The 122,365-nt window shown below is 43.8% G+C and overlaps 6 protein-coding genes across 17 annotated transcripts in view; 1 reads left to right on the plus strand and 5 right to left on the minus strand.

Moving 5' to 3' along the window:
- The window catches only part of mapk6 (mitogen-activated protein kinase 6), a 13,374-nt gene extending 3,229 nt beyond the window's left edge, over nucleotides 1-10,145 (plus strand). For all 3 annotated transcript variants that reach the window (XM_042061478.1, XM_042061479.1, XM_042061477.1), the window contains exons 2-6: nucleotides 1,754-2,947; nucleotides 6,360-6,504; nucleotides 6,959-7,123; nucleotides 7,236-7,437; nucleotides 7,547-10,145. In XM_042061478.1, coding sequence (XP_041917412.1) covers nucleotides 2,393-2,947; nucleotides 6,360-6,504; nucleotides 6,959-7,123; nucleotides 7,236-7,437; nucleotides 7,547-8,645 — 2,166 coding nt within the window. In that variant the 5' untranslated portion in view covers nucleotides 1,754-2,392 and the 3' untranslated portion in view covers nucleotides 8,646-10,145. The remainder of the gene's footprint in view (nucleotides 1-1,753; nucleotides 2,948-6,359; nucleotides 6,505-6,958; nucleotides 7,124-7,235; nucleotides 7,438-7,546) is intronic.
- A 12,782-nt stretch (nucleotides 10,146-22,927) lies between these two features.
- Nucleotides 22,928-26,771, minus strand: bcl2l10 (BCL2 like 10). The gene is made up of 3 exons (XM_042062365.1): nucleotides 26,685-26,771; nucleotides 25,361-25,771; nucleotides 22,928-23,839 (listed from the first exon to the last, which is right to left on the minus strand). The coding sequence occupies exons 2-3, from the start codon at nucleotides 25,766-25,768 to the stop codon at nucleotides 23,717-23,719; spliced, it is 531 nt and encodes a 176-aa protein (XP_041918299.1). The 5' UTR covers nucleotides 25,769-25,771; nucleotides 26,685-26,771; the 3' UTR covers nucleotides 22,928-23,716.
- Nucleotides 26,772-27,004: 233 nt separating this feature from the next.
- Nucleotides 27,005-38,129, minus strand: gnb5b (guanine nucleotide binding protein (G protein), beta 5b). Its single transcript, XM_042062364.1, has 13 exons — nucleotides 38,053-38,129; nucleotides 36,726-36,876; nucleotides 36,089-36,200; nucleotides 35,375-35,511; nucleotides 34,941-34,982; nucleotides 34,574-34,650; nucleotides 34,163-34,295; nucleotides 30,178-30,321; nucleotides 29,861-29,952; nucleotides 29,528-29,576; nucleotides 29,153-29,249; nucleotides 27,983-28,149; nucleotides 27,005-27,774 (listed from the first exon to the last, which is right to left on the minus strand). Exons 2-13 carry the CDS (start codon nucleotides 36,849-36,851, stop codon nucleotides 27,763-27,765), a joined length of 1,188 nt encoding a protein of 395 aa, XP_041918298.1. The 5' UTR covers nucleotides 36,852-36,876; nucleotides 38,053-38,129; the 3' UTR covers nucleotides 27,005-27,762.
- Nucleotides 38,130-41,981: 3,852 nt separating this feature from the next.
- myo5aa (myosin VAa) lies at nucleotides 41,982-83,678 on the minus strand. 9 transcript variants are annotated; one of them, XM_042062353.1, is made up of 44 exons: nucleotides 83,456-83,678; nucleotides 73,447-73,557; nucleotides 72,261-72,432; nucleotides 71,925-72,069; nucleotides 71,168-71,324; nucleotides 67,852-67,995; nucleotides 65,408-65,489; nucleotides 64,532-64,639; nucleotides 64,293-64,399; nucleotides 63,476-63,741; nucleotides 63,226-63,307; nucleotides 62,806-62,946; nucleotides 62,464-62,589; nucleotides 61,765-61,848; nucleotides 59,891-59,893; nucleotides 58,955-59,101; nucleotides 58,704-58,801; nucleotides 58,502-58,588; nucleotides 58,198-58,306; nucleotides 57,407-57,618; nucleotides 56,414-56,570; nucleotides 55,188-55,427; nucleotides 54,323-54,571; nucleotides 52,982-53,075; nucleotides 52,540-52,682; nucleotides 52,128-52,241; nucleotides 51,742-51,876; nucleotides 51,486-51,542; nucleotides 50,658-50,885; nucleotides 50,433-50,441; nucleotides 49,579-49,679; nucleotides 49,047-49,103; nucleotides 48,113-48,193; nucleotides 47,108-47,306; nucleotides 46,616-46,684; nucleotides 45,657-45,750; nucleotides 45,241-45,387; nucleotides 44,738-44,892; nucleotides 44,493-44,582; nucleotides 44,036-44,186; nucleotides 43,463-43,745; nucleotides 42,499-42,673; nucleotides 42,248-42,328; nucleotides 41,982-42,161 (listed from the first exon to the last, which is right to left on the minus strand). In XM_042062353.1, the coding sequence occupies exons 1-44, from the start codon at nucleotides 83,480-83,482 to the stop codon at nucleotides 42,009-42,011; spliced, it is 5,670 nt and encodes a 1,889-aa protein (XP_041918287.1). In that variant the 5' UTR covers nucleotides 83,483-83,678; the 3' UTR covers nucleotides 41,982-42,008. The 9 variants fall into 9 exon arrangements, with proteins under 9 accessions (XP_041918287.1, XP_041918288.1, XP_041918289.1 ...); XM_042062354.1 differs by lacking the exon at nucleotides 59,891-59,893; XM_042062355.1 differs by lacking the exon at nucleotides 50,433-50,441.
- Nucleotides 66,231-116,034, minus strand: fam214a (family with sequence similarity 214 member A). 2 transcript variants are annotated; one of them, XM_042062363.1, is made up of 13 exons: nucleotides 114,952-116,034; nucleotides 96,209-96,393; nucleotides 95,693-95,895; nucleotides 95,166-95,291; nucleotides 93,296-95,057; nucleotides 92,983-93,111; nucleotides 91,416-91,504; nucleotides 90,893-90,992; nucleotides 90,536-90,694; nucleotides 90,230-90,298; nucleotides 89,657-89,883; nucleotides 74,289-74,295; nucleotides 66,231-66,242 (listed from the first exon to the last, which is right to left on the minus strand). In XM_042062363.1, the coding sequence occupies exons 1-11, from the start codon at nucleotides 114,965-114,967 to the stop codon at nucleotides 89,680-89,682; spliced, it is 3,042 nt and encodes a 1,013-aa protein (XP_041918297.1). In that variant the 5' UTR covers nucleotides 114,968-116,034; the 3' UTR covers nucleotides 66,231-66,242; nucleotides 74,289-74,295; nucleotides 89,657-89,679. The 2 variants fall into 2 exon arrangements, with proteins under 2 accessions (XP_041918297.1, XP_041918296.1); XM_042062362.1 differs by lacking the exons at nucleotides 66,231-66,242; nucleotides 74,289-74,295 and adding an exon at nucleotides 88,573-89,595 and having other exon boundaries at nucleotides 89,684-89,883.
- On the minus strand, nucleotides 84,606-88,058 carry arpp19a (cAMP-regulated phosphoprotein 19a). Its single transcript, XM_042062366.1, has 3 exons — nucleotides 87,844-88,058; nucleotides 85,932-86,039; nucleotides 84,606-85,673 (listed from the first exon to the last, which is right to left on the minus strand). The coding sequence occupies exons 1-3, from the start codon at nucleotides 87,898-87,900 to the stop codon at nucleotides 85,503-85,505; spliced, it is 336 nt and encodes a 111-aa protein (XP_041918300.1). The 5' UTR covers nucleotides 87,901-88,058; the 3' UTR covers nucleotides 84,606-85,502.
- Nucleotides 116,035-122,365: the final 6,331 nt, after the last annotated feature.

Genomic DNA, 122,365 nt, shown 5'->3' on the forward strand with positions numbered 1-122,365 from the left:
CGTCTGGTATCAGCCGTTCAAAATACGCAATGTAACGTTAACTACCAATTTTATAACGTTATGTCTACGCTGAAATCTAACGTTAGTGAAAGAAACCTGGACCCTGCCAGAGTTGTATCCTAGCAAGCTAGCTAGTTGGCTAATGTTTAGGCTTGGTTAATATGAATAATCGATTGATACGTCTCTGACCACTACGAAAATGTGATGCTTACTGCCGATCAAAGTACGCAGACAGTCACTAAACGACCACTAATATTAACTAATGCTAACTCTTAAGGTTAGTGCTATCCAACGCAACGTTACATGTTAACGCTACTGTTAACCTTCGACGGTGGTTCGTCTTTACAGTAACGTTATCATTGTCGTGTTGTCGACTGAAACCTTAGTATTCTGAAAGGTTATCTACGTTTAACGTTACGTTAAAACTAATTAACGTTAATGTGACAACCGGTTAGGAAAGAAATGGTTATGGACATGTTTACATTGCTTACGAATAGGAAAAACGTTAGACTAGTGTAGTCTTTGTTAGCAATAGCTTCTAGATAGGATAACATTAGCATGCTACGTAACATTAGCTTAGCTACACCTCAGCTGATTGGAAATGTCATGTCTCTTGCATTTGGTAGAGTAATATTGCTAACGTTACATTTGATATCGAGATCAAAGTAAAGTTATGATATTTCACTTGTTTTGTTAGGAGGAGGTGTAACGTTAACAGTAAAATGTCAGATTACGTTAAATAAAACAGTAACGTTAACTTAAAGGTTACCATCACTTGCTGACTAACCTGGTCATTTTTCGGTCCGAAGGCTATTAATGCAACGTTTGGAAGAGCTGACCGGGCTTACCGGTAAATTCACCCAACGTCAAAAACAATAAGCTGTCAAATAATAGTTTAACCTATCGTCTTTACGTCCGAATCCTTGCCGTAACCTAAACGTACCCCTATATTGGAAATGGCTGACACCACATGTTAACGTTACTATGTAACGTTATAGCATAGGACAAACGGGTTTCAGTAACGTTAAACGTTATTTGGCATACTTAGGAGTCATATTAACATTACTCTATCTTACAGACGTTAACGTTACTAACATGTTACTGATACTAACTAAGTAAATTATCTTTTTGTCTACGTTTACTACGACGGTTTTTGTCTTCAATACTTCTAACATTACATGATTGCGTGAATGATTTGCGGTGTAAATGTTACCGTAGACTGAACTGTGATTAACTGCTTAAGTTAACGTTGTGTATGGCTACAAGTCTGTAAAGTGATTCGACGTTACAGTGTACCTAATGTGTCAATCCTAATGTCTGAGAGAGGAAAGAAAAGTTCCCTCCCGGCATACTGCAACGTGGCCGGAACGCAGCTTTGTGTGTGTTCTGGTCTAGTGTGCCAGTCTTCCTGTTGTGACGGTTGTGTGTGTGAAGCAAACTCTGCACTAAGGGAATTGCAATGTGGGAGGACTTGCCATAAATGATTGTACAACCTCCAGTACTATTGTGTAGCCTATATTTAGAGGCACATTTATTTACTTCATGCGTTCTAGGGTTCAGTTCCATGGCATCAGTATTCACCTCAGCACATCAAAAACACAGTATGAACACTGTTTGCATGAGAGATGGAGTACACACGCTACATTTACAGTGTGCCAGTGATCTTTTTTTGTGTGACACATTCAACTATTTTCATTTGTTTTAACTTTGAACTAATCTATAGCTTTTTTGTTTGTGTGCTTGTTTGTTTCAGGTTACCCCAATGTAAGATGGAGGATAGCTTTGATTGCGACTGTGGTGAGCTTGAGCCACCTGATCACTGAGGGAAAGAGAATTTTGTAAATCAGCTGCCAGTTTTGTTTTCAGTCAGGTGGTTAATTTGAATTTATTGTAAAGGAAGAAGAAATTATTGATTTAATATTAGTGCTACTAAAATTAAACAATGCTGCTCAGGACCAGTCGTACACTGAATGTATCTGCACTGTGAGGATGGTATTAGATACTTAAGTAATTTAGCCTTTGTTTAATGCCTTTTGACTGGCCTCAAAAATCCATTCCATTAGTGTAGTCAAGTTTGTAAAGGAATTCCCCTTAGAGGCAAAGGTTTTCAAAACACGTTGCAAAATGATTTCACAGTATGATTACATATCAAAGAGCTCACTTTACCATACACTGAGAAGACACTGAGGGCTAGAAAGGAGGGGGAACAGAGAGGTCCACTGTGGCATGTTGGTCTAGGAAAATAATACAGACTTAGGTATTTTAACATTGCTGAGGGAAGGATAGACAAGCCAAGTCTGTTCATTTCACATTTGGCTACATACAAGTTTAACACCTCCCCACCCTAAGAAGCTAAGAAGTTGAGTGCTCTGCCTGAAGAAAAGTACCAAACATGGCCGAGAAGTTTGAGAGCCTGATGAACATTCATGGCTTTGATTTGGGTCCACGCTACATGGACCTAAAGCCACTGGGCTATGGTGGCAACGGTCTGGTGTTCTCTGCCGTGGACACAGATTGTGACAAGAGGGTGGCCGTAAAGAAGATTGTGCTGACTGACCCACAGAGTGTCAAACATGCTCTGCGCGAGATCAAGATCATCCGCAGGCTGGACCATGACAATATTGTGAAGGTGTTTGAAACACTGGGGCCCAGCGGGCGGCAGCTGACTGAGGATGTGAGCTCCCTGACCGAGGTCAACTCTGTCTACATTGTGCAGGAGTACATGGAGACAGACCTGTGCAAGCTGCTAGAGCAGGGTCTTCTCTCCGAGGGGCACGCCCGGCTCTTCATGTACCAGCTCCTACGTGGCCTCAAGTACATCCACTCGGCCAACGTTCTGCACCGCGACCTCAAGCCTGCCAACCTATTTGTCAATACGGAGGATTTGGTGCTCAAGGTTGGAGATTTCGGGCTGGCTCGCATCATGGATCCACACTACTCCCACAAGGTAATGTGTTCATTCATTCCCACAAGGTAATGCATTTCTTAAATGTGTTCATTCCAAATCTTTATTGGTTGCTACTGTTGTGCAATGTGCATTGACACCTAAATTGTGGGACAAAGGGTAGGCTTCCAGTGGCTGTATTAACCTAACACTAACTTGCTTTTAAATGGGTCACCATCTGGCTCTTGTTAGTCATCTTAAAAATGATGTCTTTGGACTTAAGACGATATAAGCATGCAGCAAAACACGCTTTAAATCTGTTACGGATGCGTTGCCTTCATGGCATAGTTCAGGCCTTTGCAGACCTTTGGATATGGAGACATCCCATTTCTCAGAATTGACTTCCTGCTACCTTGACATGATTTACAAAGTATCAAGGCCAGGTGTGGAGGAAATTCCTATAACTCTTTATTTTCTCTGAATGGTTACAGTGCCTGGCAGGACGCTTTGGTTACTTGTGTGTTTTCCTCGTTGCTTTTGTGTGTTTGCATTTCTTTGAAATTTGCATTTGTGTTTAGATGGATATTTTAAATGAGGCGTTGGCTGTGGAAAGTAGGTTACTAAAAAGTCATGTCATAGCCTTGTGGGCTTAGGTAGATCAGCAGTTAGATGCGTGCACATGTTTTAGATTAGTCACCAATCCAGTTTCACCATGCAGCTGGCAGCAGAAAATTAGCCTCTGCCTTTCAGGAGGGCCTCACTCTATATTTGGCTAATCTATCAGTTACCCAGCAACTTGAGAATGAACTTTTGAGTTCATACATTTACCCACCAGTGGATTCTTCAGAAGCCTGGCTGAAAGCCTACTAGATGTGGACGTGGAGAACAGCTGAGAGTGTGTTGGGCCTTCTCTTGGACTTGTGCTCTGTCCCCCACATTTAGGCTAGGTTGCCTTAGTCTCTGCAGGGTTCTCTGCCCCTATATAAAGTCTGTTTGGCATTCGTGTTGATGAAGAGATAAGTGAGGCCTTGGTGGAAAGAATACTCCTCTTCCTCAGCTGTCAGCGTTTCCATGGTGGGCTAAGACAGCAGACGGCTGTGAGAACCACACATGTGGGCGGACTCTGGGCTTTTGTCTGTCTCTGTTGTGAAAACTAACGTGACTTCGAGTGACCACCCCTGGCCCACCAGGCACCACTGCTGATTAGTTGGGCTTTTTGGCTTCCCTCAGGCTGGCTGGTTTATAAGAAGTGTCTTGCCTGGTGCTGCCCATTTCTCAGTTAAGTACAGCCTATAATTGAAGATGCAGCCATGTCTGTGTCTGTGAAAGTCTCAGTGAACAATCTTATGACCTGCTGAATATGATGCTATTTGAATCTCTGGAGTTTCTAAATAAAGATGACTGTTTGCCTTAGTGTTAACCATTGATGTTGGCTTCAAGGATCCACGTGTTGTGCTTGGATTGTGGTTGTAAACGTTCAATAGCATTGGGGTTTTGGAGCATGAATTTATGGACATGATGAGTGAAGGGTATTCTAAGAAAGGCGTAGGTCTGATTTAGTTGACAAGAATTTTCCACTACCTGAGAAGGGAAAATGAAGTCTGCTTATTTGACACGGAGCTCAATATGCAGTGAGCTAAATAGTTTCTTATACCGAAATACATAGCACTATTTTTGGTTTAACTGCTGCATGCTTTGCTTTCTTTCCCTGAATGAGTCATTCTCTTTCAGGCCACAAAGTGCATGCACAGGCTGTGTGAGATGCTTAAGTTTTTGTCGGCGGTGGAAATCTGCTCAGCCTCTAGAATCCCAGGAATTCACGTGCAGCCCTGATCAAATGGCTTGCCCCCTCCCCCCTTCCTGTGCTCCTCTTTCCCAGGCGGCCTTTGTCTGTGCCGTTTTTTAGATGGGGGGTTGGGGAGAGTGTCTGCTGCTTCTTTTGCATTGGCTCTTGATGCTTTTAAGTTTGTGTGGGCGTATGTGAGGGTTTCCCTGCAGCTGTGTGACTTACTGCGGTTGGATCTGGCACTCGGAATAAAGTCAGTCTTGGTGCAACTTGGGGAGAAAGTTTGGAAAGAAGATTCATCAGCAGAGCGAAAGAAAGTTTGCTAACATGTCAGATGTGTGTGTGAGCTTCTCATTTCCCCTGACTTAGACCTTCTCTTTTTGGTAAAGGCGGCCTTGCATCCATATGAACTTGTCAATAAACTCTTGCATCAGAACACGTAGGCACCATAAGAGCTGGAATAATCAGTAGGCTCTGGTGTGGTAGTGATTCTGAAAGAGGCCTTTTGTTCACCCAACGGTGCCTAAAGTCTTGCCCTTGTGTTTGTGAGTCGCACATGATTTGGCATTTTCTCATGTTTTACAGATGGTTGACCACTAGTTCATGCTAAGAACCAGCAATGTTTGTCTCACAGTTGTGGAGTTTGTTTGTAAATACATTTAGCACCACAGCCAGCTTATGCATAACCTCTGAATGTATTAGCAATAGCATGTTTTATTTTTTTTCCTTTGGCATCTTTGCTCTGGTTGCATCACCACCCTCAATCTTGCTCCAACAGATTAAGTTGCCAACCTCGTGCTTAAGCAGTCTGAAAATAGTTTTTCCCCCCTTGTCCCTTTCTCCTGGTCCCTTCACTGGTTTAGAAAATGTGATTCATATGGCATTGCAAATTCTGTTTCCTTTTGTACTTGTGAAATTCGAAGGGGAGAGGCAGTGACTCACTCCTTATTGTTGCCCATTTACAGAAACTAGGCGGAGATGACTGTCTCAGTTCAGGCAGATAAAACCTTTTACATGGGTTAAACTCCCATGAGTCGCTTACCACTCACCCAGAGCTACCGCGTCAACATGTTGTCTGCTGTTACACTCCTCCATCCACATGACCTCAGATTACTTTTTGTATATATTTATTTAGGATTAATAATTTAAGTCGTCAAATGTAAAACCCAGGGAGACAATTGTGTACAAGGAACCATTACTAAGGTTATGCTGGTTTGACACCATTAACCATATAAAGCCTGAAACTGAGACATGAATCATGGCAGCCAAGCCCAATGCCATTCCACCTATGCATTCTTATCATTGAGGTTCTAGAGGGCAAACTCTGAAACCTGTGCTGTGGTGTTGCTGATAGTGGCCTAGAAGTGCAGACTGGTGTCACCGATCTGTCTGTCGGGCATTCAGGGACGGGCACGAGACGGATTACCCCGCTCTATGAAGCAGAGCTGCTGACAGAGGCTTCACGTGGCCCATCTGGTTTGAGCGCCTGAGTTTTCAGGCCATACTTGTACCAGCGGGTTACTCTTGTAGCACTGGCAGGACTTTTGTATAGTGTTTGCAGATGTCGCACACATATGAATGAGGGCAGACTGGTTGCCTGCGTAGTTGACCTCACACTTTCTCATGCCTTCATGTAAACACAGATTCAGGATATCGTGTTTGACCTCCTTTCTTAACTCTTGTCTGCAGGGCCACCTCTCAGAGGGACTGGTGACGAAATGGTACAGATCTCCTCGCCTGCTGCTCTCCCCAAACAACTACACCAAAGCAATTGATATGTGGGCAGCTGGCTGCATCTTTGCCGAGATGCTGACTGGGAAGACCCTTTTTGCAGGTCAGTGTTAAAGCATTGAACTCAGCACAATAATGTTGGCGCACAGCTCGTCTTTGGTCTCATATTTGAAAGAGGAAAGCTCCGTGTTCAACAAAGTGAAAAGTAGGTCAGGGTTTCTGGAAGTGCAGCTGCTGAGGAAAAACAAGTACAGGATTTCTGCTTTCTATATAGCATCAGTAGTAGTGACTACTTATGATGACTACTACTACTACTACGAATAGCAAACTTATTTTGCTATTCCAAAAAAGGGGAGCACTCACACACACGCACACACACACACACACACACACACACAGTCCCTTGCTTCCCAACACACAAGCTGGTTGAACTCAGAATAACACATTAGCTGCATTACCAAGTGTCTGGCTCACAAATTTCTGTGTGACGTTGGAGTTCTTCCAGTGGTGATCCATTACCGGTCATTAAATCCAGTGATGTGGCTGTTCCTATGTAGGTGCCCATGAACTGGAGCAAATGCAGCTGATTCTGGAGTCCATTCCTGTGATCCATGAGGAGGATCGGCAAGAGTTGCAGAGCGTGATCCCGGTTTTCATCAAGAACGACATGTCCGTGCCTCAGACCCCACTGGCTAAGCTGCTGCCCGGCGTCAGTGCTGAAGGTCAGACAACTGCCTTTGAAATTCTGCACAGGCCATAGTCTGCTAATCAGATGCCAATTACTCAAGTTTCTAAAAATGCCTACTGATTTAATTTGACAATTAATTTCAACAGCCCTAGATTTCTTGGAGAAGATCTTGACTTTCAATCCCATGGATCGGTTGACCGCAGAGGAGGCCCTGGCACACCCCTACATGAGTGATTACTCCTTTCCCCTGGATGAACCCATTTCCAGCCACCCCTTCCACATCGAGGATGAGGTGGATGACATCCTACTGATGGACCAGAGCCACAGCCACGTCTACAATTGGGACAGGTGAGCTGTACAGCACTATTCCATTTCTATTTCCAAGCCAAGGCATGCAACCTTTTTAATCCATGTAAATTCAGCACTAACTGGGTATTTATCTGGGTTTACATTTTAGGTATCATGATAGTCAATTCTCGGACCAAGATTGGCACCTCCACAGTACCCATGAGGCCGAGGAAGTTCAGCGGGATCCCCGTGCCATGTCTGATGTTACTGATGAAGAGGAGGTCCAGGTTGACCCCCGCAAGTATATGGATGGTGAGCGGGAGAAGTTCCTGGATGACCCCTCTGTTTCCTGGCAACATGAAGACCATCATGAGAACAAATACTGTGACTTAGAGTGTGGCCATACTTGCAACTACAAAGCTGTGTCCCCATCATATCTGGACAACCTCATCTGGCGCGAGAGTGAAGTCAACCACTACTATGAGCCCAAGCTTATCATTGACCTGTCAAACTGGAAGGAGCAACAGAGCAAAGAGCGGATTGATAAGAAAGGCAAGATCAAGTGTGAGAAGAATGGCCTGGTCAAGGCACAGATCGCCCTTCGTGAGGCCACCCAGAACCAGACCCCAGAGAAAGACCGTGAGCAGGAGAAGGACTTGAGCCAAGGCCAGGGCTTTGATTTTGACTCCTTCATCGCAGGCACCATCAAGCTGAGCCTTCAGCCCGAGCCCAGTGAGGTCGGCCTCCTCAATGAACTCAACAGTTCTGTGTCCCAGTTAGAGATGCGCAGCTCCATGTCGAAGTCCATCAGCCAGGAGAAGGAGGAGAAGTGCCTGGTGAACCTGGCCCAACTCGGAGGTCGGGCACCCAATCCATGGGAGAGCTTTGGGAACTGCGTTGATGCAGCAGGCGACGACAGCTGCCTGATAGACGAGGCCTGCTGGGATGTGCGCAAGGATGAACAGCTGCAGAAGGAGACGGCCTACACCAGCTACCTGGACCGACTGTTCAGCAAGCGCGAGGAGGCGGTCGAAGTGCTCGATCCAGAACCGGAGGTGGTGAGCGCGGTGATGGACGACAGCTTCCTGGCCAGGAATGGAGAGCTGGTCTTCAACATGCAGCTGGAATCCCTGACCCTGCCTGGTTTTGATGGCGCCACCGATTTGCCTCTCAAGTCCATCCAGGCCACATTAACCCCCTCCACTGTTAAATGTTCCCCTCAAATTGCCCACAAAACCTACAGCAGCATTTTTAAACATTTGAATTAAATGTCCCAGTGCAGCATTTAGACTACTTCTTGGTTTTATTTTCTTTGTTTATATGGTAGTCATTATTTTTACTTGAATCATTTCATACCATTTTATGTATGGTTTCTTGTCTTTATTTTATTTTTTTAAGATAACAGTTTTCTTGAATGAGGCAACCTCAAACATGAGCAAAAAAGGTTTCGTAGCAGCCTGAAACATCTTGTTAGGCCCACACAAGTGTATGATCATGCATTTATTTTCCTTTTAATTATTTTTTCTGTTTTAACCGGCATGTCATTTGCACACAGTGTACTGTAGATGCATGTGGAAGAGTGCATTGGTGAGGGGCAGTGGGGACAGAGTAGAGGAAGTTAAGAGTGAGAAGGAGCACAGAAAGTAATCAGTTGCGAGCAGGATGAGGAAAATGCACTAAAAGAACATGGGAGACGTCGAGACTGACAATTTGCTACCCTTGAGTAAGTCAGCCCATTGGAGAGACACACAATGGTTGTGGGTCATTTTTCCAGCTTGTATCTATTTCCATTTTTTTAACTAAGTCTAAATTATTTATGTATTTTCCCAGAATCTTCAAAATTCTTTCATATTACCATTTATTTGACATATGATGCCAGCAGCAACCATTAAATGTAGAACTTTGTAAATGTGTTATCTACCTCAAGGTAACAGCAGAGAGTAGACACTCGGAGCCACACTAGTGCTTTACTCGTGTTCATCCTGATAACCATTCAGTGAGCAGTGACTTTCTTTTGTTTAATTTGCATTTGCCATAGTGAAGTGTTAAGATCATTATTTATTTTTAGCAGATGTGATATTTATTTTGAAAGGAAAACAACAACAACCTGTAAATTCAATGTGACTGTTGGAAACTGAGACATTGGACTTCCATTTTCCTTTTGGCACGTTGGTAAGTGTTTTTTTTTTTTTTTTTTTTTTTTTTTTTTTTAACTGTAGGATGCAGATTCATCCGACTCTTGTTATGTGGAGCTTTCCATTTTCCATCTTCTCTCCTTAAGGAAATTCTTCCTTTTTTTAATTTATAGGTGCTGTCTGTGTTTGAGAGGAATACATGAGATGTTTGTTTTTGTTTGTTTTTTTAATTGCGCCTAAAAGTCTTAATTTTTTTTTCTAAATGTGTGTGTGTGTGTTTAGATGTGTGTGTAAGTATATATCTGTAATTTGTATATAAACAACACACACATTGCACACATGCATACACACAATGCTATATATAAATGTATTGTTTAAATCATGTGCATGGAAGAAACCAACAGAAGGTACATTAAAACGAAGTTAACGGTGAAGTATATTGTACATCCTTAATTTGATTTTAATTGTATGTTTTTATGAAAAAAAGTTTATATATTTTTTTCCAAGCAAGCATGAGTAAATTAGGTTAAGGAGTAGCATGTAGAACATTTTTGCCTTTAAAACTGGTACACAGATTTTATCATTGGTTCCCCTGTTATAAGAAAAAAGTTATGAATAAAAATTGCCAGCAAATACCAGTTTGCATTGTCATTTAGTTGGCATATATTGGAATTTGTAACGGCTGTAGTCCATTTTAAGGTCCATCATAAAGATGTTGAATATGTAGACCGTGTAAACATTCAGCTTGATCACACTGCTATGACACAATTCATAGCTTTTATTCAGAAGTGTCAGGAAAGCACAATTAATGTTTAAATGACATAGGACCTCCTTCCATTTACCTCTAAGCCTACATAAGTACTTGTATGAAGGAAGACCTTTAATGTTGGTGGTAGTTTCAGAAGCACACCCTATATTCCCTCTTCCCAGACTGTCCAAACCTGTGTCTCTCTCGGCCCAAAAAGGCTGACTCGGATTTTGTGTTGGTACTTAAGTTTTCAAGCTGCCTCCCTCTTGCTGTTGCTGAGACTTTGTAGCTTAGTCATGTTGAGCTAATGATTACACAAGTCAAGGTTTAAAAGATTGCAAATTACTACTAGGTATTTACCAGGTGCTGTGACCATATATTCAGTTTATTTCTTTCTGTCTGGATCCTGAAATACATTCTGGCTGAGGGCGTCATGTTGGAAGCAGTTAGTTGGTTGTGTTGACCTTCGGTAGCCTGGAAGAGCTGAATACCTGAACCTGAGCCAATGAACGACCCTAAGCCAGAAACAAAGCAATTCTGCCTGGATGGCAGAGCAGGCGTGGGCATGAAAGCAGATAGCCCTGGGATATGCTCATCCCAGCACGTTAGCCACACCACAGGCTCCTGGGTGCCAGGCACATAGGCCAGGCCACTATGAAACCTTTTGAGTTTAGAAAGTTATTGACTTTAGATTGTCATTCAGTATGGGTTTGAATATTGGACATTTTTGAAAGATTGCATCGTCCCTAGTCAAACAGTGATGTGATCATTCCTCTACCAGTTGAACTATGGAATCACCTGTGCATTTCAACATCTTTATGAAGTCACAGTTCAGTTTCAAATACTATTATACTATGCATGCAAATGGAGAAGCTTATGGATGTTGACTAGCTAGTGAAATAGTATAACTTTGTATGAACCCCACTTTGCTGTACCTCAACTTATTAACTCAAACTCAATTACGGTAGATATTTAATATATTCTTGAAACATTACAGCGAAGGTAACAGGATTGGCTCATGGCATGGTTCCCTCAGGCTCTCTGTCTTATAACTTGGTAGCAGCTTTGCCAACCTTGTCATTCTACTCTAGAACTGAAAAACCTTCACCTATGTGCAGTTAGTAGGTGTTGATACAACGAATAAACTCTTAATTTTGAGTATTGTACCACTATTTAAAATAAACATGGTAATGACCACAATAGAAGATCATTTGGATAAAATATCAGTGGGTTTCAAAATAAATATATGTTTGACATGTAAGAGAAGTGAATTAGTTAATGTCGGACTAGCAGTAATAGCAATAGTATTATCTGTAAATGTGGTCACAGGATTTAATGCCACTTATGGTTTGCATATGGCTTGTATGTATGAAGAAGTAATCAAAACGGCAATGATAATTGTCAAATATGCATGTTGATCCACTGGTTTCCATCCTGTCAGGTGTTATTAAAAGAGCCCTCTTTCACCATCACCACACTGTGTGTAAAGAGATCTCGGGATGTCTCTGGCTGGAATCTGTCGGCAGGATAGCTTGTATCTCAAAGGGCTAGGTTGGCATTAATCAGGTCTTGATGAGAACCTATCAATGACACCATCCTAACTTCCAACCATGGACAAACGTCAGAATGCAATTCCTGTCCTGTTTTCAAAATGTGTAACCCAAACCTTCTCATTCAACTCGGTGGTGGTCGCTGACCATACACTACTTAGGGCCACACTGTCAGGTGCCATCAAGTTAAAAATAAAACACCAACACCAGGGAACAAAGGATAAGCTGCTTCTAAAGCAAGTCAGCTGATAGCAGCTTAACAGGGCATTTGTTAATTCAAGGTCATAAACGTCCTAACTGGAATGCCAATTAAAACAACATGAGAAACTTCGCCAGCACATGAAAATAACTTTTTTTTCACCTCATGGCTATAATAACAGTATATTAAAATAACAACAGACTCAATGACTGGGTGGAAAGGGGGAAGCTGTCTAAAGAGAAGCAGATCATCCATTTCTAGAAGCATATTATTAGTAAGGCAGTGTGTAGACAGTGAGTATGACTCTACCATTACAATTCCATGCTATTTTAAAACAGCGTTTTAAAGTGTCATTCTCTGTTCACACAGCTGAAAGGTGTTGATAAAGAGCAGAAAGCTCTGACATTAGAAGCAATGTCCCAGAGAGTGTGGGACATGGGGTCTGGACTTTATTGAATTATTGTGTTAGGTAGAAACACAATGCACCACCATCACGGCACTGCAACCAGCACACCTGGTTAATATATCATCAGAGTGCTCCTAATCAACTTACTATAACATAAATCAAACCTGCTGGAGCAGAACAGAGGCCTGCTCTTCCTCTGTAGACTGACAAAGCATATCACAGACTTCATCTGTATTATGGTCATACTCATCACTAAGCAGCTGGCATCAACAGTCACTCTCCAAAATAAATAAATTGCCAGATGAGTGCCACAAATTACATTCTTTGTTATTACACCCTGGGCTGGTTCATTTTGTCCTGTTAAACAGGTGGCCATTGTGACAGCGGGTGACATCCATACAATTAGTGAAAGAATATGAGACTGATGGTGTGGTGCTGAGACAGCAACTGATGTCTCATGTGGGGCCCTGTGAGGATGAATTTCCACCGTCTCAGCAATACTGTTCACAGAGTTATAATTCACAGAGGCAGTGAAATACTAACTCCGACATATTCAGAATGGGTTTTGTTTTTAGTCCCATGTTACACCTCCAGATACACTGACTGGCATTCACCAGTGGTTCATGTTCAGGACTTACTGACATATTTATACAAAAATATGGTATACAAATTCTATACACATAAAACAAACAAGTCTTGAGGTCATACTTCTAAGATATTATAGAAAGTACCATTGCATGTAGGCCTTCATTTTACTCATGGTAACCATAACCAGTAATACAACTTTCTCCAAAGCAACCACACATTGCCCTCTGTATTTAGTGACGTCCACTGGTGGCTCAATGTCTTTTTCTTATATAAGGTTACTCTGCTGCTGGCTTTGTCTCACTGAAGGCTGTAGACGAGTTCTTCTCTATTGTTCATGAGATTTCCGTGCTGACATTGACACCACTGAGACTGCTGATGCTGATATATCAGCAAATACCTTTTTTCCATTACAGATTGGTCACAGGAGATCTCATTTTAAAGAAAGTATTTCCATAGAGCATAATGCCAAAGCCAGAGCTCATTTAGTATCTTAGAACCTTCACAAATCTATAGAGGTGGATATAAAGAGACTGGATGTGTTGAAAGACAGAACACAGCAGTTTGGGGGAATTGTGGTACCATATGCTTGACCTAGAATTCACATAATAAATTTGAGTGTGTGTGTGTGTGTGTGTGTGTGCGTGCGTGTGTGTGAGTGCGCGTGGGGGGGGGGGGGGGGGGGGGGGTAAAGACTGGCCTATCAGGTAACCATTCACTCATGTTGTAATGTTGTAGATTGGCTGCCTCTGAAGGGCAACTGCTTGCGTAAATAACACAGTTACACTTTTGTAGAAAACCATTTCACTGTTTTTTGATTTTAATATCAAGTGTGAGAAGATGGCTACATACCACAATGAAATCTTAAACTGGGACCAATACACTGAAATCTACCTCACATTTGAAACAATTTTCTATTTATTTGTGTAGAACGTCTTGTATTGAACAGTGACTAACTGGACACAGGTGGTTATGGTCAAAAGGTCTGTTCTTTTGCAAGCTTTCCAGGGTCAGCAGGAGGCTGGTGAAATGGCTCAGACCCTCCACTGCAGCAGGTGGAGGAAACATGTGCCTGTGTCATGGCTGCCTCATGACTGGGCTGTGCTGCCGTGGCATGTGACAGAGCCTGAGATTACAGCCCGCTGGAGAGGCCAGTGTGCTCCTTTGAGAATTTTCAATATCCATTTAAAAAAAAAAACGGATTATGGGAGATTTACTTCTTGATCTATTCACATAAATGTATCTCTCTCACGTTTGAACCAAATAGGGTGAGGAGGCAGACTTTTTCTCACACTTCTCATCGCTTTCTTTTTTCCTTTTTTCCTTTACATTTTTCACTACCTTTTCTATTTCTCTGTCCCTCTCTCACTCAGTTTGAGCTCAGTCTGGGCCCAACCTTCAGAAAGGGTCCTCATACACCAGCTCCTTTGAGGCCTGACTCACTTGCCTTCATTCTATGGTGGCTCATTCCACCTCAAGTTGCTCAGAGGATCAACCCGTGACGGGATTTCTGCAGTGAGGCGGCCAGCATGAATGGCCGAAAAAACAACATCTTGAACATTAAACATACCCTCGCCCTGCTTAGCATCCGCATGCCCATCCTATGAAGCACTCAGTGGATTTAATCCGTGCGAGAATTTATATTCACGGTGGAAAAAAACTCACATGTCACACATCCCATCCTGTCACCCACTCTCCATTACCAAGCATGAGTAAATCATCTAGCATCATGCCAGAGAGGAAGGCCAAGCTGTATTTTTAGCCAATCAGCTCGCTGTGGCATGTCATTAAAAGGGAAATGCCAACTCCATGGTAGCTGAGCAAATGCACACAGCATCACTTCTCTTCATGGGACGGCAACACCACTGGCCCTTGAAGAACAGAGGCGACAGTGTTACTTGTGTTTGTGTATGTGTGTGTGTGTATGTGTGTGTGTGTGTGTGTGTGTGTGTGTGTGTGTGTGTGTATGTGTGTGTGTGTGTGTGTGTGTGTGTGTGTGTATGTGTGTGTGTGTGTGTGTGTGTGTGTGTGTGTGTGTGTGTATATGTGTGTGTGTGTGTGTGTGTGTGTGTGTGTGTGTGTGTGTGTGTGTGTATGTGTGTGTGTGTGTGTGTGTGTGTGTGTGTGTGTGTGTGTGTGTGTGTGTGTGTGTGTGTGTGTGTCCATACGGTTAGGAGTGGGGGATGGGGAAGGCGAGTGAGCACATGACCCCTCCCCTCTCTTCTCTGCACGCCTTCAGTTTCTAGTCAAGTGAGCTGCAACCAAGTATAGCCACGGGCCTGTGCACATAGCGCAGGGCACGCAGGAGCAGGGGGCCTGGACACGTGTCAGTGTGCAGCTTCTGGCCAACAGCACGCTCACCCAGATTGTCCATCCAGGTTGACAGAGAACAAATAGGTCATTACCAGAATGAGTCGAGGTAGGACGATGAAACCTAAAGGAGGGTTTTCGCTCTAGTCATGTTCCTGTCTAGGCAAGAGGCTATGCCTTGGGTTGAATATTCTATGTGAGATGTCATGGAAGAGGAGATCTGGAAGTGGAGGCCTACACATACCTTCCCTTCTGTGGCCAAGCAAAACTAAACCACAGATAGCGTCCTGGGAGCTTTTATTAGCACACTCCCTGACAATCCTTTATCAGGACGCTTTAATGGGCCTGTGGCTGCTGGCTAAATCAACCCAGTGAGTTGCGTCCGAGTCAGCACATAGTATCAGACAATGAGAAGTCAGGGTATCTGTGATCCACTCACATTCATGTCTCCTGCTATATAAAACGGCCCTCTACCTTCACTTTTCACAAAATAATAAGTGATGGACTAACAAGAAAAAGAAATTGGCAAACAGTGATAACATAAGGCATGAGAATAATCATTACATATAGTTGATTGGCATTCATTCGAAGAGTGCCAAGTCACAAGGAATGCATCAATAGTAGTCAAAGGTCATCATTCGAGGAGTAATCATGTTTTGGACTGTAAAACAACATTCATTCAAGGTCATTAGACACAAATATATTGGATTTCTATCACCAAGGTGGTTTAGATGTGGTCTGACTCATCTTCTGGTAATTAGATTGTAGTGCACACAGAAAATGCATCATTATGAGACATATTGTTTTATGACACATGAAGACCTCCCTTCCACACACATCAACCCAAAAATACAAATATACAAAGAACAAGAGTAAAAGACACAATGCAAACATACATACATTGAAGTTATACATACAATGTATTATACAGCTCTGGAAAAAATTAAGATACCACTGCGCCATTATCTGATGTCATCCTACGGTTGCTGAGTGACATTCGTATGAGTTGACGGTCATATTCAAAATTAAGAGACCAATCCAAATTTGAAAAAATTTTTTTTTATCACTTTCACACACATCAGTAGAACCACAATGACCTTAGCTTATGTGTGTCTCTTACATGAAGGCAGCGTGAGACTAGTCCCATTTGTGACTATGGCACCCCCTTGTGCCATAAAACAAAAGTACATGGTTTTTAAAAAATCATGATTGTAGGCCTTGGCCTGCTTAATAACAAACAGAAATGCATCACATTTGTTTTCTCTCCTGACCTACTGAGGTTTTGTAAAAAAATATATATTTTGATAAAAGATTTAAAACTTCTGTGCACACAAAATGTTTCACAGAAACATTTGGTGGAATCTGTGTGACTGAGCACCTACCTTTACATTCAGTTCACATGCCAGTTGCACGTTCCTCCAAAGCTGTGACATCAGTGGCATTCTCTGATAAAACTGCACAGTCAAGGACACTATCAAGGACACGCTGAAATACGTCAATGTTCATGGAGTCAGGCTGTACATGATCGATCAGGGTGGCAAACCGCAACAGTAGAAATATACAAAAGAATTGTCCATAAAAGAAAACAACAAGAGTAGGGGAAACGCCATTATAACAGAACTACCCACGAGTCCACATGGATTATATGCAACAATCTTGCTTTTCATCAGCATCTTTTCATATGCCACACCAGTCAGCTGGGTGGATTATTTTGACTGAGGGTAGATGATGAGCTCACTAGAATGGATTAACAAATTTGATAGAAATTTGAGGGAAATAAGCCTTAAGAATTATTAGGTCTACATCTTTTACATATTGAATATAAATGTTGTGTTGAGTATAATTATGAAGATGTTAAGAAATTGGCAAAAGTAAATAGTAAGTTGGTAAGGAAACGAGGCTACAGAAAAAGACAAGGTCCTATACAGGTAAAAGAGATAGAGATTAGAGAGAGAGAGAGAGAGAGAGAGAGAGAGAGAGAGAGAGAGATTTTTTAAGAGATTGTTAGCGGTTTCCAGGTGACACCTTCTGCATTAATGTAATGAACATCTGGTGAGTGTTGCTGGGAACAAGCCGAGTCTGTGCACATCAAACAGATAGCATCACACAGAGCTCGCCATCTGAGCAGCCAATCATTAAGAAAATTTCCTGTCCAGATTTCAATCTAGTCATATCCTGACTGAAGATAAAACACTGTTGGATCAGAGGATGAAAATGTAAATAGCACTTAGATATGTAAATCCTTAGGCAGCTGAGACACTTCAGGCTACTTCATGTTCCATTCATAAACACGTTGTGTCTTTTTTAGCCTAACAATAACTCAAAAACACACCAATACAGAACTTTCAATATAGTACATCAGTTCTCTTGAATAAACTTTGACAGTGACTGATACCTGCCAGAACAGATCAAATAGATATGAACATAACTATGTAGAGTGGACCTATGTGTTAATATATTTTTATTTTATTGTAAAAGTAGACAAGCTGGAGTCAGTTTTAGACTGCTAACTGTGTCAAACACAACAGCAGTCACTGTGAAAAAGGCGAACCAAAGTGTAGTCCGATAAGGCGATCTCATGACTGGCTAAGCAGTCAAAAGTGTTTTCACATGCTTTTGCATTTGCAGTATTTGAACCAAACAGCAGGGCCTAAACCACAGGGCTGGCGGGGATGTTGTTGGGCAGCTTTCAGCTGATGTCTGGAAAACAAGATGAGTTGAAGGAATGACCTCACAAGCACGGTGGGATGAGTGATGTCACTGGACCCAGACTGGTCCTGCACAGGCTTGTTTTTTTTTTATGAACGTCAGCCTCTGCTTTTTCTATCTTGAGTACTCCACCCCCACCCCAAATCTTACCTTTTCACGTCAAATCTAACCCTATTTGCCATTAACCACCAGTTTCAACAGCTATTAGAAATCAATGTTTCAGGCATGTAAATCAGCTTAAAACATTAAGGCAGCTGTTGAGTTCTCATGTCCAGCATGGCCATGACACTGAATGGGACAGGCTTTTGGAGTCTGTGAATTCCCCTATTTTAGTAATCTCCATAATCCATGAGAAAAACAGGACCACAATCCAAGCACAATTAGAAGCATGCCTGATGTTTTGATGTTATTCTTAAGGGAGTAAACACGTAAACAGGAAATGGCGCAAAAATGTAAGGCTGCAATATCAGACCATATGTTCTCACGCTTAAATCGGACACAAAGGAAGTGAGGTCAGTCTTACTCAGTGACGGCCTTTGTGAATGTCTAACATGGGCTCTTTTGTTTGCAAGCTATTGTGTACTGACAAACAATAGTATAACACTGGTTGATTCACTAATGCACTGTTCCTCCAGCTGAGGAAAGTGGTGTCTTGGTACAAATAAGAGTCTCAATTTTCCCCAATTGTCCTTGGACTCAGTCAGTGTGAACAGTCTCCCATAGAAGAAGCAGAGTCAGAAATATAATTGATGTGGATACAGTATGTCATGAAGACTTTCCTGTACTACATGACTGGTACAGCTCCCTGCTGTAGTATAGTTATCTTCAGCAATATTCATTTTCGTTTTCAGAAAAACATGCCCATTCTTGGCTTAGATTTCATCATTAGTGGTGATTGATCCCATAGCCCAAGATATATAAATTGCCTTTTGTGGACACATTAGTCATCTGGATCCAAACATGGAGGTTGACTTCATTCAAATACTCCTTTAAGTTCATCTCATCTCTGCCAATTGTTTTAGTCTCATCTCATTGGAACTTGGTCTTACTGACAGTTCCAGTAGTAAGTGAGAAGCAAAGAGACCTGACATTGCTGACTGAATAATGTCCCAGACGGCCCCTCATACTTTCGTGCTACCAATCATCCCAAACACCATGTGATGTCGAAATATGATTTGGGATATTTTCTAACATTGAGCATAAATAGAATTAATATTGTTTCTGTTGTATAATATGAGACTTAGAATTCATTGTACAAGTTCTTAAAAATACCCATGCTCTTAATGACATTAGCACTAGGCTATATACAAATAAATTGTCATATTACTTAATCTCTGGAATTGATTTTGAACTGATATTAACTGTTAAACAAGTAAATATTTTGAATGAGTGGATCTGGCTACTGGATACTGGCTGAAATAACAAGTCAGCACATACCTGTAAAAGATATGATGAAACCTTTATTTGTGCATAAATCAAAGGGTGACGGTGGTGCGGCAGAACATATGTTCTGCTTACACTCATAAAAGATGGGAATAGGCTCTGAGAGCTGACAAAACCGACAGGTGATATTTCATCCTCCTCTGCACAGGCCAGCATTTCCCCACTCTGAAGTCAGCTACCCTCAGCATTGATTCAGCACATCCCTTGGCCTTATCACTCCAGTGCTACATGAGAAAAAAAAAACACTTGCTTTGCAACACTGCTCAGGTCAATAGTCTTCTCTTCAACTCATGTCCCAAACTTGCTATCTGAAAACACAGGGTACACGGGATCCCTTTCTGTTTTTACACCCCTCCACTCTTCTCTCTCATACACACACACACACTCTTATAAATAGATATAAAATAAACAACAAGAGGAGAGGATAAATTAGAGCAATAGCATCTCCTGAAACATGGCATCTGCTGCTTCTGATAATGGGATTGAGGTCAAAGACATAATCTCCAGAGGCTATGTGTATGCCGATTTTTAATCTGGTGTGTCTGCTGTAGAATCCTTTCAGAGAAGGACCATTCCTTTTGCAAAACTGGCATTACCATTCTGGTTTTATGTTGTGTCCATCCTCTCTCATACAAGACCCAAATCTATAGTGTGTGTGTGTGTGTGTGTTTCTGTCTGTGGGGGGTGGTCAGGTGCAAGGTGACATCATGCCTCAGGGGCCAAGGCCTCCACCACCAGAGAGAGCAGCCTGCCAGGATCAAGGTGGCATCAGTCTGACATTAGGATTCAAATGTCTGCAGAGAGGAGAGCTGCTAATCAGGCCCGCAGCTTGAAGAGTGGCAAAGATGGCAATCTCCCCTGTGGAGCATTCATGACTGCAGCGCTAGATCACTCTCATGGCACAGGCAAGGACAGAGCTTGCGACTGACATAGAGGTCAAGCCAGGATCTAAGAGAGGCACAGGGAAGTGACGGTGCTTTCCTTTTGAGAATAAGCATCATATAGGGCATGGTTTACCAGCGCAGGTTGGGAAAGCCTGTGGGCGCAACACTACCCAGACCCATTTGCCAACCTCACCTCCGCCTAGACTGTTCCTACTTTCCCATTCAGCAGTTGATCACCACCCAATGGGAAATCTCTGACGGTTCAATATGTATCAGTAATACAATACAGAACAAAGACTTTGTGCCTTTGTGCCCTTACATAAGAGCCATTCACTCAGCCACGTGTTTCCTCTTTTCCCAGAACCGGCTGAACTGAAGCCCATGAACAAGATAACAGCCATTAGTGGGCGTTTGAATGGCATGGGAACGGAGGCTTTTTCAGAAATAAAACAGGAATATCAGGGAGGAGTCCCCTCCCTACTTCCAGACACTGGTGGGTGAACGCTGCTGTAAGCTTGGATTCTGAGCTAAGATGTAGATGCTGGTGGTCTGTGCTCCATTGTGTTACTGGGTACTTTACCTCCCCCTTTGGGAGCTAACCGCTGAATCTTTCTACTGGTGTTCTATTATTAAGCCTTGAGCATTAGAGGGACAATCATATCAGCCATGTTTGTTTTCAGGACTTCCTGCTGCATGTTGTTTGAGCCTCACTTCACATGGTTTATTTACAGACTGGCTCCATTGCTGAATAGAAGGCCTATGTATAGTCCGAGTTCTCAGTTGGTTACCATGCCAGTATTCTCAGTTGGTTACCATGCAAATTCCAAAACACATAAACAAGACTGTACAAGATAACATAGATGGAGCAGAAGTTACAATTTTACATTAAGAGATAACAATTTTGGTAGTTACAGAATACAAACCTGCCATGAGCTGCCAGTGTAAAACAAACAGCTCTCATGGCACATTCGGGCCCTGAAATATTTATAGGCGTTTTGTCAGGTGTTTTTTTTCTGTGTGTGCTTGTAAGCCTATTCTATTGAAGCCACAGAAAGCCACTCAAACTTCTCCTTTGGTCAGAGCAGTGAAGACTTTTGTCTACACGGCGAAAGGAAGCTGTTGCTGTAGGAGCGTGGCAGGATATAACTCAGCGTTTTTATTGATATTCTCAATTCTCAGACCTGTAGAAAGAAAGAGCACATGAGCGAGCGGGCGGGCTTGCCTCAACAGGACTGTCTCCATACCAGCGCTCTAGGCCACTGCTCTGCACTCAGAACAAAAGTAGCTGACAGACAAAAAAAAAACTACAGAAAGCACCAGGGGTTATTATGGGCCATCATTTGCCACAAGCAGATGACCTAACAGCTCTGACCACACGCTGCTCTTCTGGTGAATTTGTGCTACCATGTCATGTTACAGTCCTCAATAACAAGATGGCTGTAAAATGTTGCCACAGTATATCTGTGCTTTGACGAAGGAGCTTTTGGAGTTGGATCAGACCCTAACGTCTGATTCTAGTGGGATTTTACAACCCGACATGTAAAATGGATTCTGCCATGAGAGGAGTAGGAAGAAGGACATTGGATCATCCTGGAGGTTGGGCAGATCCAAGGTGAACAAAACATTTTATAGAATTAATGTCAAACATTAATTGTTGATAAAAACATTTGAAAAAATACTTCAAGGGTTGTCAATATTCTGTAGAAGTGTGTGTGTGTGATTATATATATATATAGAGGCAATCATATTATCTATGTACAAAATGGCATGGTTATGTTCTTGAGTTACCTGATGTGACACCTGTTCTGACCCTGCTGACCAGGCTCTCTCATGACAGACATATCAGCCACAGACAAGCATTTTCCTCCACAAAGCTGGTCACAAGACACCTTCCTCAAAGACTCCATTACCTCACACGTGCTGCCATTGACATAGCCTCTTACCACATCCATAAGGGGCTCAATGGTTAAAGGCTGACTAAGTGCAAGCAAGGCAGAGACTGGGGCAACAACAACACAACATAAAGTGAAGTGGCTTGTGCTGTTGGCCATTTCTAAGCAAAACTCTTGGCACTTGCAGGTCAGTGGGTTTTCTCAGGTCACACTTCCATGGCTCATATACGGTCATCACACAAAGCAAAAGGGTCACAAACAGGATGACAGACATACGTACAGAGAACTGCGGTGAGACTCATGTATGCCTGGAATTTCTGAAAACAGAAATACAGGTGAAAGCTTGATGCCTCAGCAACAACTCATCCTCTCAAAGGTCAGGTGTCATTTTAGGTAATTTTCCCACTTCATTGAAAGTGCAAAAACAGAAGTGGAACTAAAACAGCACTAACGTTTTCAAGGTTCACTTGAAATGGAAACTGACAAAGGGAAAGACACATAGCCCCTCAAAAAACGATGGTGTGGAATCCCCAATTCACACAGGATGAGATTTAATCCCTTAATTATTATTACATTATTTAAGTGTCTATAGAGTAAAATATATTCACCTTGTCAAATATGTTTGAAAATGATCATAATACTCAATACTGTTGGTGACATATAGACATACAGACATACCACATTGATCCATTTTTATGGTACCATTTTTTTTTATTAAGAAAGTGTTAAATAAATAAAATGATGTAAAAATATAATGACTTTTTCCAAATGTAGGGACATTGACATGTTTTGTTCTTAAATGCTAAATAAATACATTTGACATTTTGGTCACTTGAGAGTTTGTGGAATAGAGCGTGAATGCTTGCCTTCAAACAAGCTAGCACCTTACAAAGTTTCTTGCATTCTTCAAAAGGGATGAGAACTTGAAATTATTTATAAACAAACATTTCAATTAAAATGGGCAAACAAAACAAAAGGTGATGAAGTCTGCTAATTGGCTACAGTTTACACTTCATATAAATATATTACTTTTCAATTCTCTATGGTTCCATTCCCAAAACAAAGATAGTGATAGGAAATAGGAAAACAGAACTGAGGATTTTTCTTTCTGATGAGTTCACATAATCCAAAGAAAAACCCACCCCCAAAACAAGACCGTTAAGATGGTACACAACACAGAGGTGAATGGGTGACAACTGAAACCTGTGCTACATCAAGTGTATGTCAATTACAAAATATACTTTGACAGTAGAAAAAGGATATGTAAAATTTCCAATATTTCAGAAGGCCATGTGTCAATTTTACAATCACCATCTAGTGAAATTAATTTTCTGTCATAATTTAAGTAAGGGTAAAATAGTCATGTGGAACATTCACCTTACTGTATGTGTGATCAGGTCCTCTTCAAGATGTGACACTGACCCTAGTGGGCAGGATGAAATTTTAATGGCAGATGAGAAATGCTATCTGGAACTAGTTCAGCGCACCAGCAGAAAAGTTAGCCCGGCGATGCCCACACCAGCTGCGGCAAACAATGCGGTCTTCATGGACGACTCTTGGTTGACCTCCCTGGCAGTACGTGAGAACTTGCAGAAACCTTCCTGCAAGGGATAGAACAGCATCACGTCAGCTTTACCGGCCAAATGAACATTTCAAAACTTCTTAGTGGTTCAAGAAAAAAAAAAAAAAACACAAGTGTAAGCATCTGGCCTTACATGAGTCTTTTGGTGCCATTGACACTTAAGAACCTGATCTATGACCCGACACATCTACGGTGCTCAGAGTACTAGTAAAACGTCAAAAAAAATTTGCTTCCTCTCCAAAATACGCTGATTCAATTGTAGAGCATAACCTTCACATTTCATGTTACACAACAGCTCCGCCCAAGCCTGGAGACCAGACGAAGCCAGGCTAGCACTGCCCCTAAAGGGAAATTAATATCATTGATGCAGAGAAATAGTCAAATGTTATTAACCAACGAGATCTCTACATAGGGTGTGCCATGCTCGCCTCCCAACATTCAGCAGTTTTAGTTCATGACTTAACTAATCTTTCAAGAGATTAGAGCAGTTTACCTCAAAAGTCAAAACAAGCAAAGCAAACTGGGGGCTGTGGTCCATTCTGTCTCAGCACTGATGCAGCTGCCTCTGGAAGGCCACCTGCTGCACTGGTCTGAAAGGACCAGGTGCTGCACTATTATTTGTAACTGCTTTAAGACAAAGCTCTTGGGCTAGTATTTACGGAAGCTTCATGCATGAACCATGAAAATCAACAGACTTAACAAAAAAGGCCATTTGTGCCCTTGAACAGCTGTTAAGTGGGCATGAGCTGTGTGGTCGCTAGCACAGAAAAACAAATCCATCATCTATAGCTATAGCAACTATAAAAAAGATCCAGGTTTACTAATGCTGGTGATCAACTGTAGCCAAATTTCTCTTGAATCCAATGATACAAAAAAGCAGCTATGGATGTTGGGGAGCTAGCTAAACTCCTGTCCCCCATTAGTGCTCACTGGCTTTGTTGGTGTCAACTGGCCTTTATGTTGTACACATAATGCTTCATATGGTAGCAAAGCTGTTTCTTCACTTGGTACAGCCCTATTCTGTCAGAATTCAACTTCTCAAGGTAGTCATTCACATTCACTGTTCAAGGCCTCTTTGAACCACAGACATTCCTCAGATTCTTTGGTATCCCTCTCGCTCTAATTGACTCAAACATAGAAGCCACAAGAAGGTATCTGCAAAGCGCCTCTCTGCTCTCTGGCAGGGATATCATTTCAGTGGAGCTGCAAGCAAGTATTAAGAATGAGAGACAAACTTTAAAGCTGCTCAGAAGTCTAAAAAAGAATCAACACCTTAGGTTCAACGTTATTTTTCACTACATAACAAGCGATAAAAACATGACAGCCTACTCAATCCTTGAAGAACTTCAAGTTTCACACTGTCTAATTGGCTGTTAATTGTTTATATGCATTTCATCTGTGCTGGTCATTTGAGAAGGAAATACATTGAAGAGGGTCAGAAGTCATTGAAATAATGATCAACAACTTATTTCTCCTCACTTTCCTGACCAGTATGATGTTTACTTCTCATGTCAGTGACTGCCATGCATGTGGTCCTTACCCAGCCTTCATTCTCCATCAGCCAATCGCGCTTCTCCACTCCCAGGTAGTCAGCTATAGTGTGTGCTAATCTCTTACAACAGTCTCTGCCCTCTTCCCTGGTGTACAAGTCAGTGACCAGCACTCCCGTGAAAGTGAATAAGGAAACTACCCTTCCCCAGTTCAAATTTCCATCCCCAACAAGCTCTTCCATCACACTCCTCAGACTGTTGCTTGGGTCGGATCCACAGGAACCCAGGAATGTTTGGGATAGAGACAGGAATTTTGAGCGGTGCTGCTGCTCAAGCTCTTTGGCTAGATGTCTCATCGCTAGAGCTGACTCGCTGGGAGGTGTCCGTTGGATCCCGTTGCAGAAATCGATGTAATCTCTTGCCAGCTCCAGAGTCTGATTCCGCAACCAACAGGACATTTTCTGTAAAAACAAAACCCTTTACTGTGTTGTACGATTTCCAAAAAAATGTTCTGCCCAAATGCATTGCATTTCTAAATGACGTTAAAGGTTGGGTTATTATGCTATGGATAGGATGAAGATTGGAGTGTTTGATATGCAAGTTTTACTAGTCTCTAGGCTACCAATTCACAGATAATCTTGGAAGACACAGCGTTGCTGCAGACAACGTTACGTTACTGCAACGTAGCCTAACGTTAAAAGCCTACTTAATAATTATCATAACTGACTATGCATTTTAAAATGAGAATAGATGGGTGCATATATAAAATTGTGTAACCGCAAGGTTACTAAAGGCCATCCTCCCGTCTCTGTCTACGTTATAATAATCTCAAATGGTGCTCGCTATTTGTCAGTTCAGACACTGTAACCAGGATTCTCAGAGTAAGCATCCAAAGCAAGTAGAATCTAGTACTTGGTTAACGCCAGCTAACTACCGACTGTTAGCTTTCCTAGCAAACGTTTGGTCTCATTCACCAACCTGTCAAAACGTTTAGCTTTCTCAGTGTTCACAGTGACGTGTTGGCATATAAGAAAATTCCTGGTCGCATACAACATGGATTTACTATTTCTGAAAAGATAGAACGTTATTTTAAAAAATCGTGCGCTGCTGCAATCTAACTAACCATTAGAAAAAGAATGCTAACTCGCTAACAAGGTAACGTTACATTGAATTTGTCAATGAATTCTTGCTACAGGCCTCTGCCAAGCCAGACACAAAGGAAGGATACCTACAAAGAAAGGTTATAAGACGAGGGCTTTAGTCGTTTTGCATTTTAAATGTCCCTTAGACTCCTTAACGTTCTTATGGTACCTCAAATAATCAATAACGATAAAAACAACATGTTATTTTCATTATAACGATTTAAAATCTCACCCTCCCAGCGACGTCAGACTTCTCTCCACGTACGGATGAGCGAAGGACAGCCTCTTCACAAAGCACTTCCCGTTCTTACCATTTTTGTCCCTTTATTCATATTCGACTCCTCCCAAACCTGCGTCACAAAACATTAGCCTATGTAGGCCTTGGTCTCCTCGCTGTTGTGAATTACAAAATAGCCAAGTGCGAAATAGACTTCTACGTTTGATTAAACATGCCAAGTTTCATATTATTTTCACACTAATGAGACAACTAGGATAAGAAAGACAGGGAATTAGCAGACCAGAGGGGAAAAAATATTTGAGTGAAACCAGTCATTAGTTAAATATATACTTTATTTCAATTAGATTGTCTGTGTACAGAAATTACAGTAGGTAAGAGAAGTTACTTGAAATACTGACCGTTGAAATGTAACCTTTACCTAAACCCAACACTGCAAGTGCTTTAACTTGCCCTTACACACCTTGTTATTAAACAGTTGTGCTTTTAATTTGAGAGCATCCTGAGAAGTAGGCCTACTGTATTGCAAAGTAGGCATAGCTTTACTAGGCCTACCTTGTTTTTACAATTGGCAAATGTATGACAACATAGGCTATTGTAGTCTACATTTTAGCAAAGGATAATAGGTGGTGTGTTCAAATCTAATGCATGAAATAAAAACCAGTTTGTTTACGGCCTCTCCATATGGGAAATGTAATAGCCTAGGTTACCTTATCGTGTTGTTGACAAGGAGAAAAAAAATACACCATATAATATGAAACTTATTAGTATTAACCACTGACAGTATCAACACTACCTTCAGCGTAGGATACTTATTTCATTTATAATGATGTAATGATATCCTGACAGTTGAGGTAGGGAGAAAAGCTGAAACAGATGCTTCTGTGTAACAGTAACAGTGCTGCATGTAACAGCTGAAAGCCAGTGCTCTAAAAAGCCCCCCCATCTCAGACCCATTCACTAAACATGTCACAAGGTCAAAAGATCATTCAACACGTGCACTGTGATAGCCATGGAGGTGGCCCCACTTTCGTCCATTAAATGCATCTTGTGTAACTTCAGCTTGAATGAGACTTTAGGCCCACACCTGAAAAGGAAAGGAATAATTTTCATTGTATTAAGAGGAACATGAGGGGAAAAGAAAAGAGGGAAAATGTATTTCTGTATGTCAGTGACAAAAGGACAAGCTGGTTTCTTAAAGTAGAAGTGTTGGGCTTTAGATGAAATCCTGGTGCTTTCCAGGGATGTGGCCCAGTGAGACAGTGACTGGTTTGGGCACACCGCAGAGGCCTCACCCTCAGTGTGTTGTCCCATGACGCTGAGCAGAAGGATGTGCCATCAGGAGAGACACGCACTTTACTGATGCGATTATCATGTCCGAAGAGGATAGATACTCTGTCTCCTTTCAACACGTCCCAGATGTTGATGGTGTAGTCATTATAGCCAGCAAACAGCAAGCGGCCTGCAAAGAAGAAAAGATTGGGACCTATTACAGCATCAAACACCCCATGGCTCAGAGTCAGACATACATTCTGTATGGGAATCACCTTTTCTTCCAAACACTTTATTGGTGTCTCCCCTATCCTACAATGACAATTAATTTAAAAGTTAAAGGAACTACCTGACCTTCAAAGGGGCAGTCAGCGATTGTTCATAACATTTTTCGTTCAGCAATCATCTCCTCATGACAACTAGCTGCCCATTCTATGAATACTCTGTAGGCAGCCCAGGCTCTGAAAACTGGAAACAAACAAAGTGGGAGCAGACTGACCTCCACACAAAAACGAAACCCTGCGCAGAGTTTCTCTGGGAATACTGAAGGGAGGGGTGAGCGACCTCTCTGGTGTGCTTCAATTGATTTGGTCCTACGTTGTGTTGATTGGTCCTACTTTGTACGTTATTTTGGACAAAAGCGTCTGCTGATATTTTTTTAAAAACATAAACATAAACAAATGCCGCTTCATGCGCAATCGCTGACTGCACTTTTAATCATGGAAGGTTAACTTAACAACTTACCTCCCCTAAAGACATCCAACCACTTAATCTATTTTACAGACTGATATAAATGTGTTTCAACCACAACCACTTATCATGCTTGTGAAATTACCCCCCTACAAAAACAAGTGAATTTATGACTAAGAAAAAGGAAGTAAAACATAACGTCATCGTGTCCTCATCAAAAGTCATGTGCATTCAGTGTGGCTCTCCCTCCGTTCCCACTACCTCTCATCCTCACCGTGTGTGTTGATGTGTTGATGCTGTCTAACTTAGAAACAATAGCTGCTTCTGACACATGACACATGGGTGATGTGACAGCTCATCTACCACAACATGACCATTGAAATGTGTCTACTACAGCTGTGTTGAAGGCTTTGGGTTCAGTTTAGTTCCTCAATTAAATTAAGACTTGTGGAGAGGCTATATTGTAGAAAAATAATAATGATACCTCAGGTCACAGCTCTTACCACTCAAAGAGAAGTCCACACTAGCTGCGCCAAATATGACACTATCTTTGGAAAAGACAGCCACCTCACGATCAGCTCGCAAATCAAAGAAGCGGCACTTTAAAAGAAACACACACACACACACACACACACACACACACACACACACACACACACAGAAAACACTTAAATGTTTTCAAATATATGTTTGCCTCATAATGATTGTGATTGACCATGCAGAGATACTAGCATGATCTTTGCTCTGTGATATCAGGTTTGATGAGTCACTGACCGAATCAATTGCATCCATAGTTTCTAAAAACAGGTAATGATTGCCTTAACTAAACAGTGCCAACACTGCGGATATTTCCAATGTGTTCTGAACATTGTACTTACTGTAGCATCATCGGACCCCGTGGCAAAAGCGTCTCCACTAGGATAGAACCTGAGAACAAGAGATGAATATTAATGTAGCAGAACTCAGCCCAGCAGCACTCTGTAGAATGTTTGACTGATGACCAAATTTGGTGTGTGAGGAAAGTAATGGTGAAAAAGAAGTGGTATAGTGGTACTACATGAATGTGGTTATGGCACATCTAAATTTGAAAGAGAAAGTGTCTTGCCACATCCTATTAAATGTGTGTGTGTGTGTGTGTGTGTGTGTGTGTGTGTGTGTGTGTTGGGGGGGTGGTGGTGGGGGGGGGGGGGGGGTGTTATACACTGACTCACTTAACACAATTGACATCTGAATCATGAGTCTCAAAGGACTGGACGTTCTGTCCTGAGCGCATGTCCCACAGCTTGGCCGTCTTGTCACAACCCTGGATAACACCAATAAAATGGATTGTAGAACAAGCAGGACCACTGAGCATAATTCATTATGTGTATACAATTTACCATTTAAACCATTTAAACTTATTTCCTGAATTAAACTTTTTAGATTATTTATTTTCTGACTTAATGTATAGTCCATTTAATGTACTTTAATTGAGCTGTTGAGCTGCACTATCTCCATGCTAAATGAAAGCATTTGAGAGGGCCTTTACCCCTGACACAAAAGTGTTGCTTGTCTCAGAGGGGCCCATGTCCAAGCTGAGCACGTCTGCTGTGTGGCTGTGGAAACTCTGCAGCAGCTGGGCACTCTCCACATCCCACAGGGCACAGGTACCATCACCACTGGAGGTCAAGACCTGACACACACACACACACACACACACACACACACACACACACACACACATTTTAATGCTTTTATTTGGACCTTAACACAGGGGAAGATTCAGATCCAAACATTGAAGGAAGTATGTTACACACTTAGGCAGGTTTGATCAAACACAGAATGCATTGTGCTATATTCATTCACACACACACACACACACACACACACACACACACACACACACACACACACACACACACACACACACAGTGGTGTATCAAGAGTGAATGTGATACCATTACTGCACCCTAGTGGTAAGCCCTGATACTACAAGAGCATTAAAGGAATGATCGAACATTGCATTTAGAGTTCTCACCAGAGTTACATCCTGGTTAACGCAAACATCCAAACATCCACCACTTGGCTGTCACTTACGCAACATATTACACACACACACACACGCACACACACACACACACACACACACGCACACACACACACACGTGGCAACTTCCAATAATGGATGAAACTGAACAGAATTTAGTTGTTTTGCTTTCACTTTTGTAAATCCAACTATCCTGAGACCCCTAGTGACCAGCCTATGTACGTGGCACAAACTGCCAAATAAGAGCCCATATTGGCATTTGTAGCCAAGACCACAAATCTGCTGTACAAGAGGCTGATACTTCTCCAGCTTTGTTGGATCAAAACAACAGCCTACTTCAAGGATGAATACCTTCTTATTGCTCTCATCAATGATAATAATATCAGGTCTGATGGCATTTGTGTCATAGGCCTAGAACACAGACATCTCTACATGGCACAGAGAGAACATTTGGGGCTTAAAGGAATTATCCGGAGTAAAATGCACTTTAGATTAATTTACGGATGATTGGGAGTACATACGTTGAGTTGACATCAAAATCATGTCATTCGGATGTGTTTTGAGAAAGTTCGATTTTACCGTTTTTAGTCAAAACTCGTTAGCCTGGAAGTGACCAGGCCAAGTCATTTCGCCGCTACAAAACGCTATTTTTATACTTCTTCTACAGTTCCAAACAACATTACAAATACAAAAATACAAAAATCAAAAATCTCAAAACACATCCGAATTAGTGTTAATTTCGTCAGACAAGACGAGAGGAAATATGTTCGTCAACGACCTTTTTTTTCATGACTAAGACGAGACGATGATGAGACGGCAGTAATGTCCTGAAACACTGACTAAGACTATCTTAAGATGAATTATTGTTGACGAAAAAAGACGAGACTAAAATGTTTTGCATGAAATAAGAACTAAGATAAAATCTCTCTTCATTTTCGTCTACAAAATGAGAAGACAGAATATCTAGCCGTTACGTTTTCAAAATATTCCGAATGAGTTCATACGCAACAGCTTTCCTGTAGGCTAGTCTACGTGCTGTTGCTGCAACCCTGTGGCTGCAACACGAAACTACATGGAACAAGAACACTGGAGATTTCTGCCAGAGTTACCAACTAACTACCTAAGCTTTATGCCACAATGCTACATACCCAGAAGTTGAAGCTTCGCTCATACAAATTAACATCCACCAGAATGTCCATACGAAAATGTTCATCATGTAATGTCAACTATTTAACTAGTTAGACTGATGATGCAAAGTTTGCTAGCAAGTAAGCTAATATGGAAAGTTCGCTAGCAAGTTAGCTATGGCTAAGATGGAGAGTCTGTTTGGGGAATGTGTTGTGTTTGGGCGCATATCGCCATCTAGCGAGGCGGAGTAAAACATTAATACTTTGGTCTACGACAGTGTTTCTCAAACTTTTTCAGTTTCAGGACCACTTAACTAACCCTAGCTAAAAAAAAAAAAAAGATTAGACCTACTTCAACAGTAGCCTATAATTAGTCTACACTATAGGCCTACTCACTGAACCACCTTGCTTATTGTCTTTGCACTTTGCTTATTGTGTGGATTCATACTGTATGATTTAAACTGGCATATCTTACATAGACAGTGTTGCAGAACTGTTTTTACATACAAGTTGGTTCAATATTGCAAACAACTCATCTATATTATATTTTACCACGTCTGCTCACGGACCACTTGAGATAGCTTGCGGACCACCAGTGATTCCCGGACCACACTTTGAGAAACACTGGTCTACGAATATGACAGTGGTCCAGTCAAATCTTTTACTGTCTATGGTCAAATCCCAGCCGAGCTATAACTGTAGCTCGACTTACCTGTGCATGTAAACATACTGACTGACAAAAAATCAGAATGAGTATTTATAACAGACGAGTAGCCCTGTGGACACACAATATTGTTGGAAAATTGAGATGTGTGAAACACTATTTGACTCAAATGGTAATCAGAAATAATTTGTTATAAAAAAAGACTAAAATGTGTTGACTAAAACTGACTAAGACTAAGATAGTTTTCTTATGACTAAAACTAGACTAAAATGACGAGACTTTTAGTCGACTAAAACTTGACTAACAAAAATGATATTTGAATGACTAAATATGACAAAGACTAAAAAGGACATTTCGTCACAAGACTAAGACTAAGACTAAATTAAAAATAGGTGACAAAATTAACACTAATCCGAATGACATGATTTTGATGTCAACTCAACGTATGTACTCCCAATCATCCGTAAATTGATCTAAAGTGCATTTTACTCCGGATAATTCCTGAGTAAACATGATATACACTACCAGTCAAAAGTTTGGGGGGTCACTTAGAAATTTCCATTACACTCCATTATAGACAGAATGCCAGCTGATTAGTTGCATTGTTTTTCTTTTTTTTAGTCAGGGCAGCAGTTTTCCGATTACAATATGTGCTTACATAATTGCAAAAGGGTTCTCCAATGTTTTCTCAGTCAGCCTTTTAAAATGATATCAGATTAGTAAACAGTATGTGCTTTTGGAACATTGATTGAATGGTTGCTGATAATGGGACATTTCTTTCTACAACAGTCAATAACCCTTTTGCAATTATGTAAGCACATAATGTAATCGGAAAACAATGTAACTGATCTCAGCTGGTATTCTGGAAATTTCTAAGTGACCCCAAACTTTGACCGGTAGTATATATTGACACTGCAGGAGAGATGGACGGTAAACATTTTTATAAAATGTTGACAATCCTGTCATGTCTAGATATATATAATTCTTTATAAAAATTGCAGCCATTCAGTATGTGACATGGATTCTATTACCAGATCTTGCCCATGGTGAATACATAATGATGAGAATGGAGTAATATGCAGTAATCTATACTGTAAAATACTCAAATGCAGGCTCATGAGTATGACAGAGATAAGGTTCATTGGAAGAGGTTGAGAAAAAAGAGAAAGAACAGACTAAGGGAGGTGTGAGAAGAGAAGAGATATCAGTGCTTATGTTGGAGGTCTGCACTTTCAGCTATATCCATGTATCCAGCCCCTTCAGCTGATAAAGGCTGCTCCAGCTATAAATAGATGCATAATAGTAGTCCATTACATTCCCCCTACTGCTGTCTGCCTAAGAGGAGAGGTGTGTGTGTGTGTGTGTGTGTGTGTGTGTGTATGTGTGGGGGGTGATGCATGTGAATTATTAAAGCGTCACTATCTCCTCCTTGGCTCCAGTACACATCAGTATGGTCTTGCAGACACTGTGTAAGCTTGTGTGTAAAATAGTATTACAATGGACTTTCTCTGTCATGGCCATTAAAAAAAGAATGACAATAACAACTTTTATGATAGAGCAAAAACAAATTCAGACCGATTTCAGGTGCGAGGCACAGATATATTAGGTGCAAAGACAGATGGTACATTTTTGCTGACATGAACAAGATGACAATATAATATTCAACATAGCCCAGTTAGACAAACCAGGCCCTTACCTGCATGTCAGAGTTGGTGAAGGTGCAGTGAGAAACATAGTTGGTGTGCATCGCTACTTGCTTCCTCTTCGCTGCAAGGTTTTCATTCTTGTCCAGAGATAGCGGGTATACAGAGCATTTGTTGTCCAAGCCACTGTCAGGAGTGAAAACACATGCCATATTCAGTACACATTTTTAAAAACATTATATTGAAAGTTGCAGATTAATTATGGTAAACTCAACATGGTCTGTTGGGAGACCCACTGTTGTTAATTAAAGACTGTCCTTTAAGTCAGAGCAATCTGGGGAAGTGACTTTAAGCTTCAGTCATTAGAGAAAGTTCTTTATCTGCAGCTTTCTGTAATCTCTAGAGAGTTGGCTGACTGATTCTGCGCTGAACTGGACTGTGAGAGTTTATAAAAAAGAACTTACCCAGCAGCCACTGCACAACCTGAGGGGGCGTAGGCACAAGCCATCACCCAGGTGCAAGGCATAGTCACTGCATGCTCCTGTGAAATATGCAGACAGAGAAAGAGATGAAGAAAGGGATAAAGAGACAAAAAGAGAGAGAGAGACAGACAGAGAGAGAGAATGCCTTTAAACAAGCTGAGACACCAAATGGACACTGCCATTACAATGTGGTTGAGTTTGACTCAAAAAGAGAATTAGCACATTAGTCAGTCCAGCTTCCATTAAGCTTTTGCAACAACTATCCACTTAGGGAATAGGGCAGTATGAGTATAGGTATGGAGTTGCTGCTTATTGGAGTGTTAATGTTCAATAAAGCCATTTAACTTACCTTATTGGTTGTGTATGCATCCCAAACAATAAGCCTCCCATCCTAGAAAGGACAGTTTCCCATTAGGGAGTGGAAACAGTATTGAACAGTGACTGATGGATAGGCCTACTGAGCAACTTTTGTAAATAATTGATATTTCCAAAGTCATTTATAACGGGTGTTTTTCTAACTTGAGAAGTTACATCAGCTATTTTAAATAAGCTTAAATGGATAGTCTTTGGTTAGCCTAGATATTTTATTTAAGCCTAAACGACACTATATTTATTTATATTGTAGCCTACTAAATCAAAAACACAACTATTAGGCCGACAGCATTGACAAGCAATTGAATTCCACATCAATCAGAACCATGGACAGTGGCGGCAAAACATCTATCCAAGCTCATGGTTGCTTAAAGTTAATTTCCTAGGATACCTAAGCCTACAGCCTCATACCTGCGAAGAGCTAACCATCCTACGCTTGTCTGAGCACCAATCCATGCACAACACTTTGTTTGCATGTCCCTTCAGGACTCTTCTTGCTTTTATGTTGAGTTGTCCAACAGCTTCGACCTTCTCTGCAAGCTTCTGCACTGTTGAGATAGCATAAAGTGGAAATGAATCTCAACCACTGTCGTGCCAAGAAGAGTAGGCTAGACAATAACATGATTCTGTTGGAGAATATGCATGTAGTTCGTTACGACGGAATAACAGCGCTGAAGGAAACACACAGTCCGAAGCGCACATTACCCCGCCCGAACAAATGCAACAGTGTGCATAACATTTGCCACAAATAGGCTAGAATAGAAACGGACAATAGAAAACATATGAAGAATGTCAACCATAGGCCTATTACATTTTTAAACATCCAAACCCTATTAAATAAAAACTACCCTGTTTTTAATTGGCTATCAAGAAAACAGTACCTTAAACTACCTCCTGAATGTATCAATATGCAAGACCGTTTAGGCTAGCAAGGCTTATTAGAAAATGGACAAAATAAATGTATCTCTGTTTTACGTTCTGAACACCACTTGATTTGACAGTTTTAGCATAGGGATAGTCAGCTAAGATGGACAATAAGCCTCACTCTGCAAAGCATCGATAGCACGTTCTGAGCGATTTACGAGGACCCTCTTTCATCCAGTGTAGGCTATAGCCTATACTCACATTCAACGTCGTGGAGTTTGGCTCTCTCCACCTCGAGCTTTGCCTTCAGAGTCTCCGTTTCTTTTTTGAGCGTTGCCACGGTTTCTCCCTTCTCCAGTCCCTGACAGGCCATCTTTCGAAAAATGTAAGCAACAAAACAAATGAGATGGTGGTCTTACCCTATCCTTGAAGAGAAACTACCCAGCACAGCTGATGCAGCTTCCATGACGTCATACCTATAGCCCTTATTAGGTCTACTGCCTGGTCTGTCTCCGTGGTTCATGATGAATTGTGTCATTTTTAACCACATAGGCCTATAGATTATGTTCATCTGCCGAGATGTTGTATACATTATGGACTTTTGGTTTTTCTTACAGCAGTGACTCCCAAAATAGGCTAAACAACTTCTAACCGACTTGTTTTGCTGAAGGGGGCTCTAAAGACAACCTTTCAAACATCAAGGCCACCTCGAAAGCAAAGCACTCCACTTGTGCTGCAACCACTATCACTGCTTGTTGTTGGTGTGACTTCATCTACAGATCTATGAACAGTTCTCAACAGTTCACTTGTTAACACCAATTATAACTGGTGTCATGGTGGAGATTGGTATTGTAACTGAATAGTGTGGTAGAATGTTGTGATGGCCAATGTCTCCTACCAGCTCCACACAAAGTGAGCAGTAGTTGATGGCCTCATTTTTCAGGTAGATGTTCATCAGAGGCTTTGTCTTGCTGCAGTTATCGCAAGGGCCAAAAGTGATGGCCACAAAAGTTTGGTCACACATCTTGGCGAGTGATTGAAAGTCAAGCCTAAAAATGAGAGTGAAACAGATAAACCACAAAAGTCACAAAATTAGTTCACTATTTTGATATAAATATGTAATATCCACAATAAAAGCATTTCAAACAAAAACATAGCAAATAAGTAGTAAAACGATAGATTTGGAAATGTTATTCATTGTCATATAACCATACAGTGGTTCCAGCTTGAGGTAGCATTATGAGTGGACACCTCCTCTCTTGCATTTCATTGTACTACATAGAATTATGTATTTTGTCAACATAGTTTAAATGCTGTCTTACCATGACTCATTTCAAGTTTTTGACAATGGTTTTTGCATTGGTTTTGCCACACTTGACAGGACTAGGTATGTCATGCCTAAACCTTCTACCTGCCTCTGGTATTTTGGTCTGTCAAATATCAAATGAAACACATTCTATATACACAGAAGCCCTTCTGTGCTGCTCTGGCCTGCATTGGCACTTGTGGTCCTGAGGGTGTACTACCAGCTGTATGAAGGATAAGCGGTCAGTAATCTTCCTCACACTGATCCAGATCAGACACACCCAGACCCACAGTCTGTCCTATTTGTGTATTTGTGGGGAATGTGTATTAACAGGACTACTTCATGTACCCTGACAACTGCAGTTCTGCAAACACACCATGTAACACACAGCCACTAAACATATTTAATTTGAGCAACTATGGGCTATGGTGTCAAATGTAAGTTAAACCGCCTCAGTAATTCCTCATTGGTCACTCTTAACAAAGGAATGCGTGTGCTGCTATTAATACAGCATGTTCTCCATTCTACACTGATTGGCTTGGAATAAATAAAACATTGCACTTTGTTCACAAACAAAATGTAATTATAGTATATGAGACAGTTCTCACTGAATGTATGATATAGGCCTACTTAAGAAATAACAAAGTGCTCAACAGTGGAAGGAGAAATTCTTATTTTGGATAAATATAAAGGTTACATTACATAAGATACACCACACATATTCATGATGCCTACTGATGATAATGTATTAAGGCACTGTATTTAAAATGGTCCACTGCATGTTCTTATCCTGTATAGGCAAGGTTATCCAGCCATCCTCCGTGTGATTTTTCCATGGCAAAGTACCATCAAATACAACACAAAAACAACATCCAACTCAACACATAACCGACCAATATACAATAAAATCAGCACTTACCTATGGCAGAAGTTTTCACTAGCTGTTCAGCCACGGAAGTACCGTGTTGTATCTCAACAGGCACAAGAGGATTGAACCTGAAGGGCTGAAGTAAGCTCCTTAACAGCATTAACGTTTTTACACCACCCTACAGGTATTGCTTTTAAGGTGGACGGCCCACTTACAAGAAAGCTGCTGATGATATCAGAAATAGCCAGGTCGAGTCTTTCCTTAGTTCAAGCATTGGTCCAAAATATAATGTGCCTTTTTTCAAAAGCCTTCAGAATGTTTAAGTTGGCTAGCAGGATATGTAATGGCTCATTTATATGGATATAAAATTGTATAGCATTATACAAAATACTGCCACCACCAGTTAAGTTGTTGACTTATTTAAGGGTTTACCTCCTAAAATCTCATTTCCTAGTAGTATATATTCCTGTCTGTGAACTACATTCAAGAGTCAAATAAGCTTATGGTCCACAAGAGGGAGCTCTCTGAAGCCTGAATTAGAAGACAAAATCCTTCAGAAAACTTACCAATGGGGATGTACATGGGTTGCACACAAATATATACTTGAGAATCTTGTGTTTTCAATATCTAAAATTATTCTCTATGGATACAAGAAGGGACTCTGTATTTTAGGCTGTATAATTACTGGTACAAAATAAAATAATGTTATTGCTCCAGTATTGGGTTACAATGATACAACAGCAATGTGAGATTTTAAATGCCATTCATTATTTATACAACTTAAATGCTGCCAAAATGTGGCAATGTATACCTAAGTTCTGAAATTAGACTAAATAAGAAACTGGCCTAAAGAGTGTAACCTACATCAGTTCACCCACAAACACTTAAACCACAGGAGTCTGACAGACAGTGCTGAATTCATTTATTCATCATGTTTTACAAGTATGACATTTGAACCTTACTCCATGTTATTTTTCCAATGGTAAGGACATTTAATAGTTATAGCTAACAGGGACTACAAACATTTGAGATCTTTTCAAATTTACATACTGGACCTTTGGATGATTCCGTTTCATACATGAACAGCATTTACATTTGAAAGATGTGAGGGGAAAGTATTCAAACAAAGTTACTTTCCAGTATTTCTGCAGTGTTACAAAAACAGATGAGGCAACGGCATCATCAGACAGTGACAAGCATAAATGGAGAGCGTACAGCACTATGGCATGGAGCCTCTGTCCACAGAGTGTGTGTATGAGATGAAATGGCTTTATGCTAATCCTTCAAGTAAAATGATACAACCAATATGCTTAACACCACAGAGAGCCTCCTGACTAACACACCCTAAACATGATTATTTCATCTCATGGTAAGTTCAAGAACAACAAGTTCTTAATAGTGCAACACATTTGTGATGTTGAATGAGATGTGTAGGATATACCAGCTGATATAGGATCAAAACTAAAACAAGGAAAACAGCGATATGGTTCAACATGACCGGTATGTGAAGTCCTCATATCTACTGCTATACACACTGTATTCAGTGTCACTATTTTGCTGACTGTATCCATAATGAATAACAGCTGCCAGACAGCTGAGCTCCTGTAATGTGCCATTAGATGGCCAGAGCACAGCACACTTCCCAGCATCATCACAATGGTACTGTACATGCGGTGATATCTAGGACCTGTACCAAGATGTAGGACATGAATGTCTTCCTTTTACATGTATGGCAAAAACACAAGGGTGCCATACAACTAGTTCCACAAATAAAGTTCAGAATAGGGGAAACAAAACAAAAATGTACTGGATGAAAAAAAAAGCAAATGATGCTGATGTTGGGCATAACATATTTATTTTTCAAGTAAGGCTTTGTCCAATTCTGTGGCATATCAACATAATAAAACAAATGATATGGATTTCAAATGTAGTTTTCCAGTTATGCATCATCTAATTCATTTCAATTCATATATTATATTATACATTTTTAAATGTAACATTAGTTTTCAACACAACACAAATGTTGATCATGACAATTGAAGGCAAACATACATAAAACATAAAAGTCATGGTCCCAATAAATGGAAATGAATTTGGAATCACCCTGGATTCAGAACACAAAACAGTTCCAAGAGACAACCTGAGACATGGCAACTTCACTAACTGTAGTGTATCTGTTCTCAACTGCGCATTCGAATTGGAGAAGTCTACATGACGCTACATGGGCTTATTTAACTGTGCGCTGACGTTTGAAATCGATATCGTGTGGGGCATCGGGAGGAGCGAAGTTCTATAGCTGAGATACATGTTGGAGTCTAGCCTGCTAAAAGTACAATTAGGAGTAAGGCATGTGGACATGTGTTGGGTTCCATGGAACAGCTAGCACGCTTGCTTGTGTCCAGGTCGCAGGAGCTGGTGTCTCACTACCCACAGACACCTGGAGCTCAGCTGTGACTGATATGGCCAGGCCCATGCAGGTCAACTTGAGAAGGGACAGCACTATGCATGCAGATGACCACTACCCCACGGATAGCCAAATGTTTTTGGTAAGTAAAAGAAAAAGCACAAGCAATCACAGACATTTTTATGAAGATGTCTTTTTACATGTGTACTGTAGTGATGCGACCTTTAGAGCTTTGTCTGGGGGTGAGTAGGTGAGGCTGGGGGCGCTTATTGGCTGATGAGATTTGTAGTCATGGGGGTAAAGCTGACAGCACTCGGATACAAACTGCATGGCATACCTGGCAAAATAAGCCAAAACAAAAAGGCAAAGAAAAAAAAAAAAAACTGCTAACGGAACAACCACTTAACCAACGTCAGTTTCCGGGTTGGAAAGCTTTAATACTGAAATACATAAAGCCACCTGCTGCTTACAAACTTAACCTATGCTATCTTCAGAGAGCCTGTAATCAGTAGAATACATGGAATATCCAGTGTGCTTTTGTAAATACACAATAGTTCAGTGGAGGCCCACAGCCAACCCTAAAGTCATATGGCAACCAGATGATCAATCCCATACCCAGTCTAGTACGCCCTTCTTTTAGAAGACATGAACTTGGCAAGAGGGTTTATGCCATAGAACCACAAGAACTCTAAAATGTGACCTCAGTGTCACCTGTGACAACTGAGCTCAGTCTGGAGCTGTAAACAATATTGATATTGAGGAGAGGAGGAAGCATTAACTCTCGACAGCAGCCTTTGAACGCAGGACCTCCTTCAGTATAACTGTTACACATGACACAGTAAGCTAAATATGCTAATTTCAAATCACAACACACATACTAACAAAACAAAAGACTACAGTAAATTACCAACTGAAAGGACAGCATTTCATAGCATATCCTTTGTTTGAGATAAACATATGCCTAATTCAGTCCTCCAAATGACATGGCTTCTTTCCAGTCATTGAAAAGTGACATTGTGGTACTGGATATTTCTATTTATCAGTGTCTAAGCTCTGAGAATAATATCTAGAGGGAAAGATTAGAAGCAATAAATAAAATAATAAAAGCATGATATATATTTATTTCTATGCATGTAATTATGATACAGACCATGGGCACTACAGCATGATGCTAACAGAGAGAGAGAGAGAGAGAGAGAGAGAGAGAGAGAGAGAGAGAGAGAGAGAGAGAGAGAGAGAGAGAGGAGAGAGAGAGAGAGAGAGAGAGAGAGAGAGAGAGAGAGAGAGAGAGAGAGAGAGAGAGAGCGCGAGAGAGAGAGAGGGGATGGAAAACCTGCACTGCTGGATTAATACATTCCAGAAATGAGCACAGAATCCAGAGTGCTACAACCACACCTCCACTGAAGACGCACACGCACACACGCACACACACACACTTGAAAACAAATGTGATCTTATTTGGCTGGATGAAGAAGACAGTAGCAGTGCTGAGGTGTGTGTGCGTGTCTGCGTGTATGTGTGCGTGTCTGCGCGCCGCGCGCGTGTGTGTGTGTGTGTGTGTGTGTGTGTGTGTGTGAGGTGTGGCTGGGGTGCGAGGGAGCTTCTACACACGGGTCAGGAAGTTCAGGTTTAGGCTGGTGGGGATCTGGATGGTCTCCAGGGCCAGAGAGGACGGGTTGAAGGGGAACGTGACCGGGTAGATCATTTTGGTGTCCATGAGGAGCTGTGGCGACTCCATGCGGTCTCGTAAACGCGTCTGTGGACAAGCAGAATGGAAAATGAGGGAATTGGTGCAAAGAATCCATTAGCATACAGTGTCAAGAGTCTTTGGCAAGAGCTTACCTGTATGGTTCGTATGAAGGTTACAGACACTCTCTCTTCAAACTCATTCAGAGGAGTGTACAGGTTCAGCACCTTCACAATCTGTGAACGTGAAGGGAAAGGTTACTCATCATAACTTCCTTAAGCATGTCTGGCTACCCATCCATGTAAAGCAAACCTGTTAGCTAATGCCATGTGTGTGTGTGTGTGTGTGTGTGTGTGTGTGTGTGTGTGTGTGTGTGTGTGTGAATGTGTGTAAGATCTGAGTGAACCTGTGCAGTGGTGAGAGCGTTGCACATGGAGCAGATGGCCTCGGCGTCCTCGTCCGTCTTCTTCTTGACCTGCAGGAGCTGCGCTGCCTGGATCAGGGGCTCCAGTGTCTCTTTGGCGCCGCAGTTCATCAGGTTCTTCTCCCGGAGCCACTCCTCCAGCTGGCTCACGTTGTACCTGCAGCACAGCACAGCACAACACAAACCAACTCCTCAATCAGGCAGCCATACTGCACCACAGCACAACACAAACCAACTCCTCAATCAGGCAGCCATACTGCACCACAGCACAACAACACAAACCAAATCCTCAATTAGGCAGCCATACTGCATCTGTCTAGGTCAGTAAGTTACACCACCCACAGAGGCACACAAAACTGAAAGTCCACGGCTGTAAAAAGGCTTCCAGAGGATTAGAAATCTCTTAACAGTCTGTTGTCTGTTGCAGTGATATAAACCCATCTTTACGCTTCATTTCAAGCTTTAAGAAATATTGGAGTGTTTACAGCCAAATTAATGTTGATGTAGTATACTACCATAAAACACTACAAAAAAGACATGCAGCAAATCTAGCGAATCTATTGAATCATTTACATTACATTACATCACATTTAGCAGACACTTCTTGACCAAAGTGACTTACATATGTCAGCTATATTACAAGGGATCACATTGTCCCCGGAGCAACTTGGGGTTAAGTGCCTTGCTCAAGGGCACAACGGTGGAAGCCGGGAATTGAACCGTCAACTTTCATGCTACTGCACGCTAGCCCAGCTCCTTAACCACTACACTACCACCGCCCAATCTAGTAGATATAACACACAAGCATTGGTGTAGGATCACTCTATGTGTCTAAATTCATAATAAATGAAAACGATTTTTAATCTGTGGTTTTGGGTCATTGTCACAGCCTGGCCACTAGTGTCCAGCCTGGGCAGTAACAGCAGGTGGTGTTGGTGTTACGCACCTGATCTGCATGCCCTTGCTCCAGGAGCACATGTCCTTGCGCAGCAGCAGGTTGTTGAGGGTAACAGCGCCGATGATGTAGAACTGCTGCTTGACCACCTGCTTGATGAGCTCGGGGTCAGTGCCATGCTGACACATGATGGAGTGGAAGGAGTTGAGCTGACGCAGGATGGATTCCAGCGTGTAGGTGCCCTCGTCTGCGATGCTGGAGGTACGCTTGCGCAAACCCGTGGGCTTTATGCCCGACACACCCTGGATGGTCTCGTGCTCCAGCATGCCGGACACTGATGTGGACACACACACACACACACACACACACACACACACACACACACACACTATGAGAGGCCAGTGTACATACCTACTTAATATACTTAATATATACTTAATATAATATAATATCTCCAATAAGATATGGCACAGCCATGAATCACAAACAGACTTTAAGGCTCCTGCTTTCTTCTCCATATGGCTTCTGTCACTGACAGTAAAGCGATCAAAGTCACTGCATTTCAGTTCAGTAATGGGGATGCAGAGGGGAAACAGAGGGGGTTGGCAGAGGAGACACACTGACCGATCATGGGCTGCAGGATATTCTCCATGCACTTGATGAGCTGCTGGTAGATCTGGATGGCCAAGTCACTCAGCACCTGCCGGTACTCCGCCAGGTCAAAGTTGGACAGGCAGTGATCATTCTGCTTGTTCGAGTTGTGCTTCATGAATTGCTGATGTGACAGACATCCCAAGAAAGGAGAGGGTTTAGTGGTCTGGAGGTGAGAAGTCATATCTGTGTGTGTGTGTGTGTGTGTGTGTGTGTGTGTGTGTGTGTGTGTGTGTGTGTGTGGGTTGTGCAAAATTCCAGAATTTAATTGAAACCGGCTCTTAAATTCCATTTAAATTCTTGAATTTCCCTTGCATTTCAATTGAGGTAGCAAACAGGAAGCAGAATTGCAATTCAAATTTTGCACAACCCTGGTGTGTGTATGTGTGTGTGTGTGTGTGTATACACAAGTGTGTGACTTCAGACTTACCTCATCACCACTGTACTGTTTCAAGCAGTGTAGGAAGCGGCATGTGTTGGAGAGCCAGAATGAAACTGTCTCAAAGTCATCTCCTCGTTTCTGTAACAGAAGGTGAAAAGCATTGGCACATTCACTTGCACAAAAACAGAGCCAAAATCTTCTGACACATTTATTAGAACTAAAAAAGTGGCCATTTTATTATGTTAGTAATGTGGATCTGTAACCCTCTTGCCATTGGCCTAGTAATTCAGTACCTTCAGGATCTTCTTGATGCTGTTGATAGTGCAGGTGAGCAGGGAGCGGACCTTCTGGTCATCGTTGACATAGTCGGCGTGTCGCAGACACATGAAGAGAATGTAGGCCGGCAGGCCTGGGATCAGGTTTACAGCTACACCTCGTGGCTTCAACTCTGTGAGAGCACGCATGTATACACAGACACAGAGACACACAAGATGCTCTTGAACACTTGAGAGATAAAAAAAAATCATGCCCCCTGCAGAAATGTGTGCTTATGCATGGTAAAGTGTTTCAATGCATGTTTAGTATGCTTTGATGCTTTATATATTACAACTTAGAGGTTGATTAACATTTTCAGCAACTATGAAACTGTGTAACTATGTAAAAATGTAAACATTATACATTTGCTATATGACTATAAGACGAATCTGGCTGAATTGTCGGTGAGAATGTACTGCTCCTATTATCAGGTTCTGGTTGGTTTTAAAAGGGCACACCCTTGACAAACAGCAAGACACACCCAGGATGAGGTTCTTGACCAGCTTCAGTTCATCCTCCTTCTTGTACTCCAGCATGCCTTGGAAGTCCTTCTCTCTGCGGGGGATGTTGACCGGCCGGATGGGCTCATCGACCGTCTGCCCAGGTGACACACTCTCCACCTGGCCTCCTGAGGAGTACAAACATCCACAGAGATTCAGATGCTCTTCTTATTCAGGAAAAAGCCACCACGATCTACCATGATTCATAGACTTGTACTGTATACTGACGAGCCACAATTACTGCTTTACAACTGGCTAAGTATCACATATACCATTTTGATTCAGCCTATGGGCCAACTGAAAATAATTCTTCATTTAACATAATCACATTGTGAGGAGCTGGGCTGAGGCGTTTGTATACCACACAACTAGCCCTGCTAAAACATTCCTGCGTTACCTTCCAGTTCACCGATCTTCTTGGCAAAGACCTTGAGCTGCTTCTTCAGCTTGCGGACAGTCTTGTCCTGCTTCTCCAGCTGCTCCATCAGGTCCTGCAGGGAGAAGGGGGGTGAGGAGAGGCAAAGAGAGAGAGGACCAAAAAGAGAATAACCCATGAGCCAAGGCAACTGTAGAGGAAGTGGATTTACTGTTGGGGGATTGCATTGGGAATTGGGACAAACTAGTTTTTAGTTGAACACATCAGCCTTCCGGACAAAGACACATGTTAGCATAGCTCCTCTCTAGGAGGAATGAGGTACTGAATAATTTGGATGTTGATGGAAACAAAGTCTACAAGACCTAATGTAGGATGATGAAAATCCCTGTGCAGTAGATTCGATTTCTCTAACTGTAAAAAATCTGATCATAGGTGCATTAACAAGAACTGCACAGGGATTAGAGTTGATGGTTTTGGAATTCATAAAGGATCAAATCTGCTTATTTTCACTGAGTCTGATGGATCCATGTAAGCCCTTTTCCTGGATGTTGATGGAACAAGGTTCACTTAAAGCCTCTAGTGTTTTGCTTTCACACAGTGCAGTTGAGTAGTAATGTGGAATACTGTATATCCAACTGTGCTTCCATCACCCAGTGCTGAGGTATTAGAGAAAGAGTGCACTCAATTTGACCATTGGTGGGTTAGGACACACTGCTGTCATGAGTTAGAGCTGAGCTCAGATTCAGGATCACTCTGTGCAACACACGATCTCAAGTGTATTAGTATTCACATGCGTGCAGGGAAACTCACACTCACACACGCCTGTACAGGCATACACACACACACACACACACACACACACACACACACACACGCACACGCACGCACAAACACACACACACACACACACACACGCGCGCGCACACGCACGCACAAACACACAAACACACAGAGGACAGTTCTTCGTCCTCCCTACATACAATCATCCGCTTTAAAACGTTGATTCGATACTGCCGATATTTGTCTGGGTCGTCTGTATTTTGCATTTCCTGTGAGGAAAGAGCCACAGTTTTGAGGAACTCACACAGAAGCCTCAGTGCCTGCACTAAATGAAGCATCACAGGATAATTCTACAAGGTTACTTCAATGATTCAATCTCATAAACACAAATAGAAAAACAAAAACTCCATCACACTATGGCTTCTTAACACAAAAAAAATGAATGCATGGGTACTGTTAGAATTAATTAAGTCATACATTTTGAATACTCTCATGTTACACACCTTTGATAATAGATAACTGCTACCTAACAGACACCTTTAATAATAGATGACAGTTTAACAGGACAGCTTTAAGATGTGTAACTAAAGAGTGCTGGTGAATTCCATAATGCTGCAGCAGTATGACACATGGTTGGTCAGTGGGACACACAGAGGGCGGGTCCACGGCGGGTGGCCTGTGGCGGTACACACCAGGTTCTCGTTGGTGAGGCGGGTGATCTCGTGCTGCAGGCTGGCCTCGATGCGGGCCTCCGGGGGCAGCTGCAGGTTCTGGGCCAGCAGTTGCTGCTGCCGGTTGTTCTCCTCCTTCATGCTCTGCAGCTCGCCACGCAGAACCTCCACCTCGTTGTCGTGGCTACGCCGCTGCGTCTGCAGCTGGGACTCCAGCAGCCTGAGAGAGAGAGAGAGAGAGAGAGAGAGAGAGAGAAAGGGAACGGTAGAGACAGAGGTGGAAAAGAGGGAGAACGTCCATATGGTCAGTGATGAAGGCAGGGGAGGAGGAGCGTCGGAGGGGCCGGCGGCGGTCACCAGTGAGTTTCTAGGTGAGTCAAAGCCACAGCGCGAGGGGGCGGCCCCTCAGCATGCCCTCCACCCCAAGCCGCGCTGCCCTCGCTAGCTGCTAATATACCCCTCACACAGGCAGGCCACGCACGGCAGGAGGTTGACCACCACTAGCCAACACTCCACTGGACTAATAAGAGGACAGACTGGGGTTGTTGGAACCATGACTACAGCAGGTTACAGATCGAGTTGTGTCAAACAAGCCAACTTACACATGCAACATTACTGTATGCAAGATTCTTGAATTGGACTATCTATTGATAGGAGAAATAAATCCACACTTTCTTAAACTGCAATAACATGCACTGGAAATGCAGTATTAGTCGGTGAACCTTTATCTTCAATGGCTTAAAGAGCAATGAGAGAAAGACAGAGCAGGTTACAGTATGAGCTCATGGGTTCAGTTCATGACACTACAGCAGGAGTAATGCAGAAGCAGCATCACAAAGGTGTGGAGAGGCCAAGCTGCGCCAGGATGAATGGTTAGTGGAACACATGTGGAAACATGCTGGGGTTTCAGGGAATGGAACACATTTGTCTCTCTGCTCCTACCAATCCTCAACCCTCCCTCAATTCTCTTCCCCTCTCTTGCTCGCTCACACACACACACACACACACGCCACAGGTGCGCTTAACCTGTTGGTTTCCTTTAACCCCTCATAAACCAGCCAGAGCTCGCCATCCTCATTCAGCTTATGGTAGTCTGGTGCAGGGGATCTGATGGGAGGGACAGACAGAGCAGGACAACACAGCAAAATGATCATGACCACTGATGAGGGAGGAGCAGAGGTGTCGCTTGGGGATTAACAAACACTGCAGGAATATAATGACAAACAAGAAATAATATTTTGCTTAAGGGAAGAGAAAAGATAGCAGACAGCTATACAAAAATGAAAAAGGTAGGAAACAATGATTTCATTTTATAGGGGAAAGTGCTTTAAATCTAATGATATGAATGGAATGATTTTCAATGCAGTGAAGAAAAGATAGAAAACCATACAGAAAACACGTTTATCTGTTTAGTTCTCAGCAGGCCAACAACTCCATTACTGTTAATGAAGTTTTCATTCGGTAAACCTTCGCACACCTAAAAGCTTCTGTTTGCTGCCCAAAAGTCCAAAACCTCACTGATGTCCACACGCCATCGCACACAGCACACTTACAGCAAAACTAATCACACGACAGCTTTTCCAGTGCGTTCGCCCATACCTGCACTTTTAATCCTGATGTGTTAAGAGCCTTCTACACTAACCTACTCAACAAGAACAAAGCATGCATTAGATTACTATCCACAATAAACCTTTTCAAAATAATGAGAATCTTACCTGTTTTTTAAACCTGAGTTAATGATACTTAATGTTAAGTATCTTAAAATGCTTTTTTAAAGTACAGAAGTAGCAGTGCAGCTGCATGCAATGCATGTTAGTGGATCCTAAGCTGCTGGCAGCTAACCCTGACATTCTGATTGGCTGTGCTGAGGAAGGCGTGTGAGTACACAGTGTTGTTCACGCACGCTGGAACATTCTGGCAGGGGCAGCATGGCCATGCATGATGCCCAGAGTTCAGTTACCTCAGCCTATTGACCAGCTCATTCACTTCGAGCGGTTTGCGCACAAACCTGGGCGATCTGGACAGACAGAGAGAGGCATATGTAATGTTGAATTGAAGATTGACCACAGAACCAGGCCTGGCTCATGCTAATGCGGTGTTGGAGTACATGTGTCACTGTGTCTGCGTATGTGTGTCTGTGTGTGTGTGTGTGTGTGTGTGTGTGTGTGTGTGTGTGTGTGTGTGTGTGTGTGTGTGTAGTGCACACGTTCTGTTGTGGAGATGAAGGACGTTTCGTCACCTGGACAGACAATGGGCTCTATGTGCTCTACCCTATCACACAACTGAAGACACCTCAGAGTAAAATATGTCCATCTCAAAGATAGTAAGTGACCATCAGAGAAGCAGACCACACACACCACTTCTGCTGTCTGTGTTGGATTCTCATGTTGTATCCAGCATAAAAGCCTTAGCGACAGGTCTGACTCTGAAACAAAAAAATGTTGGTATATTCAGAGAACTGGAGAGAGAGAGAGGAAAAATAAAGTTGATACCTGTTGGTGTCTTTGAGGCCAATGTAAGCCTGAGTAATTTCTCCGGCATCCTTCATCTTCCTGATGTCCTCCGTGTGGGCCATGGGCTCGGTCATTGTCTCCTGTGGCGACAGAGCCAATCAGAGCACTCAGGGAGCCATTCCAAAAGTAAAGTAGCCATGGCAACAGCACATACACACAAATGCACACACACAGTTCTACTAAGGTGGATTCAATTCTATTTGCTTGATGACACCTAGAGAGATCATAAAGGCCACATCTCAAATTGTGTGTGAAAACACTATTTTGGCTGAGTACACTCATCCACACGAGCAGCATGCTGATGGTGCCAGAGGTGTGAGGTGGTGCCTGAGTGAGGCCACGCCCACAGTGATGCCATCTGACGGGCCGTGACTCAGAAGGTGACACGTTGCCATTCCAAAACCATTCCAGACCCTGTGAGATACTTTTCAAATGGCACCTCTAGTCTAGTCACACATGCACCCAGACAGCAGCTGAACTGGGAACAGATACGGCCATGAGCACCAGCTCAAGGCCATAAGCTCTCCGCAGTGAGCGGCTGTCTCTCAGTCAGCCTGAGGCTAGTCACACCAAAGACATGTCAAGAGGAGTGTAGGGGGGGGGGGGGGGGACAGAATATAGACCGACAGAGGCACAAAACAAAGGAGACAGTCAGAGACAGAAAGACAGACATTGATAGGTTGATACTGACAGATTGATTGATCAGTTTGATCACAGAGATTGATCAAAGTAGGAAGAGAAAGAGAAACGCGGGGCAGGAGAGGCAGAAAGACAGAGAGGAGGGAGTAGGTGAACATGTGCTGCAAACAGTGCTGTGAGAGAAGAACTAGTACCTTCTCATCCTGGCATCACAGGCATAGCGTGAGAGGGGAGTGGAAACACAGATGCCACACAAATGATGTCATTAGAATGAGAACAAACTCGCCAACATTCAAAACATTCATTATTCATCCTGGCAAACTTCCCAGGCGTCCACCTAGGCCTAATCTAATCTTTTTTGTGTAGTGCCTATTGCCTGTTGCCTTTTCTTTGTTCAGTGATGTGATTGGTCCACCTACCTTGTGCTGCATGGCCTCTTTCTGGCTGACCAGCTGTGAGCGCAGGATCAGCACCTCTTCCTTGCGCACCTCCAGCTCCTCGTTGGAGGAGTTGAGCTGGTCCAGCAGCACCTTGTAGGCCGGCGAGCCCGGCACTGACGTGTTGGCCCCGGCGTTGCCGCCCAGCAGCTGACGCATCTCGTTCAGGTCGTGCTTCAGCTTCTTGTTCTCCGAATCCAGCTCCTGCCGCTAAAGGAGGGGAAGCGCACACACAACACAATGTTACTCCTAATTTCACATTCTACTGTGATCAAAACACACTCTAAGCTGTGCCACTATGGTCATGTGCTTGAGAGAACAACCCCTTCTGCTGAGGCCAACAATCACCGAAACCAAGGAACTGGCCATTTGAGATAGGATGGGCAGTGGCTAGTGACTATAACAATAACATTTGTTAAAATAAAAATAAAACTAAATCAGTTTTGTCCCCTAGATTTGCACAGTAACCGTATACCACTTTATGCCATTCTGATTAACTTGAGAGACACTTGCCTAATAATTAATGAAATAAATCATATTTGATGTAATGAAATAAATAATATTTGATGTAATGAAATAAATCATATTTGATGTCACCATGCCAGCTTCAACAAAACCAAATCTTTGCTCATAACAAAAGAAGAACTTAAAGGAACTAACACTAACACTACATAAAAACTAACCCAAAATATGAAAGACTAAATACAAATAAAAACTGAAATAGTTGATAATATTATAATAACTGGTCCAGACGAGGACTGGTTGCAGTCAATAATAGAGGAGGTGTTTGGATGGAGTAATGGGCTCTACCTTAAGAGACTCATATTCCAACTCTGCACCGCGAGCCTTCTTGTGTTCCTCATCATCCTAAAGGCAAGGAGAAGAGACGAGAGAAACTGACCCTAATGCATGTCAACAAGATTGTTCCATTTCCTCTACCAATTGCATTACTTACACTGTAAAGGAAAGCCTTGTCTAACTGAGCTACTGGCAAGATAGAAGCAAATTAACCTTATTTAGTGGATACATTTCCAAAACTGTATTTCCTGTAAATAGTTTGGCTTACCCTGGCTCTAGCCCGCTGAAACTGCTCCTCTCTGCGGTCGAGCTCGTTTTGCAGCGAATGCTTTTCCTGCTCCAGCTCGGTGACTCTCTTCTGCATCTTCAAGAAGGTGGACATGTCCCCTCCCCTGGTCATGTCCTGCATGGATGGGTAGGAGACGCAGAACAAAAAGACACAAACATGGTAAAGAGGCAAGACTGTTTGATTACGCAGGTTGAAAAATGTCTAAATCCACTGATACTTGTCTTTATACAAGCAATACTTCCACATGGGAGTAAAATATGTGTGTGTACTACAGTCTTATGTGGAGTCTTTAGCAGAGATGTGATGTCACCAGTCACTAAAACGTTTTGACAATGTATCTGAGCAGGAAGTGATGTTCTCCTGACCTCCCCGGCACGGGATCCTTCCTCGGACTCGGCAAACTCCGAGATGTAGGTGCTTTCGGACTCGTTGCTGCTGTGAGTGGAATCGGTCCTCCTGTGGCCAGGCTTGGGCGCGTTCTGAGGGGGCAGAAGGGACGAGGTAAGAAAGGCAGATATGGACGCTGAATATCAGCCCTGTGGATTCCGGCCTCAATGACAGACTTAGGGTGTATATCATATATGGCGCTTTCTAAACAATGTTATAATGTTATCTGCAGCAGTCAATTGATTATCCAGCCAGGTAGACTGCAACAGTTACATTTAGTTATACGCTTAAACTACAAGATCATGTAACTGATCTCCAACTCTATGGGAAGTTAGTTGTTTGGTGGCGTCCAATGCTAGCTGGCACGGTGCGCTGACTTGCTACACTCACCACACTGATGGACTCTTTGAGGTCGTCGTAGCGTTCCTCCAGGCGAAGGTGTTCGGTCAGGAGGTTCTGGTAGCGGGAACGCTCCTCGTTCAAATCGCTCTCCAGCTGCTGGGTCTCTTCCTGCAGGGCGCGCCGCATCTTCTCTGTTTGGTGAATGTGGACAGACACAAGCCATTAGCATCAACACAAGCCATTAGCATCAACACAAGGCCTAGTCTGTGAGGCTTTGCTAGTTCACAGAGAATCATCCAGAAGCAGTGGCGTAAACAGTTAATATAAGCCACTCAGCTACTTAAATAAACTGAGATGAGACTCTTTAGTTGGTACAGTTAACTCTTTGAACAGACAAACACACAGTAGATGTAGTCAAATGAAGGTGTGAGAGCACACAAGAGCAAATCAATGCCATCATAAGGGCGTGAAGCCACATGAGGGTATCAACCTGTCATCTGCAGGCTCTGCTCCTGAATCAGGCGGTTCAGATCGTCTTTTTCGGTTTTCAGCATCCCATTCTGGTCTTTTAGCTCTGCCACCATCTGAAAATGTCACACACACACGCACACACACAGTGTAAGGGTTCAACCCATCAACAGACACTAGAAATTTTGCAAGAAAAATGACTTCTTGCAAAGAGGATTGGTATCCAACTTAAAGAGGTAATATAGGATATACATGATATCCTTTAATATAGTCCTATAAAGGAAGCTCCAAGAAGAAATACACTCTACAACAGTCATTTAAGCAGAATTGATGTAAAACACACATGATACATAACATTACTGAACAATAATGAAGCTACGTGCTAAAATGAGACGATGTATAAAACTAGGCAACTATATCAAGAAAATGAGGTCTGAGTAAAGAGAGTGAGTTATTTGACCATATCATTTACACTGAAGAATTAGTAGGATAGGAGGCCTAGCGAGAATACTTGCAGCAATTCCCTGAAATTGAAAATGCTGCCATCTAGTGACACTACAGTTCAATTAATGTTGTAGCAATTTATTATCCTACACATAATGTTTCATTTTATTCGCATCAGTACTACATGACTAGCTACCTAGAAACAACAGTGCTGTTTCTGAACAGACTCCATACACACTACTGTGGACTACAAATGGGCTACATCTACCTAAACTATAGGCCTACTACATCTCACCTGCCGCAAAGACATGGTTTCTGGGCCATATACGCATCAACCTCCCATTTGACTTCCATGGACCCTGAATCATGATACACATGCTCTAATATCTCTGCATGCACAGTATAAATGAAAGGATCTACTGCATCTCAGGACATCTAAAAGGATCTTCATCTAATCTTCATCTAAAGTGATGGATACTATGGGACGAATGACTCAACTAAGCACAAGACATGGCGCATTCAAACTCTCAAGCAAACCCCCCCCCCCCCCCCCCCCTACACACACACACACACCCACACCACATACTCACATGCAACATAAATCTACATTGATGGCATATTTGTTTTGTGTGTGTGTGTGTGTGAATTGTTCTAATTTATGGTAGTCTGAGATCATGTTTTGCAGATAGCGAGACATAAGGTGGCAATGTACCCAGACGAGTAGTGTCTTGTATAACATAACTGGCTCTGAACATTGTTTGTATAGGCCTGCTGGTGTTGCATAAGTCTATCAGTGGGACTATTATTAGTACAAAAGTGTGTGTGTGTGTGTGTGTGTGTGTGTGTGTGTGTGTGTGTGTGTGTGTGTGTGTGTGTGTGTGTGTGTGTGTGTGTGCAGAGGGCTGCCCTCCTGCAGTACCTTCTCCATCTCGTCGCGGTACTTCTCGGCCCAGTCCTCGATCACCTTCTTCTCGCTCTGGGTGGTCTGCAGCTCCTTGCGCAGACGGGCCAGCTCCTCCAGCAGCGAGGTCACCTTGTTGGCGTTGGTCTTGGCCTCCTCCTCGGCCGTGCGCAGCCGAGTCACCTCCTTGCGCAGACGCTCGCTCTCGACTGCGTGGGAGCTCTCCAGGCCGTTCAGCCGCTCGTTCATCGCACGGTTGTCTTTGCTCTGTCCAGACATGAAGAGATGCAGTTTACATGTGCGTGACACCACATTTTCACACACACACACACACACACACACACACACACACACACACACACACACACACACACACAAAAACAGTGCTAAGAATTTAGTATCAGAAATGTAAGATTCAGTTATTATAATCAGTGGCATTTGTATTCATACGGTCTAACATATGCATAACAAGTGCTTAACACTTGGATCTCCCCCTCCAGCACCATCTCTGGCCACAGAAAGGTCATGGCCTGAACTCTCACTGGATTGGCACTTGGGGGGGGCAGTACAGAATGAGCTCATCCACAGTCCAGAGCACCTGACACAGAGCTGACTGACTGCTCCAGTCAAGCGGTCAGCACTCTGGAGGCATGTGATGGGCAATCTCCAGAACACAGACGCAGTGTTTGGGACCGACACAGTCTGCCAAATGACAATCAATAACAGACGAAAATGTCTTCACTGACAAGATCTTCTCTCTCCACCAGATGGGAAGTGGGAATAGGGCACATCTTCCTCTGCCTACAAAAGACTCCTAAAGTGTCACCTGAAGCTATGGCTTCCCACAGCTCAAACCTCTGGTCACAGGTGTACATGGACTCACCTGCTCGTCAATGCGCCGCTGCAGCTGCATGATCTTGTTCTCCATGCCGATGTTGAGCTTCTTGTAGTGCTCCACGGAGCGCGCCTCGATCTTGAGCTTCTTGAGCTCGCGCCTGGCCTTCATGCGCCGGAAGCAGCACTGCAGGTACACGATGGCCTCCAGCGATCGCTTGTACCACTGCCGGGCCAGCCATCCTCGCACCATCTTCTGGATCAGCACTGCCTTGTGCTCCCGCACGAGCTGGACACACAAAGAGAGGCAGACAGACAGACAGACAGATGACAAAGAGGAGACAAGATGGTGAGCAGCTGGTCAAACCACCAAAACAGTGAAAAAGACAACTGTAGCAAACCTTTCTTTTAATCCTCATTCTGTTCAGACCACAGCCCAAATAACAGGGTGACACAGTGTGGGCTTAAACACACACAGAGAGAGAGAGAGAGAGAGAGAGAGAGAGAGAGAGAGAGAGAGAGAGAGAGAGAGAGAGAGAGAGAGAGAGCGAGAGAAACAGAGAGAGAAAAACAGAGAGAGAAACAGAGAGAGATAAACTGGGAGGAGTGGGAGGCTTTGCTGGTGGCAGAAGAGTGTGTTTGTGGTGTGTGTGTGTGTGTGTGTGTGTGTGTGTGTGTGTGTGTAACAGAAGAGACAGAGGGCAGCTGCTTCAGTCTGTCAGTGGGAGAGTCCCTAAACTCACCCCAACCTGGCCTTGGCCAGTGCACATGATCAGTTAGCACAAGTCACATAGCAAACAGAGGAACAGCAAACATGGTCATAAATATAATCCTATATTCTGTACATTACATCTCATCTCGACCACAACTCTAGCTTACTAACCATCCACTAAATGGTGCAGAAATGACCACACATTCATAGTGCTGAGGTTGAGTTTAAGTATGAAGTCTAGTTCATTCTAATCATACCTGAAATGATTCAAGGGACTATGTGGTGTTTAAACTAGGCTGCCAAAAGGCCCACATGCTCTGTGCTTCCAACTTGTTTAATGAGTAGTGCATTAAAACAAACAGACATGAACAAACTACCCCCTTCAAATGAGATTATCGGAGTTGATGAATCACAATCAGAGTGAGGCAGGCTGGAGGCCCTTAGGATGCATGTATGTACCGTATGTGCTGTATGAGTGCTGGCTGCTTACCCCTTTGTAATGTGCTGTGTGAATGCAGGTTCTTACCCTTTTGTAATGTGCTGTATGAGTGCTGGCTGCTTACCCCTTTGTAATGCTGGCGGGCCATGTAGGCCCTGAGGATGCACTGCATTGCGAGAGCAGCTGCCTTCTTGCGTTTGAATCGTGTTCTCTCCGTGTACATGCGCTGGTACTTCTGAATGATGATGGCTGCACGAGTCCTACGCATGAACTTGACCAGCCTACAAAAATCCCAGGAACAGTTATTTGATGTATTCCTTGTTTCTTCATATGCAGGCATTTTGTTCCGTACTATTATTTTTATTATTGTTGTTGTTATTGTTATTTTATGATTTGTAAAGCACTCTGGGCTCAACCCTGTTGCATTAAATGTGCTCTGAAAATAAACTGACTTGACTTGACTGTCGCATAGCATAACCACACTGAATCTGTTAAATATGCCATTTCATTGAGTCATATTTCTCGTTCAAAATAACAAAACAATGTGAGCAACAGAAAAAAAAAAGAAACTGGACTTCCGACAAAAGTTCTGCTCAAAATGTTGCACCATATTGCGCTGCATAGTTTCAACAGTCTCAAGTCTCATCCAGTAAGGACTTCTGCTAACGTTTGCTGGCATACTGTAGCAAGCACTAAGGACATGGGGTTAGGACACATTTCCCTCTTTCTTTCACTCTGACACAAATTGTTACCTTTATTATTTATCCAAATAATATGGGCAAAATATGTGAAGTATGTAGCCCACATATAAAGTTACAGTTTATACTATAATTCTACATAGGACATATTGTAGTCACCTGTATCAATGCAAAGACTTGGGGCCCCTGTAGAAGTATACAGTAACCCTGTACTATTGAGACTCCATTTGGAGTCTATTCCATTTGGAGTACTGATTCCATCCACTATTCCATTTGGAGTACTGATGTGACGCTTTACATAAAATTAACTTAACCCATGACGTGTTGCTGTGTTAAGGCAGAATTCTGACTGTGAGAGAGGTGTGGTAATCACGAATCATGTCCTATGAAAAACGCCCCGTAGGGTTGGGTCTACTCACCGGCGGGCCTGGTATCCACGCACGTGTCTCTGGATGTTGATGGCGGCTTTCTTCATTCGCAGGTACTTCTTACGAGCCAGCCAGCAGCGGATGGTCTTCTGGATGCGGATGCAGGCGGCGCGGAGTTTGTCCGCTCTGAGCTTTTCCAGGTAGGCAACTTGACCCGCCCGGAAGAAGATCTTGGTCTTACCAAACTGGTACTTGTCAGGATCCTGGGGGAAGGACACCAAGAGCACATCTTAACATCCTGAAGTATCGAAGTGTTTTCTTTACTTGACAATAGGGTAACTTGTCAATAAAGTAGCTTACATTAGAAATAAGACTTAATTAAACTGCCTGCAGTGTTTAAAGTGAAAAAGAGATATTTGAAGTTGGTCTGACTGAATTAGAGTTACAATGCTCTTCTATCTTAAAGGGTTAACGTGAGACAAAAAAACAACAACTAGTTTTATGAATGCACTAAAAAACTGTGTACAATAAGCAGCACATGCTGACATCCAGTGATGACTAAAATGTGCTTGTTTTCAATGTCAACAAAACAAGATGTCAGCAAATTCTGTTTTTGGCAAAGCTTGCAATAATTAAGCATGAAAAGCAAATATGCCGTCACAAAATGATCCCTTTAGAGCAGTGAGGCTAAAAAAAAGTGATGCTCTCTTTGGACTCCATAAAACTGATCAAGGCATCTGGCCAAATACGACCAAGAACCAATGAGTTGCTAACCTTTAATTTCATACATTTGAAATCACTCAGCAAAAGCACTGGTCAAAGAGAGTCTGCTGCTGCTGTACCTGCACAAGTTGTTCCAGCACATTTTTGCAAGTCAGCTTCTTATCTGCCAGAACGTCTTTCTGCTTCATTAGAACACGGTACCGGCTGAAGAACTCCTGATAGGTCCACCTGTTCCCAGCAAAACACAAACATATACAGTTAAGCTTATATACTGAGCTAGCCCATAACCTGAAGGAAAGTTAACTCCACACTTATAGCATGCCTGCACACACTGGTGTGTGAGTGACTAGTGCTGGGCTGAGTTACAGCGCACTGGGGGGTGGTGTTTTGGTGTACACTACGGTGATGTTTGGTGCACAGTACCGGGATGGGAAGCCAGCAGCCGAGATGCGGATCGTCTCCAGCACGCCACAGGCTCTAAGCTGCTGTACCGCCCTCTTGGGGTCAAATCTGAAAACAACAGAATTATCATTATTAAGTGTCATCATCACTATTCTCTTCAGTGTCAACACCACATTTTTTTAAATCAAAAAATGGTAGAAAAACAAAGAGTAAGGTTGCTCACGTGAAGGCGTGCTTGAAGTCATTGGGCTTGATGCAGCGTACATAGTGGGGTGTTGTTGCATTCAGAGTCTCCATTAGTAGATGAAGTGAGTTCCGGAACTGGATAGAAGGAATTGCAAATTCATTTACAGGTGCACTTGGTGACTCAATGTAGCAAGCCACTGTGTTTTAGGACAGAGACTATTCCAATGTGCCTTTAACCGCATATCTTTGACAGGGTTGAATGTAAATATCTGTGCATTACAGACACACCTGGAGACCAACAGTCTTCTTATGTTCCTTGCTGGAACTGGGCCGGCCCTTGTCAGGCTTGACACTGAGAACGCGCTTCCCTGTTGTGGCTCCAGTAGGGGTGGTGGCCTTCTCCTCATCTTGAAACAGCTCCACCAAGAGGTCAAACTGGGTACAGCAGCCAAACCAATTCCATTAGAACCACAAGCCCCTCTGGTGATGAGGTCTATTATCAGCTCTAATTATGGCTGATGGTAAAAGCCAGCAAGCATGGTTACGGTCTTTATGAAAGAAATTAAACATCCAAAAATCACAACTGCCTGCAGCTCTTAACTATCATTTGGTAAGTACCGTACTATTATTGCACACAGCGGAGATACCACTGCAAAGCAAATTGGTCCTTAAAAACATGCAGTAGGGAGTATTACTGTTAAATCAGAGCACAGAGAAAATGGGCACATGCTAAAGAGGGAAAACTGGTTAGAGTTTCAAACACACACGCTTAGTCCTCCCAGTGGATCGTCTCAGGGCAGGCCAGCGTCCAGGGCCGCAGTTAAACGTACAGTACGCTGCTGCTACTGCTGCTCTATGGAGACACTGGGCTTACTGCACAGGCCATGAAGCTGCAGCAGCATGCTTCCCTCTCTGGTTGCCGTTAGCAGCACTACTGCAGCCACACATCATGCTGAGGGAGCACAATCATTTCCACCTCCTTCTTCCCCTCTCCTCCTCTCCTCCCATCCTCCCTCCCTCCCTCCCCCATCCATCCATCCATCCATCCATCACTGTCTTTCTCCTTCATGCAGACCCCGTTCCTTCCTGTAGCCCAGCTGTGAAACCGCAGTGAGGCAGAATGGAAGAGTGTGGTGGTTAACAAGTTAGAGGAGGAGAGAGAGAGACAGAGAGAATAAACCAGAGAGAGAAAAGTCATAGGGACAAGAGGGAGAGAGCTTTTACCTTCTGCAGGGACAGAGGTTGTCATGGTGGGACACAACACACACACACACACACATGAACAACACAAGGAGAAAATAACATGATCGTAAAACAAAGGATTTACACAAACGAAGCAAATCTCTACCACTGCATGCATCTTGCACTACAAAGTATTAAATGTCCATAAACACCTTTATGGCTTCTCAGGCTAAACCAGGTTATCATAACAGCTGTTGTGTCCGAGCTGTTGTCAAGGGTCAGGAAGTGCAAGATGAATTTGAGGTGCTGAAATTCATTTGCTGTCTTCCTCTGTCGTGTAAGATGAGGGAATGGATAAAACTGTGGGATAAAACTGGCTCTGATTTAGCGGAGTGTAGTGAACTCACGATTGCCACAAGGGCCAATCAGAAATCAAAGCAACACACAGGGGAGTGGAGACATGAGGGTTATACCACAGTGAGATGAATGTGCCAGTAATGGGACTAAATGAATGCCGTGAGAGTCAAATTCAAACAAACACTCAAATGTATGATGACATGGAATACTGCTGATTTCCAACAGCTATGAATAAAATGATTAGTGATCATTTACTGATATTATCATTAATCTAGGAATTTGGAAATAGTATTAGGGAAGCAAATTGGGTTTACTTTGTAGTTTACTGTATCTATGGTTTATTTTATTAATACCTAGTAGTTATGGATTAGCATAACCTTGTTTTAAACCCTTACCCCATCTGATCACAGAACCTGTGTCTTTAAGGAGAAAACACTCAGTCAGAGGACAGTACTTTTCTGTCACATAGTTCTCAACTGTGAATGACCATCTTATATGTTGGCCTTATTGGCCACATGGCCTGACCAGAGCGTTCTATAACAAGGGCCTGTTTCCAACATCACAACATGCATGAACACGAAACAGACATAATGTATCCAATAGTAAAGGAAACAAAGTTGTATCATTTGAGCATGTCACTGAGCCAGCGTTGTTGATTACTCGGACATCCTCATTGAATTAGGGCCGAGGCCCTTTTAGGCCACTCTGAGCGATCAGCTGTCCTGCGTGCCTGAGAAGCCCTGCGCCCCCCTGCTTATTTCAGCCCTGTGCTCCTACAACCCTGTGCCCATGTCCCATTATTTAATTCATCTTTGTGCAATCAGCTGTGGCCATGGGAAAGAAAAAAAAAAGAGTAGATTGGATTTAAAGCTTAGCCCCTTTCCCAGAGGAATTACCTCCCTGATCTTTTTGGCCTAAACACACCAGAAGCTGAGGACAAACCTTCCCACCAGCAAGAGACTGGACAACTGGCTACCTGGACTCTGGTATTTCTGTTGTATTTGTAATTCAAATACTGAATCTTGTATTTTGCTTTTAGCAACATCTTTTGCTATTAGCAACATCTAGCTTTATAGGAGTTTGCTCTCAGAGGACAGACATCAACATGACTGTTGTTGACTAAAACAGACAAAACATGTGTTTCATGTTATGACTGAGAGAAAAAGACTTTCACCTCATTAACACCAAAACATTTGGGCTCTGAAGCTCTGTTTTTCAGCAAATGTAATGCCTACTTTGAGAGATGGTATTGCTCATCTTGACTTGCACATACACTTCCTGAACTCCAGGTGGCATCAAAAGCTCGACTAAACAAACTGTTTTTTCCTTTCCCTTTTTTTTAAAGGTCATCACAGCAAAAACATGATTCTGGAAAATTTCCACCACAGCTCTCAGGATTTTTCTCTGCGTGTCTCTCTCCGCTACCAGTACTACAATATACACGTGGAATTGCTACAACCTCGCTCCATCAGACCACGTCCTCTTCTTAGGGGCTATAAATAGAGCTCCCCACACAGAGCAACGTGGGGGCAGACAGAGCTGGAGTGAGAGAGACGAACCTTGCTTGCTTTGAGGACATGAATCTGCTCCTCGTTCACGGTGTCTTTGTTTTTCTCCAGGAAGCCATCGCACTGGTACTCCACCTGAGGGGACAGACACAGCAGACGGTGACCATCAGCGCACCCTCATCAGGCCGACTCATAATCTCTGATTAGCACCCTCCAGGTCTTATCTCTGGGTCAAGTCATCTAAAGCACGGCAGGCCTCGCCTCCCGAACACAATTGGCCCTATGGGATCATATTTACAGACCAAGAAGACCCAGCACAGGTGACCTGGGTGCAGAACTAATAATGCTACATTCGAAGGAAGCCTTTGCAGGAGTGGGTTTGAGTTAAAGAATGGGCAGATTGGATGGCCCTGGGATGGCAAGTCCAGACAGCTTTTAAGCGCAAGCCGGGGAGAGGTCTAAGTGCAGTTTCCCGACACAGGCTATCAGCCCTTTCCCTCTAGCGTTCTCTCAGGGGTAACATGAAACTGAGGCTAAAACTGGCTTAGGGACTGGGTCAGCCAAGAACTCAGAGGGGTGAGTCACAAATGGGACTTTATTATCAGGTAGAGAGCTTGAGAGCAAGAGGGCAAGTCTCTTTAATACAAAGCACACAAACACGCACATACACACAAACACCAGCAGTGTGGTCAATGTCTGAAAAACCTCTTTGAGAGGCAGTGAACGTGATAAGAGTCAGATGTGGGATACCTTATCAGCAAAATGCTGAATGATGAAGGCCCTGTTGGACATCCGTGGCTTTTGGAACAGTGCACATGTCTTCAGGTGAGTGTTGTACAACTTCTGGGCCCATGAGTCATCAGACCCCTTTGGCATCTGGGATTGGGACAGGAGGGGAACAAATCAGTGGTTCTCATGGGGAATCAAAAGACCAGAGAGAGAGAGGTAGTACCGCTACAAAACAAGCCTGACCCACCCCACACACAAGTGAACACAGTATATTAACAACATGGTCTACGCTTCATCTGCACAGCAGGTCAAATTGTCCAATGAAGCACAAATGACATGTCATGCATGGTGCCCTCTCTTTACCTTGCACTCTTCATCCAGCAGGTCCAGGATTCCCATCTTGGCCTCAATAAGATTGATGCACGGCTGATTATCATAGAAATCTATAAGTGTCCAGGGGATCTGCTCCTTCATGTACTCTTCCTGTTCCAGTTTAAACACATGCTACAGAGAGAGAGAGAGAGAGAGAGAGAGAGAGAGATAGAGAGAGAGATGGCAGAGGTCAGGGTGGTATAATGCTGAGGCATTCTCTGTGAAGTGTTCTGGACAATTAAAGCCTTTACACAGCAGATATCAAAGGTACTAGCTGGCAAGACCTCATCTTACGCTGTTGCATTAGTAGATTAGCTGTATCTACATAGTGCTAAATATGTGATAACATTATGTATTTGGAATTTATGTTCGGGTCATTTGCAGGGAGAAACTGCTTTAAGATGGACTTACCATGTTAAATTGCTGTTGAAGCTTTTCATTTGCGTAATTTATACAGAACTGCTCAAAGCTGTTGATCTCAAATGTCTCAAACCTTAGTTCCAAAAAAAGTGAAATCCAAAAATTAATAACATGTCCCAAGGCAGCATATATTTGGTTTGAAGCATCAATATATGACTTGGATTTCATACTTCATTAACATCATAAGAGGGAACTCTACCGGTAAATTGATATCGATAGGATATGGCACATCCCTACCCACCCGTAAATATCCAGGACTCCAATGAAAGAGTGCTGCTTGACGTTGGCGTGCAGGGCTTTATTCACGTGATCCACGATCCAGTTGAACAGCTTGGCGTATATGTGCTTGGCCAGGGCATCGCGGGCATTGGTGGCCTGGATCTTGGGGATGGTTTTGATGTACGTCTCTGTTGCTGTTTTCAATTTTTTGTGACAGAGCCAATGGGACATGTCCTGGTAGGTCACACCCATAAGCTCACAAAATGTTGTAAGATGGCCATTGTTGGGCTGTTGAAGAAAGGTATACATACACAAGCAGCATTGGCAGGGCTTTACTGATGTAAGGTCCTCAGACTCAGACAGACTCACTCACTTTTCAAAAATATGAAATTTTTATGCATTTCATGCATCAATTATTGTTATATATTGTTAATACTATGTGAAGTTAATATTATAAATGTTGCAAACTATTTTTACAGCCACATGTAGAAGTGCACTTAAGCCTTATTAGCAGGATAAACCTCTAGTGGTGATCTGGTTTTAAAATTGTTTGGATTTGGATTTTGATGGCTGTGTTTCTTTAATGTGAGAGATTTAGGTGGTTGATGACCTTGAAGTACTGGCCAACTTGCCAAATCCCACAGACAAACAGCAGAAGGAACAGAACGTTTCTATAAATCACATCGCTATAAATGTCATATGAAGACCATCAGTAAAACTTTAAAAGGTTAAAAAGACTTGTGAGGAAACAACCAAAATGTTGTTTTCTGCATCCGTATCACAGGACTAATCCTGACCACCATTTGCAAGGGGACTATTAATGCCCACATCAGACTTACCGGGATGGTACTACTGTCTGCATCACGGTCCTTCACCTCCACATTTCCAAGATGGAGGATTGCAGCAAGAATGTGGAAGAGTCCCATTTGATATGATTCATTGATACCTGGTATCAAAGACAGGGCAGATATTTACATCATAACATATGCTTTTAATAACAATAATAGATAATCAGGAAACATCCGTACAAAACTCCAAAAATGCATAGACAAAACATATTTTTGATGGACAACCTTACCTAGCAATGTGAAAGCTTGTCTAGTATTGGACATCTCCTTGGCATCATTTACACCATCTATGACAGGGTTCCCGCCCTGCTTGGTGTAGAGGAAGTCATTTGCGCTGCCTAAAGATGAAATATCAATATAAATCAGAGATGGTACTGAGGAGCAGGATGATTACTTTAATGGCTTTACATTGGTAATGATTTTATGCATGGCCATTTACAGTGTGATATATGTCCCATATGGTAATGAACTTAGAGCCAGTGGTCACTGATCCACATTCATGCGCAGCTCAACAGCATGAGAAAATGTCACACGTGATGGCCTGGTAACGACTGTGAAGTCAATCAGGCGTCCCCATCCTATAGACTGTCTGGGATGTAAATGTAGTCGGAGTGGTCCTCTGTTCACATGGAGCAGGGAATAGCAGGCTCCACATGAACACTCCCAGCTGTCACAAGGAAGAGCGGAACTGAGCGATTCAGGCGTCAGTGTCGACTGGATCCGCAACCAAACCACACACAAACAAAGCTGTCTTCACAGATTAAAGACAAGATGCGCTGTTGCCAGGCAACCAGGACCTGATGGCGTGACTCCCCCCCCCAAACCCGACCCCTTATTTAAGAGGCATTAGTTGTTCAGGAAGCCAGCTGAGGGGGTAGACAGTGCCAGCAGTGTGTGAATGAGTGTGTGTGTAGGCATATTAGTGTCTGAATGTTTAAAACAAAACAATGTCCTGACAAAGTGAGTTGTGTGGTCTTCTAAAACACTATTTGTGATTTGTATTAACTTCCTCCTGTGGAGTTTGCTGCTGCAGGACTCAACCTCCTCTCTGCAAAGTGATCTAAATGCACTGCTAAGGTTGTGCTCTTAAGGGTTAGGTGACTTACCCAGCTTGAGGGCTTTCAACTCAGGTAAATGGGAGGAGGCACACAGCTGATAAAAGATATGGTAGTTTCGTTCTTCATCCGCCTAGAAAGCAAGCATATTAAAATCTGTCAAACACATGAGGTAAACCACTGTGAGCTGACCTAGGGTGAGGCTGACAAGTGACCACTAGAGACAGACAGGGTGTTTGTGAATTAGCAAGCTTACCGAGTCATTCTTCACAAGGACCTGGAGATTTGCTTTGCACAACTTGCAACCATTCATTGACAACATTACAAACATATTTTAATTTGCAAGCATAGATGTAGAAATACATGATGCTCAATTCAACTGATAATTCAACACATGATAATCAATTAATCCCTGAGCTAAGAGGTTCCTTGTCTGAAATATGATGCAGTGATATAAGTTAACAGCATTTTAAGAGAGAGATAAACTAAATACAGTGTAGACTTCACACATTTCTGTGCCTGTGACTAAAGTAGGCCTCTCTGTGCCCGTCTGCACCCTTGACAAGCACAAGAGAGAGGCTGAGGGAGAGAGAGAGAGAATGAGAGAGAGAGAGAATGAGACAGACAGAGAGAGAGAGAGAGAGAAGACTCCTGTCACATCTCATTTCACCCACCAGTGAAGATGCTAAGTCCCTTGGTCTCCCGTTCACCTGACTGCTGGCGCTGTGGCACCAGGCCTAGACTGGAGACGGTGGGGGCCTGTAGGTGGGACCCTGCATAGCCGTGCAACACCACACACACCCTGAGTTAGCAGGCCACACTGCACACTACATGATCTCACACTGCTGTGGAGCACCTCGGGGCCTCACACTGCACACTACATGATCTCACACTGCTGTGGAGCACCTCGGGCCTCACACTGCACCAATGCAGTCAGAAAGGGAAAGGAAAGTCAACCTGAAATCTCCGATTTAGATTATACAAGTATATTAATGGAATCAAGGATCACGAGGGATAAGCTGGATCTTTACTACGTCTTTGCATGTATGACACCTGTCTGACTGGCGCGTTACCCACGATGCCCTGCACCTAGTCCCTCAATCATGCCAGCTGGCCTGCTGCCACCACTTCAGCTCGCCAGCAGCACGAGCGCTCAGGTGTTCAGGCGGATCGGAATGTGAAGAATGTTGACAGCGCTGCATGGTACTGCACCGTACTGGAGTGAGCTGCAGTGCACGTGACCGCCGCTTTCACAGGCCTTACATGAGCCTGGGTGGCCACTCCGTCCACTCCATTATCCTCATGCCTTATAGAGACCCACTCTGTCCATCCTGTCCTTACTACTAGTGGCTTCAGGATGGACACGTGCATGTATGAAAGCACTGAGGGAGACACCTATCAGAAAGTAAATGACTTTGGGAGGCCACATTTCGTTTTCAAACGCTGTCATTTTCTTGGTAACAATACTGTGGGTGTTGGCCATCACGACTGCCAACAAAATGAGTTTAGTTCCTCGTCAACAGCAGCTCCTGACACTGAAGAATGTTTCCTTATCGGCCTCCAGCACCAGTCATGCAGGTGAGGTCACGCCTGCAGTATCTCCACAGGATCAGAGGTGGGCTGGGCCCACAAACACGGCGCACAAACACACACAGACTACCCAGAAGCCATTTCTCAAGGAGAGGCGGGGGGAAATAGTGGCAGCACCCCACAGCCAGACAACACAGCCTCAGTCAGGCACAGAGGCCCCCAGTCAGAGCTTCCACTGCACTCTGGGGCGGATGGAAAAAAAAGAGGGAAAAAGGGGGTGTTTGAAGAGAGAGGGGGGGAAAGTCAACATTTCCTTTAGACTGAAAATAAAAACAAGAAAAAAAAAAAATCAGCACAATCTTTATCGCCTGTTTAATGGACAGTGCTGTTCTTGTCTCAGCTGATGTGTTCAGTAGCCCTGACGTGGCCGAACGGTAACACACAGTGCAGCTGACCGGGCGTGAGCAGAGTCTCTGACGTGGCGCTGGAGGAGCTCAGCTGCCAAATGGTAAGAGAGCTCATGTGGGCTCCGTCCACCCTCTGCCAGGCCCACACAGCATCTGACCGCGCCACTCAAACAAACAGCGTCTGCCGCCAACGCTCACTGCCTCCACACACCAACCCACTGCCTGGCAGTCGAGCATTACAACCCCGTACACTGTTCCTCGCTCAGGAGGACAAAGGCATCCTTTTCCCTCGGCCTCCCTCCATTAGTACCTGCTGGCACGATCTCCAGATGCATGGCATTGTTTAAATGTGTTCCCACACTGGCAGGTCAAATAAACAGGCCCACTGACGGGAGGATTTGTGGTCATGTGCGGTACCACAGATGCGGTTATGACCCAGCAGCACTCAGTTGTGCCTTGCATCTGCTAAACATCCAGGAATTCAGGGGACAAGATAGAAATTCTTTCGCTATTTTTCAATGCCTTAGAATGTGCTTTATGCATCAGTGGAGAACTCACCTGAAACACCACTCGGGACTTTTCCAGCAGGTAGGTCCTCATGTTGGCTCCGATGATATGGTAGCGCCTGTCGAAGCCAATCTCAATGTACTTGCCGAAACGACTGCTGTTGTCATTCCTTGTTGTTTTGGCGTTACCAATTGACTGGAATTCAAGAACATTGGGAACACAGATTTAAATGACGCATACATCAGGAATACTACATTTATTACAGACAGAACCACTGAGTGAAAGACAAACATGCAGGCAGCTGTGCAGGACAGAGCAATGACTATGGCTTTACTCGTACAGGGCCACTAGGCTACCTGGACCTCACTCCCACCCTAATCTAACCTCTTTAGCACACTGAGAGAACACACACACACACACACACACACACACACACACACACACACACACAAATCCCAAGTACTTTATCCCTTAGGATTAGACAACATTACTACAACACCCAGTTTAGCACAAGTACTTTCTTCATCTCCTTGGTCAATGGAAATGTAGGTCTATGGCACAGTACAGGTCACAACATGATTCCATGATTCACAGACTGATTTCATACCCATACTAGCAAAACAATCAAAAAACAGTATACATACATATATAAGCTACAACGTTATCAGTTCCACATAAATCTTGTTTTATTTCATTGTGATAAACGGCATCTGTCAACAAGAATGTCAAACAACTTCAATGGCTACTGACCATTAACAGTAACATAATTAAGACCTACCAAAGCGTTTTTAAGATCTAGTGCATAATATTTTAATGTATTTAAAGCTAAAATTCATAAATACACTATATGGACGAAAATATTGGGACGCGTGCCATTCTAAATCCATACTAGGTATTAATATGGAGATGGTCCCCCCTTTGCAGCTGCAACAGTTTCCACTCCAGCCCTTTTCTGTTCCAGCATGACTGTACCCCAATGCACAAAACAAGGTCCATAAAGGATGCGCGTGTTTGGTGTGGAAGAACCTGACTGGTCCACAGGTTTCTCTATGCTATTTGGGATGGACTAGAACAGATTTGGCAAGGCAGGCCTTCTCATCTAACATCAGTGCCATGCTTTTCTGGATGAATGGGCAAAACCTCCCACAAACCCTCCAAAATCTCGTGGAATCCTTGGAACCTGCAAAACCGCGGAAGCTGCAAACGTTTTGGTGGGTTAATGGCAGGCGTCCCGATACTTGTGTCTATATAGTGTAGATAAAGACACAGGGAGTGCGGTGGGGATTGAAATGCCTCGTTTTTTCTCATAACAGACTGCGGCGGAATTAAGACGCTAAAAATAACACAGATGCCAGAGCTATTGTTGCAGTGTGGTGATAAACTGGGACCATGGGAAACACCATCTAATAAAGAGGAATGCAGTTCCTTGTAACTGCGTCACATGACCCTTTGTGGAAGAAGGCAGTTCACAGCTGATCGTTCAAGTCAAGCTTGATTTTTCAGGTCTGCCTTGACACACACACACACACACACACACACACACACACACACACACAGATAGAAGCATGCACACATACACTGCTGATCGCCGACAGGCCACTTCTGAAACAAAGGCGCAACAATAAGGTGACAGCTGCTGTAACCATGGGACACCAGCTAACACGGTCACACTTCCACCAATCAGCCAATCACCTCCCTGCCACCCCCTCCAGCTTCATCAGAGACTGCCGACAGCTCTTTATCCTCCATCCTAAACCACCGCCTATAGCCAAACTGCAGCCTGGCACTCAGTGGAGGAAACTGAAGGAGTCAGCTCTACTCTCCCCACAGCGTGTGCTGAGCCCCGTGCTCCACCCTCCCATCCTGCCAGTGAGTTACTACAGAGTGCTGAGAGCAGGCACACCTCAGTGGCTGCGAGAGAGAGGGGGAGAGGAGGCATCCATAAATCCAAAATGGCCGCCTGGCACACAACAGCCGCTCCTCAGCAGTATGGAGTAGGAGCATCCGCAGGGAGAGTCGGGACGCTAAGTCTCTCAACCCATCACTGTAGTTTCCACGGTTACGGACAGTGACAGATCATGTAAACAGCAGCTGAACAAGAGAAGGCCGTTTGGAAATAAACAGAATAAGGTGCCAATTCTGAAGAAACGCTCCTCTCAGTGGGCCTCATTGAGACATTTACAATGGACATATATTTATGACATGCTGTGCCTGGCTGCTCTGAGGTTGAACGCCAGCCTGGTTGTTAAGGGAGGGGAGAAACGGCTGATGCAAGAGTCAGCAGAGCCCCAGTAGACCAGGAGTTATCGGAGTGTACACACACACACACACACACACACACACACACACACACACACACACACACGCACACATTCGCTTGCGCATGCACACAGAGCACACGTTCACCTCTCACAATATGTGAACAAACACACACACACTCTCATTCACACACAAAAATACATAAACACGCGTTGGGGGTGGGAGTCAGCCTGACTATTGAGAGAAAGTGGAATAGAACATTATGTCCAATATTCCAATATGTGGTTTAATGTTCTGCATTATGCCCAATATTCCAATATGTGCCTTAATGTTGTGCATTTCTCATTAGTGGATCACTTTGATACTAAAAGTATGATTCTATGTAATGACTGTATGATATCTGTACTGTCCCTGTGTACAGCGGGAATATTATGACTTTGCAGTGTTTCACTGTTCTGCATGGCTGCGTCAGTAGCTATCTGCTCCGGATTGCCAGGTTGCCACTAATCAGAGTCTGATTCAGTGTAGTCCACGTGAGATGGGATGACCAACGGCATCTCCCGTCAGCCTGGAAGGATACTTAAACCCTAACTATTTCCTTGTCTAGTTAGAGCAGCTGATGGATCTTTAGGTGAAGTCATGCTGTCTCTCCCTTGATGCGTATCATTGTAAATAAACTCTGTTCCTGATTTTTCATACTATTGGTCTGACTGGGTCTCTATTAAATCTATGGTATCAAAATTACCATCACTATCATGGCTGCTAAGAGAAGCCTGAGGCAGAAGGCACACACTGTAGAGAGCGGAGGAGTGACTGTGGCAGCTTTGAGTGCATCTGTCTACTTTTGTGCCAACCTTCAGGCCAACTCTAAGCAGCGCAACATGAATACTGAACACAGACAGTGCTCTAATGCTCTCAGAAAGCACACAATCACGGCTCTGAGGTCCTGTGGCCGGTCTTTAACCATCAGGCCTTTGAACAGAAAACACCAACCTATATTTGACATGCTACCAGACCGAGATACTGTAGGTGGACAGTGAGATGGCCAGACAGAAGCCAAGAGTAGGAGACCGAGAGGTGTAGAGACGGACGTCACATAAGCGCTCACCTCCATGATGGGATTGGAGGCCAACACCTTCTCCTCCACATTGGCCTCGCTGGCTGAGCCACTGACCGTGGCGAAGTACCGCATGGCATATTTGGCAGAGACCGTCTTACCAGCGCCGGACTCCCCGCTCACAATGATGGACTGATTCCGCTCATCTCTGAAGGATCAAAGGAAAACAACATGGGCTTGTAACTCTCCACAAACAGGTACAGACATGATAAAGAGGTACACTTAGAGTGGCTAATTTAATCCAAGAATGGAGCTTTTATTTTGGGATAATCAGATAAGAGAAGAACACCAGTGAAATGCCTCTGCTTTAAGGGATATGTGTGTCATAGGGTCCACTAGGGAAGCACAGCCCCTCTACTGGAGTCAGTCTAAACACCGGCACCTGGGGGGGACAAACTGTGCCAAGGAACGAAACAGAAATGACACATCTCTGATTTCTCCAAGATCAACAGCTGTCTCCTGCTATGTGAGAGTATGAGTGATGTTGAGTAACAGAGAGAGAGAATGAGAGGCAGAGACAGAGAGAGAGAAAGGGTGAGAGAGAGAGACAGAGAGAGAGAGAGAGAGAGAGGCAGCGGGAGAGGGAGAGAGCAAGAGAGAGAGGCTGCTATTTCTGGTTTGCTGCAGAGCTGATATTGTGATGACCTACAAACCTTCCTTGGAATGACGGTCGCCAGTGTGACTGTACAGAGAGGAGCATGAAGAATGGAGAGATTAATACAGAGAAAACAAACGAATGGAAATTCACCTCGCCATCTGCTTATATGCCTCCTCTGCAACAGCGAATATATGTGGATCCATGTCCCCCATGTTCTGACCACTGTAGGCATTAATGATATCTGATCCATAGATGGGCAGATTCTCATAGGGGTTGATGGCCACCAGGACAATACCTGGAAATGAGAGAAAGGGCATCACGATATTATTAGAACGATGGCATGACCTCTTCATATGCTGCACAACATGTCTCATAAGGTCTGAAATGGGTCCAGGCACCACAGTGTATGGCATTCCTGCGGGGGGGGGTTGGTGGTCAGTGTAATATGAACACTAACAGGCCCTGGCAGGGGCGGGGGGCCCTTACCGCAGTAGGTGTAGATGAGCTTGGAGTCGATGAAGCGCACTTTAAGGTTGTGCAGCACGGCGGGCTCGTGCAGGTAGCTGAGCGCCGTGAGATCATTCTCTCCCACCAAGATGTCAGGGTTTCGCAGGTGTGGAAGATTCTTGGTCTTGGGGTCCAATTTGTGTTCAATTTCCTATGAAGGATGCAACAAAAACACAGTCAAAAATGGCTTCCTTTCATGCTCATTCTTCTTGGTATCTGTTTAATACAAGTCTTTAAGAACAATTCAGACTTTCAACATTTGGGAACTCAGAAAATATTACTTCCTCCCTGTGCTCATACTTTCACTTCCTGCAACAGTATTACATCCATCATTAGCAACAGATGGCAGGAGTTCCAATCCATCACCAGTTTCTTCAGTTGCGGTCAGTGACAGAAGATGTAAAGGGCCACAACAGGCACGTGGCAGTAACTTGGACATAAAGAGAATAAGGTTCCAACTCTTTCATCGATAGCTCTCAGTGCAGCATTATTATGGACATATGCTTTTCCCACTGTGCCTGGCCGCTCTGGAGTGGACAGCCGGGCCGGCCGGAGCCACCTACAGCTGAGCCACTCAGAGCTTCGTTCAAGCCAAGGCCCAACGTCAGAGCAGCACAGGAAATGCTCCATGCATCTGCCCCAAAGTCTCCGGGTCTGCCAGGACAGCATTGCTCTAGGCTCCAGGCCTCACTGAAAAGAACTATTCATGGAGTACACAGTGCTCCATGAATCGCTGGAACAGCGATTCTCCCTGGCTCAACTCTAAGCATGTGTGCAAGTAATTCCATTTAGACACAGTTTCATTAAGGCAGAGTGCCATCAAGATGAACCAAGAATCATAAACAATATGGATTAGTGGGTGCATACTCAAGTCTAAAAGCATTAGCTGACTATGTGCACGTGGGCAGAATTAGAAATAGCATTCAACAATGTTGCTTTTCTCTTTACACTACTTCAGCATTGATACCTGTAGACCTACCATAGGTTTACATTCCAGAGCTAGGTTATACCTATGTAACGTCAATGAGATATTTACATTTCAGATGTAGATTTATAAGTATCTGCCCATAGGGCCATAGAAACGTACTGGCTACATAATTAGCTAAAGCAGGTAGAGTAGTGGTGTAGTGGTGTAGTGGTGACACACTCCCTCCTCTCCACTCACCTCTCCATCCTCCAGCTGTAGCTGCAGCACTCCGTCTCCCTGCTTATAGTCCTTCACCAGCTCGGCCGACTTCCACACTTCCTCTGCATCAGGGATCCACACCCGAGCAAACTGGTGGGAGAGACGGACAGATCAGCAGGGGTGCATCAGCAGCAAGACTCTGAGACCGAGTGATGATGAGTTAACGTTTACAAAGAGGGTGAAGAAGAAGACAACAAACATGAGCAAAGCCTGTGCAAAGTTGTAACTGGAAATGATTTTGAATTTGATGAAAAGAACCAAGAAATCCATTTTGTTCATCTACATCTCTAACACAGTCTTTTGTCTCATCCTTTTGATGTCATTTCAGGTAAAAGTAACTTATTGGTCAAATGAAAACACACAAACATACACATAAACAGCTCCCCTAACCATGTTTTTAAACCATGAGATTTTAATAAATCAAAATTTGGCTTGGCAATTAATTATTTTGCGCTATTCAGACACCTTGACTTCCAAGCTGACTGCTTCATTCTTTAAGAAGTCAGAGTGACATTGCCTTTTATGGCACCAACATAACACTGTGTTCACCAACACACACGAGCACAGAAGAAAGAACACACCTTTAAGATGGTAGAGCAGAGAACACACAACTCACACACAAGCGCAAGCATACGCAGCTCCTATAACCAATTCTTCAAAAATCAGATTTCATTCTGGACTCATTCAGTATATGATTGAAGAGATCTGAAAGGTTTATGAGTCTCTGACATCCCTCATCCATACCGCAGTGACACTCAAATGACAGATCAAAAGGGTGAGATGCTGTGGTGTGAAAATTTGACGTGTGAGCGCCATCTGACCATCAGTCTCCTTATTAGAGAAAGACAGCAGACAGAGAGAGTGAATGATTGACATTTTACCCTTTTATGGTCAAGCAAAATACATCAGTGCTTCTCCTTGTTGTTTAAGGGTTAAGAGTTTGTGGTGGTCTGAGAATCGTCTGGGAGGGGGGGGGGGGGGGGGTCAGCTGATACGGAAGCATGTGAAAAACACCGACTCCAACTGTCTGGTCACATGACAGAAGAATCCAGAAACCTCACAAAGAGAGCCCAAGAAGCTGACTGTCTGACTGCTGCCATGGCCACAGACATTACCGCTGCCCTTAACTGCCCAACAAACTGAAACCTCAGAAGTTACAAGGTCATCTCCCTGACAACCATGCCCAGGCCATCACTGACAACACAGGCCAGAACAATGTGCTTGAGGACAAATCAGAATGCGTATGAAGACTGGTCCACTGTTATGAGATCTCTTTTGTGTGCTTAAAGAATATAAAGCATGGGATTCAGGGATTGCGAACAACTGTGGGAGGATTATTCTTTAGGGAGAAATTGGTGAGCTGAGCTTGGCGATCCTCCTCTATATCTGCTGCATTTACAGGAACAGAAGGAAATAAAAACGTTTGAATTTTTACACACAGAGTTCCATCAGAACGTACAATTTATGCTGAGCTGGTCTGGGCAAGTAAAGACAGAGACAGTTGATAGTGCAGTGCAGTAGATGTTAATCACACAGCAGGGTAGAGCTCAGTGGGGCCCCACTGGAGCAAAATACAAAAATCACATGAATGTCGGCATGGAGGAGACAGTGGGCCTTCAGCGCACCGCACAGAGGCACGACATGACTGCAGCGACACTTTCTGTCACTTGTCCAAACACACCAGTGCCGAGATGTTTTTAAGTGACAAGCCTCATATCGCCACCAATGTGCCTCACTGCTGCGTTCAGTGGTTTTTGAATGGTTGTAGACCCGTTAGAAAACAAACAAATGAAGTATCACCATTGAGTGAGAAAGAGCAACTGGACTCTGCCGACTGCTGTTCAGTCCTTAGGCAGATAAGCTGCCATTTCAGCATTTCTGCTCATCCTGCTGAGGTAACATAGGAGTCCAAGATGCTGATTGGTTAAGCTGAACAGCTGGATGCCCATGTGTTCCACTAGCTCGCACCGCACTGGTCAGCTGTCTATAGCCAAGGTTGCTAAGCTAACAGCTGCTGGGCTGAGCTGCAATAAAAGAGGTCAAATCAGCAATGACATTAGGAATCACAGGGTTTTCACCAGCCAAATGATCTGTGTATTTGCCTCTTGTTTCAATAGTGTCCTTTGTTGTGCACGGCAGGCTGTAAAAGTCTGGGTCTTGTGCTGCGACTGAAATATGCATCACAACAAAATGACTGACTTTTCCCAGCTATTTTGTCTGTCTCAGCGTGCTGTGTCCGAGCAGGCTGGTGGTTGTGTGCCGATTGAGGGTAAATCTGGGAGGTGGCCCAATTTTCCTTCAATGCCGTCATACTCCTATGACTCACACCCCCCCCCCCCCCCCCAACATAAGGAGAGTCTAGGCCTGCACTTCCAGGAAAGCGCACTGCTTCACACAGCCGTGTCTCATAAATGTGAATGAAGCTCAGAGCAGCACAAGCGTAAGCAGGAGCTGCAGCCCTTGGGGACTGGGATCAGATCAAGAGAAGTGGTGCATACGGTGTTCACTAAACAGCGTCACAGTGCTTTTACTCGACAGAGAGAGGTCTGAACCACCCTCCCCCTTTATTAAAACAGCACTGTCACCATGGAGACAGCCTTACAAACAGGCCAGCTTGTGACAGATGACTATGGGGGTGTTACAGGAGGATGAGGGGAAGAACATGAGGAGGCCTTGGGGTGGTGAAGGCCAGTGCAGCACCGTACGAGCACTGGGAAACCACCTCCGTATCACACTGTCTCACTCTGAGATGAGTGAGACAGTACAACCCCTATGCCGTAAGGCAGGGGTTTTCAACCAGTGGTCTGCGGCCCACTTGTGGTCCGTGAGGACTTTGGTAGTGGTCCGTGACCATGGAACCAGTGATATAGTTTCAATGGTGGAATCAGTATTTTTATTCAGTGGTTGCTCTTGGGTGCTCCTTGTTGGTGCCCCCCACCCAATCCCAATCCTCCCCCACCTTTTTTATGCAGCCCTTGCCACTTAATCTACTAAACCCCTCTTCTACTGCACTTTTTACCCCCCCCCTCCCCCATTAATGCACAAATAGGCTGACACCAGACATAATTTCACTGCATTTCTTACTTCCAGTAACTATATGCATGTGACAATAAACTTCCTTGTATCCTTGTATCCTTGTATCCTGGGGTTGCGTAATTAGTCAGAATGGTGGTCCCTGGTTCACAATCAGTTGAAAACCCCTGCCGTAAGGTGCTTGGTCAAAACTGGTAGACTACAGTATCTCTGGAGGACATACTCATTGTAGAGTTTTGAATGGTGCTCTCAGTAATAGAGTGCACAAGAACCCATTTCACATCCTACAGTGAAGCCCTAGCCTCGCTTCCCAGAAAGCAAACTATTTCCATGCGCCTACTACAACTTATTAAATTACCACCTGCCCCTGGCACCCAACACAAAGGCATGGAGTCCTTATTTTGTGCACTGAGGAGAGAATAACACTTCAGTAAAACCAATTAGGAAAATAAATAAATAAAATGTTGCCATGGCAACGCTGCCAAAGAAGTGAAACTACGCTCTCAGACAAAAGAGACAAATTAGCTTGTCATAAAATGTGTATCCACCTAGCTTCCCACGTTTGTTCTTGATAAATAGAGAGCTGTGAGTCGAGCTGGGTGTTTAACACCTTCCTCCCCAGAGAGGTCCCATCCCAGAACCTTGGCTCCTAGCAACAGAGCAGGAGGAGCAAAGAGGCTGCTGGTAAAAATAGCAGCTCGACATGAGCAGCATCACACCCACAGAGGCAGCAACTATCACTGCTGCGAACACTTCCTGATCCTCTCTAACACTCACATACACACGGTCACATACAACTTGCTCTGTCTCTCTTTCTCTCTCTCTCTCTCTTTCTTTTCCTTCTCCCTCTCACACCATGGTAAAAATATTACCCGATCCCCATTCACACATTCTGTGTACACGTGCCTGTACAGTATGACACACAAGGATGCATCCTCACAAACATAGCCATGTGCAGGTCTATTCAGATGCACTCATGCATTTGGTGCCAACAAAGGGGTAAAAGCAGCACAGAAACAGACGCTCTGTGTGTTTGTCATGATTTCCTAGGAGATGCCAAGTGAGCTGAAAATGCAGAGTAAATCAGTTCCCCAAGCTTTTGGCACAAGAAAGCATATTAGCAAAACAACTACACTATTACCTCTGGGTGGAAAAGTACAAGATTCGCATAACTTAAGTATTGGGTATTGTAAATATAGGCCAACATTCTGTCAAACATAAAATTGCAGAATGATTACTTCATCATCAGCTGACCAACATCATTACAACTCGTATCTGGAAATTATCACAATTATACATGATAAAATCAAAAAATCTAAAAACTGTGCTACTTATTTTTGATAAGTATTATGTTAACACATAGACATTAATAAACTCTACAATGTACACTAATATTGAACATTAGAGGCTACTGACAGTGAGAAACTACATTAGTTTTAGATTTCAACTCCAACACACTTCTATAGTAAGTCTACAGTACATAGCCTTCAACAGATGTGTCCTTCATACATGTGCATCTCATCCTTCAACAGATGTGTATTGAGTGAAGGTCTCATTTGGGGTCTTTTGAAGAGTGATTGAGTATACAGAAATCGGAGGACTTGTTTACAGACACACCCCTCATCATCAGTGAGAGAGGTGCTGTGGGCAGTGAAACTGACCGCAGCACTGCAGTGCCTGCTGAGGAGGAAGATCTGATGGAGGATTCTACTACGGCCTCCTGACCTTTTGACCTTCCTGGACTAGTGATTAAGAGAAGGCTTTTCCACTTAGCGCCGCATCCCGACTCCTGCTCCCCACATGGACACCCACTCTACTGGATCTCCATTGCTCAGCATCCCAGCACAGAATGGTGCAGACACACACAGGCATTAGGTCTCTTCTCTCTCCTCTAAACGGGCATTCCTGAGTGGCCTGTGCAAACCACATGCAGTGTTCACATGTGCACAAACTGCCTTCTCTGGTGGAATAACTAAGTGGCGTAAAACCAACATGACGCATAAAGGTTTCTGCTTTCTGTTTTTTTTTTTTGGAGGACACCACTTACAGGAAGGAGGTAGATATACAAGGCAACTGTTCAAGTGGTGTAAATTATCCACAGATAGAACCTCTCAAGTCTACAGATCAAGAGCAGGAATTACCCAGGCTTACTCGGACTAATCCCTGCCCAGTGAACTACACCTCTGCTCTATTACAAAAGCCTTTGGCCTCCAAAAACATATGGCCATCTCCACTTAGTTTAAGCACTCTGTGTGTGTAAGTGTGTGTGTGTGTGTGTGTGTGTGTGTGTGTGTGTGATGAGTTCAGTAAGTATTCCCACTTTACATGATTCTGTTCAATACTGTTGGAGTAATCATAGCTGCATGGTACTGATGGATATTAATTGTTTCAGCTGATGAGTAAACAGAGCCTCTCATGACAGGACAGGAAATGGTCTGGGGAAATAGTCAGAGATACTTTCACAACTGTTACTCATCCTTACTGTACTTCTAAGAAGGTCCTTTGGCCTTTGAGGTTATGAGACGTGTCATCATTCACAGCCTATTCACTCTGTATGTTCAGCAGTCATCTTCACCTTCCTGTTCTAACCTGGCTTATAAGACGCTGTGCTGAGCTGTGAGATGGAGTCTGAGGGTCACGTTAGCACACGTCCAGAGAGAAAGACAAGCTACAGGGGGTTCTAACATAGGGGTGGGGTGGGGTGCGGGTGTGGGGGGTGGGGGGTGGAAGTGGCAGCATTTGGCAAATCGGTTCACAGCCAACAGGAGATTATCGAATTAACCCTCTAAGTCTCTCTGCTTTCACTTCAAAAGTCGGAGCTTGTTTTCTTTCTTTGGCGCAGCCCCTAGGCCTATGTTTCTGAATGATGGGATAACAATCAGAGAAGGTTTAGAGACTTAAGTAATATTAGGGCTTGCTGCTAAACATGAAGGAGAGAGACTAGAGTAAACTAGGATGGTTTTCTTAGGTAGTGGTCCCAATGTAAAATCCAGTAGCAGTAACAGCAAACCTTTCAAAAAATTATTGAAGACTGGCCATTAAAAGCTACATTGTATGAAAAATAAAGTCACATTCCCATGACACAGCCATATAGTCACCGACATATCAGACACTGATGCCAACAATGTGGCTGTTGACAGCCCTGTGTGATGGCAGAACGCCGGCCAGCCGGGTGTCTGTGGTATGAGCTCAGCGTCTGGGAGCAGAACTAATCTAACACTAACTCCAAACAGCACATCACATGACGGACGCTCATGTGAGAATCTGCTGCTTTCCTGCTTGACCCTCCGTCCCAGAGATAGGGCCTCCGCCCTGCGAGCTCGCCTCTCATCGGCCAGACACGAGCCCATGACGACAGAGGTCTGCTAGCCAGCTAACTAGCTTAGTTCAGACAGAGAAAGCTTCCTTTAGACAGAGAAAACGTGCACCCTGCCGGGGTGCCTTCAGATGCCAAGGTAATGACACACTGGCTCAGGCTGCCTTCCCAACCTGATGATGCTTAACTGGCTTTAATTGAATCAGCTAGCAATGAGTTGGCAAGATACATCATGAATGACAGTGAGAAGATTTTTGTTCCTGCTGGTCATACAGGCTACAATGGTGCTCATTAAAAGATACCATGAACTAAATTATAACGTCTTACAATTAATCATCTCATTTTTTGCTTGGAGGATGCCCCACTCTGGACCTTCCTGTTTCATCAATCCTCAACAGTGGATGCTATTTCATTCCACACCTTTCATTTCATACTTCTTCTGTCATGAAGAATGATCGGCTTGGATGGACCATATTATCATTTTTTCTCACTCTCACTTCTCCATACAGTCTGTGTAGAGAAGGAGAGTAAAATGCCCATCCAAAAGTAAATAATTGTGACTCAATGTAACTTTCTCTACCAGTTATTTTCAGTTAGCTCAGAACTTAAGTAGCTCATAGAAATGTATACTAATGCTAATGATACAAAATTCTGTCACCGTTGAAACAATACAGGCAGCTGATAAAGACAAAGAAAAAATCAACTTACTTTCACGCACATAAAATCCAACTCCTGATTCATCTTGACACCATATCAAATGTCCTATTTCATACTGTGAGATGGAAGAGCCTTGCGCTTCCTACTTCTTCTACGGTTGAATGACGCCACCATACACTAATCAAAGCAAATGACAGGCTGACCAAGCGACTGGTATGTGGCCATAGCTTCTACAACATGATCCCGGCGTGGTCCCTCGTCCTCTCCTTCTGCATGTACAGCTATATACTTGTGCTGCTGCTGCTGCTGCCGTTGAACAATGCTCACTGTTCTTCATCAACCATTCGTACTTTAACCTTTCCCAAATGAGGCAGAGCCTTCAGTAGATCACATGAATTGATGAATGAAAGATTTGTTTTACAATCTAAAAAAATGGCAATAAAGTTTAAAAACAAAATGCAATGAGTTAGTCACTCATGGGAGAAATCCGAGCTCCACACAGACAATCTATGCTGAAATGATTTTCAAATCTGTCAGTTTCAGAAAAAAATATTATTATTATTATAAATATTATTATAAAAGTTACTAAACTACAAAATTACATAAAAAGAACTTTCCGGGCTCCCAGAGGCTACCTGCACAACAGTCCAACTGGTAGTGGCCGTTACAGCCCACTTTTTCCCAAGGACTCGTCGTGACTTGTCACCTAATTCAAGGTAATCTAATGCACATGCCCTCAATCAGTATTGAGACAAAAAACAAGCAACTATGCAACATGGTGAAACCGCTTCCACCACAAATTGGTGCAAACAACACACATATGGATTACATCTCACTCATCTTCAGATAATCAGGTCCAGCAAGTAAAGATGAAAGCCTATTTCATCTATTTTGGCAAATGAAGGATTTCTGACAGTTTGAAAACAATGGAGGTGGGACAAACCCAAATGGAACTATAGTGCAACCAATTTGCCTTCTATCAGAAGAACCAGTGGACACTGCTGAAGGTGGACAGCCCAACTGGAGCGGGTACTGAGCGCACTCCCAGAGGAATGAAAGAAACAGGTCAGAGGCACAATGCAATGCTCTCACTTAGGTAATGTGTCTACACCCTATAAATGTAATTCTATTTGTCGCAGACAGAGACACAAAGAGCTGAGTGTTCTCAGGGAACCATCCACAGCTCAGGAAGATTTGTGAACTGCTCTTACAGGGGGGGTTGAGACCAGAGGAGCTTGTCAGCTGGCCTTCTGAAATTCTGGTAAAATTGGAAAGACTACATAAAATGTCATGATCCGTGAAATATTAAAAGCTTAATAGCATCCTTATGATATCATATGATATAAGGATGCTATTAAGCTTGTATTTAATTTAATTTCAATTATAATCTCTGATTCAAAAGTTGTGAAAAGGAAGAGAGAGAACTCTTATCTGCAACTTGTCTTGTGCACAGCTCATCAGTTTTCTGATCAAACTGTAGCAAAACATTGCAGGAAAAAAATGTTTTCCCTGTTCGACTATTTCACTCATCCATTCCAGTTGACTCTGGAGTGGACTGAATGAATCTCACATAGGCTATGACTGGCAGTTGAAAATGATGTAGGCCTACACTGCCTGTGTAACAATATCAAAACCAATCACAAAAAAACTGTCCTATAGTATGGTGACATAGGCCTACCTATCTTACAACGACAAACTGAAATCTCAATCAGTCCTTTCTTGATATTTCCACTCAACCTTCAGGATAATAGGTAGGCCTAAATGTAATGTAGCCTTAAGTCATATCTCCATCTTATGTCCTTATACACACAACAATTAGGCTATGCTCTCTGCTCTATTACATACAAAATGCTTCCAATGATGTATCTAATGATGGCCTGTGAAGGGCTTTGTTAGTAGGCTATAGGCCCATCATGCCTTTTCTCAAGCCCTGATACCGAAAATGGTGACATTTTCACACAACGGATAGCCTATTTATCAATATGATATGGATAGGCTACCCTACAGACATCATCGACATCATTCTAATGTAGTCATACCCTTCCATCTTCAATGACAATATGAACCTGATAGCAAAGCCTAACAGAAATGCAATAATCTAAAACACTGATTATTATAGGCCATACTTGCAATATCTGAACAACCATTAGCTCTGGGCCTATTTGATTAAGAAATGACACGCCTAGTCTTGTAACGCAACAACCAAATGGTCCGCAGGCCTAGCAATAAACTCAAAACAAGCACTAATGGCGTCAGACGGTGATGTCAAAGTCGCAGCATCACAGCGCTACCCACACCGGACACATCCCTTTGATCATCACTATTTCCAACAGAAACATTTTTAATAGTCTACACAATCTCGTTTAAACGCTCACTATGCTAAAACGATTTCGATGCATTTCTAACCAAAGAATGTCAAATCATTAGCCAACAGCCAAAAGCGCGATGACGACAAAGCATCTCTATTGGTAGTCTATTTTCTTCAGTAGGCTACATGAAAACCGATAACGCATACTCATTCCATTAGACCACGCACATCCAAACAAAACATTTGACTTTCCAAGAGCTATCAGTAATTTGGAAAACACCTTGTGTTTTTTTGAAGGGTAAATTGTTGTAGGCTATGTTGTTAGTGTCCCCAGTTTGTAAAATGATCAAGGGACCATGGAACACAAAGGTAAGAGAGAGAGGTGAAAGACCTTCTGGGATTTCGGTTTGTGCACAGCCTATACTGCCAGTGATATGAAATTCACAAAATCACGGTTAGGCTATTTATGAGTAGATGGCCATTCATTCATTTTACCCTTACGATGGCCACAATGATCCCTCACGTCAAAATCCTCAAGCCATTCTTGATGTACGTGCTACACAACACAGTCAACAGCATGCATTAGACTACCAAACTAATTCCAGCCTAAATAAGATTGACATTAAGGAAGAGGGACGAAATGTAGCCTACAGAAATCAATATTGACGTTATACCTTTGTGTAGAGCTCTGACGCTGCCATGATGGTCGGAATATCCTTTCTCCAATCTCGGTTAGCTAGACATCAGTATGATCTTCTCTTTACCGAGAGCGCTTTAATCCCCACTGATAGCAATGTTTTATTTGTATTATTTAGACGCGAGAGCCTAGCGTCATGACACCTAAAAATCTCCCTATTTTGGCTTCCCTCTGTGCATTCTGGGAGTGAACGATGAAATGAATCAGTAGCAGGCTACGCGGCTATGCCTAACTTCAGAAAATGGAGATAGCCTGCCACCCTGTGGCATAATTGTTATCATCTTTTGTTCATCATCGCATTTACACCTTTACAATGAACCCCTCCACAATAAAACTGTAGGCCTACATGTGGACAATACAAATAATAGTAATTATAATAACAACACCACATGTTGTTACTTTTATTATATTTATTAAAATATTAGCACACCCTTCTTTTAATTGGCTACCTACTATACCAGATGACCGATGTAAGCTCCAGTAAAGGTAAAAAGACTCACTGAAAAATAAAAAAAATATTCTATTAATATGTACTGCCTCATAAAAGACCCAAATGCCTGACCATTCATATCAGCAATGACCACAGGCCTACACATAGTAGCACTTAGAGACTTAAGCTACAAGAAAATCAAGAACGTGTTTACATTGCATTGCAAACCTACTTGCCTACATTGATTCAATATTGGGAAAAAAACAAAATGTTTGTCTGACAAACATTTCATATTTTAAATAATGTCCATATATAGGACATTAATCCACTAGAAACCATTTGATCTATACTGTACAGGACCTTGAGAAATGTGAAGTGGAATTGAACCAATTTGTAACCTCAAATAAGAATATCATCTACAGCTATCCTAAAATAATAACAAAACAAATAACAAAAAAACAGTAGATGGGCTAATAATCTGTTATTTCCCCAAACTGTTGTTCTTTGGACAGAATGATTGCAACTGTTGTTCAAAGTTGGGTAAACCTGTGCACAAACATTCTGCACAGGTTTCTGAGTTAAAAAGTCAATATAGTACCCTATAAATTACCAGGGATAAAATACTTTGTCACGGCAAGCACACACTCAAAAACAAAATGTAATAATATACAGTTAGTAAATAAAAATAGAGCAAATATTTGTGCAAAACTATTTTATTTACAAAACAAAATGGCACAAAAGTGACTGCTGTCAATGCACATGCATACTTCCAGCCATTTCTGTTTAGTCTTTTGGGCCAACTACTGATCCTGAAAGTGATGTAAAACCCTTCAGTAAACATCCCAGTAGAACTGTACATATTTTTGGAGTATTCTGAGGGCTGGAGCAGAACTGCCCAAACATAGTATCGCCACTAAAGCTGTTAAAGGCCTTTCCAGAGCCAAAGCAGAGAGGCAAGCGAAGGGCAGGCCGTTCACAACCGTTAATCATGCAAGCTGGGGTTTTTTCTCATATACATGACTCCAGCAGTAGCAGTGCAGTCCATTTGTAGTCATCAACCATAAATGTCTTTAAAAAAAAAAAAAAAAAAAAGAGCATACACATGACATCACACGGAGGACATTCTCAGGGGATACATATAAATCATTCAAGCATGTTGCCTAGTTGCATGATGGACCTAAAAGAGTTTTGAATGATTGACAGGTCAAACATTGTCTCAGTTCAGTATGCTAAATTCTTCCACGTCCTCCATGTTTTGACACTAGGTGATTATGTACACTTTCATGTTAAAGAACTACGGCACAAGAATATCTTTCCAGAGAACCTTTGTGTTTCTTTTGACTTGGCCAGAAGACTGTGGCCCCATCCATCATTAAATAACATCTTCTGCATAGTGAGACAGTGTAGCCTGAGCCCATGCCCAACTGTGAGATGCTATTTTCAGTGTATTTGGACAATGATACAAATGACAGTGAAAGACGGTAAAACAAGAAGACGACAACAAAAAGAAACCAGAAAAAGGTTGAACAGTGATTACATGGAACAAGTGAGAGACATGGAGAAATGGAAGGGGAGAGCTGGAGGCTGAGCTTAATCAGCCGGCCAGCTTGCTGGCCACCAGGGAGGGTTTTCTGTGGGGCAGGTCCTGAGGGGTGGGGATGTGGTCCCCTGTGATCTCAGCCTTCTCTGTGGGTGCCATTGGTGGCGTCTTGTTCTTGATCTTGGCTTTGGCCATGTTGTAGTCTCCTGAGTCAAAGTACTTTTGCTGCAGAAGGAGGAAGAAAGAACAAATGTGTGTTGTTCAGTTTGACAATACTTTGTAAACCACTGTTGTGCTTCTGTGTCAGGAGGAAATCCTACAACAACGCCACAAAGAATCTGCGAAGAGAGCATCATTCAAACAAAACAGGCACTATACTTAACCTTCATTTGTGATACTCTCTAAATATTTAAGCATCACTAATACCTTTAATCTTTCAGGCATGTTATGGTAATGCTGAGTAGAAAAGTTGAGCAGACTCACCCCTTTCTGAAGTCTCTTCCTAAGGAAGTCTGAGCCTCCTGGCTTGGCCCCCAGGTGAGGGTATCTAGCCTTCAGCTTAGCTTCCTCTGCCTTCTCCGGAGCAGCCGTCTGCAATCAAACACAGGCCCTGTGAGGACTGCAGTACATTCTCACGCAAAGACACAGATGACCCTGATGAGTTGACACAGCTTCATGGCCAGCTTAAGAATGCAGCACAGTGGATTTCGTTGTTGTGTAAATAGTTGATCTAAAACATGTGAAATCCTGGCTCAAGAGCCTCTGGCTAACCACGTGGTTTGAGTGTTCATGGATGCTTATGAAACTGTTACTGCAGAAAGGTGTTTCGATAAGCCGAGTATGGTAAATAGTAGCCTAAATGAATGGAAAGACAACAAATCAACATCTCTAAGTCACTTACATATAAATGAGCATCCCAAATGGTAGGAAAAGGCAAAAGGCTAATTTTAGGCCTAGTCCGAACGTAAGACTATGGTGCATACTAAAAACTTGAACAATATATGATTTTCTGTATCTTGTCAATAACAGCGTATTGACATACTTATGAAGCCAAGGCCATAACGTTAAATGCAAACTACACCAAAACAACTTTTGGGGAGCAGTGTGTAAGACCGCAGACTGTAACGTTATGCTCAGAGGTTTGGGGTGTCAGCAACATTAACGCTACAAACACTTTTTAAAAGATCAACTTAGTTAAGTGTCAAGAAAGATTAAGTTACACAGTACCGGCTGACTAACAATATAACAAATGCTTCACAAATCGGCACAAAAACCTGTCAACTACTTAATGTTCAGTAACGTCAGCGTTAGCTTATGAAGAATTATCTACCCAAACAAAATGTTAACAACAAAGTTAGCTATTGAGCTAACGTTACGCGGGACAATTTGACGTTATGGTGCACCTAACATGCTCAGGGAAAGAACCAAACTGTAAAATCTTCCAAGCAATACAGTGTTTACTAGCATTAGTTGGCGATGACTGGATAAGAAAATGAACGACTGAAAAAGGTGTCCTGATTATTATAGTCATATGACAATAATGACATCCAGGCATGCTAGCTTGCTAAACAGGCTAACGTTAGCTTGCTAACTAAAGAAATTAACGTTAACGGTGGTCAGATGTCAAATGTTAACGTCCCACTGACTGGACTGATTTCTATGCTATCTAAGTTATTCAGCTTTTTTCTTTAGATGTACAGTTGATTTAATAAAAAAAATAAAGATAACCATAACCCAAAGTTAGTAAAACAGGTTAACGTTAGCTGTCTGGTCTGACAAGTGTTAGCCATTAGCAAGAGGCAATGACAGCTCAAACCATAGACTGTACAGTCGATGGCTCAAACCGTTAGGTAACGTTAGCTTCTAGCTCGTTTGTTATGGCTAACTTTTCCAGTTGTGTTTGCAATAACGATAGTTATTGAAAGACAACGTTAGCTGACATTAGCCAACTTTACTACCAACAAAACATTACTATTGTCTGAAAGCGACATTTTAACCTCTGCAATAAGGTAAACTACAATTTCACATTTAACTTATTTTTTCGCTAGCAAGGTTACGTTCATTCCCAACGTTATCATGGTGTTTGCAGGATAGCCAACACATTCACCCAACTCCTGTAATGTTAGAAGCTTGCTAGCCAGGGTCAATTATGGTAAAATATATTTATCTTTCTAGTATCTTATCATTTAGATATACAAATGATTCATATATACAGTAATCTAAACTAAAAAATCACATGTTAAATGACGGCCTGCAGTCAGATTCACACAACGACAACCGGCTAACATGACTATGCTAGCTTGTGAACTGATTCTAGCGAATGCTCGCCGATTACTGTAGCTCACCAGCTAGAAAAGGAGGGATTGAAGTCACTGAAACAATAAAACGGTCTTACTTTCTGCTCCTCGACCACCGTCTCTCCGGTCAGTGTTTCATCAATTTCTTCCGACATGTTTCTAGACGTTAACCGAGTGATATGAATAGACGAGTCAAAAACAAAATCATTTGGCGTAAAAGAGAGCGAACATTAGGCGACCTCCCTCCCCCATAGGAATCACATTCTGGTTCTACTCCCGCAAAAACATGGCTGCTGGCTAGATCTAGAACGTCATTCTCATGGATTAAAGTTAGTCTAGCTCTGCAAATGCTCACTCCACTCGCCGCTAGTAGGCACAGCAGAGCAAATGCAGAACTACCTCTCATGGCAATGACCTCATAAGTTATTTAACATAGGCCTATATAATTGGCAAACAACGTACATAGTGGAAATATAATGTAGGGCATATTCATTGTTTCCTAGTACTTTTTAAATACTCCACCTCAACATTTGCTGTGCAATGCCAACATCAAAATGTTATTGAAGTGGCATATCTATTATTGACAAGACTTAACCCAATCTCTGGCTATCTTCTTGATGCAGGCTCTCATAATTTTGGAACTGTTTCACAATCCAGTTTATGAAGGATGTTCCAAAAGTGTTTGAAGGGATGGGGCATAGGCTGGAACAGACGTTTGCTTTTATTCATACAACTATATGTTTAAGCTAACTATGCACAGGATTTAGTCAATCTAACCTGTGTTAAGTGTCACAAGAGTATACAAAACATACAAACACACTTGAAGATTGCTTTAAAGATATAATATATATTTATTTCAGATCTGAATATTAAAGTCAAAAATACATATTATGATTGAAACATATTTGCACTACATCATAATGCTTAGCATGACGGCCATCACATGTGCAGTAAATGAAATATTAATTTAAATATTAAATAACTGACAAAGTAAATATGTAAACACTAAACTAGTAAGATAATTTGTATTTTATTTTCTTCTATTGCAACACTTCCGATAAAGTGGTTCTGTAACAGTACAAAAAATAGGTATTAGAATATTACTAATTTCAATTTCCAGTTCTCATGGAAATAACACAGTGCTCTTTCAAATGTTATTCTGTAGTTTTCTGCCGTGATTGCTTGTTCTCTTGGAAAACTGGTCCATGGTCTTACAGCTGTAATGGCTCCTTACTCATACCAAATACTTGGGAAAAAATAAAAGATCTACATCTGAAATAACGGATTACTCCCACTGGCCAGTTGATTCTGAAGGACTGAGCACTGAGCAACAGCTTGTATGTGAGGACATGGGGAGCCCTAAATGTCATTCTCTGTGCAAAAACATTATTGAGAAGAAGCAAATGATGATTCAACTGATGCAAAGCATTCAGTCAGGTCAAAAGTCATCTTCTGCACATTAGGTTGCACAGTTCTGCATTGATTGCCACTAACACTCAGAAATATGTATGCACACCACCACAGATGTCACTCTGTGATGAGGATGTTCACTGATTTGATTCTAAGGCAAACATCAATGTGAATCTGCTTAAGAACATAACAGTTGACCAAAAGACTAAAGGCTCGATGTCAGCCAAAAAATCCATGCCCTGGAGGGTGTGATATTGTTAAGGCCCCAGTGCAAGACTGAAGGTCGTTAGCATCTGGGAGAGAAGCGGGGGTCGGCAGGTGACTCAGTGAAGGATTTGAGCTCATAGGCAGCACCACTGTCCACTTCCATGGATTTGCGTGAGAACAGGAGCCGGATGTCTCGGTGGAGGTAGATCTTCCCAGATTTAGAACTCTGGAACCTGAGCAGATTGAACACAAAACTTTTAAGGGTTTTTTAGGTGGAAACGAAAACCTGTTGACACGTGTGTGTCAGAAAGATAATCTTACCTCAGGTGTATGAGGTAGCGCAGGGTCCGTCCCTGGCTAAGGGGAAGGGATTTCTTGTTGACATGGCCATTGGATTCCCGTTTGACGGGGACGGAGAAGGTCCTCTGCCTGAGGAATGTCTGATGGCCGGCTGGCATCTCTCTCAAGTCATACATCACCACAAACATCTTAACCACAGTCTTGTTTGGGTTAAATAAGGTCTACAAACACAGGAAATATACAAGTGTAAAGATTAGAGAAAATGGGCAACAAGTACATTATTGATACATAGTAAACCCTAACCAAAGGTTAAGATAGTATTTATTTCATCATATACCGTACCCTTTCACTAGAGGGCATTCTTTCTTTCTGTCTATTACTTTACAAGGCGAGAAGGCCCTTTGTGTGCTTTGTTCTCAAACGTATGTGAGTATTTATGATGCAACACCATCTAAAGACACCATTTAGCCCTCACATCATAGAATTACTAGATTAGTCCTTAAAATGAAGAAACAAAATATCAGTTACCGTTCCAAAACACACCCATGAACATATTAACAGCCTTACCACTTGAATGGTTCCTGATGGAGGCACTCGATAGCCCCTTTTTCCTAGGGACTCCAGGTTTATAACACCCTAAGAGAACAAAAAATCATAGTAATTCATAAAATACGTATAAAATACAAAGTAGCAGCACCTTCTAGTCAAATGGTATGCCATGGATGTCAATGTTCTACATAAAACTGTGGCACCATCTCAGTTGAAATGCTAAGACACAAATTAAATGCTTAGACACATACAGTTGCCGCTCTCCATACAGGTAGAAAGTGCATTGTCGTTCACCACCGTGTAAGAAAAGACACATTCACTCACCATATAGGGAGAAGGTGCATTGTCGTCAGAGACGCTGTAGAAAGACACGTCCACGGGAAAGGTCATGTGGCTGGGGCAGAAGGTTCCACTGGCGCCCACCTCAGCTGTGAAACCCTCTATCGTTCCCAGAGGCTCTAGCCGATAGTTCAATACACACTCCTGTGGCCAAACAGGGGACAAGCACATGTAACACACACACACACACACACGTTTGTTCTCCATATTTTATCACATTACCCCTGAAAAGCAGTGAAGGGGTGCTTGAAATAATCATGAATTAAGTATAATTAACATGTACATTGCCAATGAGCATATAGTAGAATGCAGCTAGTTATATGCATGTTATTGGCTTCCTACCTCAAAGTTCCCCAGAAGGCTGAGGCTTGCAGGTGGGGCACTAGCACTAAGCAGCTGCTGTAGATGCTCACACTCATCGCCTTCTCTCTTCAAGCAGGCTCTGTGCACACACACACACACACACACACACACACACACACACACACACAGTCAGAACCATAAGGCCAGGATCACACACATATACACATACAATTCAGAAAGTCAGACATACTTGTGCAAAAACATTGCATAAAATGCCCACATGCAATTTATATACCTATGCACATATAGAAACTGGCATCAGCACGCATTCAAACAAATACATGTTGACATACACAACTTAAAATTATATTTACTGAATTATCCAAACACTGCATCAAACAGCTAGCCACCTAGCCAACCAGCCATTTTGAATAGCCAGAATCAGGGCATTATGTAAGCTTTGCAATGCTTACTGTAGATGGCAGTGTGCTGAGCGAGGACACACAACACTACTCCGGCTGAATGCAATGAACACACTGAATGGTAGTTCTGTTAGGGTTACCTTTTGCTAGTTGCCCATGGTTGCGTTTTGCAGCGGATCAATGATGTGTCTAAATCGAAATATCCAGTCTGGCTTTTCCTTTGAGGAACCTGTAGACAATAGATGAAATGTTGGTAGTTGTAATCGATACATTTTATTACACTTGCTAAAATGGTTTTCAGGTGTACTTTTGAATTTCAGTCCCAGTTTCGGTCCATTTCTGAGTTCTATTATGAAACTAAATGTTGCATGAAAGTGAAAAACACCCAAAGGTGCAGACAGGAAGTTGATAGAAATTTCCTCAGCATTTTATCTAGAGGCAGCTAAACCACAACTGTCATCTATGTAATTGCTAGACTTAGTAGACTAGTGCAGAGCTGATTGTGTACATAACACATCATTTGATGATGGTTTCGATGTGGGAAAACATAATTCTGCACTCCAGTAATCAGATTTCCTGTCCACAAAAATAGACCTAAAGAAGATTATACATGAGGAAAATAAATGTGAATGAGAAAATAAAATCTTTATTCTTCATTCTTCTTTATTCTATTTCTGACAGACACAATTATATGACATGATATAATGAGCTGTTATCATTGTCCATTTCTTAATATGGCAACCAAGAGAATGATATTGAAATGATGATCAGGCCTACTGAAAAGAAAATCAAGCTGTTTTTTGCTCATAAGAACAGCAGTGTCTGTTTAAAGTATTTGAACAGTTCCAAGCAGAGAGGAGCTCGATCTGAGGCAGCTGAGGAGGAAGTCACCCACCCTTTAGAGAACTCAGACACATCACTCATATGGCAGCAATAAAAACAGAATTAGCCCTCATATATCATATCCTGCAGAGAACTTGAGTTTTGGGGAGTTTTTGTTCCCTCACAGCTTAAACAAGCCCAAGTAATGAGACAGAGCAGATTGTGTGAGGCTTATGAGTTGAGCTCTAAGCTCTGAAGAAGGCTACAAAAGAACAAAGAAAACCACAACTTCAGCTAAACAAAAGCACGGCCCTGCTGGGCCTTGAGAACTTCTCACGCGCAAGAACTCAAGCATATGCCCCCCCCAAAAAAGCAGGAAATAGGAGCTTTTCTTGAGGGACGCCACTGGCCCAGACAGGAAGTTAGTCACAGCCTCCAGCGAGATGAGGCAAGCACGAGTCACGTGCCTGAATCAAGCATCAAAACAGGAACTAAATACACACACACACACACACACACACACACACACACACACACACACACACACACACATCTAATGACTCATTCACACACTTTTATACACACCACTGCCCTACTGAACTGGACTAAATAATGAAGTTTCCTGGTTGCCATGTGGCCTCTTTATCATTAATCAGTAGGAAACTCGTGCAAGGCCACAGCAGCATGTGTGAACGCTTTTCATCCTTCAGAATTGAGTCCACGGACAAAGGCATTTGTACCATCGATAATCAACTCTCAAAACCCAGTGGAGACCATTCTCACATGACCTAAAACTCCAAATAAATGATGGGTGGCCTTCTGAGACTGGCTATTGAACTGAGAAAGTTCAGCACAGCCTGTGGTCTGCTGCCAGACTGAACTTACTGGGCTGGATAGCAGAGGCAGGCCTGTGCAGGGGTGGAACGCTTTGGTGGCGGTCCCATCAATAGAGTGGCGATTCTGCTTCTTCCAGTTATTGCATGGCTTCAAGGGGGATGCTGGAGGGTTGGCTCTCTATGAAAAGCAAATGTGTGAAGTCAGACTAAACAGTGATGTGTGTTAATAGCACCACTGCACAAGCATTCAGACTCTTCTAAAAAACAACAGTCATATAACAATCAGTTATATATTCATGTCATGAAATACTAAATCAGTACACTGCGTTTGGCCATGAGATAGAAAAGCAAGAATGGCTTACCAGAGGACTCCTGGCACCCCCATTGAGGATCCTGTCAGAAGGGGGACTTCGGTCAGGGCTGCGGGCTGAGTGGGTAAGGCTAGTGGCTGTGCAGACTGTGGAGTTTGAAGGGTCCTGATTTTCATCGTGGAGCGGGTCGCTTTTCCCACTGACGGGCGGAGACTCTGTGCCTTTAGGCGGGGTGGTGTCTCTGTCAGTGGTGCTACGGACGTCCTTCTGGGTGGTGTCCCAGCTGGGGGGTCTGTAGGTGCCGTCTCTGGCCGTGGGGCTGTAGGCGGACTCTCTGAGGGGGTGGGCATGGGGGGCATCTGTGTAGGCTGGGCTCTGGGTGTCCCTGAGGGCAAGGCTGTGGATGAGGTCCATCTTGGGGGTGTCAGTGAAGGCAGGGCTGAGGGGAGAGTCTCTCTGGCTGGGCCTTTGGGTGATGTCCCTGAGCACGGGGCTCTGGGGCCGCACTGGGCCCGCGGGTCGGAGGCCGTTCTCTCTCAGAGGACTCTGACTCCGTGCCTCCTTTTTGGCATTTTGTAAACGGTCAGATGCGGGCGGCTCGGGCCAGCCCGGTGTCGTTTCAAGTTTCGGACAGGCCGCGCTCGGGGGTCTGCGGGAACAGTCGTGCTCTCTGGCCCCGTTGGGGGCGGGCGCTGGCGCAGGCGGGCCGCAGTAGCCGTTGCTTGGTTCCGGCTGGCCCTTGAGCAGCGCCCCCTGGCGGCAGAGCTTGTAGGTGCAGTGCAGGAGTTGATGGGACTGCTGCAGGCGCTCCTGGATGAGCCGCGAGATGTCCTGCACAGCCTCGCTCAGCGTCGGCCCGTCCGCTGGCTCCGACAGCAGAAGCCGGCGGCAGGAGGCCGGCTTGGAGGCGGGGTTCTGGGGCTTGGGTTCCAATCGGCTGCGGCTCCGCGGGCTGACAGGCGTGTCGAAGATGGAGGGCCGGCTGCGCTCCTCGGCAGCGCTCTGCTGGGAGGGTGGAGGCGGCTGTGGGGGGGCCTGGGCCAGGTAGCAGGGCGGCTCTTTGGTCTTCTTGAACAGGGTCTCCTGCTCGGGCGCATGGCTCCACATGGACTTGGGCACCTGCGGCGTGGAGGTGCTGAACAGGCCGTCGGGGAGGTGCGGAGCTGTAGGGTCGCAGAAGTTCAGGCGCTGGGCGATGCGAGCAATGACCTCCTGCCTCTCCTGCAGCAGGGAGCCAATCAGAGGGTTGGTCTCTCCGGACAGCGGCCGAGGACTGGGGCCGGGGGTCACCAGAGGGTCGGCCAGCGAGAGGGACTTGAAGGCTCGGACGGGGGACTCCCTGCCAGGAGCCTTGGGGCTCTCGGTCCCGTTGGCACAGGGGCTGTAGCAGTCCAAGGGCCTGGTGTCTGGGGAGCTGCTCAGCTTGGAGTAGAACCACTTGACGGCTTTGTTGGGGGGCACGGCCTCGGGCAGAGGGCATTTGCGAGAGTTCAGGGGGCTTTGAGGCAGGGCGGGGCGGAGGGGGCGCTGGAAGAGGGGCGAGCCCGGCAGGCGAGGGTGAAGGTGCGGGCCCAGAGCCTCGCCCAGCTCACCGCCACGGACAAGCCCCTCCGTAGGGTCCAGCCCTCTCTTCGTAAAGAGCGGGAGGCCCGAGTGGATGCTACACTTGAGGACTGGGTAGTTGGGCTGGCGGGGCAGGGACTGCACTCGTACTTTGAGCGCCACACTGTGGGACACGTTGGGGACGGGGAAGGCGTGCTCTGACGGGGTTTCGGAGAAGTTCCACACCAATTCCTCATCTGCTGCACTTATTCTGGTACACAAAACCAAGAAAGCACAGGTCAGAAACGTCCATTCCTACTGCACCTACAGTAGATTACACCCACGTACACACACATACTGTCTTTCCAGTCACACTGACCTGTAGAGGATGTTCCTGGGGACGATTCCATGGGAGGCGCTCAGCCAGGCGCTCAGCTGGGAGAAAAACACGTAGGAGCGAACGGCCAGCAGGAGAGTCTTCTCCTCGATGAAGCGGTCGCCGCTCCTGCGAGTCAAACAGTCACACATGCTGCATTATGCACAAAGCAAGCGCCCGCAGATGGGCAAAAGCCTCAGGGGACGAGGGAAATTAAACACTTTCAGTCCATCTCCTCTCACAACAGCATAATTGAAGAGAGCCTGAGTATTGTGGTCTCTTTTACAGTAACCAAATGATTACAGCTATTAAAAGCTGCTAAAATACTAAGGGTGACCAGGCTCCTTTGAAACTCCTAATTAGGCCTTTCTCTTAAAAAAACCCATCTGTGCTGCTCAAGACTAAATTTATTTGAGGTGTGGTTTTTATAGCTCATGTCACTAAGAACACCAGACAAAGGGTCTACAAGTGTAGCATTACAATCTCTCAGCAGTGGAGACCAGACGAGGAGAGGAGGAGAGGCGACATACTGCCTGGGCACGGGCTGCAGAGTCCATCTCTCCAGCAACAGGGCGTCCTGCTTGATGGCTGGATCGTTGAGGTCCGTGCCATCGGTGGCGAGGCCCTCGTCGCTGTAGCAACAGTCTGGCAGCAGCATGACCTCGATCATGATGGGAATGTTGTTCCTCCACAGGAGCACCACCTCTGAGCGTGTCTTCCTGGCCTGACGACACTGAGGGCAGAGAGGAGGCAAAACACAAAGGTCAACACAAGGTCACTCATACAAACAGTTGTGAGGGACACTTTTAGGGAGAGGGTCAGCTTTTGGGCTGAGGGTGCACAGCCAACTCCATGAGATGGCATCAAAAACTGAATAAAAAAATACAGCTCAAAAAGTCTTTTTCAAAAGTTTATGCTTTTGAGCTTTACCTTAAGAAAGGTCAGGGATCACAACAGATGACAATTGTCCAGCATGCTTACATAATAAACAGAGTGAAACACTGCTCTGTTCCCTGTTCTTTGCTGAGGTGGGGGTCGGGTCCTACCTGTGGCAGCTTGTCATTGCATTCATGCTTGGTTGTGACGGGCTGAGCGGACTGTGCTGGGGGGCAGTGGAGGCCCTCTGTGCGACCCTTCACAGAACATTCCGGCGTGCGGCCCTCTGTGATGAGCAGGGTCAGGAACACCAGGAACTCCTCCGCATCATGCTCAAAGAACTCCTCTCCAGCATCTGGGATACCAAGGGGAAGAGACAGAGAGGACCAGGGGAGAGAGGGAGAGGGAGAGAGAGAAAGAGGGTGGGGGAGAGAACCCAGATGGATGTGGTTAGTGGACATTCCGGAGCGTTACACAACGACCCGACGAGTCCTGAGCTGCAGTGGACCGCCGCTGCCTGGACTGCACGTGGACCTCAAAGCCCTCTCAGCAATATGAGTTAAGCTGATGGACAAGCCACACGTTGAAACCCGGAGGGATAGAAACCTCACAATCTGCCTGAATCCAGATCAGCCAACCAAACAGATGCTCACAGAATTGGCATGATTTCTCTACTCAGCTTTTAACAGGGAGAGGTCCTGAGGGGAAAAGAGAGGAGGGGGATCAAAAATCTAAATACAGAGAGTGTGTGTGTGTGTGTGTGTGTGTGTGTGTGTGTGTGTGTGTGTGGGAGAGAGAGAGACCCAGCTGACCGCAAGCTTATCCCACATTTAGAAATCCTCACACGTCCTCTGCAGACTCCAGGGCCATAATTACAGCATTGTTCACAGGCAGACATATCTTAACTGCCGTTCCTCTGCAGTGTCTGTCTGCCTCTGCTCACCACTGTTTCCACAACACCCAGCAGCCTGCCTGCCTCTCCTTCTCTCTCTCTCTCTAGCTGGCCTCAGAGCAGTCAAAGCTGCTTATCTATCCAAAACAAACAGCCCACTACGTTAGCATCTCTCTCTGGCACACACGCAAGGCCACCTCATAGAATAATTCACATCATCAGTCACATAAACATACGGCATCACCAAATCGACTCCTGCCGATGCTGTCAATAGGTGTTGAGTAAACACAAAGATGTGTCAATCACACTTCATTGAAGAAGGCTTGCAGGTAGACGTAATGCACTGACTGTAGACTAAACCTTGGAGGAAAAAGCAGAAAAAAGCGTCTAAACTCTCTTAACATGCCAAAGCTATGCCTGATATCAACATACTCGCAGGAACATGCTTGGAATGCACCACAGGCGTAAACTGTTTATGCAGATCTCTTAAGGTAGTGCAGCTAACACCATCTGAAACCTAAGCATTGTAATTAAGACCTTCTCTCCCCAACCCCTCGGGCCACCCTTGTCCAGCGATTCCGTGCCACCCGATACGCCCCACAAGAAGGGTCACGGCTGGCCTCTCGGGGGCATCAGCATGAGTGTGGGCTCTCTGAGGACGCTGAACACACTGCCCCTTATCTAGTTTGGGTCATGGTTGCAGGACTTCATCAGAGCACTGAGGCTCCAACAGGACCACTAGCAGCACAGCTGCCCCAGACAAGTGATAAGAGTGAAGAAAACTAACTGTTTAACCTTCTGTCAATCCCCATCGCTGCGGAGCGGCAATGAGTGCTTCAGAGCTTGGGATGGGGCACAGCTGTGATAAAGCCACTGGTGACGGCACCTGCCTGTCAGCTTCAGAGTGCTGCATTGTTTAGGAGATTAGCACCTGAAATTACATCCCTGTAAGGCTCACCTGTTTTAGTTTCAGGCCACCGCAAACAAACTTAGACTGCATTCTCCAGTCTCCAGTCCTCTTGGATAAACATCCTTAAGTTCATTTGTGCACAGGAAACACCTATTCCGTTCCCAGTTTTGTTATACTTAACCTCTACTTAATGCCGCCACTCTCTCCAAGTCAAACACTTTATCCAGTGGCTCAGGAGGTAGAGGAGGCATTGGGCAAGCCTGTAGTTTGGCAGTTCAAGCCCAGCTCTTCCTGACCCTGTCAAAGAGTCCTTGAGCCAGACGCTGAACCCCAAACTGCTCAGGATGAGCAGATTAGCGCTTTTTCTACTCAGAGGAGTAGAAAAGCGCTATATAAAGGCAGTCCATTTACCATTTACAGAAATCCAGCCTCGTTGACTGACATACAACACTGGGGTGAAGGTGTCAATTTCAGATGCAGATTAAAGAGCACTACCCATGGAGAGGAAAAAGCCAAACAGCTGGGTTAACAGCACAATCAACCTAAAAATTCACACACACCCACACACACAGGGGAATGAATGACTGCACTTTTCCAGTTCCACCATGCAGCTGATAATTTTAGCCTTTCCACGTCAGTCGTGCGGTTGAGTGGCCGGTTGGTGCCGGCTACCCACGTGAAGCCATCTCTAAAATAATACTGCGCCCTAATGGATGTGATGTGACGTCCCAGTGCTTGTGGCAGAACAGAGGCGGCTTTGGGTGGGGTGGCTCAAACACACAGCTATGTGTTAGGCCATTGTGAAGGCAAACAGGCTGAGAGCGAGTTGATCTGCTTCTGTGGAAGACAAACAGACGCCTCAAAGACAAACCCTCATCGGGAATACCAACACAACACAAACCATTTAGTTTGAGGTCATGTCACCACAGCTCAAAATATTTTCTTGCTTTGTGCCAAGGCTCAGGGTTCACCATTTTTAGACTGCAGTTTTTAGTCTCTCCCTGGTTGGTTTTAATACAGGGCCAGAGGGCTTGTTGGCGGGTGAGAGAGTGTGCTGCGTGTCTGTGAGCTCCTCTCGGACCGTGAGCTCCCTCTGAAAGGCTCCCACAGAGTGGGCTTCTGTAGGGCTCAAAGCAGCCCTTTATGCTCCACTGTGATACACGAGGGGGGTGGGGGGTCAGGGGCGAGTGGGGATTTGGCAGTACACGTTCAGCCCACTGAGTTGGAGACAAAAACTACAAGGGGGCCCATTTGTGCTGCCAGAGAAGGGACTGGCTCTCAACGAGACTAGCAGAGCCACCATCATACAGGACGCACCTGATAGTTTCCGTCTCACGCTGGCAGGGTGTGCTGCCCAGGGCAGTTAGTGTGCTGTGTGCTGAGCTCTGAGGCACCTTCAGAGCTGCTCTGAGTGAGGCAGTGCAGGGGAAGGGCAAGTCCGAGTGCCAAGCAGGTGAAACACACGCCCTGGCCTCCCCAGGAGCCGGAGCTGCCCAGCACCCAACCTGCAGGCTGATCCGTCAGGAAATCAGCTGCTCACTCTGCTCACGTGGAGACAGCGTAAGTGAAGAGGGGGAAGGGTTGGGGATGTTGCTTTTCTGCTTTTCCATGCCTGGCTTTGCAGTTCTGAGCAGGGCCATGTTTTGTGTTTAATGCATTATCACCGCTTTCTCACCAATTTCACTCTCGTCATCCCTGAGTAGGAGAAATAAACAGAAGCCACTGTAAACACTTTCAGCAACAACAACTACTACAACAACACTCAACACTGCTGTGTGTGCTGCTACAGCTGACATGGAGGATGTTCTTACAGTGTGCTGCCTGACTATTTTTAGCCTTGCGACTTAAAAAAACTCATTTGTGTGTGTGTGTGTGTGTGTGTGTGTGTGTGTGTGTGTTCACTGCACACTTCTCCCTGGCTGAATCCTCCGCACTGGTTCATGATCTGTGGCAGCTGATTGATGGACTGGAGCCAGAGCGGCCCGCCCACAACGCCACGGCCCCTCCTCCTTCTATGTACAGAGCATGTGTGTGCCTATGGAATAACGCATATCCATGCATGTGAGAATGTGTGAGTGTGTGCAGCTGTGAGCAGGGGGGGCGCTGTGTCCCTGTCCCAGGCAGAATCAGGCAGTCATGCACATTCTTGCAGGGAACTCCTCCCACGTGCTGAGTGCACGTGGAGCAGCGGCAGCAGTCAACACACAGAGAACATGAGGAGGAGGAGCATGCTGCCAGCTGGAGGAGGAGGAGGAGGAGGGGGAGGAGGAGCAGAACACACAACACACACACTCTAACGACATGCACACTAACGACCCATCCACAGCACAGTTCTGTGCTCTTTGTACCCTTACCCACCCCCCCCCCCCCCCCCCAACACACACACACACACACACACACAGAGACTCACAAAACACATGGTAAGCCTGAACTAAACTGGGTAAAAGGTAAAGCTTTATCAGAGGGGGGTGAGGGGCGGAAAACAGTGAGGTGCAAAGAGAGAGTGAAAAGAGGAGTGAAAAGAGGAGAGGCACACACTGCACAAACAAACATCAGCTGGGTAGAGGGGCAGAAACAAGGCACAATAGCCAGACCACTGTGAGGAGGAGGAGGAGGAGGATGGGGAGGAGGAGGAGGATGGGGGAAGGGGGAGGAGGAACACGTAAAGGGCAGCATAGGGTCCCTCTACAGCTTTGGATTGGCTGCTGGGCTGCATTCTCCTACAGCACAGCACAGCACAGCGCCACTACAGAGACAGTAGAGCGGTGGAAAGCCTTGCCCTGGAACACTGAGCATAGCAGAGAAACAGCAACAGAGTGCAGCCCGAAAGCTGACAAACATGGCATGACGTCATGGACTTCATGGTCAACTCAGTGCACCCTAAGGGCTTTCTGAATCATATGAACGGTACCTGACATCTGATGAAATCAAGTCAGATGCATCCACTCCCTTCCAACCAGAACAAAACATTCCTGTGACTAAAGGTCTTGTGTCGTTCATCTGGGCACGTGAGATTGGAGTGATAACACATCTCTGACAAACACACACACACACACACACGACCCAGTCTGTTGTCACAACGGAGTCACACCTATGACTCACCACAACACATCTAGATGCACAGTCTGTACACTAACAGAGAGAGCGGAGCGGAGAGGCTCTCCCTCGGACTCTCCGTCTCCGTCCCTCTCGCTCGCTCGCTCTGGCCGTCCTGCAGGCCCTTATGTAAGTGCCGGCTATTTGCAGTAGGCATGGCAGGTGGATAGTATTATTAGTGTCATGCCTTTGCAGGGGCCCTGGAGTGCTGCCTTTGGATCAGCTGGCTGGGGCAGCGCGAGGCCAGATCTTCAGAGCCCCACTCAAAGAGCACCGGCACAGGGTGGCCGGCTGGGGGGGGGGGGCAGCAGGTCCACTCGCCCACAGCGCTGCTGACTGGAGGCGTCAAATGAAAACAAGTCAACCCAAAACAAACAGGTGTTGACAGGAGCGGCACGAGTCAGAGGCCGAGAGGAGAGTGTCTGGTCTGGGGAACTGGTTTGGTCTGGTTTGGTCTCTCCACCCTCCCCTCATCGTGGTTGATGAGCAGCCCTCCACCTCCAAGGGAAAAAAAAGTGTTTGCCTTGTTGTGTGTGGCTGTGTGTGTGCGTGCTGGCGTGAGTGTTGGTGGGTGTGCATAACCTGCAGAACTGGCAAGGGGAAGCTGGCACTGGGTGAGAACAGAAGCTATCACAATGCCAGCTGAAATCTCAAGATCACGTGCAGTGTTGCTTACACAATACCAGCGTCAGCTTGTGGGGCTGACTGACTTAGGGAAAATATCTAATTGCAATTTCTCTGACAGATATGGCAATGAATTTAATTAGTGATATATTTTTGAAAGTGAAGCTTCAGTTCAATGTTCACCATATAATACGTTAAAATGACCTGAAATACTTGTTTTCTTACTCTTATCTTGTTGGGCAAAACCAGCACTGCTTCTTTGTTTGCAGTACATTCATTGTACTGCTACATGTGGTGCTTGTTCAGATGTTGCTCATTGTGCTGCATTGGGAGGTAGCAACTGCTTGACGACAGGTATAGCACAGCAGGCTACCTTTGCTTGCACATCACTGGTAAACCCAAAATACTCACAAATAACCTGTGAGCTACACGATTAATGCCAGCCTTGCCGATTTGCTAATTGCGATTTCAATTAAAAAATTATTAATCTTTCAGCACTGCCAGCTTGGATGTACGCTCTCCTTCCCACCAATCTCACATGTTATGTGTGCATGGAGCACGGCCTCTCTCTCCCTTTATGTCTCTCTTGAACAGATAATGTAGCTCTTGTTTGGCCAGGACCAGGGAGGACATAATGCTGTTGCTGCTTAGGGCACACGGCCATAAGATAAGCTCATTGAATAATCTGCTCTCACAGCAGACACACAATCAGACCCCATTGTTGGGGTTTCTTACACAACTAAATCCATAGATTTGCAGGGCACAGCAATCCACTCGGCGCTAAAGTGACCCATGTCACCAGAAAAACAGAGAGGGAGAGAGAGTCAGAGCAAGACCAAGAGAGGTAGAGATACCAATAGAGAGGGGGGGGGGGGGGGGGGGGGGTCCACAACGCCCTGATAAGAAATCTGCTTGGCAATCAAGCCAAAACAGGAAAAATGATCTAATTGTCCTGTTCATTTGGGATAATCTCATAGCACTTACAAGCGGGCAGCCCTGCAGTGAATAGTGGGAACGCAGGTCAGTGGCATAGCGCTTACGTACGGCTCATCTAATCTCCCAAAGAGCCTGTGCTCGTTAAAGCTTCATCGGGGGCACGGGATGCTCCATATACGGTTTCCTTCGCCGGTCAGCTCACGGACTCTGGCGGCGGGAGTGTGGCTGCCAGCGTTGCTCACACGGCAGATTCAATTACAGCCATCAACGTCAGCCGCCAGCCAACTGACTTCAATTCTCTCTCTCTCCCTCCCTCCCTCTCCAATCTCTACACTCCCAGGAGTGCAGGGCATTCGAATCCAGTTAGGCCAGATCATACGGTGCCTGTTGCCACAACACAAAGCAATGCATGGAGAGTAATTACAGCAAGCCAAGGGCCACTGGCAGTGAGAAGGCCCTCCCTGCAGAGGGCAACCATGGCTTAACCCAGGAAGGGTATTCCAAAGTCAGACCTCACACAGCCTCCATATTGAATGTGGTGAGAATGTAAAAAATAAGTGATTTCAGTAAGTGGGCCCATTAATTATGCCTAAATAAGACAGATTCCCTTTTGCTGAGTGTGTTTAGCGGCATGTAGCTCAGTGTTTTTCAACCACTGTGCCGGGGCACACTAGTGCCGTGAGAGATCATCAGGTGTGCCGCAGAAAATTACCCAAGTGTCACTCACTGGTGCAGAAAAGCAACTGTTGCATCAAAGAATTTATAACCACATGCTCTCATTGATTGTATGATTGCACTATTTGTGGTATGCAGGCATTGTACAACGGGGGCCCCATATCCAGTATTCACGGAATTATCACATATCCAGTTCATAACAACAATTAAATTAGGCTATGGTATGTTTATGGTATGATTATTTTTTCTTCACACAGGATGTTAGTGTGCTATGGGACATTTTAAGTGTCAAAAGTGTGCCGTGGCACAAAAAAGGTTGGAAAACACTGCAGTAGCTAACGGAACAGAGGAGCTGTTGACGCAGAATGCCAAGAATGAATTGTGACAGGCCCCTGGAGCAGGACACTGAGGACACGATGGGACAGGGCAGAACTGGACAGAGCTGGACAGGACAGGACAGAGAGGAGAGGTTCACATCTGTGAGCTCATGAGGCTCTTGCATCATTGGTGCCACAGATTATGTGCAACTCCTACATGGAAAAGCTGCTTACGGCCAGCACTGAGATGAATTTAAACAGTGTGTAAAGACCGCCACCCCTCCACCCACACACACCCACACACAGACATACAGCTTATCATTCACTGGCCTCATATTTATACAGACCAGGACTCTTACATGGGCACACAGCTCAAACAGATGATTGTGTGATTGCACAGGTCAAAGGTTAACCTAAGGAGCTTTCTTATTAAACCCTCTCTCAGGTGCTGTAGGCAGGACTATTGCTTCATCTGAAAGCACTGTATATATACCAGCACATCATGATTATTCAGAGCCAAGGACGGGCACTAAGCAATAAGCCAAACAGTCCCTGGCCCACTAACCTACAACTGTTGCTTGTTTCTTTTATTGACATTTGGAGTCAATATCACTTCTGTCTGTAATGCTCTGATATAAACCCATATGCATCTCCCCAAGGACCTCAACTACTGTCCCATTCTGGCCAGAGAGCCGAATTGGGCTCCATCAAAGAGAGCACCCACCCAAGGAGCTGGGGAGGAGAGGGCAGAGTCCAGCTGCGCAGGTGCAGACATGAGGTCCAAATGACCATGACTGTTGCACCCATAGACTGTTCTATATATACAGTCTATGGTTGCACCAAACACGCTCTTTGCCAGGAGAGTGGGGGAAAAGTGATTCCAAAAGCCAAGTGGAATGCTTCAGGCTGCGCTGCCTGTCAGGGGAATGTGTCAGAGGCCCTGCCCTCTGACCTCAGCTGGGCAGGACTTTCCAGGAGACACAGTCACATGAAGACAGGACTCCGGGAGGGGAGGGGAGAGGGGGCGCTGAGAGGTGAAGAGGACGATCCATCCAGAGAAAGGAGAGAAAGAGTAAGGGCCCACAGCTGAGGGCTTCACCATGGACTAAACAACACTCTCTGCCTCTCTTTCACAAACACACAAACCCCATAATACTCCCCGTTCCACCCCGACAGCCACCTCCCCCTACCCAGTTCTCCTGAAAACAACAAAATAGTGAGAAACCCGCAGAGCCTCAATCCTACAGGACAAGCGAGGCAACACGACTCCCTTCTGAGACTGTGTGGGTAAGGGTGGGGGTGCCTGCTTTGGGAGCGGCGCAGTGGAAAGGAGAGACGGGAGGAGTATTCAGCAGCAGGGCGGTGCCGCGGTGGAAAGGGCCATTACTCATTCAGCACCAAGGAACACCTTGGAAGACGGGACCGAGAGAGGAACTTGGGTCTCAATGGGCCCATTGAGGGCTTCATAAGCCCGTCACTGAAGGGTCAATTATCAGCTTGCTGTCAGTTCATCTAGCTGCTTTACTAGATTGTGATGGAAAGCTGTTTTACATTTAGGCCTACTGTTACAAAGAGAGAAAGAAAGCATAGTGTGGAGGGAAGAAGAGGGAGACTGACACACAGTCTCATTTAAAAGCAAGATGCTGTCAGAACCAACCACCTTGTCCTTCAAATTCTTTAAATACTGGACAAGAAAAAGCAAAGCAAAGCTGATTGTTTGAGCAAAACTACCCTGGTGCCCGCTTTTATTGTTACATTTGTTATTTTTAATGCTTCTAAACTGCTGTTTGGCCATGTTATGCCAAGTTTAAGATGGCTGCTTCTTATGCTCTTTCAACAGTTAGTTGGCCAAACGATTTAGACATGGACTTGCACAATATAACTAGCTTTATCAAATTCATGAAATGTGTTGAGTAGGATCTTAATAGTAAATTAAAGAAACAGTAAACATCATTCTAGAATCTTTCCAGTCAATCTAAACATTATATAATATAACAAAAAGATAAGTAAATCCTGTGCACTCCATGCTTATTTTTTTCAGGTGTACATTAATTAGCCTAACATCATTTTATAGGACCAGAAAAATATTAGCAATGGCCTCCAAGCCTCCTGCGGAACTACATCCTAGTTCAAATAAAGGCATACTGCATCTGATACTGCAAATTTAAACTATGCAGCTGATTAAAATAGGAGCCAAATAGTGCATGCCATGGGCTCAGGCACAGCTCCAGGTGTCAGGAGAGAAGAGCTCGGATTTATTATGCGAAAAAGGTGCATAATGTCTGTGCTCCCTTTGAGGAGAAAAAAAGTCCTTCAATGGTCTTACACCCGCAGCTGAATGAGCTGAATGGGAGAGCAAGCTCTCTGTGGAGCTATCCATTAATTCCTTCCCAGCCATAGTGGTGAAAGTGACTTTGGCCATTAGAACAGCTGCGGGCTGAACAGTGAGCCGTGTTGCCGTTATGCGGTTGGGGTGGAGGAGGAGGTAAAAGAAAGGCATCATTCACGGCAGAAGAGGGGGAGAGGGAAAGCACACAGGGACATAACAGGAGAGAGGGAAAGCACACAGGGACATAACAGGAGAGAGGGAAAGCACACAGGGACATAACAGGAGAGAGGGAAAGCACACAGGGACATAACAGGACAGAGGGAAAGCACACAGGGACATAACAGGGGAGAGCGCTGCCCAACGCCACCCCAGTGCCAGCGGGCTCAACGTCTGCCGCTGCACATTGACGGTGTACCCTTATAGTGCCACCTGCTCTCTTGGGCTGGCACTGGCACAGCAGCCAACGAACGCCCTCCACAGGATTAATGCGCAAAGCGCTGGCCCATCAATTGGGGTAGGCCTACGCCACAGAGGCCAGCGTGACCTACATTACCGAGCGTGGGACAAAGGAGAGCCGAGAGGCAGCTGGAGCCCTGCTCTTTTTAACGGCACACATGACGGAGCGATGCACGCAGAGACATCACCAGCCCGGCTTCCGCTACATTGGCCATCCCAGTAATAAAGGGGTGGAGAGGAGAGAAACCGGGGGGGGGGGGGGGGGGAGATAGCGATAGAGGTGAATGGCAATGCGGCTCTCGCCTCAGCACAGACAGCAAGGACAAAGAGGCACTGTAGCAGTCTGCCTGCATACCTGCTTACCCCTCCCTCTCGGTGTCCTTTCTTCTAGCTCAATATGTCATTCCCCCTCCAGTTCCCTCAGCCCTACATTTCTGCCAGAGATTGTCCGAGGCAGACCGATGACACCCGACTTATTCCGAAGTAAGATGCACACAGTAAAGATAGACATCGATAAGACTCTGTGCATTCATATAGGTACATACAGGTGGACCACATATTACCACTCATTCTCTCTCTTCAGCTGGTACCTCTAATCTTAGCTTTGTCCTGAAGTTCTAATCTTAATCAGGGCTCATCCTCTGACTCCTATGAGCTTGGCTCTTTCAGTCGGCCATTGGACAACAGGACAGATTCACTCTGTGGCCAGAGTATACACCTATAGGCTCAATTAACTGCTAAACAGGTTGAATACGAGGCCAACATAAAACCCTCTGGTCGGGGATCTGTTATCCAAAGTGGTTGATGGGAGTGGTGTGTGTGTGTGTGTGTGTGTGTGTGTGTGTTGGGGGGGGGTTACCTTGGCAACACACAAAAAATGTTAATGTGTGTGTCGGCTGTCTGGTGTGGTGACAAGAGTCATTTGTGCCCAGTGAGGCTTGGATACTCAGGTTCTGAGTTTCCATGGGAGGGCATGATGACATTGTACGGCAAAGAGTTTATTTAAAGATGAAAGCAGCTTTTCTACAGTCTTTCCACATGTTTCTGTACTTATTACTAACAGATAGGGGAAAAAAGACATATTTTAAAAGGTTAAAATAAAGTTACATCTAGGGTGTGAAGCAGTGTTTAGGACATTAAACTGAAGCTGTAAACCTACTTTTGAGTCAACTGTTTTTCATGAAAGTACAGAGTGAGTTTGCCAAGAGGCTATTTAAAAGAGACCATTAACTGCGGTAGGAGAGCTGCCTAAAAGTTTCCACCTATTTCCTCCTATCCGTGTTTCCAGGCTAATGCCATCTCATATTGTTAATGTGGCCTGGGCTGACCAGGTCATTTATGTAAAACTCCTAAAGTTTCCCTGTCTTCTGTTTCAGAGCTCTTCCTTTTTCCACTCTTCAGGAAGAGGTTGGGCAGGGGTGGGGGCAGACTCAGAACTCACATAGCAACAGGCCCTGTGATCTGATTGGGGGAGAGCCTCTTGCCACAGACCTGGGTACAGTTTCCTGTGTATGGGCCAGCAGAGGCAGAGAACATAATTCCTCCTTCTGCTCCTGTGAACTCAGCTGCTTCTCTGTACCTCTATTGTGTTTTTAAAAGGCACAGATGCCCCGCAAACCAGTGCAGTAACTCAAAAGGGGAGCAAAACAGAGAGCATTAGGGTTTTTAAAAAAACACATTCTAAAAAAAACTGAGAATGTGAGTTAGTTGTGAGAATGTAGAAAGTAGCTGAGATCCCACCGTCCCTTCTGAGAACACTTAGCTAAAGCTTTTTATCATCTACATGAAGTTCATTAACTGTTATCTTATGCAAGGCTGCTAAACAGCTTAGGGGTCCACAGAACACCGTTTACATAATTAAACTGCATTGTGGTTTGAGGGATTGCTGTCTGCCAGAGTCTGCAAAAGGTTCCTCAATAGCCACATGCACTTCCAGACCAGTCCATGAGTGACACTGAACGAATCTGATGTGAGAATGATCAAAAGAGGCTTCATCTTGCAATTTGGGATCGGTTTCCTTTCTTAAACTAACCCTGATTTCTACCAAAGGCTAACTCAGGATTTGTAATCATATGATTTGGCATGCCCTTCATAACAACTGGGGAGTGAATATTTTTAAGGAGTAGAGGAAATAATAGCCCACTTTGCCAGCAATTCAACAATGCTGCTTGAGACAGGCGGTGGACATAGGGACTTTGGAGTGAGGGAAGACAGCAACACAGACAGCCTGGATCAGTGTGGATCATGTCATTCTCTCTGCCATAACAGGATAAGAGAGGACATGGGAGCAGACTGACAGCTCAGACAAAGGCTCCATATTTCAGGGCCTGCTGAGAGGCTGTGGCTTGGGTGTGGGAACCTTGGAGGGGTGGCCACCTCTGCCCAAGCCCACTGTGGGGCTTTGGTTTCCATCCCCTTCATGATGCTCTTCACTCTTTTCACATTGTTCCACGTCTTAAGCTGCGACCTTTTCCTTGCACCATCGCCTCCCAATTATGCTAAACCCACTTTTATCAGAAACAAGTGCAGGGGATTGCATCATTCTTCCATCTACTCAGTGCGCTCTTCTGTCTCTAAGCGCGTAGTGTTTGGGCAAACATCACCTCAACTGTTCCTCACAGGAGGTCAGACAGCCTCCATAAGTGTCATAGAAACCTCTGCTTATTGACACTAAAATTTCCCCTTGACTAACAACAAAGAATGGTAAGAAGAAGAAAAAATAACTTCCTTCCCTCGTCCCCTGGGCTGGTCCAGCACTGCACTTCTCACTTCAGCAAACTGAACCCATTCACTCTCATGCCCTGGGAGATCAGCCACTGCAAATTCAATCTGTCCAGAGGGGCTGTACATTTCACTTGGCCGGCCCAAAGTCCGGCCATGCTGGAGAATCCTATTTATTGTAACACTAATGCTCATTACATAACTTGCAATCCAGCTCCCTGGTGCAAGGCAGTAATCCTCCCACTGTTCGGCCAGTTTGGTGTGTCACAGCTGAGGTGGAACACAAAGACCTGAGAGGGGAACTAGGGGATGAAAGGGCAGTCAAGGATCAGAGGGTCCAGGAAGTTGGTCAAGCCTGGCGCAAGACATGACATGGAGCATGGATGATCCATTAAGATCCATCGGAGTCATCTTATTTGATCCATTAGACCAGTTTAGGTAATGGAATAAAGCCTGTTCCCCTGTGCAATTACCGCCAGCTCGAACAAAGTTGATTGCAACACTGAGCAAGAGAGGATAAAGAGATTTGTGTGAAACATGAGTACGTGTCTAAGCAGGGGGCCGCAGATTTGGGGCGTGTTGGGGCATTTGACCGGTCAGGGGGACCTGCTGTGCACTGCCTTTGCTCAGAAGTGGGGACGGCTAGTGATAAGCCACCTGTTTCCATGCTGCACAATCAGCAATTTCCAAGGCTTGGTCAGCTGGGTCTGTCTGCCCCTAGCAGGGTAATCCACACTGTTGCCAAAATAATCACATTCAGCACTCTCTCCCCGTCTTTCCTTCCAGGCCCCCACTCCGTTTCTTCTGCTGTTTGTTTGTTTAACAGGGACATCTTTCGTGACTTTGTAGACATGAGTCAGGCCATTTCAACAGGGCTCAAAAGAGCATCTGTGAAATCAGTGACATGCAATAGCAAACGCCAAAAGTGCATTGGTTCTGTCAGCGTATCAGCTGCAATAAGTGACAGTTGACCTTTATTCTGGCAGGAGAGCTCACACTGAAGATACCTTACCACAGATCTAAGAGGGTCAGCACCAAACCACAAACACTCTCAAAGAGCCCTTTTCTCACAGCTTCTTTGGTGGCATGCGATTCAAATCCTCGTGAACTTTAAAAGGACAAGTAACATTCACAACAAGATGCCCACATGATGCAGTGTCAAAGATGTGAAAAGAAAAAAGATGTGAAGGAAACAGACACACACTCAATGCTAATGTCAGTGTTAAGGCCAACACATCTCATGAATGAATCCTCACCAAAATTAACTCAAAGAGTAATGATTTGTGATCTACAAATGGTTGGTGTAGTAGTCTTGATCGCTTAAGATTCTGTCAACGAATAAAAGCATGTTGTATGCAGAATCAATTTAAGAGATCAAAATGATTCAAGTTCCCATGAATCAACAGAAGTCACAAGATAACAAGTGTTTTTCACATTCATACTTTTCTGAGCGCTATACATCATGACGCTGTCATATCAGTATCAGCCTAACCTTTCAGTGACAGACAGGAATGGTTTCCAGCTTAAATGCTGAATCCTAAGGTTAAATGTGGATCCCTGTAGGTGCTCCTTAACTAAAGCTATAAGTGCACCATGCAAAGACATGAAAACATGCAAATGGTTCATCTTGTACTGCACATGGTCAGCTGGCTTGAACACAGTTTAACTATGTTTTTTTGTGGACGTCACAAAGGTCAACTGTTTGAGGACAGCTGTAAACAAAAGTAGCATTTTATCAAACAGTGACCTTTTCCTGTGTTGCTGTGTAAGAGCTAAAGTTTATCCATCAGCCATGGTAATTTGCTACAACTGCAAGGCCATTCAGAGCTGACTTGAAAGGTGACAGAGAACGCCAATGCCCTCGGGCTCTGTCTAAAACGTACACACAGCTGAGACTGAGATGCTATCTGGGGTGGCATGTTGTGCTCAAACAAGAGACTGTGGACTTATGTAACACTAGGCATGTGCCTGAAGAATGCTGGGGGTCCACTGACACCTCATCTGCAACACTGTTTACTGCATACAAGTCTGGCAGTCACATGTTAAGGTCATCCAATCATACACAATCAGCAGTCTAGGGCTGCATGATATTTGGGGAAAATATCTAAATTAATTGTGATTTTTCTGACAGATATTGCAATTGTGATTTTGCAATGTGTATGGTAATTTTCGATTTTTGAATGTCAATGAATTAATTCAGTTGAATATTCCAAATGTCTCTTTAATTTGTGCTACCCCTGATTGGTGAGCACACCCAGCGCACAAGAAGCACAGCACCTCTGACCGACTGTGAAGCTCACCAATCAGAATTTCTGTGCCCCTCATGCACTACGCACACCCACCAACCAGAAGTGGCACAGTCAAGGAGGCTGAAATGCATATAAAATTATGAAATGTGACAAAATTGACTATGCATGATTTCAGACTATGCATCATTTGTAGCTTTTGCGATTAGGTAATTGTGTTGGTTCATTTGGTAATTGTGTTGGTTCATATTGCAATTACGACAGTGATAACTGTACCGATTACTGCTACAGTAATCGTCGCTTAAACAAAAGTGACCCAACTGTGCTTCACAAAGCTTCAGATCCAATCAAAAGTAGAGTGTGGTACGTGGGCTGAAGAGTGCTCAACTCAGCTGATGTCACAATTCATGAAAGCCGACAGTTCCTTATTCAGATACATCCAATGCTAAAAAAAAACACATCTCTTGAGTAAAAAGTCCTCATGATTTACACTCCTCCATTAGAGGCCCTCATCATATACAATCTTGAAGAAGATGAATTCAAAGAACTGGGCAACTCAATTTAACATCTCAAAGTTTTTTTCAATTTAACATCTCAAAGGTTATGCTAATGTAGGGAGTTGAAAAGGGACCATCTGAAACCAAAAGTGCAAATTCAACTCATTCCGCTGAAAAAATCAAGTTCCCATTTGCCAAAAACACTTAGGCTACTGCTAAATATATCTAGGCTAAATTGCAAAAGACTTTTTATTTTTCAGTTGCAAACAGAACATTGCAAAATGTTTCCCAAAGCCAACCATTTACACATACAAAAATTGTGCACGCTAAAGATTGCACATGGAAGTAATTTCAATGAAAACAGTCATGCAAAGGGCAGAAATATTTTCAGACAAAAAAAGCAACTCAGTGGCCTTTTTCTATTTCTATTTGTGCCCCTTTGGGCTGGCAGGGCTGCTGAGCTCCTACTGGTGGCACCATGGCTGTGTGCTCGTCAGTTTGTTGGCACACTGGGCCAGGGTGAGGTGCTGAGACGCTGCGGGCCCAGATGGCCTCTCCTCCACCCAGGGCCATGTTTGCACACATATTCACATAGTGACCGCACCAAGCTGCAGGGGCTTCACGGCACGACCACGACCACACAGGAAGTGATATCATCATCCTGACAGTTCTAGGGAGAGAGGCACGTGCGGTCAAGGCGGACAGGGAGGGGGGCAGCATGACAACAGGCCCCTGTTCGTTATGTAAAAACAACACTGGGAAGACTCAGAGATGGGGCTCTGTGACTTGTGCAGAAACTGCTTCCCCCTGTTCTCATGGTCCAGACCACTGGTACCGCCCAGTACATGAGCATCTGATAATGAGCCTAATCACCTTGTGCTGGGGGGGGGGGGGGTCCCTGTGACATCCTGTTACAACCACAACAGGAAACAGACAAATAACACAATAACTAAACAAAGAGAAAGCCTGACACCTTTTTTTCCTCTCACACAGTCTTTTGTTTTCATTAACAGCTTACTGCTGCTACACAGGCAGGTTTTGCTGCCTCCAAAACTATGAGTAACAATGACATCATCTGTTTAACTGGGAACCTCCTCTCTCTCTCACACACACACAATTTATCTCTCTTGCTGATGACAAAAACATGTCTTCACGTGGCCCCCTAAGATCAATTGTAACCATTCACACACACTCCTACAGTATGTCTAGCCTGTCCTAGCCTATATGACAAAGGATGCATGATCACTACACAACTGGAGCCATTGTATTTAAGAGCTAGTGAACTAAGAATGTACAACTTGTTTCTAATTGTCACGAGTAAGAAGGCCTTTGTTAAATGTGAGGAAAAACATCTGACAAGATAACAACACCCCTGAGACTCATTGAAAAACAAGTACAATGCTGATTGTATGTTAGCCTAAGGCCAAACCTAGCAAAAATGTTTTCATACCAAGGTAACATAAAAACGTCAAATGACCATACTTTTCACATTGAAACCTGATAGCCTATAAGAGCGACACAGTCATAAGAAAGGGAACCATGTGCCCATTCTTGTTCCAGGTGTGGGACAATGAATCTCCATCTGGATCTCTTGAATCTGTATACAAACTACAGTTTGTTTTTGGTTTCACACATACCTTACGTAGGGAGGGGGAAACAAACTACAGGCCCCGGACCTGTGCCAAATTAGTGTGAAACTGCATGGGCCCCAAGTTGGCCAGTGCTCTCTCCACAGCTTGTGAACAACAACACTGCACTGTGAGGCTCCACGGTCCATCAGCACACGAGTACAGAGGGACCTTGGAACAGCACAGCCTGCTATTTCCATCAGAGGAACAGTACCGTGTGTTCCAAATAACAATAGCACCAAGAAGCATGTCATATGGGATCTGTTCCAGAGAGCGCCTCATTTTTCCTTCTCACTCTCTTTTACTGCAATCACGTCTTATTATTAGCACCGTGAAATAGAACCGACAGGATCTAATCTTGGGGGTAGTGAGACAGACAGGGACTGATTCTAAACTCTAGGCTCAGGGCTAGCACTTTGTTTGGCTAGGGCAAAAAACACATGGCAATGTTGCCTAGTAAGGCAATGCAGTTTAATGCTGTGGTAGAGTGCAGGATAGCTATGACTAGAGCATGGGGGTTCAGCCACTGGCCACTATTCTGAGCTGAAGACAACTGAATCCTGCCTTATGCTTTATGGTCATACCATCACACCATCAAACATTCACTTATAGGCTAGCCTACTGTAGAAGATAAACAAACATGAGGCAAACATAGATTAGAGGTCATGTATGTGTATGTTTAGGACAATATGTTCATAGATTAACACAGGGATATAAAAACAGAAATTTACATACAGCCTATAAAAGTAAACATTCCAGTCCAAAGACTGGAGGGGTTTACTGATTGCTTCACATCACTAATTCAATCACGGGTTACAGAGGCCAATCAGCAATGTTATTTTCCCAGGACAAATCATTGAAAATGTTCCAATCCTGCACTCCACAATCTATATTAGATACATTGCGACTGAAGGGTAAATCAGCACAACTGACAACATATAGGATGTTTTTTATTATCTTGTTATGCTCTTAAAAATATTCTAGCTAAATTTCATGATTTAGGCCTACTCGCAGAGTTTACTTGACTATAGCCTAATCGGGGAATAGGAGATTCTCGCACTAAACCATTCCAATTAGAACAACGGACCGAACAAAACAAAAGCACACAGTAGGCTACATAGCACCCTCTCCGATACGTGTACAGTAGACTAAAAGGCACACAGGCAGTTCAGTTGTTCAGTGGGGTCGCTGTGTAGCAAGAAAAAAAAACAGGACGCTTTGTTCCTTAAATTCGTTTAGAGAACAATTGAATTTAGGCTATATGTTTTCATTGGAGAGAATATACGTCCATCACATGTTTTCATGTTATCAGTAGGCTACTCGAGAGTACATGTCAGGTGCCATTGACTTATTTGGAACAAAGGCTTCCTATGGACATGTAAGCTTACCCATATGTGTAGTTAACCAGCTGTTACATCATATCTGCACTTAGAGTGAAGGCATCTTGTTTGGATGCAAACATTTTCCGAACAAGCGGTTAAAATAGTATGTGTCCAATGTCACTCAGTGTCCCTGTTACAAATGGTTAGTTATGTCAGTTCAATCATGTTTTCATAAAAATGTGTTTTAAAAAAATATGTACTAACCTCGATCGGGTTTCATCTTCGCCAGCTTGACGTTTAACAGGAATTCCAAGAGCTTCACTCTTCTTTTGCAGAATGGCAGTTCTCTTCTCTTGTCTGCCAAACTTGAGCTTGCTATTTAATAACCTGCTTTGGTGGCACAGGTAGTAAGCGTTTGTCCAGACTTGTTGACAGAAGTAACTAGGATAGTTGGCTAACTATCTAGCTAACCAACTGGTGCGAAGTAACGTTAATTGCAGCTAACGTTACTGTCCCTCTCACCAACAACGCAACGATGTTTCCCCAATAAACGCAAACTACTCCATCAATTCTTTTGGAAATTGATGGCTAGCTAGCAGACAAACATCCCAAGAAGAAAGACATTTGCTACTCAGGTTTGTAACTGTTTGGAAAACTACGACGCTGACCAAGTAGCTAGCCTAGCTGCTAGCTACTGTCTGCACCATAAACAGATACATCTTTTGGCAGCCGTTTCATTCCGCTATTCGCCCCCGAAACCCAAACTGCAAGGCTTTCCCTAGCCTGCGACGCAACTAACAGACATGAAATCCAACTAAAGAGAGAGACATTTGAAGATGACCCCTCGAACCATCCCAAACCCCAAGCACAGGTAGAGCAAGCGGTTCAGCTCGCTATTCCGACTGCGCCTTCGAATGCAAACCCTTTCTCAACGGATCATTGTCTCCAAGATGAGACGATAACGCTATGTTACAACGACAATGCGCAAACACCTTCTCCATCTAACAGCAATATCATACCTTTAGGTACTACTGTCTTCTTTGTTATACCTCACCAAACGCTAATCTCCCTTTTAGACAGCTGTCTAGCTCGGGATGTAGCAACTGACGCAGCTCTCAAGTTTTACCAGCGCAATGAGACTGTCTACCGAAGCTCGCAAGTCATGATATTTCAGATGACGTCAAATACCCGAACTTGTCTAAATCCCTCTCGATACTGACTACGAAGCCCGCGAGCAATGGTTTGCTGGACACGCTTCATCACAAGGCTTGTCTTTGTCACAAATTCGTGGCTTTGCTTCTGCTGCCCCTAACTGCTTGTCAAAACACATCAAGCCAGCCTGCTTAAGTCACGTGGCCCAACAACAGCTCTCCTCCTAGCGTCACTTCCCTACTTCAGCCCTCGAGTGAACCTGCTACCATGGTAACTGAGCAACCCAAGCCCGATTTCCAAAGTATCTGTGTGATCTTTCCTTGTGAATATAAGAAATAGCATTTTTAACAACTTTATGTCACATCGTATCAGTTCAGGAAGAACATACTTGAGAACATGAGGAACGTACACATTAAGACACGACATTGCTCTCGTCTTGAGGAGTTTGTGGAGGATTTCTAGTTTCTTAGTCTACGCATTGGATATTGAAGTAGCTTCTAGCACTAGCCTAACGTTAGATGATAAATCGAATAATTTTGATTGTAGTCTAGCTGCTACAGTAACTTTAGGCTAGGCTGCTAGTACTAATGATAGTAAAATCTTTCAGTCAGTCGTTCTTTCTTTCTCACAACAAGGAATACATGCTGCAAGTTTCTTTGCAACAATGTTATGATTGGACATTGTTTAATTGTTTAGTTGCTCTTGGGTGCTCCTTGTTGGTGCCCCCCCCCCCCATCCCAATCCTCCCCCACTTTTCTTATGCAGCCCTTGCCACTTAATCTACTAAACCCCTCTTCCCCCCCCCCCCCCCCATAAATGCACAAATAGGCTGACACCAGACATCATTTTATTGCATTTCTTACATCCAGTAACTATATGCATGTGACAATAAACTTCCTTGTATCCTTGTAATATCCCCAGTTTCTTATGATCTAGGATAGCCTATTGTGCATTGTAGACGAGGCGCCGAATGGTCTGACGGAGGGAGAAATAGCCTAGACCTGTTTGTCTTGATGTCTTGGTCAGTCTGGCTAGGCCTACTGAATTTAAGATTGTTTGGCTTCCTCAAACTTAATAATGAATCTGTTCATTAGCCTATAATTAACATAATAAACTCCATTTATCAGAGTGGATTCTCATAGGCTACAGTGTAGGCCTAGGCCTAATTTCTGAAATTAGGTAGATCTATTGATGATTGCATTGCTGCGAAATAGGCTGGGTATAGGCTGAATAGCCCTCCTGCATTATTTTCTAACGAGGACTAGAATATTTTACTCAGCCTGGATAGAATAAGGGTGAGGGCCTGAGGGGGTGTCTTAAATAACTTGGGTGTCACAAATGATGACCGACTATAGGCCAAGTCATCTCGGTTTATCCTGTACAATATCAGGAAGTTCAGTCCTTATGTGACACAATGCTGCAGAACTGCTTGGGCAGGCCATGGTTCTATCCAAACTGGACTTTGTAGCCTAATCATTGTAAGATGGCACACCTGTGTGTATAGTGAGACCATTACAGATAATTCAGAATGCAGCAACATGGTGTTTCATCAAGAAGACACATGTAACATCTCTGTTATTTACTCCTCATTGGCTTCCTATAGCAAATTAAAATCTCTCACTGGCCTATAGGACACTTTCTGCATCTGTTTGAATTCCATGATTCAGCTCTACGTTCCCTCTCTCGCCCACTGCGGCCCTCTGACTGAGCGCCTGGTGTGTCAACCATTCATTAGTGCTAAGAGGTCACAGTCATTTTATATTATTAGGCTATTATTATTCATATTGTTGTTGTTATTACTAGGCTATCATTAATGCGTATTGCAGGCTTTATTTGAACTGGACTGGCCATGTCATTTTCTTCCCTGCAGTAGAATGATTGTAGCTTCTGGAACAGACTAGAACATCATCATCCCACTACAGTAATGTCAGCCTTTCACTCCCCTGTGCTCTGGTGCTGGTGAGGGGAGCTGCCGCAGCACAACTATATCTTCCCCATACTTGATTATTCAGGATTTTACTGTGCTTGTCTATTCACCTTTTCATTATTATAGCAGGCCTATTTCTAGAATGAGTTGCAAGTATCACGTGTAGACCTACTATTACTGTTACCAGTTTACTGTATTTGTAGGCTATACTTTATCAATAGTTTCATACTTCTGTATTCATAATCAGCATCAGCATTATATGCATGCACATCCATTTTAACATTTTTTTTGCATAGCCATCCGCCAGAGATGTACAACATGGTGTTGTACATCTCTACTATTTCTCTTGTCCCTTGTCCCATCACTTTGTCCATTCCTCATTGATATACACGATCTCTTACCTTTACAAAACTCTAAGATTTCCTTTTTTTTGCACTCAGTTATGATCCCTTCTAGCTGAAAGTCATCATTGGCTTTCATTTCGGGGTGTGTGTGTGTGTGTGTGTGTGTGTGTGGTTTGGGCTTTTTCCCTCTTATTTATTTTATTCACAATTATACGGCCAATCATAAATTCACAATTATATTTTTTAAAGAACATGTCTCAGTAAGTTAAGTAATGCCACATGCTAGTTTCCCTTGAATTCTATAGGCATGGATTTCTTTGCTTTAATGAATTCACACGTCAGATACTGTTATATGCTGCCATCTAGTGGCCACGAATAGTCAATAAAATAGTAACAGATTCTGCTTTCTCAAAAGGTGATTTCTTGTCTGTGAGATTGGGGTGACATAGTCCACTGGAAATCCTGTGTTATTAAATGTGTGTTTCTCAGTGGCAGGTCTGTTTTGTGTTGTCAGTTTCCAACTCTGGAACTCCAGATTCACTGACAGATTCAGTTGGTTTTCCTTGTCTTCAGTTTCACAGTACAATAACAATCAACCTGTCAAGTTGAATCTATATGAAAATATTTGGAAAGCAATGCAAAAGTTCATGGTAAAAGATTCCAGGAGACTTGGTGGGTTGTCTTAAAATGTAAAAGCAGCACATTTAGCAACGGTTTATCGACCAAATAAATTCTATTGGCCTAACATGTAAACATAACTTACACTAAAACACAATAGAAAATGCTCTTTTTTAACCACAAATTAATGAATGAACTGAGAAGAAGCTTGAACAACTAACTGTTCACAACATTCACAAGTTCTGATATCCTCTTGGCTCTTCCATAGTGTGGCTCCCTCCTGTGTTCAGTGTGCAATACCAAAGTATGGGAGAAATGTGGGTTGTGTGGGTGTTCAGGATCATGTACTCCATGACGTAGTCTTTGCAACAAATGCCATTGAGACTGGGAGTGGGAAGGGTGATGAGTTTTGTATCTGAAAATATGTATTTTTCTGTCCCACTGTTCACACATGTCATAGCAAAATATGAACCAGTGGCAGCTGGCTCAGTAGAGAGGAGGAGAACTGAAATGACTATTGTCTCTAAAGTGAATCTGAATAATAAATACCCTGTGTGGCAGCAAAATGGATTTGTGATTTGTAAGATTCATTAAAAAAAGATATGTTCGCCAACTATTCTTATTCCCACAGACGTAACCCTGTCCTCATATCTTTGTGTATCATGCAAGAGATTACCTAAGGGACATCCCTGTACCCCAACCCATCACCACCCAGGCTATTCAGGTTTATTGTGAAGAAGTTAAATCATGGGTGATATAATAATGGGAATTTTACTTTAAGTTTGCTTATGAAAGCTGAACCGAATTAATGTTAGAATAAATTAGGTCCTGCATATTTAGCCATGGTGCTCCTAATAGGTGGATCTTGTCAATCTCTGTGGTTTAATTGACTATGCAGTCCACCTGTTGTGACTCCTTGAGGGCTCATATTGTTTCACGACCAAGTTTGAAGCTGGCTGGCTGGCTTTCCTCATTCTGGTTTTGCTCCTTTTAAGTTCTCATAGTGGCATTTTCAGTGTTTTTGTCACAAACTACCATAGACAACCAAAATAGCCCACATGTATGTTGAGCACTCTCTGAAGGTATGCCAAGCTAGTTCATGTAGTTCACTTGCACAAATTTTACTTAAAATTGATGGGGTGTCAGGTTAGGTTTTGTTACTGCAAGAATGGGAAGCCTGGGAAGTTAAGTGCCAAGTGCTTTTACACAATTGGTGTTAGCAAGAGTATTCCTCATTTTAGAAGGACTGATGTAGCTGTTAGGTGAAAGACAAACAACAGTGATTAAACATGGATAGGTTCTGTCAAAATTTGCATATAGGAGAAAAGGCACTGTATAGTCTGTACTGTATTGTCTGTTTTCCTTCTGTTTGTAGATGAAGTGTAAATGATGAAGGTGAGGTGGTGTCAGATGAAATCCAGTCCCATAGCACCTCATGAGTGTGACTGATGATGAAAGACAGTAGGGATGATAGGTGAATGATATTAGAGTAATTAAGGATTTTTGGTTGTGGCTGGTTTCTCCTAGACAAAAGTATGTAAACATATGTAATCAAGTTTCAGGGTATGTCTGTGGAACTAGGCATGGTGGGTCATCACCAACTGGGCCAATATGGGTTAAGAGTGTTTCTGGCCCGGCATGACCTTACAGTTCAGGTTTAATATAACATGTTCAACATCCTGATGGACTGCAGATACAATGTCTTCTCTCTCTTTAATTGTATGTGGTCTAAGGTTTTACGGCAATGAAATTAACATTTTGCACCGATATTCTTCTGGGTTTGTCATGAGACTACCAGTATGATGTGTATCCAAATGTAACAAGTCCTTTGATCCATGGTTAAAATATTTAATAATAGATACTCTTTGCTGGATTACCCAAGTGAATTGCTTAAATGGAAAATAGTTGGTAACTACCTAAAACATTTAATCATTAAGGACACATAATTAAAGGCACATATTATGATGCCTTCATTCATAAATAAATATTATAGTTTAAAATTGTTCACATTTTCTTTAAAAGATCTGTAAATTCTTCATAACAAGAAGGAATTAGGAAAATCCACATGAACAACATATTGTGGGAATAGAGATGGACATATCTGCAAAAAATAATGGCAAAAGAGTCTGTGTTTGATATGCTGGAAAACCAACCATTTTTTTATTTTCTACATTTTTGTGACTACAGAAATGCTGAAACATTTTAACACTGAAAAAAGCATGATGACATCACCACTTGCTTCTCTTTTTCTTTTTTTCTTTCTTTTTTTTCTTTTTTTGCTTAGCAAACACAGCAGATGATATTGCACGGCATAGGGAGAACAGTAGCAAAAGCAGAGAGACAGAAAGAAAACTGTAAAAAAAGAAAATGACAAATAAAAAATCATGAAGCATTACAAAGATACCACCTGTGAGTAACACCTATAGTGTTTCTCTAGTTTACCAGACACAAAACACATAAGATGCCTTTGGATAGTGTAGACATATCCATTGAAAGGAGAGCGAGAGTGAGAGAAACAGTTAGAGAGAGATAGACAGAGATAGAGACAGAGAGAGAAAACAAGATAGACTGGAGAAAATAACTGTGATGTGCTGTAACTGTCTGATGTACCATTCACTCAATTTGGAATGCAAATGCGAATGCAAACAGCTACTGTCTGTTGAAAATGTCAGCAAGTTTATTATCATTTCTATCAAAATCTTCCACCCTCTTTGTATTAATCATCGCTGGAAGAAGTCCCTCCTTGGACGATAATCAAAATCCACCTATCATGTTTGTTTTCCAGATGATTGTCTTAGGCGCTCTTGGTATTGTTATGGTTCATGTAGCCAAGCCATCAGTCATAAGGGTACTCCTTTGGTTAAATTAGGAAAATCAATCAAGGAAAAAAACTGACTCACAGCACACATACACAAGGAACAATCTAAACACTGAATTACAAGCAAAGTTGGAGCTGTTTCTGTCTTGAGAAGGAATGTCTGTCTGTGTTCTTTGCAGGTTTTACAGATTTTATACAGATATAGAGCCCCAAGGGAAGTAAACATCTTGCACACATATTTAAAAAGTTGTTCGTAGCTCCCCATGCTCCTCAAACCTTAACCACAACCATTGTGTTTTACTAAAAGGCAGTACTTCCAAACTTTTCATTCAACAGACTGTATTACTCAAAGTTACTTTTTCACAGACTATATCTTTTCCCTCAGGACCGGAAAAGGCGTGACCTCTGTTTATTGTACACGTTTAACAACTTATTCACTTCAGTTGAACGAAGCAGCAGTTTGGAGTGTACTGCACAGTTTAACTAGAAGAGAGTTCACCCACTCAAGACAAGACTTAACTTAAACACATTCTGCAAAAGCTACTGTGGGTGCTTTAGAATATTTTCAGCACCAATACATTGAGCCTTTTGCTTACATATGACTGAATAAAAAGAGGGCTGAAGCTTTTCAGCAGACCCCACTCTACATAACAAATAGACAAAAGCAATGGCTGGGAAGCCGTCAGATTCAACACTATCAAAAACAAATTGGAGACGGGTGGCAGTCGAGGCCGTGCAGCCCTATACACACGCACACACTGATTTCTTGGTAAGTTTCTTTGCAGATTTATTAGACTCATTGTCATTACACAAGTTCCC

Source organism: Alosa sapidissima, chromosome 14, assembly GCF_018492685.1.
Source record: "Alosa sapidissima isolate fAloSap1 chromosome 14, fAloSap1.pri, whole genome shotgun sequence".
In the NCBI taxonomy this organism is placed as follows: Eukaryota; Metazoa; Chordata; class Actinopteri; order Clupeiformes; family Clupeidae; genus Alosa; species Alosa sapidissima.

Excerpts from the sequence above, each read along its gene's own strand:
- bcl2l10 (XM_042062365.1), bottom strand. The coding sequence starts at position 25,768 with ATGTCCTGTTGGTTGCGGAATCAGACTCTGGAGCTGGCAAGAGATTAC. Across the intron at positions 23,840-25,360 it reads TGATGGAGAATGAAGGCTGG|GAAGGTTTCTGCAAGTTCTC; the intron begins GTAAGGACCACA and ends TATCCCTTGCAG.
- gnb5b (XM_042062364.1), bottom strand. The coding sequence starts at position 36,851 with ATGTGTGACCAAACTTTTGTGGCCATCACTTTTGGCCCTTGCGATAAC. Across the intron at positions 34,296-34,573 it reads GGTTGTGCAGTGGCTGCTGG|TGGCTTGGACAACAAATGCT; the intron begins GTAAGTTCTTTT and ends CACTCCTGACAG. Across the intron at positions 28,150-29,152 it reads TGTGGACTTCTCTTTGAGTG|GCCGCTTGCTGTTTGCTGGC; the intron begins GTAAGAGCTGTG and ends TCTTCTTTGCAG.
- myo5aa (XM_042062353.1), bottom strand. The coding sequence starts at position 83,482 with ATGGCAGCGTCAGAGCTCTACACAAAG. Across the intron at positions 58,802-58,954 it reads AGAAGACTGTTGGTCTCCAG|TTCCGGAACTCACTTCATCT; the intron begins GTGTGTCTGTAA and ends CCTTCTATCCAG. Across the intron at positions 55,428-56,413 it reads CCCGCCAGCATTACAAAGGG|CTCGTGCGGGAGCACAAGGC; the intron begins GTAAGCAGCCAG and ends TTGTGTGTCCAG.
- arpp19a (XM_042062366.1), bottom strand. The coding sequence starts at position 87,900 with ATGTCGGAAGAAATTGATGAAACACTGACCGGAGAGACGGTGGTCGAG. Across the intron at positions 86,040-87,843 it reads CGGTGGTCGAGGAGCAGAAA|ACGGCTGCTCCGGAGAAGGC; the intron begins GTAAGACCGTTT and ends GTTTGATTGCAG. Across the intron at positions 85,674-85,931 it reads GGAAGAGACTTCAGAAAGGG|CAAAAGTACTTTGACTCAGG; the intron begins GTGAGTCTGCTC and ends CTCCTTCTGCAG.
- fam214a (XM_042062362.1), bottom strand. Across the intron at positions 95,896-96,208 it reads GCAATGACAAGCTGCCACAG|TGTCGTCAGGCCAGGAAGAC; the intron begins GTAGGACCCGAC and ends CTCTGCCCTCAG. Across the intron at positions 95,292-95,692 it reads CTGCAGCCCGTGCCCAGGCA|GAGCGGCGACCGCTTCATCG; the intron begins GTATGTCGCCTC and ends TTTGACTCGCAG.